This window comes from Arachis hypogaea, chromosome 4, assembly GCF_003086295.3.
Source record: "Arachis hypogaea cultivar Tifrunner chromosome 4, arahy.Tifrunner.gnm2.J5K5, whole genome shotgun sequence".
In the NCBI taxonomy this organism is placed as follows: domain Eukaryota; kingdom Viridiplantae; phylum Streptophyta; class Magnoliopsida; order Fabales; family Fabaceae; genus Arachis; species Arachis hypogaea.
The window spans coordinates 62588936-62733114 of NC_092039.1; the positions used below are offsets into that span (position 1 = coordinate 62588936).

Consider the following 144179-nt stretch of genomic DNA (forward strand, 5'->3'; position numbering starts at 1 on the left):
ATTGTTCTGTTTGCTTCAACTGCACTTTCATGTTCATATTAGCCATTCTTGTTTCTTGTAGTATCTCCTTGAATTCGGCTAACTGTTTTGTCAGAAAATCTAATTGCTGGTTGAATTCAGTAACTTGTTCTACATGACTGAGTTCAGCAGTTACTGTTTTAGCCTCTTCTTTCATGGAAGGTTCATTGCTTAGGTACAGATGCTGATTTCTGGCAACTGTAGCAATGAGCTCTTGAGCTTCTTCAATTGTCTTTCTCATGTGTATAGATCCATCAGCTGAGTGGTCTAGAGAAATCTGAGCTTTTTCTGTAAGTCCATAGTAGAAGATGTCTAACTGCACCTACTCTAAAAATATTTCAGAGGGGCATTTTCTTAGCATCTCTCTGTATCTCTCCCAGGCATCATAAAGGGATTCATTATCTCCTTGTTTAAAGCCTTGGATGCTCAGCCTTAGTTGTGTCATCCATTTTGGAGGGAAGTATTGATTCAGAAATTTTTCTGCAGCTGTTTCCTTGTCTTTAGACTAGCCTTAGGTTGGTTATTTAACCACCTCTTTGCTTGGTCTTTTACAGCAAATGGAAACAGTAACAATCTGTAGACATCCTGATCTACTTCCTTATCATGTACTGTGTCAGTAATTTGTAAAAATTGTGCCAGAAACTCTGTAGGTTTTTCCTGTGAAAGACCGGAATACTGGCAACTTTTCTGCACCATGATAATGAGCTGAGGATTCAACTCAAAACTATTAACTCCAATGGAGGGTATACAGATACTACTCCCATATGAAGCAGTAGAGGAGTTAGCATATGACCCCAGAGTCCTTCTGGACTGTTCATTTCCATTTAGGTCCATGATGGAGAAAGGGAGATGACGTGGATTTATTTTATTTATTTTATTATAAAAAAATTTTCAAAATAATAAAATAAAATAAAATAAAATAAAAACTAAAATAAAAATAAAATAAAATAAAATAAAAAAAGAGATTTGAAAATATTTTATGAAGATTTTCGAAAAAGTGAGGAGAGAGAAAGTGGTTTGGATATTTTTGAAAAAGATATAATAAATTTTTTTTAAATCTTAAAAGGATAAGATTTGAAAAATTTTGAAATTGAAATTTGAATTTTTTAAAAAAAATTCAAAAATATTGCTTAAAAATAGTTAGAAAATATATTTTTTGATTTTTGAATTTTATGATGAAAGAGAAAAACATACAAAAGACACAGGATTTAAAATTTTTAGATTTAATGCTCCTTGTTTTCGAAAATTTTGGAGGGAAAACACCAAGGAACACCAAACTTAAAAATTTTAAGATCAAAACACCAAGGGGACTCAAGAAGACTTTGAAGACTCACAAGAACAACAAGAACAAAAGATAGAACACCAAACTTAAAATTTTTAGAAAACCAAAAATAAATTTTCGCAAAATAAAGAAAATTAACAAGAGAACACCAAACTTAAAGTTTAGCACAAGATTTAACCAAAGAAAAAAATTATTTTTGAAAAAGTTTTAAAAAGAAGAAACCCAATTACCAAGAACATAAGCCAATGCTCAAGCCAATTGAGCTATAAATTTAACGTGTTTTAATATTGTATAAAAAATTGATATTTTTGAAAACTGATATTTTGAAAAAGCACAAGGAAAACACGAAAACACACAGAACAGGAGAAACCAAAGATCAAACAAGAAAAATTGACAAGAACAATTTGAAGATTAAGGAAAAATAAAGAACATGCAATTCGAAAATTGAAAGACAAAGAAAAACATGCAATTGACACTAAACTTAAAACATGACACTAAACTCACAGAAAAACTAAAAATTAATAAAGAAAAATAATATTTTTGAAAAAAAAATTTTAAGGGATAATAAAAGATGCAATTCTAGTGACTTTAAACCAAAAAGACTAATTTTTTCTAATCTAAGCAACAAGATACACCGTCAGTTGTTCAAACTCAAACAATCACCGGCAACGGCGCCAAAAACTTGGTACACGAAATTGTAAATCACACTTTTCACAACTCGTACCACTAACCAGCAAGTGCACTAGGTCGTCCAAGTAATACCTTACGTGAGTAAGGGTCGATCCCACGGAGATTGTTGGCTTAAAGCAAGCTATGGTTATCTTGTAACTCTTAGTCAGGATATAATATCAATAATGATTCTTAGATTTAATTGTAAAAAGTAAAAGAGCATGAAATAAATACTTATTATGCAGTAATGGAGAATATGTTTCTTAGGGTTTGCTATCTCAGCCCTCTTGAAGTTACTGTCGGTTCTGTCCTTGTCGGTGAGGGTCACCGGAGCTGCTGCAATTCCAGTCTCTTGTTCCTCTGGTAAGGTTATTCTGTCGCGCCTTGTCTCGCTATAATGTTTCATTAATTAACTCTGTCCTACTTTACATAAATATTCCTTTGTATCCTTACTCAGCCTTAAACCCAACAGTAGATTATTAGATTCACCGCTATTGTCATTTTGTATCTGCCTCGTGGTGTTGTTCCCTCGTCGCTGTTGCTGGAAGAAGCAGTCGAAGTGGTTTCCATGATTTAAAAGAAAAAGGAGTTTTTACAATAGGTTTATGCGAACTTCGCTAATCGAGGTAGGGGATTGTTTTAAAGTTAAAATATTTTGGGGTTGAATACCTGATGAGTTTAGTGGATTAATGCAAGTGAATTAATTTCTGTGTTTAAATTGATTTTCTGCTGTGATTAGAGTTGTTATGGTTGCTGCGTAAGTGGTTTGGAGCTGAGGTTGTAGCTGCTACTGATTGCGAGCCGAAAAGAAAAGGTTTCTTGATGCGTTTGGTTTATGAGTTTTAATTATTCGAGGTAGGGTTTTTTTCTAAAAACTCAACTTTATATTTGGAATTGTTATCATTAGATATGATGAGAGAATTACAGTTTTTGGTGATTGTATGAATCTTATGCATCGACTGGCTGCTTTGAATGATAATGATTGTTTGTCTGATTGAGTTATTTTTGGTTTTGTTAAAGAGACGGTTGCCGAATTTGTTTCTTTAAAGTTTCGAAAAGAGTTTGATTGTTGAAATTAATTTGATTTTTGGTTGGTTTGATTTAGAAATAGTTTGGTTGTGATCGGGAGAGGGTGGCAAAGTCCAAGTTTTAGGGGAGGTGCTGCCAAAATTCCTATAAAATTTGATACTTTATTGAAATGTCCGATGGAAAATTATGGGTTTAAGACTTTTATTATATCATTTGAATTGTTTAAGAAAGTTTTAAATTATGTTTTGAAGTAAAGTATTGAAAAGAGAATTCTAATTTAGCCTATTTTCTTAATTAAAATATTCTATCTCTTTTGGGAGCGAATCATTTAGAAGAAGTTTATGTTTTAAAGTTGTTTTAAATATGAAAAGGGTTTATGATTCTGGAAATTGGCTTGAGGATTTAAATTGGAGGAGTTTTAGTGAATTTAAAAAAACTTGAATTTCAATTTATAAGTCTCATTTTACAATATCTTAGGAAAAGTTTAAAGTGTTCTTTAAATTTTGAGTTTTGCAAAAGTAAAATGATTTCTGAGCAATAGGAAATGCTCCGGATTTAATCATAGAATTGAAATGGGTTTGCTTTAAGTAAAAAAGAATGGTTTTGAAAATGTGTTTGGAGTGTAAAACTCGGTCTAACCGTAATTAATTAAATAATAAATTAGATATGAACAAAAATGGTTAGAAAAATTAGCAATTGGAATTTAATAATTTAAATATGATATTTGGATTCAGTGAATTTTTCTGAGTCGGAAAACATAGTTTTCTGTGTAAAAATGCGCATTGGAATTTTGACTGGCAGTACCGACTGAGATCTGTCTGGTACTGCAGCTGAGAAAATTGATCATAAGGAAATAAGGTTAAGAAATTAAGAATTATAATTAGGGAAGGTAGAAATATTTAAAGTACGATTTAGATTGCTAATCTTAAAGGTTTTGGCACAAAATTGGACCAACGGACAAAAATAAGTGAACCGGGCCCAAGTGGGCCTAATACCCAACATATATAAACATTAGTTATGAGTATTTCATCTCATTTACCCTAAAGGAAGAGGGTAATGGTGCAGCTTTGGAGAAGAGAGAAGAGAGGAGAAAACCTAATCAAAGTTCTAACTTCAAATCACCATAACTTTCTCTCTGAAAGTCCGATTGACGAGCCGTTTGTGGCCACGCGTCACTCTTCTCATCTTCTACAATTCTATCTAACTTTTGTATTGAGTAATTGACGTGGCATAAATTGGCAAGTTAAGAAATTATCAATAGAAATACGTTGTAAGTACAGTCCTTAACCAGCCGAAAATCCGCTTATCAATTTAAAAGGGTTGTCACAAAGATTAAAATTAAAATACTGGGAATATGAATCCCAGGTCGTCTCCCAACGAGTTGCAGAGAGATGTGCTATTTTATCAATCAGGTGTTTTCAAAAATGGTTGAGTTGATAAACAGGAAATTAATTTAGAGAATTTAATTAATTTTAAATAAAAGCCTTGACTGGGAGTAGATTAGTTGGAAGCCCTATTCTTGTTGAAGTACTCTCAAGATTAATTAATAATTGGAAGTTGCTCTACTTAGTTATCCCTTACTAGGTAAAGGAAAGTCAAGCAAGTTGAAAAGCTGTTTCTAATCATAAGTCCTAATCCTCTCCCTTGGGGAGGACTAGTGTCAATGATTAGAGGTTGATCCAACAATAATTCTAATTATAATTTCTCTCTTGAGTAATTCAACTCAAGGTTTCCTTTCAATCATCTCCCAATCAAGTTATGGAACTACTCACTCATCATAATTATAAACATCACAGAATTAATGGGGAAAATAAAAGAAGACATAATAAATAATAATGAAAAGGATTAATTGAAAATAAAAATAGTCTATATTAATGACTTGTAAAAATAATCCAATGTCAACTCTAGGGGAATTAAGAATATGGAATAATAAATGAAAAGTAATTGACAGAATATAATGACTAGTACCGGAGGTAGACTCTTCACAAAAGCGAAAGCCAAAATCTTCAAAATCCTAACTATGAATGTTCAAGTGAGTAAAACCTAGGGGAGGAGCAATTTCAGATCTAGAAACCAAAAATTATGCGAAATGAATGTTCCTATGTCTCTGCATGTTCCCTGGCTCTAATCTGTGTTTCTGGGCCGAAATCCGGGTTGAAATCTGGCCCAGAAACTCTGCCAGCGACTTCTGAAATTCTGTAAATCGCGCACGTCACGTGGCCGCATCATCCACGCGTTTGCGTCACTCGGCGTTTCTCGTACCACGCGTGCGCGTCGTCCACGCATTCGCGTCGTTCATGCAGCTTCCATTCCGTGCGGTAGCGTCAGGCACGCGAGCGCGTTACTGTTATTTCCTCTATCTCGTGCGGTCGCGTCAGCCATGCGGCCGTGTCACTTCTCGCTGGTCATCTCCTCAATTTCTTGTATTCCTTCCATTTTTTCAAGCTTCCTTTCCAATCTCCCACTCATTCATGCCCTATAAAGCCTGAAACACTTAACACACAGATCACAGCATCGAATGGAATAAAGGAGAATTAAAATACCTAATTAAAAGTCTCTAGGAAGTAAGTTTTCAATCATGTAATAATTTTAGGAAGGAAATATAAATGCATGCTAATTATATGAATAAGTGGGTAAAGATCATGATAAAATCACACAATTAAACACATTGTAAACCATAAAATAGTGGTTTATCAACCTCCCCACACTTAAACATTAGCATGTCCTCATGCTTAGTTGAAGGAGATAGAATAAATGAGTAGGAACATGTAAAAACTCATGCAATGCAATGCAACCAATATATGTGAATGCAACTATATGATTCTTGTCCATTTGATCAAGAGTAAATAAGTTCTTCAAAACAATTATAAATCAAATTCCACTAATTCAATTCTCATATAGTAAGAACAGATAAAAATGCAAGAAGGTAGCTCATGAAAGCGGGGAACATAGAATTTTAAGCATTGAACCCTCACTGATAATGTATGTATACTCTAATCTCTCCAGTGTATAGGGTAATTACTCTATCCTTCTCTAATCATGCTCCCTAAAATTTGTTCTTCTCCTAACCAATCAACAACATTTAATATACCAATGCAACATCATGAGGTCTTTTCAAGGTTGTAACGGGGCCAAGGTAAGGGTAAGGATACATATATGGTTAAGTGAGCTTATAAATTGAATCTTTAATTAACTCAAACCTTAACATAACCTATATATATTTTATATAACTTTGGAGTTCGTACCTAGCTACCCAGAATTCCCTTTCACATTCCATACTCATGTATCAACTTTTTATTTTAATTTTATCATACATGCATTGATCCTTGAATTCTTAACTCAGCATTGGGATAATTTTTGTCCCCTTATTTATTTATTGAATAAACTTTTTTTTAATATAAAAATAAACATAGCTAATCAATGCACATAGATTTTTTTATTCTTATAGTTTCACATGAGTAGGTGTCCAAATTCCCATTATATTATCATGACACACTCCCTTGTTATCCTTTGTCCCCACAATTTTCCATTCTTAATTAGCACTCATAATTCTATCTTAAGCTAACCAAATATTCAAATTGGGATATATAATTGTTTTTCCGCTTAAGGCTAGTAATGTGGTAAATTACAGAAGAAATGGGATTTAAAGGCTCAAAGTGGCTAACAAAGGCAATTGAGAGGGTAGGCTTAATTTGGATAAGTGACCTAAACAATTAATGGTCTCAATCATATGTAGCATATAAATATATTAAACCTTGGACATATAGGATGGAACAAAATATAGATTACAATCATAGAGAAGTAAACACACAAGAATAAAACAATTATGGTTAAATAATGTAACCATGCATAAAGGCTCAAATCTCACAGGTTGTGTGTTCTTTAGCTCAAAAATCATGTTCCAAATATAACTTCAAGCAAATTTAACATAAAAGTTTTAATTAAAATTAGTGAAATTTTTGTTCCAAAAAAAATAGAGTCTTAGAAGAAACTTATTATCTTTTCAATCAAGTAAAACATACATGCAACTAATCTATTACTATGCAATTTATCCTATTCTACAAAAGAAAAACTAACTAAATATCCTAATTTATTGGTGTTTAGGGAAGAAAAATTACCTCCGGAAGTCAGGTACTGACCGACCTCCCCACACTTAAGGATTTGCACCGTCCTTGGTGCCATCTGTCAGGAACAACGGTGGGCTGATGGTAGTATCTCCAAAGTCGAGACCGTTATGGCTCCCTGTGCTGGTGAAGGTAGTGGAGTCCGGAGTGCCTGGGTCCTCGTCAGGTCTGTGGTTGCCTGTGAGTAGCTCCTTGAGGTATTTGAAATGGCGGTGGTTGCGGCACTCTCGGAGCTTGACTTTCTTTTCTTGTTGGTCTAACTGCTTCAGTATTTGATGCAGCAGCTGACTAGTAGATGGTGGAGGAACTGCAGTATCCTCTGTGGACTGGCTGGTAATGGCAACTGGTGGCCTGAGATATCTCCCGTTAGGGACGTACTGATCATCCCTTGGAAGTATGGCTTTGGTGTCTCCAGCTCTGTAGGGGACTCCGGCTACTGAGACAAGATTAGAGACCAAGGCGGGGAAAGGTATGTTGCCCATGATCTGCACGTGTTCCATAGCATTCTGGATATGTCTCGATAAATTTAGAGGCTGGTCTGTGAGGATGCACCATAGTAGAACCACCATGTCTGCGGTGAAAGAGGACTCATGAGTGCTCGGGGAGACGTAATGGGACATAATCTATGCCCATACGTGAGCCTCTAAGGTAAGTGCGGAAGCCAAGATTCCCTTAGGACGGGAACGATGGTATCCGAAGATCCATTTGCTGCCAGGTTGAGCGATAACTCTGAGAACAGCGTCCCAGTCAAAGTTGTACGCATGGCGCTTGATGGCGGCCTTTTGAAAAGCATCCAATCCTTATGGAGCAGTGGGAAGATCTAAGGCTTGCTGAATGGCCTCTTCTGTAATGGGGACTTGCTTCTGACGTATAAAGACAGACTGCGGGGTTGGTAGGTGGAAGGTGGAGTAGAACTCAACTACCCAAGAAAGATTGACCCGCCTTAGCTGTCTCTGTAGGAAACCCCATTGTCTTTGTTCAATTTGTGGCTCAACAAAGTCGGCAATACGAGGCAGAAGGATAAGAAGGTGTTCATTGTTGTGGGTTTAAAAGAAATCTAAGAATAGTGCAAAATGCCATATGGGCGTTTTCACAAACACATAGCATGCATGTTAAATAAGGTATGGAAAATATTAATTGGAACATGCAAGTAACCCTATAAAAATAATATATAATTGTTTAAACAAATCACAAACAATCCATAAGCAACACATAAAAATAATGACCCAAATAAAACTCCAACACCAATAGGAGGAATAGGAAAAGAGAAAGAAAACATAGTTAGGGAAAGTAGAAGAGAAAGAAAAAGAAAACATGATAAGAAAAAGAAGAATGAAAAAGTAAGGGGTGAAGAAGAGAGAAGAAAACCTTGATAATGGTGGTGGGAGATGGGGGTGAAAGAGAGAAAGAAGCAGGAAAAAATGGAAGAGGGGAGATAAGAAATAAGATTAGGGGGAAAGAAAAGATAAACAGTCTGGCAGATTTGAACGAGCAGGGCGGCGCAAACGACGCGGTCGCGTGGGGCACGTGGTCGCGTGGAAAGCCCTTAAGTAAGGTGACGCGGACGCGTCGGTCACACGGACGCGTGACGTGATTTGCGCTAGTGGCGCGAGGGCAGCTTCACGCTCGCACAACTCTCTGCTTAATTTATGTTTTGCCAAAATTTTGGGTGGCGCGGTCGCGTGGATGACGCGATCACGTGGATGGCCTTCTTTAGAAAACGGCGCGGACGCGTGGGGCATGCGTTCACGTGAAAGGGCCTGTGCGATTAGCACATGTGCAGCCCAGCTCCGGCACAACTTTCGGCCATTCACCCTTGTTACATCGAATTGCAGGGCCATGCGTTTTCGCGTTGGTGACGCGGACGCGTGGGGAGGCCAAATTGCAAATGACGCGGTTGCATCATCCATGCGGTCGCGTGAATCATATTGTGCCTAAGGCACGCCTCCAGCCACATTCCGGTGCAACTCTCTGTTCAATCCTTTTTTATTTCCAATGCCCATGCGACGCAGACGCGTCGGTGATGCTAGCACGTCGCGTGCTTTTTCTCGCTCTTTTTTTTTATGCAAATGCAGTATGCAGATGAAGTGCAAGATATAGGCAGTAGTATGGAGAAGAGTTATAGAAGATGGAAGATAAGGAGAATAAGGGGAACGATAATACCGAGGTGGGTTGTCTCCCACCTAGCACTTTACTTTAACGTCCTTAAATTGGACGCTTTAGGAGCTCAGTTTTCAGTTGCGAGTGGATCTTCCAAGAGGAAGATATCTAACTCCTTGTTTTTGGTCACCTTCTCACCATGATAGAGCTTCAAACGATGTCCATTAACCTTGATGAGTTCAGAGCTTGAAGGGTGACTTACGTGAAAAACTCCGTAGGGCTCAGCCTTCTCGACTCTATATGGACCTTCCCACCTTGATCGCAGCTTGCCTGGCATGAGCCTCAGTCTGGAGTTGTAAAGGAGGACTAAATCCCCAGGTTGGAACTCTTTCCTCTTGATGTGTTGATCATGTACAGTTTTCATTTTCTCCTTGTACAACCTTGAGTTCTCATAAGCTTCTAGGCGAAGGCTCTCCAATTCTTGCAATTGCAACTTCCTTTCAGCTCCGGCCTTCTCAAATCCCATGTTGCATTCCTTTACTACCCAAAAAGCTTTGTGCTCCACTTCAACTGGAAGATGACAAGCCTTGCCATAGACTAAGCAAAAAGGACTCATCCCAATGGGTGTCTTGTACGCTGTTCTATATGCCCAGAGTGCATCTTGCAGCTTGGTGCTCCAGTCTCTTCTATGAGGTTTAACTATCTTCTGCAATATATGCTTTATCTCTCTATTAGACACTTCAGCTTACCCATTAGTCTGAGGATGATAGGTAGTTGCTACTTTATGAATGATCCCATGCTTCTTTAGTAATCCTGTTAGTATCCTGTTACAAAAAAGGGTGCCTTGATCGCTCACGATTGCTCATAGTGATCCAGAGTGACAAATAATGTGGTTTCTCACAAAGGAAACAACAGTGTTAGCATCATCAGTACGGGTAGGAATTGCTTCCACCCATTTAGAAATATAATCTACAACTAACAGTATATAAAGGTGGCCATTAGAATTTGGAAATGGACCCATGAAGTCAATGCCCCAAACATCAAAAATTTCACAGAAAAGCATAATTTGTTGAGGCATTTCATCCCTCTGGGATATATTACCAAACCTTTGGCATAGGGGACAAGATTTACAAAATTCAATAGCGTCTTTAAAAAGAGTGGGCCACCAGAATCCACAGTCTAAGATTTTTCTAGCTGTTCTTTGAGGGCCAAAATGTCCTCTACTCTCAGATGAGTGACAGGCCTCTAAAATGGACTGGAATTCTGATTGAGGCACACACCTTCTAATTACCTAGTCAGTGCCACATCTCCATAAATATGGGTCATCCCATATATAATATTTAGACTCACTTTTCAGCTTGTCTCTTTGGTGCTTAGTAAAATTTGGAGGAAAAGTGCGGCTAACTAGATAACTAGCGACAGGTGCATACCAAGGGACTACTTCAGATACTGCTTGTAGGTTATCAAATGGAAAATTATCAGCATAGGAGTGGAGTCATCTTTAATGTGCTCAAGGCGACTCAACTGGTCTGCCACTAGATTCTGGTTACCACTCCTATCCTTTATTTCTAAATCAAATCTTGTAGTAGCAGTATCCAACGTATAAGCTTTGGTTTGGATTCCTTTTTAGCTAATAAATACTTTAGAGCTGTGTGGTCGGAATACACTACTACCTTAGCACCAAGTAAATAGGCACAGAATTTATCCAGAGCAAAAATAATAGCAAGAAGCTCTTTTTTAGTAGTAGTGTAGTTAGACTAAGTAGTGTCTAAAGTCTTAGACGCATAAGCAATGACAAAAGGATCTTTACCTTCACGTTGAGCCAGCGCTACTCCTACTGCATGGTTGGAAGCATCACACATGATTTCAAATGGCTGGCTCCAGTCGGGTCCTCTCACAATTAGAGCTTGAGTCAGGGCGGTTTTCAGCTTATCAAACGCTTGTTTGCAATCCTCACTGAACTCGAACTCAATATCTTTCTGCAGTAGCCTGGATAAGGGAAGTGCTACCTTACTGAAGTCCTTAATGAATCTTCGGTAAAAACCTGCATGTCCAAGGAACGAGCGGACTTCCCTCACAGAGGAGGGGTAAGGCAAACTAGAAATAACATCCACCTTTGCTGGATCTACAGAAATGCCAGTATTAGACACAACATGTCCTAGTACAATACCTTGTTTAACCATAAAATGACATTTTTCAAAATTTAATACAAGATTTGTACTAACACATCTATCTAATACTCTAGATAGACTATCCAAGCAAAGGCTAAAAGAATCACCATAAACGCTAAAATCATCCATAAAAACCTCCATACAGTCCTTGAGAAGGTCAGAGAAAAGACTCATCATCCGCCTTTGGAAAGTAGCTGGTGCATTGCACAAGCCAAAGGGCATTCTCTTATAGGCATAAGTCCCAAACGGACATGTAAAGGTAGTCTTTTCCTGATCTTCAGGAGCTATATGAATCTGGAAATAGCCTGTGTAACCATCTAAAAAGCAGTAATGTGATTTACCTGACAGGCGATCCAGCATTTGATCAATGAATGGAAGGGGATAGTGATCCTTACGAGTGGCTTGTTGAGACGCCTGTAATCAATGTAGACCCTCCAGGCGTTCTGTACTCTGGTTGCTATGAGCTCTCCATGCTCATTCTTCACTGTAGTGACTCCAGACTTCTTGGGTACCACCTGGACTGGGCTCATCCATTCATTGTCTGAGATGGGGTAGATAATATCTGCCTCTAATAGTCTGGTCACTTCCTTCTTGACGAACGGGTCTTGCTCCTTCTTCTAAAAATATTCTGTGCTCACAAACTTGAGGGTCGATGCTTACTATGTCTGCTAAACTCTACCCAATTGCTTTCTTGTGCCTCCTCAGCACACTAAGTAACTGCTCTTCCTGTTCAGAAGTGAGGTCCCGTGCAATGATAACTGGAAACTTCTGCTTGTCCTCGAGGTAAGCATATTTGAGGTGTGGAGGGAGGGGTTTCAATTCTAACTTCTGTTCATGGTTAGGCTCTGGATTGTTTGGAGCTGGTGGCAGTGGCAGAGTACTTTCATTGTCCTCAAAATTCCCCACACTCGGACCTTGTCCTACGTACTTCTTTTCAAACTCCTCCTGGTGAACTTCAGCTATGGTCTCATCTATGATGTCACACTGGAAGATAGAATAATCTTCTGGAGGATGCTTCATGACTCCATTCAGATTGAAGCTTACCACTCGGCCGTCTATTTCAAAAGAGTATGTTCCTGCAAAAGCATCTAATTTGAACTTCGAGGTCTTCAAGAAAGGTCTTCCGAGTAGGATTGATGATGGTTTCTCTGGGTCATGTTGGGGCATCTCCAGGATGTAAAAATCAATGGGGAAAGTGAGACCTTTAATACCCACTAATACATCTTCAGCAACTCCAGCCACTGTAATAATACTTTTATCTGCTAACACAAAACGAGCTGCTGACCTTTTTAAGGGAGGGAGCCTTAAAACATCATATACAGATAAATGTATTATACTAACACATGCGCCTAAATCACACATGCAGTCAGAAAATATCACACCTCCAATAGTACAGTTAACCATGCATGGACCTGAGTCACTACATTTTTCAAGTATATTTCCCATTAAAGCAGATATAGAACTACCTAAGGGAATAGTTTCTAATCCATTAATCTTGTCTTTATGTATGCATAAATCCTTTAGAAAATTTGCGTATTTAGGTACCTGTTGAATAACATCAAAAAGGGGAACAGTTACCTCAACCTTTTCGAATATTTCTACCATTTTGGGATCAGGTTCCAACTGCATTCTGGGCTTCCTTGCAAGTTGCGGAAATGGAATAGGACTGGTGTTTTCCATAGTGTCTGCGCCCTTTGGTGCTTCTTCCTGTGATCTAGCATCTTCTTCCCCAGCCATGTCCTGTATACCCTTTTCTTCCTTAATATCTTCTAATTCCACTACCTCTTCAGCTGAGGCGTGTTTAGGTGGGTTTGGCTCTTCCTGATTTCTCTCTTGCAATGTGGTTCCAGACCTTAGGGTGATGGTATTAATGCCACCCTTTGGATTGGGTAATGATTGAGAGGGGAGCCCACCAGAGCTTGAGGACTGGTTGTTGGAGTTGTTCATTGATCTAATCTGTGAAACAAGGGCTTGCAAAGTAGAAGTCAGACCATTCAGAGTAGCAGTAAAGTTGTTTTCCATGGCCTGTTGTCTCCGATCAATAGATTGTAGTAACTCATAATTAGGAGATGAAGAGGGATAAGTGATCTGAAAGGTCTGCTGAGATGCTTGAGGCTGTCTTAAATGAGGTGCTCTGTAAGCCTGATTCTGATTCTGCTGCCTGAAGTTGTTATTGTTATTCCACCTCTGATTTCCATTGTTGTCTCTGTCTTCTCTGTTATGATTATCCCTCCAACCCTGGTTAGAATTATCACTCCAGCCTTGGTTAGAGTTATCCTACCATCCTTGGTTATAGCTGCCACCTTGATTGTACCCTTGATTGGGGCAGTCATAGAAGTTATGAGTGGCTGCTACGGTGTGGCCCTCCGGTTGAAGCTGCGGACACTCATCAGTGTACTGACTGTAATCTACACAGATTCCACATACTCTTTGTCGAAACAACTGCTGGTTGTGCTGTGGTGGAGAAAGTTGAACTTGCTGTGGTTATTGTTGATTTAGCTGCATCTACTTCAGCATGTTAGTCATTTCACATAAGCTCTGAGCTATAGCAGCAGTCTCTTTGCTAGTGGATACCTCTGCAACAGCTCTTGACCGACTTTGTTTCTGCCTGTGATTCCTAGTAGATTCGGCTAAGTCGCTGATCAATTGCCATGCTTCTTCCGTAGTCTTGTACTTTTTCATAGACCCATTGCTAGCACCTTCCAATGTGGTCCTATCTTGAGATTTTATGCCCTGTGTAGAGTAGCCAAGTAACACTATCTTGTCAATCATATGGTGGGGACATGCTTTTAGAAGATTATTGAAGCGTTCCAAGTATTCATAGAGAGTTTTAGATTCATCATGAACGATCATGGACATGTCTTTCCTCAGCTTATCGGCAACTTCAGCTGGAAAGAATTTCTCCATAAATTCTCTTCTAAGTGTATCCCAGTTGGAAACAGTTGTTCCGGGTTGAGTGTAGTACCACTCTCTTGCCTTTCCCTCAAGAGAAAATGGGAAGGCTTTCAACAGAATGGAGATTTCATCAGTGCCATCACGCTTACAGTAGAACAGGCAGTCTGAAAATCCCTAAGGTGCTTGATAGGCTCTTGAGCAGGTAAGCCATGAAACTTGGGCATCAAGTTGAGTAGTGAAGACTTTATTTCGAAATCCACAGCCACTACTGGGTGGTGTGCCTGGAATGGTTGGAGTGTAAAATCAGGGGCTCCTTCCTCCTGAATAGTGACTCTCCTGGGTGCTGCCATGTCACCTGCACGTAAATCAACTGGATCAGTAGAGAGGGAGCTTGCTTCTTCCTTAAATGACATTTCAGGTTCATCCTCAGAGAGGACTCGCCGACGCCGAGCTTGCCTTATACGTGAAAGAGTTCTTTCAATCTCAGGGTCAAATGCTAGCAAGCTTGGATCAAAAAGTAAACGCGTCATTTAACGAAAGAAACGTACAGCTCATAGTGACAAAATAAAAAGAAAAATTGTAATTAAATAAAAGCCAATCAATAAATTAGCACACTATTGCAACTCCCCGGCAACGGCGCCAAAAATTGACGTGGCGAAAATTGGCAAGTTAAGAAATTATCAATAGAAATACGTTGTAAGTACAGTCCTTAACCAGCCGAAAATCCGCTTATCAATTTAAAAGGGTTGTCACAAAGATTAAAATTAAAATACTGGGAATATGAATCCCAGGTCGCTGATGTTAGGATTTTTGCTAGTAAAGAATTTTATAAAAATAGTCGCATTGTAGATATAGATTCTAAACCAACAAAAATCCCTTCGTGCAAACGTTTTGGTTGTCACAAGTAACAAACCCCTTTAAAATTGATAACCGAGTATTTAAACCTCGGGTCATCTTCTCAAGGAATTGCAAGGAGGTATGTTCTTATTATTGGTTATGAAAAAGTGTGTTTTGGGGTTTTGGATTAAGGTAAAAGGTTAGTTGAATGACAAGTAATTCAAATGACAATTAAAATAAATAAATACTGTAAAGCAAACCCTTTGGCAGGGTATGAGAAATTGGAAGTCCAGACTTAGTTATTCTTATCAATAATAATGAAAGTTGAATCTTAATTCCACTTAGTTAACATTTGCTAAAGCAAAGAAAAGTCAGGGGACTAATTAGTTTGACCTTCGAATCCTATTTATTTCCTAAGAAATAGTTGGGATTATTGAAGTTCAATTCAATTAGCAAAGATAACAGTTATCAATTATGTTGAGCTAAGATAACTCTTGAGTTACTGATTTCTTAACCAAGACCAAAAGGAAAGCAGAATTGAAATCATAAATCTAAAAACATCTCAATAATGTATAATCCTAACATGAAAAGTTCATAAGCCAATTGGGCAATATAAATCAAATATCAATAAAAGCATTAAAGTATCTAAAATAAGAGATAAATATAAAGTAAAGGAAATATTGAACCTGATGAAAAGTCGAATTAAATCCTAATTTCTAAAAATCCTACCTAAATCCTAAGAGAGAGGAGAGAACCTCTCTCTCTAAAAACTACATCTAAAACTAAAATTATGAATTATGAGAGCATGATCTGAAGTTCCCTTCATTCCTCCACTTTGCAGCCTTTAATCTGTGTTTTCTGGGCTTGAAACTGGATCGGAAATAACCCAGGATTCGCTGTTTGCGAAATCTGCCACGCTGATTTTCGCAGATGCGATGCGTCCATGTGGATGATGCGTTTGTGTCGCCTATCTGTATGGCCACTATGGCAAATTATATATCAAATCGAAGCCCCAGACATTAGCTTTCAAACGCAAGTAGAACCGCGTCATTTGGACCTCTGTAGCTCAAGTTATGGTCATTTTAGTGTGAGAGGGTCAGGCTGACAGCTTTGCAGTTTCTTCAACTTCTTGTATTCCTTCCACTTTTGCATGCTTCCTTTCCATCCTCTAAGCCATTCTTGCCCTGTAATCCTTAAAATCACTTAACACACATATCAAGGCATCTAATGATAATAAGAAAGGATTAAATAAAAGAAAATAAAAGCCAAAGAAGCATGTTTTCAATAATAGAACAAATTCTGGGAAGGAATTGTAAAACATGCAAATAGTATGAATAAGTGGGTAAAGAGTTGATAAAATCCACTCAATTAAGCACAAGATAAACCATAAAATAGTGGTTTATCAGTCGTCTCCCAACGAGTTGCAGAGAGATGTGCTATTTTATCAATCAGGTGTTTTCAAAAATGGTTGAGTTGATAAACAGGAAATTAATTTAGAGAATTTAATTAATTTTAAATAAAAGTCTTGATTGGGAGTAGATTAGTTGGAAGCCCTATTCTTGTTGAAGTACTCTCAAGATTAATTAATAATTGGAAGTTGCTCTGCTTAGTTATCCCTTACTAGGTAAAGGAAAGTCAAGCAAGTTGAAAAGCTGTTTCTAATCACAAGTCCTAATCCTCTCCCTTGGGGAGGACTAGTGTCAATGATTAGAGGTTGATCCAACAATAATTCCAATTATAATTTCTCTCTTGAGTAATTCAACTCAAGGTTTCCTTTCAATCATCTCCCAATCAAGTTATGGAACTACTCACTCATCATAATTATAAACATCACAGAATTAATGGAGAAAATAAAAGAAGACATGATAAATAATAATGAAAATGATTAATTGAAAATAAAAATAGTCTATATTAATGACTTGTAAAAATAATCCAATCTCAACTCTAGGGGAATTAAGAATATGGAATAATAAATGAAAAGTAATTGACAGAATATAATGACTAGTACCGGAGGTAGACTCTTCTCAAAAGCTAAAGCCAAAATCTTCAAAATCCTAACTATGAATGTTCAAGTGAGTAAAACCTAGGGGAGGAGCAATTTCAGATCTAGAAACTAAAAATTATGCGGAATGAATGTTCCTATGTCTCTGCATGTTCCCTGGCTCTAATCTGTGTTTCTAGACCAAAAACTGGGTTAAAATCTGGCCCAGAAACTCTGCCAGCGACTTCTGAAATTCTGCAAATCGCGCACGTCACGCGGCCGCATCATCCACGCGTTCGTGTCACTCGGCGTTTCTCGTACGACGCGTGCACGTCGTCCACGCATTCGCGTCGTTCATGCAGCTTCCAATCCGCGCGGTTGCGTCAGGCACACGAGCGTGTTACTGTTATTTCCTCTATCTCGCGCGGTCGCGTCAGCCATGCGGCCGCGTCACTTCTCGCTGGTCATCTCCTCAATTTCTTGTATTCCTTCCATTTTTGCAAGCTTCCTTTCCAATCTCCCACTCATTCATGCCCAATAAAGCCTGAAACACTTAACACACAGATCACGGCATCGAATGGAATAAAGGAGAATTAAAATACCTAATTAAAAGTCTCTAGGAAGTAAGTTTTCAATCATGTAATAATTTTAGGAAGGAAATATAAATGCATGCTAATTATATGAATAAATGGGTAAAGATCATGATAAAATCACACAATTAAATACATTGTAAACCATAAAATTGTGGTTTATCAGTAATTCACTGTACTCTGTCCAGTTTTTGGTTTTCTCTTTAAATTTGAATTTGGTTTGAGTTTTGAGGAAATCTTGTGATTTTGGTTGTTTAAGAGTACTCTAGTATGAGTCATTGGTGATTTCCATCAACCAATTTCGTGGGTAAACCCTCTAACCCTTGTGATTTATCATATTCATGAACCGTAGGTTAATGCATATATGTGAAATTGGTTATGTTAGTGTATTTGGTGATTTTGGTGCACAATTGGGAGGTTGGTGTTGCTTGAGGAGCTTTGGTGAGGCTTGAAGCTAAGGCTGGTGGAGACTTCCAAAGAAGAGGCTCAATTGGTTTGGCTACAAGAGGTACGATTTATGTTTCATTTAAGTACCGTGTGTTGTGATGAGAATTCCTAGGCTAGATGCCCTAGGATTAAGTTTAGATTGTGTGAATAGTTGGTGCTAATATGCATTCTTGATAGGTAATGTAAATTAATGATTTGGGTTGAGAATTGTGTGAATTTGTATGTTTGGTGTGTTGAGAATATGATGAATTGGATAATGAGTATTAGTTTGTGAAGTGTACATTTAAATTGTGAATTTGGGCCAGAGGCTGTGAATTTTAGGCCGGAGGCCGGAAGAGGTAAGTAAGGTAAGCTAACGTATGTATTGTGTGATGACATGAGTAATTGGATGGATTTTAGATATTGAAGGTGTGAATAATTGGTTTGGTTACTGAATAATATGGTTTGAGGAATTGAAGAGTGGAATTTGATGGTTTTAGGTGAAATTGTGTAGATGAGGTAGGTTTGGTTTTGGTTGAGTGTAATTATGTGAATGTGATTAGGTTGTGGTCATTTGGATGAGTGGAAATGAATTTGGCTTGGGAATATTGGAAAAAATAGTGATTCCTATGTTTGTGTAAAAACTGATTTTTGACCAACTTTGGTGGATGTACGTAACTCGGTCCACGAAGTTTGGAATTCTTCAAAATTGAATTTTTATGAAATTTTATTCAACGATCTTTCCAATGGTTCAGAAACGGTTGAAAAAGAATTTTGTAGAAGAAGTTACGTGTGTTGGAAGTTTGGGGTTTGAAATTGTGAATTCTGTAGCCTTTAACTTAGTAAAATTTTCAGCAGAACGCACTCCCATGCGTAAGCATGGCCGACGCACACACGTCATTTTCAAATATTCAACATTCACGTGTGCGCCTGACCGACGCGCACGCGTCGATGTGCTGCATCAGTTGCCCAGCCAAATTTCTGAGAGTTATGCAAGAATTACGCTGGTTTTGTGTGTGGGGCACAAACCGCACCCATGCGTACACGTGGCTAACGGGTGGACGTCACCTGGATTTTCTTCCATCCCCGCATGCACGTGGGTGACGCATTCGCGTCGATGTAATTTTGGGATTTCCACGCGCGCGCGTGGGCGACGCGCACGCGTAACCTGGTTTTCACCCCAAGGTTGATATTTTGAGTTTTTAAAGCCAAATTTTAGACTTCTAAGTCTCCTTTCTCACCATTTATGCCCTAAATACTTATAGTATGCCTAGCGATGGGAATAGGCTAGGAGATGTGGTAACTTGTGGACAAAGTAAGGGGAGAATTAATGATGATTCAGGATTAATGAATGACTGTATACGTGTTGAGGGTGATGATGGAAGTGCGGTGTATGTCGTGAGCTAAAGGGCTGTATTTGATAATGATTATTGGTAGGTTATTGGCTATGCAATGAGCCGGATGGCTATGATAAATATTGATTTATGGCTAGAAATGAAAATATGGCTTTGAATGATTGTTTTATCTTGAGCTCTCTTTCTCGGAATTACGACCCCAGAGAAATGGAGGATGGTGAGTGATGAGAGAACTTTTGCGTGGTCTAGAAATTTGCGGATAAATCCTCGTTGCAAGTATAGTTTCTAAACCTTCAAAAGTCCTTTCATACAAACGTTTTGGGTGTCACAAGTAACAAACCCCTTTAGAAATTGTTAACCGAGTATTCAAACCTCAGGTCTTCTTCTCAAGAAACTGCGAGGAAGTATGTTCTTATTATTGGTTATAAAGGTTGTAATCGAGGTTTAGAAGGTGAGAAGCAAGTAATTTAAATGATGAGTGAATTAAATGGCAATTAAAAATAAATAATAATTGTAAAACAACTTTTGGCAAGATAAGGGAATTTAGAGGTCTAACTTAGTTATCTCTCTCAACTATAATAAAAGTTGAATCTAAACTCCACTTGGTCAACCCTTGCCAGGGCAAAGAAAAGTCAAGGGACTAATTAAACTGACCTTTGAATCCTAATTATTTCCGAAGAAAAGGTTGGGATTATTTAGGTTCAGCTCAATTAGCAAGATAACGATTATTAATTATGTTGAGTTTAATAACTGTTGAGTTACTAAATTCTTAATCAGAACCAAAAAGGAAAAAAAAGTAAAATTGCTGGAATAATAAAAATATCCTTAGATGGGAAGCAATGGCAACTTAATTCAAAGAGAATAATTATAAACTGAAAATACCTCAATTATCATTAAATAAAAATGTCATCAACAGCCAATTGGGCAACATCAATCAAACATAATAAAGGGCTTCAGAGTAATCAAAATATAAAAGAGAGATTTAAATAGAAAATAGGAATATTGAACCTGGATCGAGAGTCACTCTAGAAAGCTAAGAGAAGTCCTAAATCCTAATTTCTAAAAACACTACCTAAATCCTAAAGGGAGAGAGAGAACCTCTCTCCAAACTAGATCTAAATCATGAGAAGTGAATTATGAGAGCATGATAATGAATGGATGCATTCCCCCACTTTATAGCCTCTAATCTGTGTTCTCTGGGCCGAAAACTGGGTCAGAAACAGCCCAGAATTCGCTGGTTGCGAATTCAAATTCATGCCCTATAAAGGAGATTACGGCCAAATTGCAAACATAATAAAAATGAAGAATTGGGGTTTTGGAAGTAAGGTGCGAATATATTATATGATAAGTAAAATAATACTAATAAAATCTCTTGGCAAGGTATAAGAACTGGAGGTCCTATCCCAGTTATCCTTATCAATTGTGATGAGAATTGGATTTTAATCCTACTTTGTTAACCTCTAACTATGAAGGTAAGTTAAGTGGATGAATTAATTCCAATTTTCAATCAACAATGAGTTTGATAAATTAAGAGTTACCAATTATTTAACCAAGGCCAAAAGGGGAAAAACTAAATCTACTAGAATAACAATATCCTCAGATTGGGAATAATAAAAAGGAACAATCATAAACTGAAATGCTTCAAATATCATTAAATAAAAATGTCAATTCTAACACGGAAAATATCAACAGCCAATTGGGCAACATTAATCAAACATAATAAAAGCTTCAGAGTAATCAAAATATAAAAGAGAGATTTAAATAGAAAAAGGAATATTGAACCTGGATCGAGAGTCACTCTAGAAAGCTAAGAGAAGTCCTAAATCCTAGTTTCTAAAAATCCTAATTTCTAATCCTAAGAGAGAGAGGAGAGAACCTCTCTCAAAACTAATCTAAATCATGAGAAGTGAATTATGAAAAGCATAATTATGAATACATGCATTCCCCCACTTTATAGCCTCTAATCTGTGTTCTCTGGGCTGAAAACTGGGTCAAAAATAGCCCAGAAATCACTTCCAGCGCTTTCTGGTCCGTACAGGTTGCGGAAAAGTGACGCGGCCGCGTCGTCCACCTGACCGCGCGGATTGGTTGTTGGCTAGGTCACGCGTCCGCGTGACCCACGCGTTCGCGTCGTCTGGCGTCGAGGCAACTATGGCAAATTATATATCAAATCGAAGCCCCGGACGTTAGCTTTCCAACGCAACTGAAACCGCGTCGTTTGGACCTCTGTAGCTAAAGTTATAGCCATTTGAATGCGAAGAGGTCAGGCTGGACAACTTAGCAGTTTTTCCAACTTCTTGCATTCCTTCCACTTTGCATGCTTCCTTTCCATCCTCCAAGCCATTCTTGCCCTGTAATCTCTAAAATCACTTAACACACATATCAAGGCATCTAATGGTGATAAGAGAGGATTAATAATAAGCAAATATAAGTCCAAAGAAGCATGTTTTCAATCAAAGCACATAATTAGGAAGGGAAATGTAAAACATGCAAATAGTATGAATAAGTGGGTAAAGAGTTGATAAAATCCACTCAATTGAGTACAAGATAAACCGTAAAATATGGGTTTATCAACCTCCCCACACTTAAACAATAGCATGTCCTCATGCTAAGCTCAAGAGAAACTATAAAGATGAAGAGGAATGGTAAGAATGTATGAAATGTAACCTATAAATGCAACTACATGCTAAAATATTTCTACCTACTTGGTTAAAAATAAATAAGTTTCTTAAGACAAAAATAATTCAAATTCCACTAATTCAAATCATATAAAATAAAGACAAGTAAACTTGTAAGAAGATAACTCATGAAAGTAGGGAACATAGAATTAAGCACTGAACCCTCACTAGTAGTGTGTATCACTCTAATCTCTCAAGTGTATAGGGTTATTCACTCTACTCTTCTCTAGTCATACTTTCTAAACCTTGTTCTTCATCTAACCAATCAACAATATTTAATATACCAATGCAAACATCATGAGGTCTTTTGTTAAGGTTGTAATGGGGCCAAGGTAGAGGTAAGGGTATATATAAGGCTAAGTGAGCTAGTAAAGTGAATCCTTGATTAGTCCAAGATCTCACCTAACACATACATACTTTATAAAATTTAAAATGCTTTACCTAGCTACCCAAATTTTTCCACTTTTTGTATTACATGCTCATGTATCAAACTTATTTTGTTGAATTTTGTCCCATATGCATTGATTCTTTTTATTTTGCATTTTGGGGTAATATTATTTTTCTTCTCTTTTTTTTTGTATCCCCTTATTTAATTACTTAATATTTTTTTTTCAATGCACATGGTAATTTAATTATTTTGATTTCACATGAGCATGCTTCCCAAATTTTCAAATAACTTATCCAATTTAATTCCCTACTTTTTTCGTATCATCCCATGTTCCCATAAAATTTTCCACACTTAAATTATACACAATATCTATCTTAAGCTAACCAAGGATTCAACTTGGAATTTTTATTTTGTTTTTCTGCTTAAGGCTAGTAATATGGTTATAAAACAAGAGGGGATTTAAAAGCTCAAGGAGGCTAACAAGGATGATGTAAAAGGTAGGTTAATTTTGGGATAAGTGAGCTAGAATCAAACAATGGCCTCAATCATATGCAAGCATGCAAATATATTAAATATTGGACATATAGAATAGAACAAAATAAAGATTACAATCATAGAGAAGTGAACACACAAGAATAAAAATTTATGGTTAAATAATGTAACCATATAATTAAGCTCAAATCTCACAGGTTGTGTGTTCTTTGGCTCAAAAACCATGTTTCAATTACAATTTCAAACAAATTTTTAACATAAAAATTTTCAATTTAAATTAGTGAAATTTTTCAAAAATAGGGTCTTAAAAGAAATTTATTATTTTAACCAAGCAGTAACTAAATGCAAAAATCAAATAAACATGAAATTAAATATGCAAATGCAACAATTAACAAAGAAAATAAAATATTGGTGTTTGAGACAGGAAAGTACTAACCCATGGAGATCGGTATCGACTTCCCCACACTTAAAGATTGCACCGTCCTCGATGCATACTGAGATGTGCAGGTTGATGGGTTGCTCTAACTGATGGTTTTATCATCAAGGAATGTGCGTAGGAACTTGTTTGTCTCTCCCATGTAAACGTCTTCCGGTCTCTTCCTGGTGGCCATCCTGAAAGAAAAAGGGAAGGAAAGTAACCCAAAGCAAAGATAGAAAACAAATAAAACAGGGGTTGGTTAATGCCAAAAATAAGGGTCTCAATTACATGGTAGCTACAACATGCAAGTGGGAAAATAATAGAAGGACATGGCAAATCAAGAGTGCAAAAAGTTGCAACAATAGGGAAGAGAGTGTGGGTAAGGAGAGATAATATAAATTTATGTCAATGCAAAAGTAATATAGGTATAAAAGATTGGCATTGATTTAAATAATATTACTCAATCAGAATTAAACAAGTCATGAAGCACCAAGAAAATACCAGAAAAGATGTAACAGTTGAATTAGAATATTTGAACACCAATAATAAAATATGCAATGACTGAAAGTATGAAAATAAATTAAATAAAATAAAATGAAAGTGAAAAAGAATGAGAAGTAGAAAAAGAAAGTGAGAAAGGAGAGAGAAGGAAGAAATTAGGATTAGAAAAGAGAAGATAAGAAAATTGGCACTAATCCGAATAGGTTGTGCGACGCTGGCGACGCGGCCGCGTGGGTGACGCGGTCGCGTGGTGCGCGATAAGGTTGGGTGACGCGGACGCGTGGGGCACGCGATCGCGTGACTCGATTTGTGCTAGTGGCGCGAGTGCAGCCACGCGCTCGCACAACTCTCTGTTCAAAACTTGGTATTGCCAAAATCCAGGGTGACGCGGTCGCGTGGTCGACGCGATCGCGCGGGTGGCCTTATTTCCAATATGACGCGGACGCGTGGGAGACGCGTTCGCGTGGCAGGGCTTGTGCTGCTGGCACGGGTCCAGCCCAATTCCAGCTCAACTTTCGGCCATACACCCTTTTTACGCCGATTGCAGGTCACGCGGCCGCGTGGGTGACGCGGTCGCGTGGGAGGCCATTATTCCCATGTGACGCGGTCGCGTCAGTGACGCGGTCGCGTGGGTCGATTTGTGCCATTGGCACGCCTCCAGCGCTGCTCCTGCGAAACTCTCTGTTCATATTAATATTGTCTCCCATCTCCTTGTGACGCGGACGCGTCGCTGATGCGGTCGCGTCGCCTGCTCACTTTTTTTTTATAATCTGAAAAATGCAGAATGCAAAATGAAATGCTTAATGTGAATGAGATGCAAAATTCCAGGTTCAATATAATCAAAATAAAATAAAATTCAAAAACAAATAAAACTAAATAAAAATGAAAAAGGACGATCATACCATGGTGGGTTGTCTCCCACCTAGCACTTTTAGTTATAGTCCTTAAGTTGGACATTTGGTGAGCTTCCTGTTATGGTGGCTTGTGCTTGAACTCATCCAGGAATCTCCACCAATGTTTGTGATTCTAGTGTCCTCCGGGATTCCAAACTAAGCATGTAAAGCCCTTAAGAAGCTTCAAATAGATTCTTAGGCTCCCGGGGTGACAAATGTCAGAGCAGATTCTAGGATCCCAAATCTTGCCTTTACACCCATCTTCTTGTTGATCATTAGTGTTCCAACCGGGTGGCAGGCAATCTGAATTCTCACTAAAGTGGCCAAACAACTTCCTAGACCCATTCAGTTGAGCTTTGCACCAACTTTTGTGTTTAAACCTTGAGCTTCCAACCATAATGAACCTTGCAGGACAATTCTTACCACTGACCATCTTCCTTTTACTCTTGATGCCACAAAGAGCTCTAAGTTGACCATCCGTCTCCAGTAGCCCATATTCAAGTGGAATTAGAAAGTTAAGGGATATGAATTTTACCCACTTGAATGTTGTGAAGGATGATGGTAACTTAGGGGGAGGTATTTTCAATAAAATTGCAAGCTCCACTCCCTTGTGCTCCTCTCTGACAATTACCACTTCTTTGCAAGCTTCTTTAATTTCAACCTCTTCCTCTTGGTAGCTTTCTTCCAATTCAATCATCTCTTCATTGCTTTCCAAGGGCATGGAAGGTTGTGCTTCTTCTTTTTGAATCTCCATCTCTTGATCAACCTCTTCCAAGTCTTCGACTATGATATGCTTTGGAGGTTGTACACCCTCCTCAGCATCAATTTCAACCGTCTTGGAAGGAGGCTCTATGTCTTGACTTTCCCATGGAGGTTCTACATCTCCTAAGTCTTCAACCACTTCTTCTTCTTCAATAATTCCGGCTTCCTCTACTTGTTCCAGTACAAAGTCATGCTCCGTACTGTTCATTGGAGTTTCTAGTATATCCCTCATACTACGTTCTTCATTAGATTGTCCACATGAAGCCATGGGGGTTCCTTGAGTGTCCGAACGTCGGGAGGCTAATTGACTCATTAGGAGTTGCCCCAATTGATGAAGGGTTGCCTGACATCGATCCACTGTTTCCTTGAGACGATCCTTTGCCTCTTGATGCACTCGGTTTTCATAAATAGGATCATAATGCTCTTGGATTGATGGATATGGAGATGGTGAATATTGAAGCGGTGGTTCCTGTGAGTAATTGGGTTGGAATTGGGGTGGTTCTATATATGGTTCATATGGCTCATAAGGTGGTTGGTATGGTGGTTGAGGGTTAGGGTCATATGGAGGTGAATGGCGGAAAGGGGCTTGTGAGTGTGCCGGTTCAAAGTTATGTTGAGAGGATGGTCTATAGGCACGGGGTGGGACTTGTTCGTAGTTACAAGGTTGTCCACCATATCTTCAGCTGGGTATGCATTGTAGAATGGTTGTTGTCCATGATATCTTGGAGGGTGTTGTTGCCTAAAGGGTTGATAGATCCTCTTGGCTCCATCCATCCTTGATTGGTCTGACCTTGATGCATATTCCTGCTGTGGTTTCTATTTCCTTCAACAAAGTTAGAACCAAACTCAAAGCGAAAGGGGTGAGAATTCATAGTAATTAATAAAAATTAAAAACAAAAATAAATAAACAAGCAAAATAATTTTTTTTTTTGAAAAATATTTACAATAACCAATAATAAGGCACACGTTTGCAATTCCCCGGCAACGGCGCCATTTTGACGTTGGGATTTTTGCCAGTAAAGAATGTCATAAAAACAGTCGCGTTGTAGATATAGTCTCTAAACCGACAGAAATCCCTTCGTACAAACGTTTTGGTTGTCACAAGTAACAAACCCCTTTAAAATTGATAACCGAGTATTTGAACCTCGGTCGTCTTCTCAAGGAATTGTAGGGAGGTATGTTCTTATTATTGGCTATGAAAAAGGTAAAATTGGGGTTTTGGAAGTAAGGTGCGAATATATTATATGATAAGTAAAATAATACTAATAAAATCTCTTGGCAAGGTATACGAACTGGAGGTCCTATCCCAGTTATCCTTATCAATTGTGATGAGAATTGGATTTTAATCCTACTTTGTTAACCTCTAACTATGAAGGTAATTTAAGTGGATGAATTAATTCCAATTTTCAATCAACAATGAGTTTGATATATCAAGAGTTACCAATTATTTAACCAAGGCCAAAAGGAGAAAAACTAAATCTACTAGAATAACAATATCCTCAGATTGGGAATAATAAAAAGGAACAATCATAAACTGAAATGCTTCAAATATCATTAAATAAAAATGTCAATTCTAACACGGAAAATATCAACAGCCAATTGGGCAACATTAATCAAACATAATAAAAGCTTCAGAGTAATCAAAATATAAAAGAGAGATTTAAATAGAAAAAGGAATATTGAACCTGGATCGAGAGTCACTCTAGAAAGCTAAGAGAAGTCCTAAATCCTAGTTTCTAAAAATCCTAATTTCTAATCCTAAGAGAGAGAAGAGAGAACCTCTCTCAAAACTAATCTAAATCATGAGAAGTGAATTATGAAAAGCATAATTATGAATACATGCATTCCCCCACTTTATAGACTCTAATCTGTGTTCTCTGGGCTGAAAACTGGGTCAGAAATAACCCAGAAATCACTTCCAGCACTTTCTGGTCCGTACAGGTCACGGAAAAGTGACGCGGCCGCGTCGTCCACCTGACCGCGCGGATTGGTTGTTGGCTAGGTCACGCGTCTGCGTGACCCACGCGTTCGCATCGTCTGGCGTCGAGGCAACTATAGCAAATTATATATCAAATCGAAGCCCCGAATGTTAGCTTTCCAACGCAACTGAAACCGCATCGTTTGGACCTCTGTAGCTAAAGTTATAGCCATTTGAGTGCGAAGAGGTCAGGCTGGACAGCTTAGCAGTTTTTCTAACTTCTTGCATTCCTTCCACTTTGCATGCTTCCTTTCCATACTCAGAGTCATTCCTGCCTTGTAATCTCTGAAAATACTTAACACACATATCAAGGCATCTAATGGTATAAAAGAAGAATTAATATTAATAAAATTAAGGTCAAAGAAGCATGTTTTCAATCAAAGCACATAATTAGAAAGGCAAATACAAAACCATGCAAATAGTATGAATAAGTGGGTGAAGAGTTGATAAAAACCACTCAATTGAGCACAAGATAAACCATAAAATAGTGGTTTATCAACCTCCCCACACTTAAACAATAGCATGTCCTCATGCTAAGCTCAAGAGAAACTATAAAGGAATGAAGAGGAATGGTAGAATGCATGAGATGCAACCTATGAATGCAACTAAATGAAAAATGTTTCTACTTACTTGGTTAAAAGCAAATAAATCCCCAAGAATAAATATGAACTGGATTTCACTAATTCAAATCATAAAAATGAAGTACAAATAGACTTGTAGAAGAAAATAGCTCATGAAAGCTGGGAACAAAGAATCGAGCATCGAACCCTCACTTAGTAGTGTATATCACTCTAATCACTCAAGTGTTTTAGGTTCGATTCTCTCAATTCTCTACTAACCTTGCTTTCTAAGGCTTGCTCTTCATCTAACAATCAACATAAATTTAATGCATAAATACACATATCAAGAGGTCTTTTAAGGGTTGTAATGGGGTTAGGGTTAAGGTAGGATTGTATTTGGCCAAGTGGACTAAAATCTGAATCCTTAATTAACTTAAACTTTCCCACCTAACTTAAACAATCCATGTAATCACAATACAACATGTTTTCCACATATTCATGCATTCTAATTTCAGTATAACTCATATGCATTGCTTTCACCGCTTACTTTGGGGCATTTTGTCCCCTTTCACTTATTTTGCTCTCTTTTTTTATATATATATTTTTTTCTTTTGTTTTTCTCAATGCATATGATTAATTTATTGAATGCATGAACATGTCCTAAACATTTCTTTCACATTTTCAGAAAATTCTAACATACTCAATTCTCAAACCAGATGTTTCCAAACCCACTCTTCCCCACACTTAATTCATAAGCATTCTCACTAATCTAAGCTAACCAAGGATTCAAATTAAGGACATTATTGTTTTTTGCTTAGAGTTAATGATGTGCTAAAGTAAAGAATAAAGGGGTAAAATAGGCTCGATATTGGTTTGCAAGGGATAATGAAAGGTAAGGCCATATGGGTATGTAAGCTTAGTGAAACAAAGGCCTCAATCATGTAAGTGCATGCATACATCAAACAATGGAAATATAGAATCAAGCAAGACAAAGATTACAATTTTAGAGAGAAAAACACGCACCAAAAATAAAATATTGGTTGATAAAATGTAACCAATCAAATAGGCTCAAAATCTCACTGGTTTTGTGTGTTCAAGCTTTAAACCATGTTCCAAAATAATATTTCTTCAGGCAAGTGTAACATTAAATTTTATTCAAATTAGTGAAATGCTCCAAAAGGTTTCTTGAAAAAGAAAATATTACTTTAACCAAGTGGTAAAATATGCAAAGATCAAACAAATATGCAAATGCAACAACTAATCTACAAAGAAAATTTAAACATTGGTGTTTGAGACAAGAAAGTACTAACCCATGGAGATCGGTATCGACCTCCCCACACTTAAAGATTGCACCGTCCTCGGTGCATGCTGAGATGTGCAGGTGGACGGGTTGTTTTGAACTGATGCTATTCTTCAAGATTTTGCAGATGGACTTGTTTGTCTCCCCATGTAAACTTCTTTCCGTTCCCTTCCTGGTGGCCATCCTGAAAGAAAAAAAGGAAAGAAGAGTAACCCAAAAATAAAGATAGAAAATAAATGAAATATGGGTTGGGTAATGCCAAACGATAATGGTCTCATTTACATGGAAGCTTCAACATGTACGTGAGAAAATGATAGAAGCCATGGCATACCAGTGGTATAAAATTTGTAACATAGGGGAGGAGAGTGTAAGACAATATAAATTCATGTCAATGCAAAATTAATACAAATAACATAAAAGATTGACTTAAATAGTATTGCCCAACAGTGTAAAACAAGTTACCAAAATAAATTCAAGAAAAGATGTAACAGTTGAATAAGAAGGGATATTTAACACCAATGGAAAAATAAAAAAATCAGAATAGAAAAGAAAAATATGCACAAATTTAAAATGCAATGAATGAGATATGCAAATAAATTAAAATAAAATAAAAAGAAAAATAAGAAGAATGAGAAGTGAAAGAAGGGAAGAGGAAGTAAATAAGAAAGGAGAAGAAAAATTAGGATTTGGAGGAGAGAAAGATAAGATATGTGGCAATTTTAGGGTGAGCTGTGCAGCGCATGCGACGCGGCCGCGTAGAGCACGCGTTTGCGTGGCTACGTGTCAGGTAAGACGACGTGATCGCGTCAGTCACGCGGTCGCGTGACCCGTGTTGCGCTGCTGGCGCGAGTGCAGCCTCGCTCCAGCACAACTCTCTGTTCGATTCAATTTAATTGCCAAAATTGGGTGACGCGATCGCGTGGGGCACGCGATCGCGTGAGTGTGCGTCAGAAAATAATTGACACGGCCGCGTCGGCAACGCGGTCGTGTGACAAGGATTGTGCTTCCAGCACCAATCCAGCACCACTCTCGCACAATATGGCATTGTGCACCCTTTTTCGTCGAAAATACAGGGCACGCGGCCGCCTGGGGCACCCGGTCGCGTGGGAGGCCATACTTCCCATTCGACGCGGACACGTCAGCGACGCGGTCGCGTGGGTCGATATGTGTCATTAGCACGCCTCCAGCCACGCTCCTGCGTGACCCTCTGTTCACTTTTAATTTTCCTTTCTCTCCAAGCGACGCGGACGCGTCACTGATGCGATCGCGTCGCGTAGCGAAAAAATTTTTTTTTTATATATGCATGAACAATGCAGAACGCAGTGATTAATATGAGTGCTATGCATGATTCCAGGTTTACTAAAGTAAAATGAAAAGGAAATAAAAATAAAAACAAATAATGATGAAATAAACTGAAAAAGAAACGACCATACCATGGTGGGTTGTCTCCCACCTAGCACTTTTAGTTAGAGTCCTTAAGTTGGACATTGGAGGAGTATCCGGTTAGGGTGGCTTATGTTTAAATTCGTCCAAAAATCTCCACCAGTGCTTGGAATGCCAATAGCCTCCAGGGTCCCAAACTAGGCATGTGAAGCTTCTGAACAGCTTCAAACAGATTTTTAGGTTCCCGGGGTGATAAATGTCAGAATAAACTCCAGGATTCCAAGCCTTGCTTTTAAATCCGCCTCCGTTTTGATTTGTAAGTTTCCATTCGGGCGGTTTAAAGAGTAGAATCTCACCATGGTAACCAAACGTTCTCCGTGATCCATGCAATTGAGCACGATACCAATCCGCGTACTTCGAGGTGAAGCGTGGAACCTTATTGAACCTTGTGCACCAGCTCTGAGTACGAGCCATTTCCCTCTTACTCTTAAAGCCGCAGAGAGCTCTAAGCTGGCCATTTGTTTCGAGTAAACCATATTCAAGTGAATAAGTAAAATTGTAAGTTAAGGATTGTACCCACTTGAAGCTTGTATTAGGTGGTAGTGGCCTTGGGATAGGTGTTTCTGGTGGTTCTGTAAGTTTTACTCCCTTATGCTCTTCTGTGAATTCTTCCACATCCTTGCAAGAGTTCTCAATTGTATCTGTGTCCGAGTCAAATTCTTCTGTGTCTTCCTCATCACTCGAGTCATAGATTGGAGGTTGAGAGAAATCTACCTCTGCATCATTTTCGTATTCACTCGGGGAAGATTCTTCGATTTCAAGGAATTCACTTGTAGATGCAAGTTCATCACTGAGAGAACAGGACTCGTGATCATCACCATCAAGGGAATTTGCTTCTTGGATTATTCCGTCTGATTCCTCATAAATGACTTGCCTTGGAGATTGTATAGTATCTTCCTTAGCATTAATTGTAGCATCCTGGACGGAGTTTTCCTCAATTCTAGATTCCCAAGGAAGTTCAGCATCGCCTAGATCTTCAACCAACTCTTCTTCTTGAACAAAGACAGCTTCTTCCACTTGTTCTAGTACAAATTCATTCTCTACCTTGTCCACTGGAGTCTCTAGTATTTCTTTCATGCTACGCTCTTCATCGGGTTGTCCACATGGAGCTGTGGTTGATCCTTGTATATTTGAGCGTTCAGTGGCCCATTGGATTAGTGCGTGCTCCAGTTGTTGAATGGTTGTTTGAAATTTAGTTATTGTTTCTTTTAGGCGATCCTCTGCTTCGTGGTTTGCTGGACTTAGACACGGTACATAGGGAAGTAGTGATGACTGGGAACGATTGGATTGGTATTGGGGTAAGGAAGGATCATATGATGGCGAATGGTGAAGAGAAGCTTGTGAGTGTGGTGGTTCGGGGTTATGTTGAAAGGACAGTTCATATGCACGGGGTGGGGCTTGTGGGTAGTTACAAGGTTGTCCACCATGTCTTTCAGCTGGGTATGCGCAGTAGAATGGTCTTTGTCCAGGATATCTCGGAGGGTGTTGCTGCCAAAAGGGTTGATTAGATCCTCTTGGTTCCATCCATCCTTGATTGGTCTGACCTTGATGCACATTCCTGCTGTAACTTCTATTTCCTTTAACAATATTAGAACCAAACTCAAAGCGAGTGGGGTGAGAGTTCATAGTAGCAAATAAAGATAAAAAGGAAAAACAAAAATAAATAAACAAGCAAAAGAAAAATATTTACAATAACCAATAATAAGGCACATGTTAGCAGTTCCCCGGCAACGGCACCATTTTGATGAGAGAACTTTTGCGTGGTCTAGAAATTTGCGGATAAATCCTCGTTGCAAGTATAGTTTCTAAACCTTCAAAAGTCCTTTCATACAAACATTTTGGGTGTCACAAGTAACAAACCCCTTTAGAAATTGTTAACCGAGTATTCAAACCTCGGGTCGTCTTCTCAAGGAACTGCGAGGAAGTATGTTCTTATTATTGGTTATAAAGGTTGTAATCGGGGTTTAGAAGGTGAGAAGCAAGTAATTTAAATGATGAGTGAATTAAATGGCAATTAAAAATAAATAATAATTGTAAAACAACTTTTGGCAAGATAAGGGAATTTAGAGGTCTAACTTAGTTATCTCTCTCAACTATAATAAAAGTTGAATCTAAACTCCACTTGGTCAACCCTTGCCAGGGCAAAGGAAAGTCAAGGGACTAATTAAACTGACCTTTGAATCCTAATTATTTCCGAAGAAAAGGTTGGGATTATTTAGGTTCAGCTCAATTAGCAAGATAACGATTATTAATTACGTTGAGTTTAATAACTGTTGAGTTACTAAATTCTTAATCAGAACCAAAAAGGAAAAAAAAGTAAAATTGCTGGAATAATAAAAATATCCTTAGATGGGAAGCAATGGCAACTTAATTCAAAGAGAATAATTATAAACTGAAAATACCTCAATTATCATTAAATAAAAATGTCATCAACAGCCAATTGGGCAACATCAATCAAACACAATAAAGGGCTTCAGAGTAATCAAAATATAAAAGAGAGATTTAAATAGAAAATAGGAATATTGAACCTGGATCGAGAGTCACTCTAGAAAGCTAAGAGAAGTCCTAAATCCTAATTTCTAAAAACACTACCTAAATCCTAAAGGGAGAGAGAGAACCTCTCTCCAAACTAGATCTAAATCATGAGAAGTGAATTATGAGAGCATGATAATGAATGGATGCATTCTCCCACTTTATAGCCTCTAATATGTGTTCTCTGGGCCGAAAACTGGGTCAGAAACAGCCCAGAATTCGCTGGTTGCGAATTCAAATTCGCTGATTTCCGTCACTTGCGACGCGGCCGCATGGGGCACGTGGTCGCGTCGCCTAGCGTCAGGGCCACTATGGCATATTATATATCAAATTGAAGCCCCAGACGTTAGCTTTCCAACGCAACTGGAACCGCGTCATTTGGACCTCTGTAGCTAAAGTTATAGCCGTTTGAGTGCGAAGAGGTCAGGCTGGACAGCTTAGCAGTTTCTCCAACTTCTTGTATTCCTTCCACTTTTGCATGCTTCCTTTCCATCCTCAGAGTCATTCCTGCCTTGTAATCTCTAAAAACACTTTACACACATATCAAGGCATCTAATGGTATAAAAGGAGAATTAATATTAATAAAATTAAGGTCAAAGAAGCATGTTTTCAATCAAAGCACATAATTAGAAAGGCAAATACAAAACCATGCAAATAGTATGAATAAGTGGGTGAAGAGTTGATAAAAACCACTCAATTGAGCACAAGATAAACCATAAAATAGTGGTTTATCTGTGAGGATCCCCTTCTTTGTTCTTTCTGGTATTATAAAATCGCCCACAGCGTGATGGTGGGAGGTTAGGATCCCTTCCATGGTTCCTCCTGGGCATATGAGAACGTACCTCCTGGGTGGATGCAAGGGTTGTGGTTGCGCCCCACTTGCTCCAGGTTGGTTAGTATAGAGGCTCCCTGAGTGGACGCAAGGGTTGTGGTTTTGTCCCACTTGCCCCAAGTCAGAGATTGTAATGCCTGGGTAGTAGCAAGGGTTGTGGTTTATCCCACTTGCTCCGGGTCAGAGATTGTGATGCCTGGGTAGTAGCAAGGGTTGTGGTTCATCCCACTTGCTCTGGGTTAGAGATTATAGTGCCTTGGTAGTAGTGGTAGTAGTGGTGATTCCACTCATTCCAGGTTGAGCTTTTGAAACTCCTGGGGTAGATGCAGTGGTTAGCCTCCACTTTCTCCCAGTCGAGTATGATTTGGAATTGAAACTATCTGAGTCTTGGATTTCCCTGAAAAGATGCAGTGGGTCGACTCCACTAGATCCAAGTTGAGATCCGAGGTTCTGCTGACCCTATGTCGTAAGTGTGGCCAGACACTGTGAAAGTTTCGGATGAGCTCGCCCCTATGAATATACACCAGTGAGGGTGTTGGATATGAATTATGAAATATGTTGAGTATAACTCGAGTTAGGGATGCACGACAGAGGGACAGTCCAATGGTTAACTACCAGGACTTGTCGGGTTGGCTTTATAACCGACAGATGAGACTCATCAGCCATAGGGCAGGCAATCATCATGTGCATATGTTTGAATTGTTTGGGTTTGCCTATTTTCTTTGGATTGCTATATCATATATGCTATGTTACCTGATTATGTGCTACTTGTTCTACTTGTACCTTAACTGTGTATTACTTGCCTGTATTGCTTGTGTTTGTACAACTGAGAGGCTCCTCATGCTAGTGTCGATGGACGCTGAGGGCTGTTCTTGACAAGATGAATTGATGATGTGATTGAATGATGATTATGAGTATTGGATGAGATAATTTGAGTTCCCTGGGTAGGCGCAGTGAAGTGAATTCACTTGCTCCAGGTGGAGATATGATTTATTGATATAGAATTACTGACTGGTGTAGAATTTACAGCCACAAACTAACCGGCAAGTGCACCAGGTCGTACCAAGTAGTACCTCAAGTGAATGAAGGTCGATCCCACGAGGATTGATGGATTAAGCAACAATGGTTAAGTGATTTACTTAGTTAAACAAACAGAAAAATAGTGTTTGAAAGTTCAAAAAGCATTAAACAGGAATTTAGAATATCAAATGACTGGCAATAAAATAAGTTGAGAAGAATAATATGAAAAAGGCAGTTAAGGTTTCAGAGTTATCTATTTTCTGGATTGACTTTTCTTACTAACTATTTTAATCACGCAAGATTTAATTCATGGCAAACTATATCTGACTTGATCCTAATTCCTTAGACCTTCCTAGTCTCTTCTAACTTTCATCAATCGCCAATTCCTTGGTCAAATTAATTCCAATTAGAGGGTAAAGATCAATTTCCAGTTTATATGCCACAAAAATCCTAATTACCCAAATATAAGAGGATTATATGTCACGTATCCCCTTATGTCTAGATAATTAGAATTTAGGAGAAATTGTTTTCAAGCTGTTGTTCAAGTAAAGAGCTTTTCCAGGTTATACAAGAACTCAATTAGAAAGAGGGTCATACTTCCGTTCCACACAAATTCATAAGATGAAGAACGAAAACAATTCTTGAAATATAAATCAAAACATGAATTAAAATAGAAAAATAATAGTATCAATCCATACAATAGACAGAGCTCCTAACCTTAACAGTGGAGGTTTAGTTGCTCATGATTCAGAGAAGAAAACTAGGATTGTAAATTGAGCTGAGGTGGAATAAAAAGTTAACTAATGTTGGGATCTCCCCCCCTCCCCCACGCCCCAGGGGAGTTTCTTTTCCCTTTTATATTTAATCCTAATAAATTTAAAATCTAATTTTTCAAACAAAAATAATATCTTTTCCTCTTTTAAAGATAAAATAGAGTTTAAATCAGAATCAATTAAATAATCAGCAAGTCTTCAATTGATGGATGGGGACCACTTGCTTCGTAGGATCCACACCTAACTTGGGAAGTAATGATAAGTGTTCCCTTGATTCTTCCGTTCTGCAACCTCTGATTTGTGCTTTCTGGGCCGAAAATTGGGCCAAAAACAGCCCAGAAATTGCCCCATCATTTTCTACGTTTTCAGCACGTGGCGAATATCATGCGTACGCGTCAGGTACGCGCACGCGTCGCCGTGCAACTTTGCTTTTCACGCGTAAGTGTCAGGTACGCGCACGCGTCGCCATGGAAAGCTCCAAATCATGCGCATGCGTCACTCCTCGCTGTCCTCTCCTTTAATTATTGTGCTGCAGAAACTCCATCAAATCCAGCCGAATGCTACCTAAAATAAACAGAATTGCACAAGACTCAAAGTAGCATCCATAGTGGCTAAAAGACAATTAATTCTTGATTAAACTTAATAAATTAAATGCAAATTCACTAGGAAAAGATAGGAATGATGCTCACGCATCACTGAGACAGTATAACTGGTAATTGTTTTGTTTATGATTCTAATTCTGATTTGTTGGAGAGTTAGAGAGTTGGAAAGCATGAAAGATATGAATTTGATTTAGCTTTCCCTTATGACAATTGCCTATTCATGGATTAGCAAGAACCTAGGATGGATACTTGGTGAAAAGAAGATTAGTATGCTTAGTGAGTTTTTGTTGCAGTGCATTGTATTTATTTGGCACTTTTACTGTACTAGGAACCCATGGGTCGGGGGTTCTCATTTCGTATATATCTCTTGTTTTTCAGATACAGGTTCAGGTGCTCAGAAGTGACTTGTGGTTCATCTGAGAGATGGCGAAGATCTTTACATTCTCCACTTTATATTTTGCTTAGAATCTCTCCACTTTTATTTTGAAGAACTTATATTATGTATTGAACTCTTTTAAACTTGCCTATAGAGACTCTTATGTTTCTTTTGGGAGAGATTAGGAGTTACTATTGTCAACTACTTTTATACTGTATCCTAGCCGGCCTAAACTTTGCGGGTCACGACTAGTGACTATTTACTTATGTTATATATCCATGTACTGTACTTCTTTCACTCTTCTTTATGCCTCTACCTGTATATCGCATTTGACTTCACGCCTTATCTTTTTATTGGGTGAAACATGATTGATACGTCTTTGCGATTTTATTTTTACTCATTTTCAAGCTTCTCGATTAATACTCCTTTCAGTTTTATTTATATTTATATATTAAGAATCCACCTGAGAGTTGTACCACCATAATATCATTGACTTATGACTCGAGCATAAGGATTTAAATATTAGGGTGTTACACAGAGTAGTTGATTACACGACTCGGTTTGACCTAAACTCTATTTTTAGTTATTCAAATCAAGAAGCTATGGCTTTAAAGATTTTAAATGAATTCGAGAAAGTGAGTTAGGTTATTTAAAAATAGATTTCTCTTTAAATATCTTATTATGACAATTTTGAAACTCTGTGGTGAGACCGTGTGGTTAGGTTCTCACCCCCTACAGCTTTACCTTTTTAGGATACGGGCAACAAAGCTCCAAAAGAATTATATTTGTTTTTTGTTTATTCAACATTAATTTGTATTACCTCAATTTTTATTTTTCCCTCGCCTTTATTTCTAGAAATTTTTGTAAGAGGGATAGGAGTTATATGATTTGTTTGTATATAATATGTATAAGTTACTCGAGTAAAAAGTTTTGTACATGTATATGTTTGTTTTGTTTTATTTAAAAAGTATTCTTTTTCCGGTTTTCAAAAAGAACAGTGATACGATTTTGAGTCAAAGACTCTTATATTATTATTAAGTATATGAAGTCGTCGTAACACTTCTTGCTATCAGAATAGCGCAGTCGGAAGCATGATATTCTGATAGTGAGGGTGTTACAACTTTTACTTCTCATATATAGATTTATTATAATTCATGACAGGTTCTTTTTTAATTTAAGTGATTTTTAGGTTATATTTTACCACTGATGCTTTCATTTTGTTTAGTGTGTTTTTTTTAGTCTATGTTTAATATAATAATCTGTAAATATCTATTCTATTAGATAAAAATTAAATTTCTGCACTTAATGATAAAATTGTCGTGGCATGTTTCTGATGGTGTTTTTCGATTTATTTCTTTTAACTCATTAAATTCAATTTAATATAATAAATTAATTGTATCAACTAATTGATTTCGTAAATTATTTAAATATCATACAATTTATTATAATTTCTATCAATCAATTAATTGTAATTCAAATTGAATAATTATTTTGTTACGAAATTATTATTTCCTAATCTATTTATGAGCAATACATATATTAATTATAATTGCAAATTAAGTTATTTTACATTAAAATAACTTATATAATGGTCATCTCATTTATTATCATAAATGTTGAATTAAATAAGTCAGTATTACTTTTGATTTAGAATTAAATGAGAATAAAAGTAGAGATACTATTTTATTTGGCCTTTAGGGTTTAACGGGTGTCACACTCAAATATAAATAGTGACTTCCGGATTTTATTTGGTCTCCAACACATCAAAGCCACATCCGTAACTCTTTTTCCATAAAAGGAATTGCGATTCAATTCTATCAGAGATACAGAAGGAATTCAAAGAACAAGAAAATGGTCTAAATTTGATGAATTCTAAATGTTTGAACTTACGATGTTGTTTCAGTTGGTTGTCGTTACGAGAATGACTCTAATATATACGTGTGTAAGGACTAGAATAGATTAATATTATTTAAGTAATTTATTTCTAATATTGGTATTTGATTAAATTAGTTTTAGAAAAATTTAAATTGTTGACTCAATTTATATATTACGACTATTCTTTTTGAATATATTATTTTTACATTTTTAATATAAAATTTCTTTTTTTTTTCTGATTTTTAAGTTTATTTTCTTTCTTGGATATATGTATCACCTTTTTTTCTCATTTTATATTTCAGATTAGTAATATAATTATTAAAAAAATGTATTTAAAAAAATATCAAGACATCACTATTTAAAAAAAGGAAAGATACGTGAAAAAAAAAGAAAATAGAAAATTAAAATATCACTATTAGAAAAATAACTGTTAATATGCGTATAAATGGGGCCAAAATTGAAGAATATATATGAATATAAAAAATAAAAAATTATTGCACGATTGTAGAATAAAAAATAATCGTATATATAAAACGAAATAATTATAACAAAAAATTAATTAATATATGAAATTTAAATATTTTTAATAACCAGTAACATAGAGTTTAACAAAATATAATTTATATATTTTTATTTATGTATATTAATGGAATTATATATATATAATTATTTAACAAAATTAATATATACGTATACATAAATAAAAAAATTATTATAATTTTTGGAAATTACAAATGAATTATTTTTTCCTCAAATAAATTTATTCTAATTATAATATAATTAGCTTATGAATAATGCATGATTATATTAATTTAAAAAAATATCTTCATTATAATTATATCAAATCAATATTCAATGCATTATTAAACTACTTATCAATCATCGATATTTTTAATCATTCTAATTATATCAATTGATACAGTTCTAATTCTCATTCAAGTGCAATAATTTTATTAGGAGATAGTTGATGCACACATTAATAGTGACCCATTTAATTTGATATTAATTAGTGGATAATAATAATAATAATAATAATAATAATAATAATAATAATAATAATAATAATAATAAAAGATCTACATGGTACATGCATTATATTTTAAAAAGGTAAAATATATTTTAAAAAATTAGGGTATCAGTAATCAATTGTGATTAATATCAATATCAATAATTAATTCTTATAATTATTTTTTACTACTAAAGGCTACATATAGTGTTTTTTTTTTTGTAGAATAAAAAAGATTATGATTCATAACATTTTCGTAAAGATATATTGTATGGACTCAAGATTAATTAGATAATAAATTAAAGTTTAATTAATATATTTTATTTTTTGCTCATATTTTTTCATTAATTATTTTATTTTTTATATTTACAGTAAATATTGAATGTAAAAAAAATATTGAATGTTATCTATTTTATTTATTTAGAGTCATACTTAAATTTGATATAATTATAGCAAATATCTAAAATTAATGATAACGTGATACTATAATTTTAAGTTGTATAATATAATAAAAAAATATAGCAATTAATGTATACTTCCTATATAACAATAATATTATATATATGTATATATCTCCTCTTTTAGTTCTTTCCTAAAAATATTGGCATATAATTAATGTAAATAACATATATATCGAGTAAGTATCTCTATTAAATTAATCATAAATATTAATAAAATATAATGGCATAAATTTTAGCTAATTGTAACAAGTATCTCCATTGAAAATAATTATTAATTATTACCATGTATAATTTTTGTGTATATATATATATATATATATATATATATATATATATATATATATATATATATATATATATATATATATATATATATATATATATATATATATATATATATATATCATCGGGCATAGATCTTTTTCTTTTTACTATTTTCATACTTAAGGGCTACTAACTACGATTCTATCAATAGATTATGTAATTAAAAAATTTAAAAAATAAAGGCAAGAATTATAAGGTTAAGGAAAGTCTCATTCAAATTTGATAAGAACAAAATCACTTACATAGAAATAGTTCTCATGGATGATAAGATAAGTTGATTATTTTTTATTATTCTTTTAAGTGATGATAGGTCTATTTTATACATATTTTTGTTCATATTTTAAGTTTATTTGATAAGTAAACTCTTGCACGAATCAAAGACAATGCGATTTTATAAATTTATAAGTACTAATAGCTTTTATATTTAATTTGTTTTATAGTGTGATAACAGCCAATATATTTGTTGGTAGATTTAACTATTACTATATTATTTATGATCATATTCAGTATATATGTCTGATTTATTGAAGAAAGTAGATTATTAAAACTGATTAATAACTATTTTAGAGTTAATTTAATTAATATTAGATTAAAAAAATAAACAATACATAACATGTTACTTTTTTATTAATCAAATTATTGTAATTTAAATTAATTTAAAAAATAATTTAAAATTATAATTTCAATCTTATCACATGCCATGCACATAATAAATATACTTATTTTAAACTAAAACCTATCATTTCACGTGTCAATCAAATAATCTTTCTAAAAAAATATTTATTATTTCTGTATAATACTAATCTGTATATTATAATTCATTATAAATTATATACATTTTTTAAAATACTATAAAAATTAAATAAAAAATTTTAAATATACCAAATATATTAATATTTTAATAATTTTAATTATAAAAATATATATATATAATATATTAATTAAAATTAACGATTAAAATTATTAAAATATCCGTGTATTTCGGATACATTTAAAATTTTTCCAAAACTCTAACATATGTAAAAAGCAATAGTAATAATAATGTGCCACCCAATCTTTTATAGTAGTTTCCCTTTAGGCTGTGGTTTATTATTTTGGGGCTAAAATATATATTCGTTTCACAACCTGAAATGCTGCAAAGTAGAGTTCCCATCAAGCCCCTTAGCAAAATGGTGCGCCATTAAATCTTTGATGGTAGTTTCCTTATAGACAGGAGGGTTTTCTGGGGATAACAATTCCTTAATTGGACCATAAGTCTTGGATTTGCCTTCAACTTGGTCCCACTCCTGCCAATTTGAAAAGAAGCTAGCTATTGAAACTCTTGGCCCTCTATGATTTGACAAGACCCGGTGATAAACGCTGACGAAACAATCATTTGTTATCAACTGCAAATGTAGCAAGGGAAGTTGATTAAATATTTACAGTGAATATCTGAGGTTTATTTTTTGATAAAAATGGCTTAAATATAGGATTCTTTTATTTAAATAATTAAAATATTTTACTTTTTAAAATGTATAACGCGTAAAAAATTTATTTTTTTTAAGCAATGTGCTTCTTCCAACGTACCGAGACCCGGAAAACTAAAAAAACACATCTTCAATATTCAATCACCAAAATAAGTAACAAGAAAGATATTACAAATTCCCGGTATATGCGGGATCGGACAAGTAATAAATGCGAAAATGAAATATGTGCACTTAAAATATGGTCGTATTAGTTTTCGAATCTTAATATCTGAGATACATACGGTTGCACCTATATATAAAGTGTAGCCGAAATCAATGTTCATTTAGAACTGTTTTACAAATTCTGGAAGTTTGGGATAAATTTTTTTTAAAGTTCTTTGAAGTACTATTATAGGTCGACAATACATATGTGCACTCTGGGAACATCAACCAACAAAATACAATGTGATGCGTAGTCAGGACATTATATTTTAAGGTTGGTTTGTCTCTCTCTTATCTTATGTCAAGTAATTAATTACTTAACAATGACGTATTTTGATATTTTGATTTATTTAGTTTTGATTGATATGGTAAGATATTTTGACTTAATTAGTTAAAAAATGTGTTAAAATAATGACATTTTACATTAACTTGATTTAAATAATTAATTGATCTATTAGAATAATTCGATCTAAGTAGTTAGAAGACGTGTTAGAATATTAATATTTTAGATTATTTTAATTTAATTAATTAGTGAATGTATTATGGCCGTTGGATTTAATTAGTTAGTAAAAAACATTAGAAGATCATTAATTAATTAATTTTTTAAATTTAGATGAAGTTTGTTTTTTACCAAATACTTAATTATATTAGGATATTACTAATTAATGTTGTTATATGATTGTATCTGTAATCCGTCACCTTATAACTCAGTCTTTATTATACATTATGAGTTATAACTCGGCGTTAACTATCATTTATTCTTTTGCTTGTAACTGACACTTTCATTACCGACTTAATGACCATCATTTCTATCTTAATGACCAAACGGTCATAACATCAATTTTATTCATCAATTCTATGCCTATAAAAGAAATTTTTTATATCTAATCTCAGGGAGTAACATGATAAGTTCTATATCACATAATACAGAATACATTCTATATTCATAGAATTATTATAAACACAACATAACACATGATAAGTTCTATTTCATGTTTAATATTCTATATTCATAGAATTATTATATACCTCTTAAACACTTACTGACTTGAGCGTCGGAGTGTCTTTTGCAGGTACCCACCCCCTTGTTCTCTCCTTGCCGACGTATGACTCATCCCGACGAGAAGCTTGAAGACATTCATCGATGGACGAGCTATACACCGGCCAAACTCAGCAAGAACAATTGGCGCCGTCTGTGGGGACGAGTAAAATCATTCCCACTCCCCTTAGATTCATAAAACTTGATTTACATTCAAATTTTGAACCAATCTCAACAATCTTGTTTAAGATTTTTAATACCTCTTATCAAATTTTAATCTATCGTAACTTTTTATAAAGTACATACTTTATACATTCAAATTGCTTCATTTTTACGTATCATAATATTCCACATCTCATAATCGATTAATGAACCAATCCGAGAATAAACTCGGCTTTCAATCAATCCGAAAAAAAACTCGGTTTTCAATCAATCCGAACACAAATTCACTTATCAAATTTGCTTATTTTTTTCAAAGTTTTTTATTTACACAAGTAAAATTATATATTTTATTCAACATACTTTTACATTTATATTTTGAGTAACTAATACTTACTGATTTATTAGTTATATTCAAACCTCAATATATGTTCTATACAATAATGACATATAATAACCATGTCAATTGCATTTTTATTTCATTATGTATTATATTCTATTGCTTAATAATTTCATTTATACAATTAAATGACAATAATGATGAGTTTAAATCTTAAAATTGGATTCTATCAAAAAATTAATTATATATCAATTGTATATAACTATTACACTATTTATTTTATGCTATTAAATTTTATTTTACTATTTGTTTAATGCAGAAAGTTATTAAACAAAAAATAGTTACAAACATGCAAATTTGTTACTTTTGCACAAGAAATATACCTCATAGCTAAACAAAATTTATTATATTATTATATGACTGTTATCTTATTGCTTTATTATCAAATTAAAGCATATCCTATAAAACAAAATTCAGATATTCACATTTGACATGTATGACATTTATATATGTCATATTCTTCTCTATAACTATCAACTTTCAAGGTATATTTTTCTACTTTGAACTCTTTTACTTTTACAATATATATTATTCAATATACGTTACGATTTTGTACATATTCAGTTTCTCAATGTATCTTATTCATGTCAGACCTTCGCTATAAATTATAAATATTCAAATAACTAATTGCTTTGAGCGAGAAATTCATCAATAAGTTGTTGTGGGCTGGAAAAATTCCCAAGACAATTAACCATTATATCCTCGAATCATACAATCGATTCCGTCAATGGATATCTATCTCTGAACTTTTCAGTTCATATACAATCAAATGCTAAAATTGTTCTTAAGCGGAAAAATATCCCCCACACAACTATCTTGATTGAACGACTCTTATCACTCAATTATTTTTTGAATAAGTGCCGACATAATAACCCGACTAAGCTTGGGGGCTCACCATATCATTATTCACTCATCTTTTAACCGAGTTATAACTCATTTTATTTTCTAAGCTTAGCCTGGATCATATGATCGGCGGACAAAGCTTGGGGGCTGTAATCCGTCACCTTATAACTCAGTCTTTATTATACATTATGAGTTATAACTCGGCGTTAACTATCATTTATTCTTTTGCTTGTAACTGACACCTTCATTACCGACTTAATGACCATCATTTCTATCTTAATGACCAAACGGTCATAACATCAATTTTATTCATCAATTTTATGCCTATAAAAGAAATCTTCTATATCTAATCTCAGGGAGTAACATGATAAGTTCTATATCACATAATACAGAATACATTCTATATTCATAGAATTATTATAAACACAACATAACACATGATAAGTTCTATTTCATGTTTAACATTCTATATTCATAGAATTATTATATACCTCTTAAATACTTACTGACTTGAGCGTCGGAGTGTCTTTTGCAGGTACCCACCCCCTTGTTCTCTCCTTGCCGACGTATAACTCATCCCGACGAAAAGCTTGAAGACATTCATCGATGGACGAGCTATACACCGGCCAAACTCAGCAAGAACAGTATCCATAAAATAGTTTTTTTTAATTAAATTATTTTATTAGCTAGAAGACTATTAGTTAAAAGAGAACATTAAAAGATAATTAATTATTTTTTTAGATTTGATGAATTTTTTTTATTGAATATTTAATTATATTAGGATATTACTAATTAATGTTCTTATATGATTATATTCATAAAATACTTATTTAATTAGTTAGAGGAGATCATTAGAAGATGATTAATTAATTTTTTAAATTTAGATGAAGTTTTTCTTTTTGCTGAATACTTAATTAATGTTGTTATCCTAACATTTTTTAATGTTCTCTTCTAAGTTCTAACTAATGTTGTCATATGATTATATGATTATATTCATAAAATAGAGGGCCCTATCTAATATTTAACTACGATTGTGACACAGGTTGGATGCTTTCAGACTTGATGAGGTACGATTCGCTTAGCTTTCTAATGTCTTACATATATGGCTCTTCCATGGCTGATTAGATGGTTGTATGTTTTTTCAGTTCCGATGGACATCTTACAATAATTCCCAGCAACATCACATGGATCTTGACTAGATTAGAAGTGCTAGGGAGATTCGTACATGGAGAGCTGTAGTGCCAATGGTCATATAAAGAGATAGCCTGTAGAGTATCATCATGTGGACAGGTCAAGAGATAGCTTGCGAGTCAACAGTACTAGTCAGAAGACCCGGTCAATGTGGACAAGTTTCTGTTTAAGATGGCTTAGGGCGGCAATATCAATACATGGTGGCCTTAGGTGCACTGCAAGTGTTATGACTTGTGAAGAGTGATGAATCCACATTTCATGGTATTTATTTGCTTTAATTAAGTGGATTTTATTGACTTTTTTATATTTATTCATTGAAATAGCATAGTTTCATGATTTTTTTTAAATTGTGCTTGAAAGTAAAAATTTGCATTTTAGACTTTATAATTACTAAATTTTATTCATTTTAATCTCATTCGATGCTTTGATGTATTTGTTGAGTGATTTCAGACTTGTAAGACAATTATGGATTGAAGAAGTGAGGACAAAACATGCAAAAGTGGAGAATTCATGAAAAAATAGAGTTTGGAGCTTTTCAACAAGTGTGTGTATGCACAGTGATGCGTGCGTACGCACGAGAAGAGAATCAACGAGTGTGCGTACGTACACACCTATGCGTACGCACAAGTCCTGGCACGTGACTTCATTAAATGCAAAACGGTGGCTGCGATTTTTGGGCTTCCAGAGTCCAATCCAACTCGTTTCTAAAGCTATTTCATGTCTAATTCAAGAAGGAACAAAGGAAGAGTAATTAGGTTTAGTTTAAAACATGTTTTAGGTAATTTCTAGAGAGAGAAGCTCTCTCTTCTCTCTAGAATTTAAGATAGATTAGTTAAATTTTTCTAAGATTTATGTTTTGATACTTGCTTTAATTTAGTTTTCTTTGCAATTTCTTGTCATTACATCTTTTCTCTCTTAGTTTTACTTGTTATTTTCTTTATTTCGTCACTTTTATGTTCATGCACTATTGTTGAATTTGGATTTCTATTAATGCAATTTGATGTTTCTTTGTTTATTGTTATTTAATTGAGTTGTTATTATTATATTCTTGCATTTGGTAGCTTTAGATTTTATTATTATTGCAATTTTATATGATTTTATTTTTATGCACACCAAGTGTTTGATAAAATGCTTGGCCTAGTTTTAGTGTAGTCTTCCATACTCTTGGCTTGGAATTGAAGACCTAGGTGACCTTGAGCCATTGATATCCATTCTTGATTGATATATTAGGGTAGTTAGTTGATTTGGTTTCCACTAACGCTAGTCTTTCACTAAGCTAATTAGTGAGTAGGCTCGAATTTTTGAATTGAGATCAATTATGCCTATTTGACTTATCCTCAATGTTAGGGTTGACAAAGTAAGATTAACTCTTCATAATCATCATATGTTTGTGGTCAATGGCTACGATAGGTAACCTTAACTCTCAATCCTTACCAAGAGGTTTCTAGCATTTGAATTTTTCTTTCTCTTGATTAATTACCTTGAGTTTAATTGCTTTTAATATTTAGTCATTATTTGTTTCTTTAATTTCTTACTATTTACATTTCTTGTCTATTGCTATCAACCTCCATTCCCTCATAGCCAATAATTACACACTTCATTGCAATTCTTAGGAAAAATGATCCGAGACTTAAAACTCCCATTTATTTGATTTGGATTGTGACAATTCTTTATTTTAAACTTTGATGTGAGGATCTATTGCCAGTTTGGAATTACAACGAAATACTTAATTTTTATTGAAAAATTCTAAGCCGACATAAATCCTCATCATCAGAGAGCCCATGGCCAGTAGTAGCATATGGTGATCATTGACGATCTCCATAATCCTCAACCGACACAGGAGTACTTAAAATGGTGGCATGGAGCATGTCGAGTTAGGTTTCTATCTTGGGAGGGCACCTTGGCTGATCCGAGAGTTGCGGTCCTGCTTGTAGACATCCTCCTGACTGTTTTGAGACAGAGAAATGTCTTAAACCTTCCACGGGATATTTCAGATTGCAAGCAACAGGCAAGGAGGCAGGTCAGATATGATATTTAGAGACCAATTCAGAAGGTTTGGAATCAGCGAGGGAGGCATGCACCTACAGATGGTCAATTGTCATATGAAAGAAGGTTGAGTATGTATACTAGGAGGATATCCTTAAGGATCCTCCAATGACAACATAGCAGGATATGCCATCGTCTGGCTTCTTTGCTAGGCATTTGGCGGACATTGCGATGGAGTTCATGCCAGAGTCCACCTCAGGGGAACAACAATACGATTCCTCCTCAACAGCAGCACAACAGCATTGGGACATGTCACAATGGGATCATACTAATCTTGACCTGAACACACCCTAATGGGTATCATTCAACGAGTTATATGACCTTATACGTGCACCTGGGGATGTTATGGACGACCTGGGAGATCAGTATAATGGTAGGAGTGACCAGTTGATTCATAAGGTAGGTCATCCATCCACATCTTGGGTCCCCACACACACTTCACTGACAGGACCTTATAGACTCAAGCCATATATGGCTCTTGTCGCGTAGCAGCAATTCCACCACCATGGGAATATAAATACACTTCCCCACATATGAGGCTACAATAACTCTCCTAGAAGAGTCACTCTTGTTAGAGACCTGGTTTTAGCAACGTAATTTGAATCAAATTCACTCTTGTCTTCTTCGACATGATCATGAGGTTTGGCAAAGTGATCGGTATTTCCATTACTGGGACTGCTTGTGGGATCTAAGTGGACGACCCATAACTACCACCTAGGTTATGAATCGCACAACATACCACTCTATCACATGTTATGACGTTATCCAAACATGTATATCAAACATTATGCTCACATGTTGATCAGCTTTGACCCAAATTATCATGTTAAGAAACTCTCTATTTGGTAGAGCTGATAGGAATCTATATGCAACTCTCACAACGTCCTTAGAACCTATTGTCCCTATGTTGCTCAAGATGACATTTTTTAGCACATCTAGAAAATCAAGATGGAAAGTGTGTAATATCACATGTGAATTACACTCAAATATGATTCTTTTCTCACTGTTTCTTATAATTCTATTGGGATAAACTACCAAACTAACCATATCTGGAGTACACTGGGCAAAATTACTTTCTGGCCTTATCTGGGTACTCAACATCTTGGATGTGTACAACTATGTAGTTGTACCATATCCTAAGTGTAGTCGATCTACTTTTTTTTCAGTTGCTCCTTATCTTGGGTACACATTACCTAAGTTGTGTTTTTATTGGTTTATTAGGTTGTGTACCCAACGCTACAAGAAAAAAGGCCTGTCGGCACACTTTTACGAGGGTGGCCACTGATTTGTGATTTTGCCATGCTTTTTTCTGCCACGCTTAAAAAGCGTGGCCATAGAGAAAAATCGGCACGCTTTTACGTCGTTGCTCATTATTTGCAAATTGGCCACGTTTTTTTACTGCCACGCTTGAAAAGCGTGGCGATAGAAAGAAATCGGCACGCTTTTACGAAGGTGGCCACTTATTAAAAATTTGGCCACCCCTTTTTTTGCCACGCTTAAAAAACGTGGCTATAGAAAAAAACCGACACGCTTAAAAAGCGTGGCTATACTGTATTTATTTTGGCACCGTAAAAAAACGTGCCGATAGAGTTCCCTCCCTTAAAACTTAATTTCCCGCCTATTTTTCCCACACTTAACCTTTTTTATTCTAAGTTGTCAATTTTTACCCTAAAAATGATAACAACAACACACACTAACTTAACATTGTTATCAAATTCACTTTTAACTAAAAATGATAATAACAATACACTAACTAAAAATAATGAAACCCTAAAGATTCACTTTCAAACCCTAAAAGCTAAGGCGCAGTTAGCTTCATCTTCTCGCCTTGGCGTCGTTCATCCATCTTCAGCGTTCAGCCTAATCTTCTCGAACCCAGCCTTGGCGTCGTTCATCCATCTTTAGCGTTCAGCCTCATCCTCTCGAACCCAGCCTTCGTCATTCATCCATCTCCATCGTCATCTTCATCACTGCCCTTCATTGCACCCAGAAAACCTTAACTACCATTACGCCGCCATCTATCTCACTGTCGCCACCCTTCGCGCTCATGATCGCAACCAGGTTCGTCGTTGTGTTAGCCAGCTCGCCATTCCTGCCAGTTCACCATTCTAGTCGTTGTGCTGCTCACCTCTCACTCTTGCGGTTCTGCTCGCTTCTCTGTCGCGGTTCTGCTCGTGGTGCTGCTCGAAGGTTAGTTTTGTCTCCCTCGCTCACACAAACCATAAATTGCCATCCATTACCAACTTCTCAAGTATTTTCCTTTTTATCTTCCATGAAATATTTTCATAAAAGGGTCCAAGAAATCAAAGCCAAAATCCAATTTTTACAGCTGCAAAATTTCACCTGCTGAATTCGAATCTCTGTTTCTTAAGAAATCAGTCCTGTTCAGTACATAGAAGTGATTAGGTATATAGTTTGAATTTCTTTTCTGCACTTTTTTTTAATAATTTGGGTTTTCTTCCATTTTAGTTCTTAGTATCTGTGTTGATTCCTGAACTGCTTCTTTTAAGGAAAAAAATATCTGGTGTGAATCTGATATTTTTTTAACGATATTTGAGCATTAGTTTTCTCTGAATTTGATTTTTATTTTTTTTTTACCAAATTATGGAAATCAGAGGAATAGTTTGATACAAAGGAAACTGAATGATAAACCTTGAAAGTTTCGGTCTCATTAATGCTCTATTTTGTTTGGAATTACTCTGTTTCAGAATTTTCTCTAATCTTTTATTATTTTAATCTCTCATTCAATTTGTTACTCCACCTAGGTAGCAAGCATAATCTAATTTATAAAAAATAAGGTGTTTGAAGGATGCTGCTGAACCACCTTTAAAGAAGATGCATCCCCATGGGAACTCATCATGTCACTAATGGTAAGATTTTTATCCTCACCTGCTAGGGGCACATAACCTCCCTCTTTGTACACCTTATACTGATCATTCAGCATATAGCTAAAGCTTCTCCAACATTCCAGATGGTTTCCCTATTTATCCCTGCTTTTATTAAGAACCTATTCTGCTGCTGTTTTTGTTTCATGAAAGTTAGGCTTAGCTAGAGTTGCTTGTTGTTTTCCTTTTTGATTAATTGGAGCATTCCTCTTGGTTTGATTAGTGGAGACAGCGCCCTTTTTATTTGAGACAGAGCTTTGCAATTTGGTTTTTTGCATGTTAGGTTTGGGATTGTGAATAGTAACTATTTTTTGCCCCTGACTTTTAGGGATTTACTTGCCTTTTTTGGCATGATTATTTCCTTTCTAGGAGTGGCCAGCATGATGAATGATTTATTAATATTATTTTTTGGGGGGATTCCGTTTTCTGTAGGAATCTTAAGTTTTAAGATGCAAAGTATATATAATTTCTTAATGAGTCGAAGGCCAAATTTTGGAGCATTGCAAAGTTGTTTAATCAACTTTTTTGTTGGCGAGCGAAGACGCTATGTTTGGTGAACATGTTCTATTTGATTAATTTTTGTGGTGCTTGTACTTTGTTTGGTTGTTTGTGGAATTATCCTTTCTATTAGAGAAATTGGACACTTTTAGTTTTGGATAGTAGCTACTTTATTAGAAATGCTTCACTTTCTAAACTGTTGCAGATTATTTTATCATCAATGTTGTATACAGTGTCTACCATACTAGTTTGCCATCTTTAATAAATGAGTTGCAGAACTCACACTAAGGTGGATTAAGAACTATATAGTTGATAGTTCATGATCTGATTTGAGTCTCCTTAAATCACTTCAATTTTTATCCATCTGAGGATGGTGTGATGTTTGGATAAGTTATATTACTAAGCAAATTATTTTACCCTTTTATCAGGAACTATCTGGCTCTGTTTCTAGATTAATAATGGACCGAAGCTCCATTGATTATGGTTATTGGGATGGAGAAGGTGATGCTGAACGAACTCTAAAGATGGTAGAGACAGGAGTAATTGGTAGCGAGATTGCCATGGCCGAAGTAAGTCTTAAATCCCCTTTGTAGTATATGTTGTGTTTAGAGATGTCTATTCTTTTTCATTTATAAAGTTTGCATTTTCATTCAGGAGTCGGGCATCTGGTCTAAACCCAACAGTGACAATTTCACTCAATGCATAGAACTGCCAAGAAATCATAAGAGTATGACTCAAGTACCCTCTTATCTCGTATTATGTAGTGGGTTATTCTGTGATTTCTCTCTTCTCACTCTTCCTTTTTCTTTCTTTTTCATCAGGGCTAGATGCAAATATCAATGGCTATATCCTCATAAACGCTAATGGTGGCTTGAACCAGATGAGATTTGGGGTCTGGCAGCATTGATTTCTGATGGTATATTATGAAAAGTTAGGTAGCAAAAGGTACCATCTTAATAATTATTACTCCACCTAGTAATTGAATTGTTCATTAGACACTATTAATACCGAATTGTAATTGTCTCAATATGTGACTCACACTACTATTTTGTGATTAAATTTAATCTTAGTAATTCTTATCTGATTGAGAAACAGTTGTGATTGGCTTATTTGTAGTATATATAACTATATAGCTCTTAATTCTATGGATTAATTTGGTTGTTGGAGAAATACTAGGTGTTAATTCTAGACGTTTCACATTATATTATTTTGGGAGTGAAGTGTTTATGGGTTGACTTTAGCTCTGTAGAGTGCATGACTCTAAAAGCATAGCTAGAGAATAAATTGAGATATGGATTATGAACATCAATTTCCATAACTGATGCATGAGTTACAGTGTCACAAAATTGTTACATTTTTGCAAAATGTCAGAAAATTCAATGATGCACATACATATTTTCTTGGAAAATTGTAATAGAAACCTGTGTTTTATTTTGTCACATGATGACTTATTAGGATTGTGTGTTCTGCTGACACAGATTTATGGTGAAGATGAATGGTCATTTGGGACCCAATGAATAAGGGCACACGCTACCTAATATATAGTGTTAATGGATATCAGTTGCATTCTTTACAATCGATGGGAGAGAAAATAGATAATATCGGAGTCTAAGTTTGTGGGGATGCAGGCATTGGTCATGCTGATTGGTGTGGTGTGTTGCACCAGATAATTTAATTAGAGTTTTTTTGTCGCACTACATACAAGGTGTGTGTGTTTAAATGTGAATGGTATGATCGAAGTTCGCGATGCAAAACACGAACACATAAGGAGTACAATATTACTGAAGTAAATGTAACCAGAAAATATAAGCATTAAGACCTTTTATTCTACCTTAAAATGCACGACAGGTATATTATTTGCCTTATCCGGGGTCATGCAAGTCTAATTGGGATGTTGTGGTTAAGACTAAGCCAAGAGGTCACATCAAGTATAATAGGCAGAGGGTCAACAACCTTACCAAGTTTATGACCTAACTCCTTCGAAAATGGTGGTTGACATCGGTGATCCGATCACCCTTAGGTCGGCTATTATGGATGATGATATCATTGGCTAGGTAGATGACGACACACTACCACTAGAGGACGATCATCTTTAAGAAGAGGGGGTCGATGGAGACGAAGAAGAAAAATATGAGTTCGATGATCAGAAAATTACCTTAGAAAAGGAGGATAATGAGCCAGAGGAAGAAGATGATGAATCTAAATAAGGTTATCCTAAATATAGTTTAACTAGTTTGTTCTATACTTAAACCTTATTTTAGTCAGATCATATAATTACAATGCATGTTAGCGCTAGCCTTAGTTCTATCTTATGTATTTCTTTATTTCATTCATATTTTTATACTGTATGTTTGATCTTTTAGATAATGTATAAATCACTTTTTTTTAGATAAATTACTAATTTATACTTTAATTACTAGGAATTGACTATCAATTATTAATTTTCGTGGTCCATTATAGATTGAAAAACAAAATTACAAAAAAATTGTTGTTTTAGTCAAATTTACCATAAAAAATTTTCCAACAATAACGATGTTTCAAGGTTTTCTTAAAAAAAATAAAAAAAATTAGAGCTACCATTGGATTTTCCGAGGGATAAATCCAATGGTAATCAAGCACAAAGTTTCAACACTTGGAACCACATTTACCGTCGAAAAAATTTTGACAGTCACCGGCATCAGATGGCTGTTACCTAAACCTCGTGTTCTGCTAGTAATTTCACCACAAGTTACCACCGAAAAAAATTCGCCGATAAATATTTAACAGAGAGGTTTATACCGTCGAATACAATCTGATGCAAAATTCGATGGTAATCAATTTACCTGCGGATTATTTTCATTATTCTGCTGGTAAATCTGACAATACTCAATGTTTTTTTGTAGTGTCCTCAACAACCATAGCAATCTTGCCATGAGTGGTGGTATAACTTCTATCATTCTTTTTCAATTTTCAAATTTTATTTTTCCAAGTCTGTAATTGGTAGGATTGATGGAAGAATTTAGTGTTTTTGTCTTTCCAATAGCTCTCTTCTCTGGAATAAGCTACTTTAAGTTCCTTTTCCGACTCATTTAGTTTGTCTCTTCCATTAATGCCTGATTCTCTGAGAGCCTCAATCCTATTAAGGAGGTTCTCAATCTCGTTTTTAGAATTGAATTTGGATGACTATTGCCAAAGAACTAATTGATGATGACCCATCTTCATTTTCTATGCAAGAATAAACATTGTTGAACCCTCAAATCTTGAACCCCAGGAAGCAGTGATAATATTCCTTATTTCCTCCATTCTACATAAATGCTTTTGGAACTTGAATTTTTTCTTGGACTTCTCCATTTGAGAACTAGTATCCAAGAGGATTGACATATGCTCAGACTCATTTTTCAAAAATTTAATCAATGAAGTAGTAGGATAGATATTCAACTATCCCCCTAAAGCGAGCATTCTACCCAATCTCTCGTCAATATGCTTCGAACCCGCCCATTCTTTTATATGACCATATGAATGGTCTCCTTACAATGCTGAAGTCCATTAATCCATTTTCATCAATAAAATTAGTAAAATCAGACATTACAGCCCATGATTTAAGTTGTCCTCCCATCTTCTCTTGTTGATTCACAATGGCATTAAAGTCTCTGAAAATAATGATATTTTGGGTAGTTGTTGAATAATTCTTGAAATCTCTTCAAATTGTTTAAACCTTTCATTATCCGAACAGCTTAAATGAACACCATCAATCCCCATAAAGAGTTATTAGATGCGTCGTTTACCTTTGTAGCGATATAATAATTTTTAGCTGCAATAACTTCAAGATTAAGGTCTTCTTTCAGGCTAGAAGCATTTCTCCCATGTCCTAATCAGGTTATTAATCTTCCAATTCACAAATTTGCAGCTTCTCAATTTTCTTTTCACTATGCAAAATTAGTTTTTAATTTCATAGATGAACACAATCTCAAGAGAGTAGGATTGACATATCTCTTTAAAGTTTTTAAACTTAGGTATTGTATTTTAACTATTTGTAAACTATTATTATATAGAATTTGCTAATTTATGTCTTAAGGATACATTTTAAAAATACTATAAAAAGAAATATTTGACTAAAAGTTATTAAAAAATTAACTTTATTTACATTTTTAATATATAGAATACATTAAAAACTTTAAAGCTTTTTATTATTATATTTTTAACATATGCTCTTAAGGCATAAGTTAAGTAAATTCATATTAATATAATAAGCAATTTATATTTTGTTTTCTTATTAGATGTTTTCTAAAACATTTGCAAAACTAGAGTAAAGTTATTTAAAGAAGAGAGAAGTAATTTTGTATTTTTGACAACTCCATCGTTGACATATAATAAATTTTTTTGACTCAATTCGAACTTCACACAAATTATCAATGATATGCATAACTTATAAACAAGTCTATGTATATGCTTATATTATAATTTGTGTGATATTTAAGGAGAAAATCTCAAAGACTAGCATAATTTATTATTTTTAACTAGTAATTTTAGCTATTATTACAATTCTTTTAGTCTAACAATCTAATAACAAATTTTTAACTCGTAAGGTTTAATATTGCTGACAAATTATTTGCTAAAAATAATAAATTTTGCTGCCTCAATCCTATTAAGGAGGTTCTCAATCTTCTTTTTAGAATTGAATTTAGATGACTATTGCCAAAGAACTAAGACGACGACACATTTTCATTTTTTATGCAAAAATAAACATTGTTGAACCCTCAAACCTTGAACCCTGGAGAGCAGTGATAATATTCTTTATTTCTTCCATTCTACACCAATACTTTTAGAATTTGAATCTTTTCTTGGACATCTCCATTTGAGGACTAGTATCCAAAAGGAGTGGCACATGATCAGACCTATTTTCTAAAAATCTAATCACTGAAGTTGTAGGATAGATATTCAACTAGTCTCCTAAAGCGAACATTTTGTCCAATCTCCTGGCCATATGCTTTGAACCCTTTCTTTTATTTGACCATGTGAATAGTATCCCTACCATGCCAAAGTTCATTAATCTATTTTCATCAATAAAATTAGTAAAATCAAACATCATAGCCCATGATTTAAGTCCTCTTCCCATCTTCTCTTGTTATTTCACAATGGTATTAAAGTCTCCGAAAACAATGACATTTTTGGATAGTTGTTGAATAATTGATGAAATCACTTCGAATTGTTTAAGCCTTTTTTTTATTCGAATAGCTTAAGTGAACACTCATCAATCTCCATAAAGAGTTATTAGATGCTCTTTTATCTTTAGCCATATGATAATTTTCAGTTGCAATAACTTCGAGATTAAGGTCTTTTTTTCAGGCTAGAACTGTTTTTCCTGTTTTCCCAATCAAGTTATCAATCTTCCAATTCACAAATTTGTAGCTTCTCAATTTTCTTTTCATTATGCGAGATTAGTTTTTAGTTTCATAGATGACCACAATCTCAAAAGGTGTGGGATTGACATATCTCTTTTAAGGTTCTAAAACTTGGGTATCGTACTTTAACTATTTGTAAACATTACTATATAAAATTTGCTAATTTATGTCTTAAGGATACATTTTAAAAACACTATAAAAAGAAATATTTGACTAAAAGTTATTAAAAAAAGTAAACTTTTTTTACATTTTTAATGTATTGAATACATTAAAAACTTTAAAATTTTTTATCATTATATTCTTAACATATGCTCTTAAGGCATAAGTTAAGTAAATTCATATTAATATAATAAGAAATTTTTATTTTGTTTTTTATTAGATGTTTTCTAAAACATTTAAAAAATTAGAGTAGAATTATTTAAAGAATACAGAAGCAATTTTGTATTTTTGACAACTCCATCATCGACGTGTAATAAATTCTTTTGACTCAATTCAAACTTTACATAAATGATCGATATGCATGATTTACAAGTAAGTTTTTGTGTATGTTTACATTACAATTTATGTGATATTTAAAGAGAAAAGCTCAAGGACTAGTATAATTTATTATTTTTAACTATTAGCTATTATTATAATTTTTTTAGTTTAACAATCTAATAACATACTTTTAACTTATAATTTTAAATATTGTTGACAAACTATTTGTTAAAAACAATATATTTTATTGTCTCTCTAGCATTTTTCATATTTAAATTAGAGAAATGACTAGTGAAACACCTTTTATTAATATTAATTAATATTTTAGTTTAACATATTATTTTTATACAACTAGAATTTAAAGTTTAAAAGTTAAAATTTTAATATATAACTAAGATTTAGAATTTTGTGTTGCCTAAACACTGACAAAAATAATAAATCTTATTGATTATGCAATATACCTTTTTGAACTAAAATAGTACAGTTTAGGCAGTCACATGGTCATGCAAACACATGAAAAAAGTCATGTGACGATCGACCATAGTTGTAGGGGTTAAAGAAGGCCAAGTATCCTATTAGTAGTCTATTGTCATGTCAGTGGTCTATAGACCGAACTGTGTTTGATCTGGACTGACCTAACCTAACAAAAAATAAGTCTAGACAAGAATGAAGCCTGAATCTAGCCTAACTTGTTTCTACTCTTACATATTTTGTAATTGGTTTATTTAGTTATTAAAATAACAAAACAACAGTCACTTGAAATCACAGCTAAAATAACAATCACAGTAACAATAATAATTAGTAATAATAATAATGACAATAGATGATGATGATAATGCGAAAATACTCACTTGCAGGAAATCTCCTACGTTTATAATAAGAGCTCCATGCACAGGAGGAACATTCAACCATTGATTCTCATGAAGAACTTGAAGGCCTCCAAGTTGGTCTTGAAGGAGTATAGTGAGGAAGCAAGCATCCGTGTGCTTAGTAGTGCCCAAAGTAAGTTCAGGTTCGGGGCATGCTGGATAGTAATGACCTTGAATAAAAATTCCCTTAGAGCAACCCAATTCTTTGAGGTAAGTTTGATTAAGGCCAAGAGCCTCCGACAATAACTCAAAAGTTGTAGACCCCAATGCTTTTATTCTCTTTGAATATTCCAACAAAATGTTTCTGCAAGACCTCAAATTTCACAATTTTTTAATAATTTGTTTAGTATAAAAAAGTAATTATTATTAAATATCACAGTCATGAATAGCATTGTGTACGATTCTTTTAAGATTAAATCTACCTTTTGCCTCTAATATTTTTTATAAAATTTATAAATATTCTTAATTTTAATTTTTATCAATTTTATCTTTAAATATTAAATAAAAAACCAGAGTTTATCCTTTTTTTTTTTTAATATTGTGAGAATGGTTCGTTCTGATCTTGTATTTTATTCTTTTAATTATTGAAATCTTTCCGTGCAATCATTTCACAATAATTTTTATGCCTGCTGTCTACAAATAGCTGTCCTTTTTATATTCAGATATATTCCAAAAATGAATTATTTTTTGCGAGAGGGAATAACAAGCCTATAAAGGTAGTTCTTGTTGCTTGCTTAGTATAATATGTTACACAAGAATTCTTTGTATATACCAGTAACCTATACATTATGCCCGGTGATTAATATATGTAAAATCGTACTTCTAATAAACATTAATTAAAGTTTCTAAATATATGAGTTTCGGTAATAAATATCTTAAATAAAAAATTTTGAAGTTTTTTTTTAATAAATGTAGTAAAACCTATAGAGCGTATTCGGAATAAAGTATCTTTAGAATTTAATTTAAAATAAATTATATTGGAAACCAATTATTTTATTTAAAATTAATTATATAAGATTTAAATTAATTTGATTTACAACTAGATATAATAACTTAATTTTTATTGTTATCCTTTTTATTACATAGTTTTTTATTACCACAAATTACAGTACGTTAGACTTTCGCTTGTTATTTTTTATGTGGGAGAGAGAAGTGTATAACAAGAAGGTGGGAACAGAAGTGTGTTTTACATTGGTATGAGATTAACAAATCGGATGCACCGATTTGTTTGTTTTATTTTTTTTTTTCAAACAAACAATCACAAATCGGACGGTCCGATTTGTGAATTCGAAAAAAAAAAATTTAATGTTGAAATCGGACCGTCCGATTTTTATTTTAAAAAATAAAAAAAATAAAAAATGCAAAACGGACCCTCCGATTTGTAGTTAATTTTTTTCTCCAAACAAATCGGACCCTCCGATTTGTAATTTATTTTTCTCTTCAAACAAATCGGACCGTCCGATTTGAATAAAACACCATATCAAAAAAAAACACCCAATCTTCCAATAATAATATATTACACATATATTTAAACAATATAAAAAAAATTAGCCTTAGACTTTTGCTAGACCACCTCCAGTCCTCCACTCATTCTTTTTTTTAAATCTTCTCTTTTATATTAATAATACTAAGGGGGTAAAAATAACATTTTAAGTTTTTAACAAATCAAATTCTATCAAAAGTAAAGGATTTGATGAATTTATACATTAAATCATTTCATTTTATTTCAGCTTAATTTGATAAATTCTCAGTTCTACTATATTAAAGACTTGTTTGAGTGAACTTTAAAAAAAAATTAAATTATCTTTTTTTAAAATATTTTTTAAAAAATAAAAATAATTTTATATTTAAATATTTTATATAATTTTTTTAATTATGTTTAAATATAATATAAAAATATTTATTTATTTATTATGTATAAAATATTTAAAAAAATATAAATTATAACTTTTTAAAATTTTTTTATTTTTTTAATATTTTATTTTTATTATTAAAAATTTGTACCCTTGTCACCAAAAAAAAAAAAATTAATAACACTCTAACAAAGACTAACATCTTAACAAATAATCTCAGATTCATTCTCAGCTAAAATCTAAGTGCGTTGGTAACTTCAAATTTTTATTTTGAATAGTTAACCGTCACCATATCAAAACTAGATAAACTATCCAAGCAAAAACTGAAAACGACGGTATCACCCAATTATAGATTTATAGTCATTACCTGCATACAGCAGGCAATTCTTCCGCTTTAGGTATATCAGGAGCCATGGAGAACCCAACAGTATCTCTCCAATTGGCAAATTTGTCCCTGTAGAGGCTTGTATTGGAGTAATACATAACTTTCTTCGTAGTATCTCTGCCGTAAAATTGCTTCCTTACATCAGTGTCTTGTTCATGAAACCTACGGATTCCATCAATCATCTCATCCAAAACACTGACAGGAATCCCATGGTTGATTACCTGGAAGAACCCCCACTCGCGGCATGCGCTTTGAATTGCAGTAACTGTTTCTTTGTGCGGTCCTCTGAGGTCTATAATGGGAACGCTTAATCTTGAGTCGCTTGCCGAGTTTTCGACGCCGGCTACCGATAGTCGTTCACCGCAATGGAACATTCGTGGAACTTTCTTCACTCCGGAATCCACCAGACCTTTAACTCCTGATTTTGATTCATCAAATTCTTTTATCTCAGCTTCTCTGTCATAAGTAGAATCTTTAGTGTCTGATGACTCTGTTTCCTTTGTTATTTGCAAATCCATGTCAAGCTGAAACAAGCAAAACAGGCCTTTTTTTTTTCTTTTGGTGACTACTTGACTCTCGAAGAAGAAGAAGAAAGCAAAATAAAAAGAAGAGTAAATCAAAATGTCAATGAAGACAAACTTATAATAGAGCAAGATAGCGGATTATTTGATTAAAAAAAGAGGGAAGACCAAAATCAAATCACGGAACCAATGGGGTAATTTTCACACGCGGAAAATATGGATATTTTTTCCCCGGCATCGATGAAGGAGACTTGAATATGAATGTGAAACTAAAGGAACGACTTTCTGAGACATAATAAAAACGTGATATTTTCTGGCTACTTATGTAAATGGATGTTTCCCCGAAGTCAAACTTTTATAATAATCCTTTTATAATAATCCAAATTGGGTGCGAGTGTAAGGTCCTCACTTCTTAGCTAGTCAATAGCTTTGAGGGATGAATTAAAATAGACACATTACGATAAATATAAGATAAATTTCTCGGAAGATAAATATTATTTCAAATCTAGGAATAAAACGATAAACTATCTAAACCTATGACGTGTTTTGTTTTTAAAAAAAAAAATTGAACCAGCTGGATCCAGATCTTGTTATTAGGAATCCATTAACTTCGCACGACTTCGGGTTCTGTCAATGGGATAAAAATCTTCCGGTAAGAATTTATTTTTCATTCTTTATTTGGACTTGAAATGAAATCATTAGTCAGAAGAGCAAAGTACTTGTTACCTAATTAATTTTATGCTCGTGTGTTGTATTGTTTACGCGTTGTGCTAGATATTATGAAGAATCTAAGAAGAAAATTATTCTGAGGTAATAACTAAAACCAAGGTAAATTTGAGTTTAGACGTGAGATTTGGATTTGTTTAGGTAATTTATGAAGTACGGATATTTTGCTAAGTTATTGTGTTTGCGTGTTGGACATATTTTAGATACGACACTCATCGACACTCGTTCGACACGTGTTTATAGTCAGTGGCGGATCCACGGGGGGACCTAAGGTGGCCATGGTCCCCCCAATTTTTTTTAAAAAAATAGTAAATAGTAATAATTAATAATATTAAATTTTTTTATATATAATATTAAAAAAAATATAACTTACAAAATTTTATAAATTAAAAAAACTAAAAACTGCATTATGTATTAGATATTTGAATTATTGTTGCTCTTGTTAACAAATAGCCCATTCTAATAATTAATAAAAATGGTTCTATTATACTAGCCCAAGCCCATACTATTAATTAAAGTAACCCTAGTACATTTTTCAAATATTTGTTTCAAACTATCATAGGCATAGCGCCACTTTTCTCTCTCTTTTAGTGATTCCCAAACTTTTGGTCTTCTACTCTTCTCATTCTAATTTTCTTTCCATACCAAAACAAGACATACGAAGAAAAACCATTGAAGAGAAGTGAACAACAAAATATTAACCATTGAATGCACAACAAAGATTCAAAGAGGTATATTTCAATTTTTTTTAAGTTAATGACAATGTCAAGTATTATTTACATTATTTATTTAAAATAATTAATTTATTTTTTTTATAATGGACAGTGTTCAAAGATTGAAGTGAGGACAAAACTCAATAGAATTATTTTTTTGTGAGACTTGGAACAAAAAATAATCAGGTAATCAATAACTTTATTTTTGGTTATTATATATTTGTGTTTCTAAAATTATTTGTTATTGCTCAATAGGTTTAATATTTTTTTTTAAGAAAATAATATATATGCAATTATTTTTGTTTTTTTTTGTTAGATAGTTCAAGTTAAGTTAAAAATGTCAAAGATGAAAACAATTCACTCATTTTTCAAGAGAAAAGAGAGAATATATGATGAACAAAATTCAGCTTCAGATTGTTTGAGTAATGTTCAAAATATTATTGAACAACCTGTGACACAACTTGTTGAGCAAGATATTCAACCCCCTGCTTCCAAAATAGCAAGGACTGAAATAGATCAAGTTAATATTGATACATTGATGCGTGATCCCGGAAAGCGTCCGCAAATTTGGAATTATCCTATCAATCAACAAGATGAAATCCGTAGAGCATACATAAAGTTTGGACCATATCAATTTATTATGGATGAGTACCCTCTTTCTGGTCTAGAAAGTCATCCTCGTCGTTTCAAAGCTCATTGGTTTAAGAGTTTTTCTTGGCTAGAATATTCGCCAGAAGTGGATGCTGCATTTTGTCTTCCATGCTATTTATTTTCTAGAAAATCAAGTCCATTCACATCAGGAGGATTTCGCAATTGGAAAAAAGTGAATAATGGAAAGGATTGTGCATTTTTATCTCATGTGGGTAAATCTCTTAATTCTCCTCATAATATTGCTGTTAAGTCTTGTAAAGATTTGCTTAATCAATTATGTCACATTGACAAAGTATTGGCTAAGCAAAGCTCACAACAAGTTTTAAGCAATAGATTGCGTCTTAAAGCCTCTATTAATATTGTCAAATGGTTAACGTTTCAAGCTTGTGCTTTTAGGGGACATGACGAGAGTCATGAGTCTTAGAATCGAGGAAATTTTCTTGAAATGTTAAAATTATTAGCTTCTTACAATAAAGAAGTGGATGCAGTTGTTTTGGATAATGCTCCTCAAAATGCAATATACACATCACCTTCTATTCAAAAGGAAATTCTACATGTTTTTGCTAGAAAGGTGCAAAATGAAATTCGCAATGAGATTGGTAATGCAAAGTTTTGTTTGATTGTTGATGAAGCTAGAGATGAATCTAGAAGAGAACAAATGGCACTTGTTGTTAGATTTGTTGATAAGCATGGATTTGTCAAAGAAAGGCTAATAGATGTTGTTCATGTCAAAGATACTACTTCTGCTACTCTAAAACAAGAGATTTGTTCTGCATTATCTCATCACAATCTCAACATTCAAAATGTTCGAGGTCAAGGGTATGACGGAGCTAGTAATATGCGTGGAGAGTGGAAAGGGTTACAAGCTTTAATTATTCAAGAATGTCCTTATGCATATTATGTTCATTGCTTTGCTCATCAATTACAGCTAGCTCTTGTTGCTGCGGCTAAAGAAGTTGTTGATGTTCATGCTTTTTTCCAAAGTTTGAGTAATATTATCAATGTTGTGTGCTCTTCTTGCAAACGCAATGATGAATTACGATCTGCTTATGCAACTGAAATTTCCCATTTAGTTGCAACTAATCAAATTGAAACAGGAAGAGGAGCAAATCAAATTGGCACATTAAAAAGATCAGGAGATACCAGGTGGAGCTCTCACTTCAACTCAATTTGTAGCCTTTTACGTATGTTTGGAGCAACAACTTCAGGAAGATTTGGCTACTAATGGATCTACATATTCTCAACGTGGTGATGCTACTTATGCTCTTAAATCTTTATTATCATTTGATTTTGTTTTCATTTTGCATATGATGAAAGAAATCATGGGAATCACTGATAAACTTTGTCAAGCATTGCAACAAAAATCTCAAGACATTTTGAATGCTATGCATCTGGTTTCTAGTACAAAGTCATTGATTCAACAGTTAAGAGATAGTAGTTGGGGAGCACTTTTGGAGAAAGTTAGTTCTTTCTGCAATGATCATGCTATTCAGATACCTGATATGGGTGCTTCTTTTAGTGACATAATTCGGTCTCGTCGTAAAAAGGATGTTGTCACTGTTGAACACCACTATCGTGTTGACATTTTTACTAGCGTGATAGATTTTCAATTGAAAGAGCTAAATAGTAGATTTAGTGAGCAAGCAACCGAGCTCCTCATACTGAGTACATCTCTAGATCCTAAAGATGCTTTCAAGTTATTCAGTGTTTGCAACATATGCAATCTTGTAAAGAATTTCTATTCTTTAGATTTTTCTGAGCAAGAAAAGATTCAATTGGATTATGAGTTACAACATTATGAACTTGATGTGGTTAAAGCTCCAGATTTTCAGAATTTGTCTACTCTTGCTGAATTGTGTCAAAAATTGACAGAGACAGGAAAATCAAATATATATCCTTTAATTGATAGATTAATTCGTCTTGTTTTGACTCTTCCTGTGACAACAGCAACAACTGAACGGGCCTTTTCAGCTATGAAGATTATTAAAACAAGGCTTCGAAACAAGATGGAAGATGAATTTTTAGCAGATTGTATGATTGTATATATTGAAAAGGAAATTGCTTCAAAATTCACTTCAGAGATGATAATTGATGATTTTAGTTCCATGAAGCATCGTCGAGCAAGTTTAAAAATATCAAAATCTTAAAGTATGTAGTTGAACATTGACTTTTATATAATATAATTACTTTTTTGATATATATGCTACAAATCATATTTTGTTAATTTTTTGTTATATTTTATATTTAATTGGCCCCCCTCTTATGAAATTTCTGGTTCCGCCACTGTTTATAGTGTCTAATTGTGTCTTAATAAAAAAATAAAAATTTATTTATGGAACATGTTTAGACACACCTAAATATCATCATGTGTCAGCGTGTCCAACCTTATTCTTTACATGTATTCTTGAAATAGATTTAGAAATAGTATATATTTTTATTTTTTAAAAAATATGTTAAATACTTTATATAATTAAAATAAAATATTAAAAACTAATTTAAGTTTTAATATCAATAAAATATCAAAATATTATTACGATTTATCTAAAAAATACTTTATATATATATATATATGTGTGTGTGTGTGTGTGTGTGTCCCTGTGTCTTATAAGATTTTAATTCGTGTGTCGGCATGTCCTGTGTCGTGTCGTGTTCCGTGTCCATGTCAGTATCCATGCATCATAGGGGTGAAGGTTTCGACTTGTTCATCCGGAAGGTGAATTGTCCAATGTCCTCGCCTAGACGGTAGTGGGGGTACCTTCAAGACACTCCGATGCTTAAATTAAAAAATGTTTAAAGTAGGCTTATGTGAATCGGGATTGAGAAATATCTAAATTTGATGAGGTATTTATAGAAGTAGGTAATAACTTGGCCATCACTCCTCGGCCTCTCCGTTTGTTGTAGTCGGTAGTTTCTTTCTCAGTATTTGGGAAGTGATCCCACGTTGGGGTACTGGCTAAGCTGTGGATAATATCTGTAGTAGTGGATAATAAGGTCTAACTTGTCATGCAAGTCGGGTCGGACACGGGATACAACATCCGTACCTCGAGTACATCGGACAGGTTAACCCGTATGGCTTCTTGGACTAGTTTGGTTGTTGCGCTTCAATGGGTCCTTTGTGAAATTGGATTTGTTTATTTGGGCTATAGTTTTTGGGCCATGTTATGAACAGTTTTTGCTACTCATAGGTGAGTTATTGAAGTCGAATCTTGAGCAAGGAAGTATGTCGAGCTATTGCTTTTTGCAAATGAGTTAGTTGAGAAGTCATACAAGTGCAGCACTTTTTACCTAAGTAAGTCAACATTCTCCACATGATTTGAATCAAATGTCATCGGACAACATGACATGACTCAATTAGACTGTTCGCTTCATTTTTTTGTATCTATTCGTGTACCTTTTGAGTTTTTTTTTTGTAATTTTGTGCATCATTTAAACAAGATATTACTTTTTACCACTACTAATTAATGGCTATATATATATCTAGCCTTTCGCTTTTTCTCTCTTCTTTCTTTCCATTCACACAAAAACTCTTCTTTTTCTTCTTTGTTAGTGTTTCAACTTTGTCTTTCTATTTCAAGACATATTCCTTGCCTTCTTGCTTCTTCCTCTTTAATGTTGGTGTTTTTCTCTTCTTTTCTCTCTTTATACATATTAGTTCTTACTTCTTGTATTTTTATGGCTTTCTTGAATGTTGGTGATTACTTTGTTGCCAAATTTTATTTCAAAAGATTGTCTTCGAATTTCTAGAAATGTTGTTTCTAAGAATGCTGTCTTTGGAAGTACTTGTGATTGAAAATGTTGTTTTTAACAAGATGATATTATTTGGTTGAACTTTATTAGTGTGCATGGTTGAACTTTATTACAATGCATTATCTTAGGGCTTACCTTGCCGCTGAGTGGCATTATTGTCACCCTTGATGACAATGCCACTAGTAAATATGTGAATTCAGCCATTTTCCTGGCCTTTTCCATCCTTAAGGATCGCGAAAGTTGTTTGATTATACTTCTTGAAGACGATCTTGACTTCTTTTTTGTTGTGATCGACTTCTTGTACTTTTGCACATGTTGAGTTAATTGTTTTTCTTTTGTAGGTGTACCAACTCTTATATCTCATTTTGTAGTTAACATAATGCCTTCTAGAATTCCTAAGGGGTTGGATTAGGTAGATATTACTGTATTAGGGGCTATTTCTGTAATGGAGAGGGAAACTTTAGAGAAATTTAGGCTCCATCATATGATTTAAAGCAATAGAGAAGATGAGAAGAACTATGTTTTAGTTTTCCTTGATCCTGAGGAAGGGATTTTTTATCGATAACTTAACAATTCGGACCCACACTTTATCTTCATGTACGAGTGTCCTTTTCTTAGACTTGGTGTAACTCCCCGATTCTTCATAGGATAATTGAACTCTTGAAGGCTCGTCTATTACTGTTCGTTATGATCAAACTTCGGGATTTGAAGATTCATTTAAGAAGAAAAAGAAGAACTTTGATAGTCTAATGCTTACTGTTAGTAATGCACCTACTTTGCAGAGATACTCATTATAAGTATGATGCACCTAGACACGAGAAAGTGCTAAATTTTCTTTGAAGAAATTTCATTAAGGAACTCGACACCAGCCACTTGTGTAGCAACAAAGATGGAATTCTTGCAGTTAAGCTAGGATTATGTCCGTGATAAAATGTGCGCAGAAGATTTAAAAGCCATGCCAGTTTCCAAAATGAAGTGGACCTGACAACTACAAGGCTTCAATATGCAGTCAAATCGTGTTGGAAATCGGCAGAAGGATCATTCAGTATGTCGTTAAGTTAGGAAGAAGAAATAATAGGTTGAAGAATATACGAAGGAGATGAATGTTTCAAATCAATCATTAAGCAATCAACCACAGGAATACAAAGTATACTTAATTCCATGAAGAAGAAACCTCAAGGCCTTGTGTAAGAAAAATGAAATCAGCAAATTTCAAGACCACTTAGTATGACCACAATATTAGAGAAGGAATAGATAGCAGACGACACAGAAGGAAAGCATGCAAGGAAGGTTAATTGTAGCATCATCACCCAAGGATACTTTTAGGATTGATCCGCTTCATGTAGTAGGAGTGTTCATAGGGTAAGAACGATAGTTGAGATATGATCCTTGGAGATGAATCTTTAGGTATACCCAAAGTTTTGGGGATGAAACTTTTTGTAAGGAGGGTAGTATGTATCACTCCGATTCTTCACATGATTAATTCTCGAAAATTTTGTGATGAGAATTGGATACATATCTGATAGTCACCTCATCATAAAATAATAAGGCAGATTTAGAATATATAAGTGACAACGACCAAAAGCATAGGCTTGAATTTTCACACTAAAGATAGGATTGACGTTGCAAGTATAGTCCAAACCCAACCATTGATCATCAATCAAATTATAATCCTAAAGATGTCACAAATCAAAGCAAATATTAACTGAGATTATTTAGACTCTCGGGTTGTTCTCCCTAGGAACTAGTGACAACAAGTGCATACAATTTTGGTTGTGAGAAAGCAAAGGATGTTGTTAACAATAAGGAAGCAAATAATAAAAAGATAAAAGAACAAGCCAAAATTGTAATTAATGAAGTAATAAAGGAATAAGGGAACTAAGTATGTAATATCGACAAGTAAGACTATAAAATGCTGAAAATGTAATTCAAAATATAAATGAAACCTTGACTTAGGATGAGTTATGGAATCCCTTCCTTACCATAACCACAACTATGATAATTATGATGGATTAATCTCACTAAGTCAACCCTTAACATCGAAAGATAAGTCAAGTGGGAATAATTGTTATTAATCCACAAATCCTAGTTAACTTACCAAATTAATTGGTAAAAAGCTAGCGTTAGTGGAAACAATAACAACTAACAACCCAAGAATTATTACTAAATGTTGGACATTACGGCTCTAGTAATTCATATACTCATTTTCCCCAAGCCAAGGGGTGGAATTTACCCCATAATCAAAATTGGTATTTCATCAAACACATAGTGGGCATAAACATAAAACATGGCAAAGTTGGTAAATTGAAGAAAGCTATGAACCATAAATGATCAAAATCAATAAAAGCAACTCAAACAAACATATAAAAGCCATCAAACATCAAATTCAACAACTAGGAATCTAAAATTGCAAAACTATATAAATTGGCAAGAGAAATGAAAATATAAGAAAGTGTAGAACAAGTGTAGTAATTAAAAGAGACAATTAAAGAAATACTTACAATGAAAATTGCTAGAATCTAAAATCAAACTTGAAGTATAAAATGCTACAAACCCTAATTAAACCTAAGAGAGAATTTCCTAATCTATACTACTCCAACTCCTAATGTGTGTTTTCCTATTCTAAGTTGGCTTTCTTCATATGTGTTGACATACTCTTAATATAGCCTCTCAAACTAGCCTTCAGCACTTCAGGAATGTGTAAGAACCGCAATTAATCAAACTGGTTAATTAAGTGGTTAAATCGCTAAATTTGAGTCCGAAAGGTTAGAGTGAGAATTTTAGGTTTTAAACATTATTTTTAGAATCAGAGGGTCTTTTCGAGTTAGAAAATGTGTTTTCTATGAAAAACTGTGAAAAACCGCAAACTGACAATTGAACCGGTTCAACTCTACCCGGTGCTGCGCGAGAAAAAAGTAGAGACAGTCAAAAACCTTAGAAAAACAGTAGAAATGGAAAACTGGGCGTTAATTTTAAAGGTTTGGCTCGAAGTTGGGCCAAACGGACTTAAAATGCTAACGGGTTGAACCGGGCCCAAGTCTAACATATATAAAGGTTCACTTAATGAACCCTAACCTTATAAACACACACACTTCAGAAATTGAGAAAGGGAGGAGAAGAAGAAGGAAACCCTATTCACCTCAATCTTCCCAAGCTCATATCTTGAGCTATAGAGTTCCGATTTGCGTGCCGTCAGCGGTTATGCGTTCCTTGTGAAGGGCTCTACAAAATCCATCCAAGAAACTCTAGAGGTAAGCTCAAAATCCTCCCAGTTCTTCTCTTCAAAATTTCGGGTATCTAGGACTTGGGATTAAGTGAGTTTTTGTGATTCTTGGTGTTTAGGTTCACTTTAATCCTTGCTTAGCTTTGGGTTTTGAAATCCAAATATGTGAAAAAGTAAGAAGCTTTGAACTCTTGTGAACTTTTGATTTATGTTGAGCCCTAGGTTGATTTTGTGGTGATTCATATGTATATAGCTTGATTATTGTCAGTTTGATGCTTGTTGGAGCTACATTGGTGGTTGGATTGTGGTTGAAAGTTTATTTGGTTCATATTGGGAATCAGCCAAGGTATGATTTCGATTTTCTCTATGTACATATAATATTCATGGACACTTAGGCTAGTGACCCATAGGATAGGATTGGATTTGAATGGTTGATGAGTTGCTGGATGTTATTGTATGATGGTATTTGATGAAATGATGATTTTTAAGTTGATATTGATGATTAATAGTGATATGATGAGGATGAATGACTTGTGAAGTTGAGTAGTGGATTATGTTGATAAATGTGATATGGGTGTTGATCGATTAGTAATGTAGTTGGAAAATTGTTAATGAAGTTTGATATATGAGATATGTTGATGTTGATGTGTGGATGAGGAAGGGTGAAGGAAAATGTGGTAATTTTGGTGTAGTATGATATAGAGGGTTGATTTTGATGAAAAGTGGAGCTTGGAGTGGTTTGGTTTGGTTTTGGTTATATTCATAAAGGAATTGTAGAAATCGTGATTTTGGAAAAAAGTTGAATTTTGGTGAACTTTGTCTGATAATAACTTTTGCCTCAAATTTCAAATATGGTTGGAATTTGCTTAGAATTAAAGATCTTTGAAAACCCTTTAAATTGATATAAAGTTTGCCAAATTTGAAATTTTTTGGAGGATGTTATGATCATTCAAAGTTGGTGTTGAAAATTTGAAATTATACAAAGTTACAGAATTCTGAGTTTTCTAGTATGTGCGCACCACTACAAGAAAATAAGCTTTTTGCTACGCTTTTAAAACGTGCCAAAAAGGGCAAAAAAACGTACCGATAGCTTTTCGCCACGCTTTTTGAGCTATTGGCACGCTTTTAAAAGGGTCACATCTGCGAGCGTGCCAATAGCTCTATCGCCACGCTTTTTTCGATCTACTGGCACGCTTTATTTTTTGCCACGCTTTTATCTATTGGCACGCTTAAAAGCGTGGCGGTATGTATAACCCTGTAGCGACGCTTTTAAAGTGTGCCTAAAAGTAGACATACAGTCACGTTTTTAAAGCGTGCCTAAAAGTAGATATACAGCCACGCTTTTAAAGCATGCCAAAAAATGAAAACTTATCGTTACACTTTCGAAGCGTGGCCTAATCCTTTTCAAATAAAAAAAATAGAAAATAAAATAAAAATATTAATAAGTTAATCTTTAAAATAAAATAAAATACTAAAAAATTAATCTTCCATTGATTTATATGAATTATGTACATAATAAGATATGAATGAAACAATTAAGAAAAACTAAATTCAACTTCCAAAATAAACATTTAAAAGAATTAACAACTTTATACTAAAAAAAATCTAATCTAACTCCTAAACAACATCCAGCCTTTTTAGCAATCTTTGACGCTAACACCAGGGCTAAGGAACTTCGCACTTGGCAAGAATCTGAAGAGAGGAAAGCAAGTATGTGAACTGAATTGAAAGCCAAAGTAACCAGTGACTTAATGCACGTTGATCAGCACTTTCAGCATATAGATAAATGCATAAATCAATTGAAGTTATATATACTTACAGCAACAACAAAATCTCTAGCGGCAACAGCAAGAATATCAGCACAAAAACACAACACCAGGGCACAAGCTCTCTACTTGGGATTTTATGGTATCTATGACTTCAAAACCTCTAATAGAATTAGCATTAGGACCTGCTGTCATTTCTCCGGTAAAAGTTGATGTATCATCTAATAGCACTGATGCATAACATCCCAAAACAAGAAATTATTAACAAAGAACTAAAATTAATTATTTCCTAAAACTAAGATTGAAATATTGTACGTATGGAATTCATTTATTTGCTACCTAAGAAATATAAGCTTCACTGTCAAGTTCTTCTTAAGTAAATTTAACATGGTTTTAAACTAGACTTGGTTTTAGTTTGTTATTAAGCAATTGAATCAAATGTTTGTTAGTGGAAATTAAAAGTCCTCTGCCTTTTGTCAGTTTATTATTTGATTACATAATAAGCTACTAATAACAGGCATTTCAGTTTATTGTCTTGAGAAGCTCCAAATGCTGTGCCATTTGTCATTGTTTAACCGAATCAAGAAAACACAAAAACCAAACTAGTTTAGAGAAATCAATGTATCTAACTGCAAACAAATAGAAGGAATAAGTAATAAACTAAACTAGTATTAGAGAAATCAATCATGCAAGACATGAAAATTAACACCTACCATCATGTTTCTAAAGGACAGTTTAGAAAGCGACTTTCACCTCGAAGTTGGCGTCTCTGGACTTGGCGGCCTTCTTTTCTCAGCAGCAATGGCAAGAGTTGATCAGCACTTTAATATATAGATAAATGCATAAATCGAACGACATAAGATGCACAACACAAAGTAATAGCAAAAGCAAATCTTATTCTATATTAATCAATACTTCAGCAGAAGAACAAAAGTACAATCTTAATTACACGTAGAGATTCACAAGAATCAATATATTTAAGAGGAAATCACAGGAATGTTCAGCAATCTTTATGGAATATCCAACGTGCAGGTGGGAACAAAACATATCAATATATTTAAGAGTTTTCCCCTTGAATAACAATAAGATCAAGTAGAAAGGGTTCTGGTAATAACAATAAGATCAAGTAACTACAAGATACCATGAACGTCATTAATTGTGAGATACCTTGAATACCATATCAAAGTGTTGCTGCTGCCCAACATCTGTGACATATATAATCCATTCAGCCTTCTCTTCATTCGGCTACTGATTTAGTACACTTTAGAAAAACAACAAGCAGTAACAAATTTAGAAAAATCATATAAAATCCATCTTTGGTTGGATTCTCCTAAATTTTGGTGTGGTTGAACTAGACTTACACATCTTTCACCCAGTTCAAATCCCAGAGCATTTTCACTTCTCTAGAAATCATATCTCCCAAACCACACATCGGAAAATTCTAAAATTTTAGGACAACAATCTAGACATCTTAAGGTTTCATAGAAAAATAATTTTACTCATTTTGAGTGGCTAGATTGCTCCCAGTTTTGTTCACAAAGTGCTGCCCGAAACTGCACAATTCTGCAACATGTAACCTTCGGTTTTGAGAGGTCAAAAATTGATTCCTAGCTTTTCACTCACTCTAACCTTGCATTCTAACTTTATTTTACCTATTGTGACTTGTTAGAAAGATTAAATCAGCTCCATGTGCTCAATAAGATCATCAACCAGCTCAAGGTTTTCACACCCCTGTCCATACGCACACTTTCAAAAATTTTCCTAGGTGAGCGCACGCACACCCCTGTGCGGACGCACACGCCCTGTTTCTTAAACTTTGTTTTGTTTTCAATTATTTCACCTTCTCGATGAGGTTGTAAGCTTCTATACACATTTTTAAGACTTTTGGGCATATTCTTGGGTGCTCAAACATGGGAAATGGTTCAAGGGTTTTAGATACTATTATTTGGGAAAAAGTTAGCAAATGGAGTCCTAGGTTTCTATTGTACTAAGGAAGGTTTGAGGACTTGTGATGAATGGTTGATGAATGAGATGCGATATCTAGGAACTGAAATGTGATTGAACCGTGGTTGAAAAGAGTCTAGGACTCTGAATGAAGTGATTGATCCATCTTGTACTAAAAATATTTTGAAAACCACTGTACCACTTTTTCATTGAAATTATGAGACGCTATGCGCCCGGCAGGGGCCGAGGTTGGATCCCGCATATCAAGGTAGCGGCAGTGGCGTAAGGGCGGTGGTTCGTCCCGCTTGCGCTTAGATGTGAGGTCGGAGGCAATAGATCCCGCTCGCATCACTTCGGATCATCAGAGCATGCAGGCGCAAAATCCTGGACAGTGATCCGAGCACTATATATCTCGGGGGTTCCCACACCATGAAACTGAAGGCTGTGGGACAGCGGTGTTTGATTAGAGTAGAAATTTCCTAAGATAGATTACCCTTTTATGGTGCTACGGCTTAAGTTTTGTTAAGGTTCTACATATTGTGCTTATTTGGTTTAGAATGCTTTAAGCTTGAATTCTTGTGATGGATATGGAGTCTTGGATTGCCTTTGGTGTCCCGGGGTCTTATATCCTACATCACTGGCACTATTACCATACTAAGAACCTTCGATTCTCATACCATATTTCTGTTGTGTTTTTCAGATGCAGGTCGCAACCCACCTCGATGAGTTGTCTAATTGGTGATAGGAGCGGAGGATCTGAACATTCTTTTGGAGTCTTTTGATTTATTATGTATAAGTCTCTCACTTTTGTGTTTTGTTTTGCCTAGAGGCTTGTATTTGAGAGAACAAAAATTGTATAAGTTGTTTTACTGTCTGGTTTCACATATGGTCTGTATATGGCTAGCCGGCTTAAACTCCGTGAGCCGTGGCTAGATTCTTATGATATTATACTACTATGTTTTGTTATATCATGTCTGTTTCATGTGCTTTAAGTTAGTAGCTTCGCTAGTACGTTTTGCGCTTTTTAAATCCTATTTTTGAGCTATATTCTTCTTTGGGCTTCTAGATATCATCAATTCCTTCTATATAATATATGTATAATAAGCTTAAAATTGTCGTAACCTTTGATTAACCTTTACTTTACGACGCGAGGTAAGGCTTTGGTTAATTATGGTGTTACATTTAGTGGTATCAGAACTGTTTGTCCTTGTGAGCCTGAGGGATGTACCGATTTTGCTTCATTGCATACTCTGTGTGTCTTTTCTTTGATGCTATTAGGTTATCTGGTAGATATATATATATATATATATATATATATATATATATATATATATATATATATATATAGCATGCTTGTTTTTGAGTGCCTATTTTGGATAAATTGAAGCACTAGACTTTTGATATTGAGACTTATCACCTTGATATCGATTGTTTGGTGAAGACAGGAACCCTAATGGCCACTCACGGACGAGGTCGAGCACGTTCATGTGAGAGTAGGAACAAGCAACCGGCGGACAACCATGCCGAATTCATGGCGATGATGGTTAATCTGGCCAACACTATGGAGGCGAATGCTGCTGCGACTCTGCAAGCTGTGCAGAGGTTAGGTCAACCGACTGGGAACGACAACGAAAACAGGAATGGCAACAAAAATGTGAGCAGCGAAGGGAATGCTCATGCTAACGTTGAAGGAAACAGAGATAACATGGGAGGCATTCCAATGACTTTGGCAACCTTCCTTATGGTTCATCCGTAAACATTCCGAGGATTAACTAATCCTACTGAAGCGGACCACTGGTTCCAGTCCATGGAGCGTGCTTTACAGGTGCAGCATGTTCCATACAATCAGTATGTGGAGTTTGCTGCTTATCAGCTTGTGGGAGAGGCCTAGTCTTGGTGGCAAGCAGAGTGTCGCTTGCTATAGCTACAGAACGCTGATGTTCCGTGGGATGTGTTCCAAACAGCCTTTTACAAAAAGTACTTTCCTGAGTCTGCAAGGGAAGCGAAGGAGATAGAGCTAATGCAGATGAAGCAAGGTTCCATGTCTGTAACAGAGTACACCAACAAGTTCGAAGAGCTTTGTAGGTTTCTCGGGTGTGTCAGGGTGACCCGGAGACTTTCAAGCGCTGGAGGTGCATTAAGTACCAGAGGGGTTTGAAGGATAGCATTATGACTGCTGTGGCCCCTATGGAGATCCGTGTCTTCTCCGACTTGGTGAACAAAGCAAGGGTGGTGGAAGAATATGCCAAGATAGTGGCTACATCCAAGGACACTCATGGAGGAAGCAGTAGCAAAGGACGTGGCAAGTATTACCATCTGAGTGTCAAAGCTTTAAGAGAGGATGATATACGCATCAAGGTCAAGGAGGTTTCTGGAAGAGCACTCATGATCAGTTTTAACATGGCAAGGGAAGAGAAAGTCAGAGTGGGTGCTTCAACTGTGGATTGCCTCGTCATATCGCGAGGGATTGCACTTTTGGGAAGAACCCGAATACGGGTTAGAGTCAGCACCAGGGGTGAGTCTTTGCTGTGAATGCCAAGGATGCTTCCAAGGCGGATCCGTTGATGAGAGATAATTGTTTATTTGGTGATAATACTTTAATTGCAATGATACTGGAGAATCGCATTTGTTTATTTCGTTTGCTAAAGTTGAGGTGTTAGGCTTGAAAGTGTCAGAGTTACCTTTTGATTTGCATGTACATACTCCGCATTAGACAGTTATGACTAGATCAAGTTGTAGACAAGTAAGTTTCAAGCTTGAGGGTAGAGATTTTGTACATGATTTGGTCTGTTTACCTATGGTTGGGTTGGAGATGATTTTGGGGATTGATTGGTTGTTGAATATCGAGTTTTGTTGGATTGCTTTGAACGGACAATTCGATTTATGTCGGAAGGAGAGAGTGGAGCAGTGATAATCGCTGGATATTACCTGAACTCTATTGTGGTGCACTGTAGTGGGGAAGAGTGTCAATGTTACATCTTGTTAATTGCTAATGCTTCGGGTGATACCCAAGGCTTAGATCAGATCCCGGTAGTTAGGGATTTTCCGAAGGTATTTCCGAAAGATATTCCTGAGTTCCCTCCTCAAAGAGAGATTGAGTTTGCGATTGAATTGGTGTTGGGAGCCGGACCAGTGTTGGTTGCACCATATAGGATGGCTCCAAAAGAGCTAGCTGAGTTAAAGGTTCAGTTGGAAGAGCTTCTGAACAAGAGGTTCATTCGACCGAGTGTATCACCGTGGGGAGCGCCAGTTTTACTGGTGAAGAAGAAGGATGGAGGAATGTGACTATGTGTAGATTACTGTTAGTTGAATAAAGTGACTGTGAAGAATAAATACTTGCTGCCAAGGATAGATGACTTGATGGATCAACTGCAAGGAGCTGGAGTGTTTTCCAAGATTGATTTTAGAGCCGGTTACCATCAGATAAGGGTGAAGAAGGATGACATCCCTAAGACCGCGTTTAGAACACGTTATGGACACTACGAGTTTGTGGTGATGTCATTTGGGTTAACTAATGCACCTGCTGTCTTCATGGATTATATGAACAGAGTCTTTCGTCCCTTTCTAGACAAGTTCGTTGTGGTTTTCATAGACGACATCTTAGTTTACTCCAAGACGGTGAAAGAACATGAAGGGCATTTGAGGATTGTGTTGCAAATCCTAAAGGAGCAAAAATTATATGCTAAGTTGTCGAAATGCGAGTTCTGGAAGGAGGAAGTAAAGTTTCTAGGTCACGTGGTGAGTAGAGGAGGAATGGCGGTGGATCTTTCTAAGGTAGAAGTGGTGATGGAATGGGAAAGACTGACAACGGTTACGGAAGTTAGGAGCTTCTTGGGGTTAGCAAGATATTACCGGAGATTTATCGAAGGATTCTCCCGGATTGCGCTACTAATGACGAAGTTGACAAGAAAAAAGTGCCTTTTGTTTGGATGTCGAAGTGTGAAGAGAGTTTTCAAACTTTGAAGCAGAGGTTAACTTCAGTACCTGTTTTGATCTTGCCGGAATCGTATGAACCGTTTGAAGTGTACTGTGACACTTCTTTGAAGGGTTTGGGTTACGTGCTGATACAACACCGGAATGTGGTGGCTTACGCATCGCGTCAGCTAAGACTGCATGAGGTGAATTATCCAACTCATGACTTGGAATTAGCGGCAATTGTGTTTGTATTGAAGATTTGGAGACACCATTTGTATGGAGTGAGGTTTAACATCTTTTCTGATCATAGGAGTCTCAAGTACATCTTTGATTAGAAGGAGCTAAATATGCGTCAGAGGAGTTGGATGGAATTGGTTAAGGATTATGATTTTGAACTAAGTTATAATCTTGGAAGGGCGAATGTGGTAGCAGATGCATGAAGTCGAAAATCCTTAACAAATAGCCTGGATGAGAATTAAGGAAGAGGAGCTGATGGAGAAGTTTGGGGATCTTAAGCTGGATATGGATGAAGTTGCTGAAAAAGCTTGCTTGAATCAGTTACAGATCTCAAGTGACTATAAATCTGAACTCCTGAAGTTCATCTGAACGATGACGTGTTACCAAAAGTATTGCCAGCTATCGAAGAAGGGAAGCAATGGAGGGTATCATGGGATCAAGACGGATTGTGGAGATTCATGGGTAGAGTCATTGTGCCGGATGTGGGGACATTGTGGCATGATATATTGAGAGAAGCGCACAAGAGTGGATTTTCTATTCACCTTGAAAGTAGTAAGATGTACCATGATCTGAAGACTATGTTCTGGTGGCCTGGTATGAAGAAGGATGTGGCAGAACATGTCTCAAAGTTCCTGACGTGTGAAAAAGGTGAAGATATAACATTAGAAACCATCGGGAATGCTTCAACCACTTGAAATTCCTTAGTGGAAATGAGAAGGAATTGCAATGGATTTTGTGATCGATTTACCGATGACTAGGTCGGGATTTGATGAGATTTGGGTGATCGTGGATCGCTTAACCAAATCTACTCATTTTCTAGCTATTCGAGTAAACTGCTCTATGGAAGAGTTAGCAAGGTTGTATATAAAGGAGATAGTAAGGTTGCATGGCGTGCCGATGAGCATAGTATCGGACCGTGATCTCCGATTCACTTCAAGATTTTGGGGAGCTTTCCAAAGAGCTTTCGGTACGAAGCTATGTCTTAGTATGGCGTATCATCCACAAACAGACGGATAGTTAGAAAGGACTATTTAGACGTTGGAAGATATGCTGAGAGCGTGTGTTTTGGATCAACCCATAAGTTGGGACCGCTACATGCCATTGGTGGAGTTTGCGTATAACAATAGCTTTCATGCGAGCATTGGGATGGCTCCGTATGAGGTTTTGTATGGACGGAAGTGTCAGTCTCCACTTTGTTGGTATGAATCGGGCAAAGCAAGTGTATTGGGTCCAATGTGGTAGCAGAGACTACGGAGAAGATTAAGAAAATACGAGAAATGATTTTGACTACTCAGAGTCAACAGAAGAGTTATGCGGATCAGAGAAGAAAACCGTTGGAGTTTGAAGTGGGAGAGCATGTGTTTCTACGAGTTACACCCACAACTGGGATTGGAAGAGCAATCAAGACCAAAAAGTTGAATCTGATGTATATAAGACCATTTAAGATCCTAAGGCGTTTTGGGCCAGTGGCATATCAAGTGGCTTTGCCACCCCACCTATCTAATCTACATGACATTTTACACGTGTCATAACTCCATAAGTCGACGTCGGACGCGGCTCATGTGTTGGAGCCTGAGACAGTCTTGTTGAGGAAAAACTTGACTTTTCAAGTGACATCGGTTAGAATTGACGACACCAGTGTAAAGAAGCTGCGAGGAAAAGTTCAGTTGGTTAAAGTTGCTTGGAAGCGAGCAGAAGTTGTAGAGCATACTTGGGAATTGGAATCTGAGATGCGAAAGGATTATCCCGAGCTTTTCTTAGGTAATTCAAATTTTGAGGGCAAAATTTCTTATTTGGTGCGGAGAATGTAAGATGTAACATCCCTTCCAGCAAAATACCTTGCTTAAGTCAGGGTATTTCTACTAGAAAGAACGTTACGTGACCTTTTCTAATATTAACTACTTAATTACTGAGCCTTTGTATCGATTTAGCGTTTCAGTTTTAAGAAAATGCCAGAAAATTTTGTTTTTATTCATTAAAGATATGTATCAAGGATAAACATTGCAAATAATAATAACAATCACATAAGTATTATTAATAGTAATCCTTATACATAAGAAGTCATATAAACCCAAATACAACACCTACCCCTCTGTTAAAATAAAACCTCAAAGGACAAGAGCGAGGGGACTCTATGAAAGCAATGAAAACCATAAAGAAAGCCCACTAATCGCTCGCAGCTTCATATTGCATCTTCAAACCTGTGTCACTGAAAGGGTGGAAAATTTGTGGGTGAGAACCAAACCACATGTTCTCAGTAGAGGTTGAGAATGCCGTGAAAGTAAACAATAAAGCGCAAATAGTTAATTTCATTCAGAGACATTTACAAGAAAACTAACCTTCTTTAAAAGCATTAGTTAATTACTCAAAATCCTAAATCCATATTTTTCTTTTAAAACTCTTAAAAGTTTTTCTAGACTGTATGAATGACCAAAACTTGTCTCAAGCATAGGTTCAATTAAGTCTATGTTGTAAGAGTTTGATTTTTCATACTTTACTATACCATAACATAAAAGAAGTTACCTACGCAGTATAAATGATCATCCTGCTCTAAGCATAGGTTCATTAAGTCTATGCTGAACCAGTCAGATACTTTATACAGAACTAGACCTCAAACACAAACCAGTCATGGCCTCAGGCCCAAGCAATTCAACCAACACCCAATTCACCACAATCCAACCAATCAGTTACAAACACAAGTAATGAGGTTCAAACACAATCAAGAGCAATTATATCAGGTATAGCAATTAGCAGTTAACAGAATTATTCACTTAGGCAAACCAATTACAATATACACACCCAAACAATGTCACATAAATGCATATGATGAATGTCTAGTCCTAGTGCAGGCCATGAGCTCATGTGTCGGTTAGCACCTACATTCCTGACATTTATCCGGTCACGAGTTCACGATTTCCCGGATACAATTTTCCGTTCAAATAAATTCGCATATAATTATTTGCAGCTCTATTGAGACAGCCTCTGTTTTCTACTCGCAGGAAATATACTCTTGGGAATGGAAAATTGCTGTAGGTATCCTAGTTTCCCTACAGAAGCTCTTGGGTTGCTTTAAGCAACAGATAAATAAATATTATCTCTTGGGTTGCATTAAGCAACAAATAAGCAAACAATATCTCTTGGGTTGCCTCAAGCAACAAATAAATAAACAAATATCTCTTGGGTTGCCTCAAGCAACAGATAATCATACAATAAGTACTTTACTCTTTCCTTTTTATTTCATAATGCAAATACGCAAGTGGGACAAGACCCACACCCTTTTCAACAATCTCCTATACCAAATAATCTTTTCTTAAAAGAATCGTTGAAGTTATTATCATTAAATAAGCCTTAAATATTGATTTTGATTATGTCCTTATACTTTTATAAAAATTTGGACATAATCTCCTTTAAAAATAGGACTTAGCCACCCTTATAGGTCCCAACCAAACAATTTACCAAACTCTTTTCAACCTTTCCAATATCAAATCAATTCAAAATCAAACAAATTTTAATATTGAATCAGCCATATAATACTAAGGTTCATCTTTAATTTTATGAACTCATAACTCTCACTCAGACATTCTCAACACTCTATCTTCTTTTCTGTTTTTAATATAGCAAATAAACTCGGAATTATGTAAACTTTATGTCCAAGCATTCATCTTGAAATAAGCTTTCTAACAAACTAAAAATCATAATTTTCTGGTTTCTCTAGCCTTGGGAATAAAGGAAAAACCGTGACTGCTGTGCAGTGTGTAAAACCAGAAAAATAGCAACAGCATGTGATATTCAAAATTCAATATAAAATCCAAGTTAAATCCAATGGCTTTAAAAATTAATATAGTTCAAATTCACTCATCGAGGTTTGTTTCTCAATTAGTTATGAGTTAATACCATTTTTAATGACGAAATTACATAACCTGGAAGTTAAGTAAAAATAAGTCAGAATCTATTTTAGAAACCAACAAGCTTAGTACTTTCCAATTTGAATAACTCTTATTACAAAACTCCAATTAAGCTAAATTTTGGTTTGAAAACTCCTGACTCATCCAGAAACAAGTGTATCTTGGTTGCAACCCAATTGCTATTTAATTCTAAGAGTTACAAGCATTGGAAGTCGATGCATAGCTTGCTGAAATCTGTTTCTTTTCAGCTTTGACAACCAATATTCAAAAATTCACAACTCCCAATCCTCAAATCTTAAAATTTTGGAGTTTTAAAGCAGTAAAGAAAGTTAAACAAATTTTATAGCAAAATTGGTTTTGCTTCAAAACTCAACTCGTTGAAGTCGCAGCAAGACAAACAAGTTGCTGCCCTGTCTGAACTTTTCTGCTGCAGTACAGATTTAACAACCTAACTTTAAAAATTTGCCATAAATTGTATATTAACAAAAAGGTCTCAAATTTTCCAGTTTAGTTCCTTTTATTCCCAAGTTTAGCCCAGACTTGGTCTCATACAATTCCGATCATTACGTAATTAGTTATAGCTTTTCAAAGTTTCTGACTTCGTTTAAAATTATGCAGAAAATCAGATTTTAGAGTTCAACCTTGAAAAATCATAACTAATTCTCTAGTTGATACAAAACCTTCAAAATTGAATTTTCATAATTACACTTAATATAATTTACTTAACATTTAAATTCTTATCATTTCAGTCACTATAGAGTTACTAAATCACTTTCAAAGTTGCCATTTAATTTCAAGAGAATCTGATTTTCAGCAAATCATTTAGTATTCAATCTCCACCCCTTCAATATCCCTCAAAATCAATTCTAAATCAACCACCAACCAAGTTTATTAACTTTTACAATATATCAAATAACAGCTCAACAGCAACAAATCCAACATAACCCATTCAAATTCAGAAATTTTCAACAATTGGACATCAAACAATTTCCAATCCACATAATCAATCAATATTATTAATCTAACAATTCCAAATCACAATCTCAACCACAATTCAATTTTCACATAATCAATCAATTACTCACAGCTCTTAAATCTATTTGCAGTTATTCAATAAACCTTGTAGGCATTCTTAAATTAAAATTATTTAAGTTAAACCCCCTACCTCGATGTCGCATTAACTACACAAAATTGGAAATGCAGCAACCCTCTGTTCTAACGTGAGGATAACAACATCAACCACAACTCTAGTAGCAGCAACAGCAACTTTGGAGGGGAAATTAATAATGGCTGCAGCAAATGCAAGGACAAAGCCGAACATATTATCAAAGGAGTAAAAACCAGAAAAATGTTTTTAGAATAGAACCAATCGTACCAAAGGAAAGACGGGAATGGAGCAACAGCTTTGGTACTCAAAATAATAGGAATTAGAGACCAGGGCGTCGTCCTAGCGGCAGCAGCATCAATTCGGTCAGTTAGGACAGTATGGACACCAACGAAATCAGAACAGCGGAACAAAATAAAAGCGGGACAAAATTTAGAAAGGAAAAAGCAGAGTTACCGGTGAATCCGTCCCGGTTTTGGCATCGACGACAAGGAGAGAACACAGGTCTTCTCCCTTCTCGCGTTCCATTCAACGCCACTCTCACTTCCTTTTCCCTTTAACGGCAGCAGAAGCGACAAGGATGGGCTCTTCCCCCTTGTGAGTTAACGACAGCAGCGGCGAAGACTCCTCCGCTACGTGCAACATCCTCAACCAATATCAACAGCAACAACGTGTTTCCCCCTTCTTCCTGTTCGTCACTCTTCCTCTTCTCTTCTGCCCTAATCAGTGTCGACGGCAGTAAGGGAAGCTTTGGCGGCGAAGTGCGGCGATCATGGCTCCACCGGCGCATCTTCCTTCTCCCTCGCGTTCTCTTCTCCACTCTCGGTCCCTCCTTCCCCTTTTCTGTTTTCGTTTTTCCTCTGCTCCCTCTCTGTTTCCCCTTTCTCTCTTTTTCCCTTTCTGAACGTAGTTTAGGGATTTAGGGTAGTAAATTGAGAAATTTGGGATATTAAGGTTTTTATAAAAGAATAAGGATAGATATGAATAGATATTTTGATAAAACTGAAGGGTAGAATAATTTTTACTAAATATACTCTCTTAAAAATATCTAAGAACGTTATTTATCAACATATTGCTAAGTTCAATTAATTATTTGAGTCTGAAATGTTAGAGTGATAATTTGAGGTTTTAAACATCATTTTTGGACTCAGAGGGTCTTTCCGAGTCAGAAAATGTATTTTCTGCGAAAAATCGTGAAAAATCGCGAACCAGAAATTGAACCGATTGAACTGGTTCAAGTTTGCCCAGTGCTGCGCGTGAAAAAGTAGAGATAGTAAAAAACCTTAGAAAAATAGTAGAATGAAAAATCGGGCGTTAATTTTAAAAGTTTGGCCCGATGTTGGGTCAAACGGACTTAAAACGCTAACGGGTTGAACCGGGCCCAAGTTGGGTCCAAGTTCAACATATATAAAGGTTCATTTAGTGAACCCTAACCTCATAAACACACACACACTTTAGAAATTGAGAAAGGGAGGAGAGGAAGAAGAAAATCCTATTCACCTCAATCTTCCCAAGCTCATATCTTGAGCTATAGAGCTTCGATTCACGTGCCATTAGTGGCTACGCGTTCTTTGTGAAAAGCTCTACAAAATTCATCCAATAAACTCTAGAGGTAAGCTTGAAATTCTTCCAGTTCTTCTGTTCAAAATTTCGGGTATTTAGGGCTTGAGATTAAGTGAGTTTTTGTGATTCTTGGTGTTTAGGTTCACTTTAATCCTTACTTAGCTTTGGGTTTTGACATCCAAATCTGCGGAAAACATAAGAGGCTTTAAACTCTTGTGAACTTTTGATTTATGTTGAGCCCTAGGTTGATTTTGTGGTGATTCATATGTATATAGCTTGATTATTGTGAGTTTGATGCTTGTTGGAGCTACATTGGTGGTTTGATTGTGCTTGAAAGCTCATTTGGTTCATATTGGGAATGGGCCAAGGTATGGTTTTGGTTTCCTCTATGTAGTATATAATATTCATGGACACTTAGACTAGTGACCCATAGGATAGGATTGGATTTGAATGGTTGATGAGTTGTTGGATGTTATTGTATGATGGTATTTGATGAAATGATGATTTTTGAGTTGATATTGATGATTAATAGTGATATAATGAGGATGAATGGCTTGTGAAGTTAAGTAGTGGATTATGTTGATAAATGTGATATTGGTGTTGATCGATTGGTAATGTAGTTGGAAAATTGTTAATGAAGTTTGATATATGAGATATGTTAATGTTGATGTTTGGATGAGGAAAGGTGAAGGAAAAATGTGGTAATTTTGGGGTAGTATGATATAGAGGGTTGATTTTGATGAAAAGTGGAGCTTGGAATGGTTTGGTTTGGTTTTGGTTATGTTTATAAAGGAATTGTAAAAATTGCGATTTTGGGAAAAAGTTGAATTTTGGTGAACTTTGTCCGATCATAACTTTTGCCTCGATTTTAAAAATTGGTTGAAATTTGCTTAGAATTAAAGATCTTTGAAAACCATTTAAATTGATATAAAGTTTGCCAAAATTGGAATTTTGTGGAAGAAGTTATGATCATTCAAAGTTGGTGTTGAAAATTTGAAATTCTGCAAAGTTACAGAATTCTAAGTTTTCTGGTATATGCGCATGCACACTCTGTGAAAATTGTGACCTGTGCATCCGCACATGCAGAGGCAGGCAATCTACTTGCAGCGCTGGTACGGTTGTGTGCGCGAACACCAATGAGAAGTTGCAACCTGTGCGTACTCATAGATTTGTGCGCACGCACACGTTGGGAAGGCCAGTCTGTTGGGGGCGCTAGTACAGGTTGTGCGAGTGAACAGCTTTTGAAATTTTTGGTACCTTTGCGTATGCTCACCCTTGTGCACACGCACATTTTCAAAAATTTTCTTAGGCGTGCGCACGCACACTCCTGTGCGGACGCACACGTCCTGTTTCTCAAACTTTGCTTTGTTTTCAACTATTTTACCTTCCCGACGAGGTTGTAAGCTTCTATAACACATTTTTAAGACTTTGGGGTATATACTTGGGTGCTCAAACATGGAAAATAGTTCAAGGGTTTTAGATACTATTATTTGGAAAAAAGTTAGCAAACAGAGTATTAGATTTCTGTTGTACTGGAGAAGGTTTGAGGACGTGTGATGGATGGTTGATGAATGAGATGCGATATCAAGGAACTGAAATGTGAATGAACAGTAGTTGAAAAGAGCCTAGGACTCTGAATGAAGTGATGGATCCATCTTGTACTAAAAATATTTTGAAAACAACTGTACCACTTTTTCATTGAAATTTTGAGACACTATGTGTAACAACCCTAGTTTTTGAAAATTAAATATATAGTTATTTGTGGATTATTTTATTTACTGATAATTTTATTTTAAGAAAATTATTTTACTAAAGATAATTAAATGGAGTTTCATTATAATTGGAGTTTAATTTGATTAAAATTTTTATATAATCTTTATTAGATATTTGGTATGATTGAAATTATAAGTTTGATAATTAAAAAATAAGAAGAATTGTATAATTTAATTCTATTTTGGATGAATTATGTTATTAATTTGGACTCCTAGAAATTATTTTATTAGAAATAATTAGATTGATATTTATAAATTACCTTAAGTTTAAGTCAATTAATATTTATGTATAATTTTTATTATAATTAGTTATTTTATAAATCGAAATTAAAGTTTTGGAGATAGAAAAATAATGAAAAATTATATCATTTAATTTGAAGAATTAATATTGAGTTAAAACTATATTTTATAAAAATGTGATTAATATGATTATTTTATAATTTAAATTAAAAATAATTGATTGAATTTAGCAATATGTTGATAAATAATGTTCCTAAATTTTTAATAGAGTATATTTGATTTTAAAATTATCTTACCCTCCAATTTTATCAAAATATCTATTCATATCTACTATATTACTTTATAAAATTCCTAATTTCTAACCCTAATTCCCAAATCAAATTCAAAAACCCTAATTTTCCAAATTATAAACCCTAAGTTCCTAATCAAAAACCCTAACCCTCCCCACTCGCCTCAACAACAGCCGTCAGCCACACTTCCCTTCCTTCCCCTAACGGTCATACAACACACACATAGCTGAGAGAGAAAGGCAGAAATGGAAAGGGAGAAGAGAGAGAGCTCGGAATCAGAGGAGAAGAGGGAGCCGTGGCCACGCAACCGCCGTCTTGTCGCCAACGCCGTTGCAGGAGATGACCAGAGTTGAGGCAGGGAGCAGCGCCCAGAGGAGAGAGTGCCGCGAGCCAGGGTTGACGCGACGAAAAAGAGAAGCCCGCGACCAGCCTCGTCACCGTTAGCGCCACAGGTTGCCGTCGCCATCCTCGCGAGCTGCCACCGCATCGCCGTCGTGCCATCCACCCACGCCGAGAAGGAAGAGAGAAACAGAGGAGAGTGGCATCGCGTCTGCTGCGAGCTCGCCACGGAGGAAAGCCGCCGTCGCCGCTGGTCTGTATTGGAGCCGCCGTCGAGTAGAACGCGAGGAAGAGGACTGTTGTGCACTCAGTCATCGCTGCTACTTCCAATCCCGCCGGCGAAGCTTCCGCCACTGCCATAACCACCCTCGAGCTGCTGCGCTGCTGTTGATCTATTGAACCACCACCCGAGCTACTGTTGGCTTGCCGCTGCTGTTTGTTGGGTTCAAGATTACTGCTGCTGTTCTTGCTCTGCTCTGTCTCTGCTTTTAGTTTTTGGAATTTGACAAGAGTGCCACTGCCGCTGCTGGAGCTGCTGTCAGCTGATGCTCTGGATCCATTCTGAATCGTTATCGTCGCTGTTTGGCTGATGCCGAGGCCTTCCATCATCAATGGAGCTTTCCAGAATCATCATGGTAGCTGCCAAGAGAGCGGAATGGGTGTTGGAACTGTCAATGGAGCTGCTGTGTTTAGTAATTTCTGCAAATTTCGACACTCTGAGGTAGGGGATTTAACGTTTTTAATTTAGAATGCCCACCAAGTTATTTGAATAAGTGCAAATGGTTAACAATGGTTAAGAATTTCTTAATTAACATGAATGACTTGAAATGCATTTGGAATTAGTTGGTTGTTGTGATTATCCTGAGCTGTGACTGAAATTAGATGCTGTTGGGAATAATGAATAATTTAGTGTAATTTATTAAATTGAAATATTCTGAGTTAATTATTGAAAGGCTATTGAATGGATAATTGATGAATTGAGTTTGGATTGTTGCTGTGAATGTATGGTTTTGTTATGAGATTAGTTGGTGGAATTAAGCTTGGATTGAGGTTGTGGATGTGTGATTGGTGTGGTATTAAAGCTGATTTTGATTTGAGGCTGTGAATTGTGATTTGTGAATAATGATTGAATTGTTTGAAAGTGAATAATTACTCGAATTCCTGGTTATGCTGATTTCTTGATTTAGTTGTGAAATTGAAATGTAATTGATGAGGGTGGATATTGTTGCAAGCTTGTTTGAGAAATTATTGGTTACTGGATGTGTTAATTTGACTGAATAATATTGTATTGAGTATTGAACTGATTCAAGCTTGTGCTTGGTTTAGAATTGTTGTGATAATGGTTTAATTGTGACTGCCTTCTGATTATTTCAGAGTTATTGGAAATTCAGATTTTAGTTGATTATGTTGAGTTTGTTCTTATTGTTGATTTAAGGTTAACTAGAGTTGATTTTGAGAACGGTTAAAGGATTGAAAGTTGATTACTAAAGTATTTTCTTAAAGTATGATCTTTAGAATAAATTGGTAACTTTGCTAACAACTAAGTAACTTAAAAAATAATTGGAAATATGAAAGGATGGTGTTCGGAATATTAGTTATGAATTTTCGAAGCTGGATTGATTTACTTTTAAAGAATGGTTTATGAAAACTCTGATTTTAATTGATGTTAGAATGTCGATCGTTAAACTGATTTATGATGAAATGATTATTGAGATTCTGTTGTTGCGATAACTATTGATAAAAGGGCAGGTGATTTGTGGAGAAAGAGGGAACTCGTAAGGGTGGCTAAGTCCGAGTTTTAGGGGAGGTGCTATTGAAATTTTATAAAATCTGAGGTTTTATTTGAGAAGTTATTTTAGAAGACCTGGATTTGGAAAATGATTATTTAAGTTAAAAGAATTATTCTATTTTAAATTTGATTTACCAAAGAAAGGTTTATGTTTCAAAATTAAATTATTTAAGAAAGAAACTATATTTTGAGATTGATTCAATATGAAAATAATTATGTTTTAAGCTTGAAATAAAGGATTACTTTTTAGAGGTTTGATGAATTTATAATATTTGAATTTGAATAGTAAAGAGAGATGATTTTTGAGACTTTGGAAAGTTAGTAAACTTGAGAAAGTTTTATTTGATTACTTCTAATGAGAGGTTACGTTTTGAAAATTGTTTAATGAATTTAAAATAAATGATTTTCTTGAGTCTTTTAATAGAGAACTAAACTGAAAAATAGTTTTAAAATTGGTTTGACTCGAGATTGCCAAAGTAGAGATTATGAACTAAAATGAGGATTAAGACTTTCATGAACAAATGCTTGAGAAAGTTAAGAAAGGTTTAAGAAGATGTGTTAAGGATTCAAAGGGAAAGAGAGAATGAAGATTGATTTGTGGATTGTTGAGATTGAGAAAGGATAATGAAAAACGATAAAAGGCGGGAAATACCCCCACGAACTGTTAGTAGTTTAACTACGGGGAAACCCATAAATTGAAAATTGGTCAAATTCGGGAAGTACCCACAAACTGAATGATCATTGATCTCGGGGAAACCTATAAATTGTTATTTGTTTTATATGCGGGAAAAACTCACGGACTGATAATCATTGATTACGGGAATAACCCTTGAATTGCTGTATGTTGATCTCGGGTATAACCCACGAACTGAAGATCATTGTTTGCTGTGTATTGATCTCGGGTATAACCCACGAACTGAAGATCGCTATGTTGTTGTGTATTGTTCTCGGGGAATAACCCACGAACTGAAGATCTCTGTTTTGTTTGTGAAATAATCTCGGGGACACCCTCGAACTGAGGATCACTGTTTCCCCTTGTGCATATATTATGGGGTCGGGCTTTGCGCCGACTGTCAGTAGTCACAAAGGAGTGGTATTCTTACCACCGACACATATGCACTAAGGACACAAAGGGAAGCCATATCTGGGACTTGTTCCCAGGTAATGTCGGGCTGCAGGGTGTAAAGCGACACGTGTGCTCATGGCCTGCTTAGGACAGACATGCATCATATTGGTTGTGCATTTACATTTGGTTGTGTTTGCCTGTATTACTTCTCTGTGATTGTGTTGTTTGTCTTATTGTGATTTGCTTGTGTGTTGAATTGAGTTTCTTACTTGTGCTAGTAGTTTGTGAATGGATAGAGATGATTAATATCTGTTGTTATGACTGAAAATCAATTATGTGGCTGAAAGATTTTTAATATGACAAGTTTTGCGATTGAGATCTATTTTGGGTTTAGAAATTTAAAGAAAGTAATTATTTATCTAAAGTAAGATTAAAAAGTATATCAAAGGGGTTTGACAAAGATGGTTTATTAAGCAAAGTTAATTATTTGCATGTTAATCATTAATTTTATGGCATTCCTATTCCCTACTGAGAATGTGTGGTTTGTTCTCTGCGGGCGATTATAGAATTTACTTATGAGTTAAGTGTATGAATTAATTTGCTTTCATAGAGTTCCCTCGCCCTTATTGCTTAAGATTTTTATTTTATATAGAGGGATAGGATTTGTATCCGAGTTTTATTTGAAATCTTTTATATGACAGATATTATTATTAATAATTGTGATTACTATTACTTTGAAATGTTTGATATATGATTTTGGTAATCAAAAATAAAATTTTTGGAATTTTTCATAAAATAGAAGCGCGATATCAAACTATAGGCTCAATATTAAATAGTTAATAAAAGAAATAGGTTAATAACTCTTTATTTTTGTTACGATCATGACGTAGTGGAAGTTGGGTCGTTACAAATGGTATCAGAACAGTTCGGTGTTTGTCATGCTTTGTGACTTGTTCTAATAACAAGAGCTTGAGTTTTATATGCATGGCTGTCTGATGATTAACCCTGTTAGTTTACCATTGCATTCTTCATGGTATTAGGTCTGGCCAACTTAATACTAATGATTTATGTACATGGCAACACTAATGGGTTATCATAGACGAAATAGAAGTTATAGGCGGTGCGATTTACGGGGTTTGGGAGCGTTAGAAGTTATGAAGTTAGCTTCGATTCGACGTATAATCTTTATTCATGCCACGTGAACTCGTGCCATCTTTTTCTTCGTTGCTTTCATTGGAGTTCTCTTGTATGAAATTTCTACTCAGAATGTGATTTGATTATTTTCCAACCATACCTTGTTATTCTTGTATATCTTTTCTTGCCTATGAATCGGACTCTTTGAATATTCATCCTTGACAATGCCTATGTTTTTGTTCATATATTCTATTTTCCTTGATTTAAGTTCGAATTTATTTTATTCTAGCAATTTTCGAGGGCAAAAATTTTTCTAAGGTGGGTAGAATGTAACAACCCTAGTTTTTGAAAATTAAATATATATTTATTGTGGTTTATTTTATTTGCTGATAATTTTATTTTAAGAAAATTATTTTACTACAGATATTTAAATGGAGTTTCATCATAATTGGAGTTTAATTTGATTAGAATTTTTATATAATCTTTATTAGATATTTGGTATGATTGAAATTATAAGTTTGATAATTAAAAAATAAGAAGAATTGTATAATTTAATTCTATTTTGGATGAATTATGTTATTAATTTGAACTCCTAGAAATTATTTTATTAGAAATGATCAGATTGATATTTATAAATACCTTAAGTTTAAGTCAATTAATATTTATGTACAATTTTTATTATAATTAGTTATTTTATAAATCGAAATTAAAGTTTTGGTGATAGAAAAATAATAAAAAGTTATATCATTTAATTTGAATAATTAATATTTAGTTAAAACTATATTTTATAAAAATGTGATTAGTATGGTTATTTTATAATTTAAATTAGAAATAATTGATTGAACTTAGCAATATGTTGATAAATAATGTTCCTAAATATTTTTAATAGGGTATATTTGATTTTAAAATTATCCTACCCTCCAATTTTATCAAAATATCTATTCATATCTATCTATATTACTTTATAAAATCCCTAATTTCTAACCCTAATTCCCAAATCAAACTCAAAAACCCTAATTTCTCAAATTGGAAACCCTAAGTTCCTAATCAGAAACCCTAACCCTCCCCCACTCTCCTCAGCAACAGCCGTCAGCCACACTTCCCTTCCTTCCCCTATCGGTCATACAACACACACATAGCTGAGAAAGAAAGGCAGAAATGGAAAGGGAGAAGAGAGAGAGAGCTCGGAATCAGAGGAGAAGAGGGAGCCGTCGCCACGTATCCGCCGTCCTGTCGCCAACGCCGTCGCGGGGGAAGACCAGAGCTGAGGCAGGGAGTAGCGCCGAGAGGAGAGAGTGCCACGAGCCAGGGTTGACGCGACGAAGAAGAGAAACCCGCGACCAGCCTCGTCACCGTTAGCGCCGCAGGTTGCCGTCGCCATCCTCGCGAGCTGCCACCACGTCGCCGTCGTATCATCCACCCACGCCGAGAAGGAAGAGAGAAACAAAGGAGAGTGGCATCGTGTCTGCTGCGAGCTCGCCGCGGAGGAAAGCCGCTGTCATCGCTGGTCTTTATTGGAGCCGCCGTCGAGTAGAACGCGAGGAAGAGGAGTTCTCACCACTGTTGTGCACTCAGTCATCGCTGCTACTTCCAATCCCGCTGGCGAAGCTGCCGCCACTGCCATAACCACCCTCGAGCTGCTGCGCTGCTGTTGATCTATTGAACCACCACCCGAGCTACTGTTGGCTTGCAGCTGCTGTTTGTTGGGTTCAAGATTGCTGCTGCTGTTCTTGCTCTGCTCTGTCTCTGCTTTTAGTTTTTGGAATTTGACAAGAATGCCACTGCCGCTGCTGGAGCTGCTGTCAGCTAATGCTCTGGATCCATTCTGAATCGTTATCGCCACTGTTTGGCTGATGCTGAGGCCTTCCATCATCAATGGAGCTTTCCAGAATCACCATGGTAGTTTCCAAGAGAGCGGAATGGGTGTTGGAACTGTCAATGGAGCTGCTGTGTTTAGTAATTTCTGCAAATTTCGACACTCTGAGGTAGGGGATTTAACGTTTTTAATTTAGAATGCCTACCAAGTTATTTGAATAAGTGCAAATGGTTAACAATGGTTAAGAATTTCTTAATTAACATGAATGACTTGAAATGCATTTGGAATTAGTTGGTTGTTGTGATTATCCTGAGCTGTGACTGAAATTAGATGCTGTTGGGAATAATGAATAATTTAGTGTAATTTATTAAATTGAAATATTCTGAGTTAATTATTGAAAGGCTGTTGAATGGATAATTGATGAATTGAGTTTGGATTGTTGCTGTGAATGTATGGTTTTGTTATGAGATTAGTTGGTGGAATTAAGCTTGGATTGAGGTTGTGGATGTGTGATTGGTGTGGTATTAAAGCTGATTTTGATTTGAGGCTGTGAATTGTGATTTGTGAATAATGATTGAATTGTTTGAAAGTGAATAATTACTCGAATTCCTGGTTATGCTGATTTCTTGATTTAGTTGTGAAATTGAAATGTAATTGATGAGGGTGGATATTGTTGCAAGCTTGTTTGAGAAATTATTGGTTACTGGATGTGTTAATTTGACTGAATAATATTGTATTGAGTATTGAACTGATTCAAGCTTGTGCTTGGTTTAGAATTGTTGTGATAATGGTTTAATTGTGACTGCCTTCTGATTATTTCAGAGTTATTGGAAATTCAGATTTTAGTTGATTATGTTGAGTTTGTTCTTATTGTTGATTTAAGGTTAACTAGAGTTGATTTTGAGAACGGTTAAAGGATTGAAAGTTGATTACTAAAGTATTTTCTTAAAGTATGATCTTTAGAATAAATTGGTAACTTTGCTAACAACTAAGTAACTTAAAAAATAATTGGAAATATGAAAGGATGGTGTTCGGAATATTAGTTATGAATTTTCGAAGCTGGATTGATTTACTTTTAAAGAATGGTTTATGAAAACTCTGATTTTAATTGATGTTAGAATGTCGATCGTTAAACTGATTTATGATGAAATGATTATTGAGATTCTGTTGTTGCGATAACTATTGATAAAAGGGCAGGTGATTTGTGGAGAAAGAGGGAACTCGTAAGGGTGGCTAAGTCCGAGTTTTAGGGGACGTGCTGTTGAAATTTTATAAAATCTGAGGTTTTATTTGAGAAGTTATTTTAGAAGACCTGGATTTGGAAAATGATTATTTAAGTTAAAAGAATTATTCTATTTTAAATTTGATTTACCAAAGAAAGGTTTATGTTTCAAAATTAAATTATTTAAGAAAGAAACTATATTTTGAGATTGATTCAATATGAAAATAATTATGTTTTAAGCTTCAAATAAAGGATTACCTTTTAGAGGTTTGATGAATTTATAATATTTGAATTTGAATAGTAAAGAGAGATGATTTTTGAGACTTTGGAAAGTTAGTAAACTTGAGAAAGTTTTATTTGATTACTTCTAATGAGAGGTTACGTTTTGAAAATTGTTTAATGAATTTAAAATAAATGATTTTCTTGAGTCTTTTAATAGAGAACTAAACTGAAAAATAGTTTTAAAATTGGTTTGACTCGAGATTGCCAAAGTAGAGATTATGAACTAAAATGAGGATTAAGACTTTCATGAACAAATGCTTGAGAAAGTTAAGAAAGGTTTAAGAAGATGTGTTAAGGATTCAAAGGGAAAGAGAGAATGAAGATTGATTTGTGGATTGTTGAGATTGAGAAAGGATAATGAAAAACGATAAAAGGCGGGAAATACCCCCACGAACTGTTAGTAGTTTAACTACGGGGAAACCCATAAATTGAAAATTGGTCAAATTCGGGAAGTACCCACAAACTGAATGATCATTGATCTCGGGGAAACCTATAAATTGTTATTTGTTTTATATGCGGGAAAAACTCACGGACTGATAATCATTGATTACGGGAATAACCCTTGAATTGCTGTATGTTGATCTCGGGTATAACCCACGAACTGAAGATCATTGTTTGCTGTGTATTGATCTCGGGTATAACCCAAGAACTGAAGATCGCTATGTTGTTGTGTATTGTTCTCGGGGAATAACCCACGAACTGAAGATCTCTGTTTTGTTTGTGAAATAATCTCGGGGACACCCACGAACTGAGGATCACTGTTTCCCCTTGTGCATATATTATGGGGTTGGGCTTTGCGCCGATTGTCGGTAGTCACAAAGGAGTGGTATTCTTACCACCGACACATATGCACTAAGGACACAAAGGGAAGCCATATCTGAGACTTGTTCCTAGGTAATGTCGGGCTGCAGGGTGTAAAGCGACACGTGTGCTCATGGCCTGCTTAGGACAGACATGCATCATATTGGTTGTGCATTTACATTTGGTTGTGTTTGCCTGTATTACTTCTCTGTGATTGTGTTGTTTGTCTTATTGTGATTTGCTTGTGTGTTGAATTGAGTTTCTTACTTGTGCTAGTAGTTTGTGAATGGATAGAGATGATTAATATCTGTTGTTATGACTGAAAATCAATTATGTGGCTGAAAGATTTTTAATATGACAAGTTTTGCGATTGAGATCTATTTTGGGTTTAAAAATTTAAAGAAAGTAATTATTTATCTAAAGTAAGATTAAAAAGTATATCAAAGGGGTTTGACAAAGATGGTTTATTAAGCAAAGTTAATTATTTGCATGTTAATCATTAATTTTACGGCATTCCTATTCCCTACTGAGAACGTGTGGTTTGTTCTCACCCCATAAATTACCACCCTTTCAGTTACACATGTTCGAAGACTTAGTTTGAAGCTGCGGGCGATTATAGAATTTACTTATGAGTTAACTGTATGAATTAATTTGCTTTCATAGAGTTCCCTCGCCCTTATTGCTTAAGATTTTTATTTTATATAGAGGGATAGGATTTGTATCCGAGTTTTATTTGAAATCTTTTGTATGACAGATATTATTATTAATAATTATGTGATTACTATTACTTTGAAATGTTTGATATATGATTTTGGTAATCAAAAACAAAATTTTCTGGAATTTTCCATAAAATAGAAGCGCGATATCAAACTAAAGGCTCAATATTAAATAGTTAATAAAAGAAATAGGTTAGTAACTCCTTATTTTTGGGACGATCATGACATACTGGAAGTTGGGTCATTACACTATGCACCCGGCAGGGGCCGAGGTTGGATCACGCCTGTCGAGGTAGCGGCGGCGGCGGCGTAAGGGCGGTGGTTCATCCCGCTTGCGCTTAGATGTGAGGTTGGAGGCAATAGATTCCGCTCGCATCACTTCGGATCATCAGAGCGTGGAGGCACAAAATCCTGGACAGTGATCCGAGCTCTATATCTCGGGGGTTCTCACACCATGAAACCGAAGGGCAACATCTCTGTGGAGATGTGTCGGGTTAGCAGTTGAATCGACAATATGATATTACAGCCAGTAGGGCAGGCATTCATCATATGCATTTTCTACCTGTTTGTATGCTTTGCCGACTTGACATTGTTTTCCCTATCTCTATAACATGTATAATTGCTATTTGTGTTAATTGCTATATATGCTTCTACTTGTACTTTACTTGTATTGTATACATTTGTGCTTTTACTGGGATTGAGGAGGTTCAGAAGGCGGTGGCGATGAGATCGCATGGCAGATCGGTTGGTGAAGGCTGTGGGACAGCGGTGTTTGATTAGAGTAGAAATTTCCTAAGATAGATTACCCTTTTATGGTGCTACGGCTTAAGTTTTGTTAAGGTTCTACATATTGTGCTTATTTGGTTTAGAATGCTTTAAGTTTAAACTCTTGTGATGAATATGGAGTCTAGGATTACCTTTGGCGTCTCAGGGTTTTATATCCTACATCATTGGGCACTGTTACCATACTGAGAACCTCCGATTTTCATACCATATTTCTGTTGTGTTTTTCAGATGCAGGTCGCAACCCACCTCAGTGAGTTGTCTGATTGGTGACAGGAGCGGAGGATCTGAACATTCTTTTGGAGTCTTTTGATTTATTATGTATATGTCTCTCACTTTTGTGCTTTGTTTTGCCTAGAGGCTTGTATTTGAGAGAACAAAAATTGTATAGACTGTTTTACTGTCTGGTTTCACATATGGTCTGTATATGACTAGTCGGCTTAAACTCCATGAGCCGTGGCTAGATTCTTATGATATTATACTACTATATTTTGTTATATCACGTCTATTTCATGTGCTTTAAGTTAGTAGCTTCGCTAGTACGTTTTACGCTTTTCAAATCCTATTTTTGAGCTATATTCTTTATCGGGTTTCTAGATATCATCAATTCCTTCTATATAATATATGTATAAGCTTAAAATTGTCATAAGCTTTGATTCACCTTTGCTTTACGACGCGAGATAAGGCTTTGGTTAATTAGGGTGTTACAAAATGGGCCTAGAAACCCCCAAAATCGCAAGCCACGTGACTTTTTAATGGAGGCACGCGCTGATACCTGTGCGTACGCATACTTCGTTGAATTTTCACTTGTGCATACGCACAGAGGGTTGTGTGTACGCACGCATGCTAATTTCTTTCTTGTGCGTATGCACGTAAGGTTGTGCGCATGCACGCATGGCTGTGTGCTTCTCCTTTGTTTTCTTCATGTTTTCTCCCAATTGCGTGCTCCTCTTCCATTTCCACCAAGTCATTCCTACCTTATTCATCTGAAGTCACTCATAAATAACATCAAGGTATCGAATGGAAGGTAATTGGAATAAAATAAGTTAAATTAGGCACAAAAGAGCATGTTTTCATAATTAAGCACAATTTAGGGAGAGAACACAAAAGTATGCTATTTGGATGAATAAATGTGGGTTTATGTGATGAAATCTACTCAATCAAACCAAAATATATCGTCAAATATGGATTCATCAATAAGTGAGAAGAAAAGAAAGTATAATAAAAAATAAAAGCATGTCACAAAACGATAACTGTATCTATAACGGTTAATTTCGACACCAAGTCAAAATTCATCTATGAAAATTTTACTACTATCTTTTCTTGATTAAATTATCTTTATTAGAATATTCTAAACCTTGATTTAGAGCTGAGATACTCTCTGTTGCTAATATCTCAGATAACGGTTGTTTAATCTGATACAGTTTGAAAATGATAATCTTACAGTTTAATCATTAAAGCATTTCCTACTTTTTCTTTTGACAATTCGGCCAAACTATCAGAAAAAATATATTCAACCAATATTCATGAAGCCATATTATAAACTAAAGTACCTAACTTAGTTAAAATTTAACCAAGTTTGAGCCAAACTAAACAAGCTCCACTCTTACATAATCAAATCGATTTTTTTTTTTAATAAAGGCCACGGTTTTCTATGCTCCACATTTATCACCACACCTCATCAACCCTATTCTCATCAAACATGATCAGAAATTTGAAAGAAGTTATAATTAGACTTTACTCGCCAAGTTAAAAATTTTCAGTAAATTTTTCACCCCGAGACTCGATAATTAAATATTATCGTTATAGTTAATTATCCTACGTAATAATTATTATCGCAAGCTTAAAACCAAGTTTTTTGATCAATCACTGTATCTTTAATTATTCATTTGATGAATTAATTAGAGAAAAGCTTAGATAGATTATTAAGATTAGTTAGCACATGATTACACTCTTTAAAATGACCGAAATATCCTTACCACAAGATTAACCATGATCAAACAACTTGTTCCATTCTTTCTTCAATTTAGCCGAACCATCAACACCATAAGAAGCTAACCATGATTGAGCCATCTAACAACACATTTTCTTTCTTTCATAACCAAACCATTAAGCTTTAATCATGGTTACACCCCTTGGGTTAATGCTTAATGATCACTTACAATTAATACAGAGCATATGTGTTGTTTCCCCCTTATATCAACATAACACCTTCACACCACCTCACCCCATTCCTTCTTTTATTTATCTGATCATTGCCCACAATTCTCTTCACTTCAACGCAAGACAAAAAGAGAGAGTGGAAGACAGGGAACTGGCCGAGAGAGAGTGACAGAGTAAGAAGGAAAGTTTTTCCATTTTGATGATCTTCATTGAGCAAGTTATCAAAAACAAGAGAGGGCAAGTGAAGGAAGGTACCAGCCGAAGCTAGAAGAAGAAGAGGAAGACACCACCATGGAGCTCTCCTCCAAGCCAAGATATCGAGTCAGTAGTAGGAAACCCCACCTTTCTTTCTTTTCAATTCAGATTATTTGAAGTTCCTTCCTACCTCAATTTGTCTCTTTTCTTCTAGTTAAATCAACTGTCCAAAATCTTTTCAAGAACAGCCTTACATCCAAGTTTAAGAGGGTGAGTATTCATTCCTTGCTTGTGATCAGTAATTGGCCAAATGGCCTCAGCTAACAACAAATTCTAATTTCGTGGTGATTAGAGTTTTGTGCTCAAGAAAGAACGAAGGACTAAATTCGACTTTGATCAACAAGGAAGTATGGGTTAGGTAGTTAAATGATTATGTATGTGATTGTGTTATGTGACTAGTTGTTGATGATAGGTTTAATGTATGATTGTTGATGATGATGTTGTTGAATTTCTGATTTTGTGATTGAAATTATGTAATTGTACCAAATATGTAAATTTTGGTATATGATGAATTGGATTCATGATTATTGATGGCTACTGTTGTTTAAAATTCTAGTTTGGTTGAATCAAAACCAAAGAATTACACAAAATGTGCATATGATGGAATATAATGAGTGGATGCCCTTGGGGCTGTGATGATGATCACAAAAGAAATTTAATTCTTACGAGATTCATTATCGGCAATCACACCGGATCGTATCTAGTAATAAAATTCACATGAGTGAGGTCGATCCCACGAGGATTCACAACAATGAACCAAGCATTCAAGGCTTCACTGCCCTGCCCTCCTTGAGGGCGGAGCACAATTCTAGGCCAAGAAACAAGGGAAGGAAAAATTCTGCCCTGCCCTCCTCAAGAGCAATTACAGGCTCCTCATGAAAATATTCAAGAAAATTGTTCTCCAAGTGCCACCCATGGGTTTCGAACCCAAGCACATGAAGGGAAGGGAGTGGCGCAACAATAAAGGAAAACGAGCCACACTTGGCTAAAAGGCTACCACCAAGTTTCGAACACAAGTTCTCTAGGAAGCCAAGCCTTAAGCGTGAATCATGTGCCAAGAAGAAAAAGCTCAGCATGCCTTCAGCCAGGTTTCGATCTTGGGACCTCACCCAAGAACAAGGAAAGCTTATGCTGCCCTGCCCTTGAGGAGGGCAGAGCAGCATTCCTTGGTGCATGGCACGCACAATTTGGCACGGCCAGGAGCTTGGGTGCGCGCAGCTTGGACGCACGGGCAGGGAAGTTTGGACGCACGGGCAGGGAAGTTTGGACGCACGATGACAACACTGCCCTGCTCTCCACAAGGGCAGGGCAGCATCCTGATGCCCCTCCCAACTTTGGCACGCTAGTTGGATCCACATGCAAGGCTTCCCTGCTCTGCCCTCCACAAGAGCAGAGCAACCTCCTGGGAGCAACATGGGCTGAATTTCACTCAAAAATCCAACTTAATTCACTTCTTCACAAAATAAAAAAGTCCACTCAAAATTCTTAGATCCAAAATAGAAAAGTGTATAAATAGGTGTTAGTTAGGATTAGAAAGAGAGCTTACTTTCATTTTAATTTTCATCCTTAGTCAACTTGAGAGCTCATTTCTTATTTTTCTGTTTTCTGCAAATTTGGCTTGAGAATTGGAGGAGAGAATTCACTTCTTCTTCCTCTGATTGTTTTATTTTCTTTACTGGGTTTTATTTGAGTCTTGAGTGTGAAGAATTGAGAAACTTCTGTCTCAATCTCCATTTAAGATCTCTTTGATTTTTCTACTGCATAATTGAGTTAAATTTCCTTTACTGCTGCAATTTTCAATTTCTTTTTAATTGCTTTGGGAACTTGGATCTAGGAAGGCAATTGAGATCTAGACTCTGCTATCTAGTCTCTGGAGTCCTGAGATCTGATTTTCTCTTTTTGGTTCTTCTACTGAACCACTGCTGCAATTGAATTTCCATTTGCTGTTTGAAGATCTAGTCAATTTCAATTCAGCTCTTGCTTGGTTAATTGTTGCAATTTAATTTTTCTTGCTTAAATTCTGAAATTCCAGTCCTCAAATCCCTTCTTCATTTAAGCAATTTATATCTCTTGCACTTTAAGTTACCGCAATTTACATTTCTTGCACTTTAAGTTTCAGTCATTTAATTTCTTGTTCTTTAAGATTCAGCACCTTTACTTTCAGTTCTCTTTAATTTCTGCAATTCATCCCTCTCCCTTTACATTTCTTGCTATTTACTTACTGTTGAATACAAAATCACTCAACCAATACTTGATTCGCTTGACTAAATCAACCACTAAACTAAAATTGCTCAATCCTTCAATCCCTGTGGGATCGACCTCACTCTCGTGAGTTTTATTACTTGATGCGACCCGGTATACTTGCCGGTGAGTTTTGTGTTTGATCATTTTCCACACATCAAGTTTTTGGCGCCGTTGCCAGGGATTGAATTAGATTGACAATGATTAAGTGAGGTGGTGGTCTAGATTAAGCATTTTTTTCTTTTTTACTAAGCACATTAACTGTTTGACACATTGTGTCACCTAACCCTCTAACCACATTCTAGCATTAGAATGTCCATGTTTCATTTGGTTTGTTTGTGATTCTCGCAAGTCATGGAGGTTGAGGTGCATGAAGAGGGAGTGAGCAACAAATACCCAGCCTGCAAGAAGGGTGTTGGCCTCTTACACTATCCCCAATGTAAGAAACTACGGGAGTAGCATACTCACTCCCAACGTTCATGCAAATAATTTTGAGTTGAAGCCTCAACTTATCACTTTGGTGCAGAACAATTGCTCCTATGGAGGAAGTCCACTTGAAGATCCAAACCAACACTTATCCATCTTCCTCAGGATTTGTGAAACTATCAAAACAAGTGGTGTGCATCCAGACATCTACAAACTACTGCTGTTTCCATTCTCTCTGAAGGATAAGACCACTCAATGGCTAGAGACATTTCCCAAAAAAAGCATCAATAATTGGGAAGACTTAGTGAGCAAATTCCTAGCCAAGTTCTATCCTCCCCAAAGGATTATCAGATTCAAAACAGAGGTCCAAACATTCACTCAAATGGATGGAGAGTCATTGTATGATGCTGGGAAAGATACAAAGCTTTACTCAGGAATGTTCAAAGAATGGGATAAACTTCAAAACTTCTATGAAGGATTGACTCTGAAAGCTCAGGAAGCACTAGACCATTCAGTAGGAGGTTCTTTGCAATTAATGAAGACAATAGAGGAAGCCTAAAACCTCATAGACATGGTGGCAAACAATCAATACTTCTATGGTCATCAAAGGCAACGCCAACCAGCCCAGAGAAAGGATGTGCTGGAGCTTGAAGGTGTTGATGTTCTATTGGCACAAAACAAACAGATGCATCAATAGCTTCAGCAACAAATAGAAATGACGGCCAAGAAAATTGATGGACTGCAAGGTGCTGCAGTAAACACACATCGCCAATCTCAAACCTCACATGGGTGGAATCAATCTGAAGAAAGTTTTGGGACATTCAATTATGAGCAACAAAGTTTTGAGCAGGTGCAATGCATGAATAACACTTCAAGTTCATTACAACATAATTTTCATGGTGATGCACACAAGACACCCTGGAAGACTCATTCTAATTCAAGGTGGGGTGAGCACCAGAACCAAGGACAAAGTGACTTCAACTATAGCAGCATTAGCAACACAAACAACCAAAACCATTCATCCAATAATACTAACCAATTCAAAAACCCACAGAACACATACCACCAATCCCATAACAACTCACAAAACCACCAGAATAACTTTTCTACATCCACATCCCACCCTCAAAGTACCCCCACAATTAATTCAAACAACTTCCAGCAACAACCATTTCATTTCACACAACCACAACCAAATCCAGACTCTCAAAGAATCTCAAGTCTAGAGAAAATGATGGAGAAACTCATGAAAAATCAAGAGATAGCAAGACAAGATCAGAAAATTGCAAGGAAAGATCAGGCCCTGGCATTCAAAAACCAAGAGGCCTCAATCAGAAACCTTGAGAGAGACATAGGGCAAATGGCTAAGCAAATTTCAGAAATGGGTGAGAAGAGAGCAAATACCTTCCCCAATGTCATTGAAGAACACCCAAGGGACAAAGGAAAAGCTACAAAGTGGGAGGAGTGCAAGGCAATCACAGTGGGAAGTGAGAAGACTATGAAGAAGGAAGCCATCAATCAGGAACAACACAACAGAGAAGTTTCACAAGAAAGAAATAGAGGAGAAAAGTGAAAAGGATCAGACAACCAAGAAGGCACAAATTTCAAAGGGAGACAAGAACATCCTTGAATCACAACTACAAGAGAAGAAGGAAGGGGTGAGGCCATATGTCCCCAACCTTCCATACCCTCAGAGGTTCAAAAAAGAAAACGAGTATAAGCAATACTCGAAATTCCTGGACATATTTAAGACTCTCAGCATCAATATTCCTTTCTTGGAAGCACTTGAACATATACCATTATATGCCAAATTTATGAAAGAAGTACTCACAAAGAAAAGATCCCTAAAGGAAGGACAGATTGTTGAGATGACAAAGGAATGTAGTGCTATCCTCCAAAGAGAGTTGCCAGAGAAGAAAGATGATCCTGGGAGTTTTTAGATACCTTGCACCATAGGAAACATAACAATTGAGAAGTCATTCTGTGACCTCGGTGCAAGCATAAACTTGATGCCTTTGTCTCTAATGAGGAAACTTCAAATTTCTGAGCTGAAATCCACACGAATAGTTCTCCAAATGGCTGACAAATCCATTAAGCAAGCACTGGGAGTTGTGGAGAATGTGTTGGTAAAAGTGGGAAAATTCTTTCTCCCTGCTGACTTTGTTATCTCAGATATAGAAGAGGACCCTAACACTCCCATCATCCTGGGGAGGCCTTTCCTAGCTACGGGTGATGCATTCGCATATTTGCCATTTTAACTAGTTAGTTTAGTTAGTTTTAGCTTAGGTTCATTCACTTTCTTTGAAATAAATGAGCAATTTTGTGAGTTTTTCTCCATGCATCCATGAACCAAGAATTAAGTGAAATTTGGCATAATTCATGCAAATAAATCAAGGAGTTTATATACAAGTTGATGTGAATGATTCCCTTGAAAATTATTGCATAAGATGGCAAAACTTTGAGGAAAGTTCTTTGGTTTATGTTAGGTGATGAAGCAAGAAGACAATGGAGCAAGAAAATATTGGAGAAAGGAAGAACAAGCAAGTTGGCAACTTGGAAATCAAGTTGGCAACTTGCTAGTGTGTGTCCAGCAGAGTTGGCAGCTTGACCTCCCCCTCTTCAAGGATGAATATCTTGAACCACAAGGATCCAATTGGCATGATTCCAATTGCGTTGAGAAGCTGACATCAAGAGCTTTCCAACGATATATAATAGTCCATAATGTGGTGAGGAATGGAAGCTCAAATCAGAGGGAAACTCAAGCCCCAAGAGCAAGGAAATAAAGCATTGCAAGTTGCCAACTTGAGCAGCAAGTTGGCAACGCCAGGAGCCATCAGGGGAAGCCACCAGGGGAAGAGTAGCACGTTGCCAACGCCAACACCAAGTTGGCAACGCCCAAGCCAAGTTGAAGAAGAGCCTGGCGTTGTTGCTGGCGTGTTTGCCAACAACTTGGGCAACAACGCCCAGGTAGCTTGAGGATGCTCTCTTCAAGAACGTATATATTGAGCTAGAAAACTCCAATTGAGGTGAAATCAGTGGCATTGGAAAGTAGACATCAAGAGCTTTTCAACCATATATCACAATATGAAATTGGAGTTCATTTGGAGGTTCAAATGTTGGCTTCATTTAGAGCCTCAAACATGGAAAGTATTGTTTCTGGCTTGCTCACCAAGTTGGCAACGCCCAACCAAGTTGCCAACGCCCAAAATGAAGAAAGGAGTGCCATTCAAGTTGCCAACGCCAGGGAGAGGCACCAACCAGGTTGCCAACGCCCACAAGGCGCACCAACCAGGTTCCAACGCCCACAAGGCGCACCAACCACGTTGCCAACGCCCACAAGCCTTGCCATGGACGTTGCCAACGCCAGGAAGCATTGTTTAGAGCCTTGGAAAGGCTCGAGCACGTTGCCAACGTGCTAAAGGGAAGGAGTGTTTGGCAACAACGCCAGAATGGTGAAGAAATTGTGGTGCACGTTGCCAACTTGGAAATGAATGGGCGTTATTCACAACAACTCCAACAAGGCAGCCTGACCATGTCCTCTTCAATGGAAGATATCTTGAGCTACAGAGATCCAAATTGAGTGCTTCCAATTGCATTGGAAAGCTGACATTCAGAGCTTTCCAACCATATATAATAGTCTATAGTGGAGCATAAAATTGAAGCCAAACCAGAGTCATCTTTAGGCCCTAAAAACAAGAACATGAAGTGAAATTCAAGAAGGCTAGAGATTAGCCTTGGAGTGTGGCTCGAGCACGTTGCCAACGTGCTAGATAGGGGGCGTGTTTTGCAAAAACGCCAGCCCCAAGCCCTTGCCTTGGGAGAGTAAGGCACGAGCACGTTGCCAACTTGGGGTTTAAGGTGCGTTATTGGCAACAACTTGGCAACAACTTGGCAGCTTGACCTTACCTTCTTTGAGGAACCATAACTTGAGCTAGGAAAGTCCAATTGAGGTGATTCCAGTGGCATTAGAAAATAGACATCAAGAGCTTTCCAATGATGTATAATAGTCCATATTGAGGCTGGAGGTTGACACTCAAATTCTGGGCTACATTTAGCATGAAAGTAGAGCCAAGAAGAGGAAAAGCAAGTTGTTGGCAACAACTTGGGCTAGCAACGCCCAAGTCTCATACTTCACTACCAGGAAATTGGCATGCACGTTGCCAACGTGCATTATGCCTAGAGTTAGTGCCAATAACGCCAAGCCAATGGGCCAGAAACATGATGAATGAACTCTTCCTTTCCAAGTCTAGCAACACTTCCAATTGAGCCAAGAATTCAACAATGAGAAAGCCCACATTGCTAACCCAAATTGGAGATCTCTGAAGAAGTTTTGGGAGTAGTATAAATAGAAGAGATTGATGTACTTGTAAAGGACTTTTGGACTTTTTTTTACACTTTTTTTTATTTTTGACACTTAGACATTTTGACATTTTTTTTAGCACTGGTATTTTGAAAACTCTTTTGGTACTTCCGAGAGAAGACCCAGAGAGCTACTCTTAGTTCATCTTGGAACTTCTCTTCTTCATTTTTCTGAATCTTCAAGCATTTACTTATTCTTCTTCATCTCTCTTTGAAATTTAGTTTAACTTTGATTGATGGCAATTGTTGTTGAAATTGGAGCTATGATTCACTAAAACCCCATTCATTAGGGGGAAGAGCTCTGTTGGTTGGAATGAATTGGTGAACCCATCTTCTCTTTTTCAATTTTAGTGGTTGATCTAAAGAGGGAACTCTTGTTCTTCAAAGATTCAACCACCATCGAGAGAGGGGTTAATCTATATGAATTATGTGGTGAGTTTGAGGAATGAGCCACATAATTCAGTTTAGAGTTCATCCTTTCATGATCTCTTTAATCAATATACCTTGGTTAGTATGTGAGATGTAACTCTCCTTGGTTGAGATTATAGGAATTGTGTGGCTGGATAGATTTGAGCTTCATCTCTTCTCATGAACAATTAGATCACGAGAGTGGCAGTTGGTTATGTTGAGAGAGATTGAATCACCAAGAGATTGGGATTCAATCACCCACTTGCCATAGATCTACACCCATGATTGAGAAGGATTTGACTAACATCAATTCATGAAAACTAACATCTCTAATCCCTAATGATCCTCTCTATCATTGATTCTCACTTCTCTTGTTCTTAGTGTTTGAATACCCATTGCCCAATTCCCTTTTACATTCTGTCAATTTATTATTCTTGTCATCTACATTTTGTTCTTTCAATTCTTGCCATTTACTCTTATGTTCTTTAAATTTCTGCACCCTTTAATTCCTTGCCATTTATTTTTGATGTTATTTAAGTTTCTTGCAATTTAAGTTTCAGTTATTTACTTCCATTTTATTTCTATATTCTCGTTCTTAATTGCCATTTAAATTCCTGTAATTATGTTCAAAAGTCACATTGCTCATAAAATCAAAATCATATTCGCTTGACTAAACTTACCATTTAACTAAAGTTGCTTAATCTACCAATCCTCGTGGGATCGACCTCACTCTTTGTGAGTTTTATTACTTGATACGACCCGGTATACTTGCCGGTTGTACGTGAAATCAAATTTTTACGTATCAACGGGCAGAGCATTGATAGATGTTGAAAAAGGGAAATTGTTGCTAAGAGTGCATGATGAGCACCTAGCATTCCATGTTTTTAAAACCATGCATGAGCCTACTCAAGAAGAAGATTGTATAAAGAATAAGGCCAGAGATCAAAGCCTGAAGGAGGCAGTCAATGAGTTAACTCCAAGACTTCTAAATCCATGCTTGAAAGCAGTAGAGATGGTGCAACAAACCAAAGAAATCAAGGAGGAACTAGATCCAAAGCCCCCAGATGAGAAATTTAACATCCCAGATAAAGAACCACCAAGGCAGGGAATATCTTTTGAGAAAGAAGAAAAGAAGAGCCCAAGAGGGTGGAGAAACAAGAAGATCCCCACTGAAGGCTTCTCACCAGGGGATAAAGTGATGTTAAACACCCAACTAATGAAGGTATCTCCACAAGTGTCTGAATACTACACTGTGAACCAGGTCCTTTCACTTGAACACCTAGAGATCATCAAAGAGGAGACCGGAAGGAAGTTCACAGTAAGAGGTGAAAAGCTGAGGCACTATGATTTTCAGCCTCCATGATCAAAGAATGGAGGATGTCAAGTTAATGACAATAAAGAAGCGCTTGTTGGGAGGCAACCCAACCGGAGGTAGTTTTCTTTTCATAAGCTTTTTCAATAAAAAGGTTGTATGATTGGTATGTATTGCAAGGAGCTAAGTTTGGTGTTCTACACCAAAACAAATTAAGAGAGAATGAAGCATTCTAAGTTTGGTGTTCCACCAAAATTTGATCTAAAAACACATTCTCACTTTCTGCCTAATGCTAGCTCCAAGCAATCATACAAATCATTCAACCATTTAGCTGTTTTCTAGTTCATAGTTACATAACCTTTGGCAAGGCTAAGAGAATCTATAATTGGTTAACTTGTTGCATCAAAGGTAATGGCAAGGAATTAAGTTTGGTGTTCCCACACCATAATAAATCCAAGAGACACACTCAATTTATGCATACTAACCATTCATTTAAGGGCTTGAGATGCAAGCAACTTTTGAGAATTATGCAGAAAACTAGCCAACATTTGAAGACAATTTGCATTATGACTCAAAAGGGAGGCAACAGGAGGAAGAATGAAAAGCTGCAACTTAAAAGGTTGTATTTACACTTGATCCTTGTTGTTGTGAAAAGTTTTAATTCAAGAATTCTTGTATGTCTTGCTAAAGTGTTCATCTAGTTGCAAGTGAAGTTGTTTGATTAAGTATGCTGATCTGCATAATGCTTGTCATTCATCATTTAGCTTTAAATTTTGTTTTGTTTCCCATATGCTTGAATAAAAGAGAAATGTTTGAATTAGAAAGTAAATATCCAATGTTGCATAAGTTGGAATGGAAGTTAATGGTGGTATATGTGTTTGATTAAATGCATAACTCATGAAATAATTGCTGCATAATGTCATTTCAATTAAAGTGTGAGCTAGCTTGCTGTCATAAAGGTTCCTATCAGTAAAAAAAAATCCCTTGAGAACAAAAATAAAACAGAAAGAAAAGGAAGAAGAAAAAGCCAATGTGGCAAGAAAAACAAAGAAGAAAGGCTGGGCACCAATAGCTTGGACCCTAGGACACATGCCTGTGGTGTTCTTGTACTAGGATATGCTTGGACAAGTAAATTCTAAGGGGTATTTCAAAGCCTGGCCACTTAGATCAACTGATTTGGGATGGCCAATTGAAAGTCAACAATAAAGAGCAACCTAGCTACAGAATATTTAGTTATCCAAAGAGGTGCTGGGCATCAATGATCCTAGGAGGAAATAGTGAGCGATGTGTCTGTGGTGAAGAAATGTTGAGAAAAAAATAAAGCCAAAGGCTACTGCAACATTTGACACCAAGCCTTCAAAGAATAATAAGCTTGTTAAGCAAAATAAGAAAAGAAAAGTTAGCAAGGGAGCAAGTAAAAAGTAAACCTTACAACAGCAAGTTTAGTAAGCCTTTGAGGAAAAGTGTATATTATGTAACAGCAAACAATAACTGAGTTATCATTGTCTGCATAAAAACTCCATGAACCAAGTTCTACTATATGCCTAATAAGGATATGTATGCTTTTTTTTTTCATTTCATTTCCTCTTAATTTTGATGCTTGCTTGGGGACAAGCAAGATTTAAGTTTGGTGTTGTGATGACAAGTCATCATATACCCATTTCTCAAGCTAATTTCACTTGTTTCACTAGTTTTTATGCACTTTCTTGCACCATAAGCAATTTAGAGTGGAATTGCATGTTTTATTTGAATCAATCAACCACCCTTTAATTGATGCTAAATCATGAGATTCAAGCTAAATTTAATTGATTTTTATTGATTTATAAACCTTGTGAATTTAGTGATACTTTGATTGGTTGTTTTGATTAATTGTAGGTGAAGAAAAGAAGAAAAGAAGGAAGCGTGGCTTAAGAAGTGTGGCCAAAGGAAGAAAATAGTGTGGCAAAAGAAGAAAGAGTGTGGCGCAGCATTGAAGGAGGAAGCCACACTGCCCTCCACAAGAGCACACTGCCCTCCAAGGGAGCACAACAATGAACCAAGCATTCAAGGCTTCTCTGCCCTGCCCTCCTTGAGAGCGGAGCACAATTCTAGGCCAAGAAACAAGGGAAGGAAAAATTCTGCCCTGCCCTCCTCAAGAGCAATTTCGGGCTCCTCATGGAAAAATTCAAGGAAATTGTTCTCCAAGTGCCACCCATGGGTTTCGAACCCAAGCACATGAAGGGAAGGGAGTGGTGCAACAATAAAGGAAAATGAGCCACACTTGGCTAAAAGGTTACCACCAAGTTTCGAACACAAGATCTCTAGGAAGCCAAGCCTTAAGCGTGAATCATGTGCCAAGAAGAAAAAGCTCAGCATGCCTTCAGCCAGGTTTTGATCTTGGGACCTCACCCAAGAACAAGGAAAGCTTACGCTGCCCTGTCCTTGAGGAAGGCAGAGCAGCATTTCTTGGTGCATGGCACGCACAATTTGGCACGGCCAGGAGCTTGGGTGCGCGCAGCTTGGACGCACGGGCAGGGAAGTTTGGACGCACGATGACAACACTGCCCTGCTCTCCACAAGGGTAGGGCAGCATCCTGATGCCTCTCCCAAATTTGGCACGCTAGTTGGATCCACATGCAAGGCTTCCCTGCTCTACCCTCCACAAGAGCAGAGCAACCTCCTGGGAGCAACATGGGCTGAATTTCACTAAAAAATCCAACTTAATTCACTTCTTCACCAAATAAAAAAGCCCACTCAAAATTCTTAGATCCAAAATAGAAAAGTGTATAAATAGGTGTTAGTTAGGATTAGAAAGAGAGCTTACTTTCATTTTAATTTTCATCCTTAGTCAACTTGAGAGCTTATTTTCCATTTTTCTGTTTTCTGCAAATTTGGCTTGAGAATTGGAGGAGAGAATTCACTTCTTCTTCCTCTGATTGTTTTATTTTCTTTACTGGGTTTTATTTGAGTCTTGAGTGTGAAGAATTGAGGAACTTCTGTCTCAATCTCCATTTAAGATCTCTTTGATTTTCCTACTACATAATTGAGTTAAATTCCATTTCCTTTACTACTGAAATCTTCAATTTATTTTTAATTGCTTTGTGAACTTGGATCTAGGAAGGCAATTGAGATCTAGACTCTGTTATCTAGTCTCTGGAGTCCTGAGATCTGATTTTCTCTTTTTGGTAGCGTAAGCTTTTCTTGTTCTTGGGTGAGGTCCCAAGTTCGAAACCTGGCTGAATGCATGCTAAGCTTTTTCTTGTTGGCACATGATTCACGCTTAAGGCTTGGCTTCCTAGAGATCTTGTGTTCGAAACTTGGTGGTAGCCTTTTAGCCAAATGTGGCTCATTTTCCTTTATTGTTGCGCCACTCCCTTCCCTTTATGTGCTTGGGTTCGAAACCCATGGGTGGCACTTGGAGAACAATTTCCTTGAATTTTTCCATGAGGAGCCCGAAATTGCTCTTGAGGAGGGCAGGGCAGAATTTTTCCTTCACTTGTTTCTTGGCCTAGAATTGTGCTCCGCCCTCAAGGAGGGCAGGGCAGTGAAGTCTTGAATGCTTGGTTCATTGTTGTGCTCCCTTGGAGGGCAGTGTGCTCTTGTGGAGGGCAGTGTGGCTTTCTCCCTTCCATGCGCTACACTCTTTTCTTCCTTGGGCCACGCTTTCTTAAGCCACGCTTCATTCTTTTCTTCTTTTCTTCACCTACAATTAATCAAAACAACCAATCAAAGTATCACTAAGTTCACAAGGTTTATAAATCAATTAAAATTCAATTAAATTTAGCTAAAACATCATGATTTAGCATCAATTAAATGGTGGATGTTTGATTCAAATAAAACATGCAATTCCACTCTAAATTGCTTACTTATGGTGCAAGAAAGTGCATAAAAGCTAGTGAAACAAGTGAAATTAGCTTGAGAAATGGGTATATGATGACTCGTCATCACAAATTCTGAAATTCCAGTTCTCAAATCCCTTCTTCATTCAAGCAATTTATATCTCTTGCACTTTAAGTTACCGCAATTTACATTTCTTGCACTTTAAGTTTCAGTCATTTAATTTCTTGTTTTTTAAGATTTAGCACCTTTACTTTCAGTTCTCTTTAATTTCTGCAATTCATCCCTCTCCCTTTACATTTCCTGCTATTTACTTACTGTTGAATACAAAATCACTCAACCAATACTTGATTCGCTTGACTAAATCAACCACTAAACTAAAATTGCTCAATCCTTCAATCCTTGTGGGATCGACCTCACTCCCGTGAGTTTTATTACTTGATGCGACCTGGTATACTTGCCGGTGAGTTTTGTGTTGGATCGTTTTCCACACATCACCACTAACGTTGAAGTTAATGTGGATCATTTTTTGGTTTGAAACGTTAGTGAAAAAGGTGATCGTCACTAACATTCTCGAACCCACATTTTCACTTAACGTTAACGTCCTAACTAACGTCCACCCATGCCTAACTCACACTTTTTCTGCAAGCAAAGCTGAGTCCACTGAAGATTGTAATTGCTTCAACTCAAGATCAAAAGCCCATATCCAAGACTTGAAGAACTGACTAGAAAATCAAGAGAGTAGTATATATAGGAGTAGTTTTAAACTAGAGAGGAGCTTTTGAAATTTGGAGAACTACACCTTGTATATTTACTTTTCTGAACTTTCTAGTTACTTTAGAATGTATTCTTCTCTATCATTGTAATTTGATGGATCAATTATAGTTTTCATTCTTCTTCCTCTTTCTTTTCTCTTGATTTACTAGAAAGCTTTCGATCTTAATTCAATTGGTTAGTTATCTTGGAAAAGAAACTCTCTATAATTGGATCTCCTTTAAGCCTTGGAAAAGAGATGAGGAGATCATGCTAGAAATACTTTCTCATGTTGGACTAAATTGGGGTTTGGACGGATATAGTGACATGTAATCCTCCCAACACTTTGATTTGGAAATACATGTGGTATAATCAGTGACCATACTTCATCTCTTTTCATGAGCAATTAAATCAAGGAATTTGGCAATTGTTCAAGCTTAGGGAGATTGGGTTGCCAAGGAATTGGGATCCAATCACTTAAGATTGCCAAGGAGATCAATAAATGCATTGATTGAGGAAGAGATGAGAATGAACTTGATCCGGAGAATGCAACATCTCCTAAGCCCAATGAACCCCCCATTTATGATCTTACCCATTCTCTTTACTTTCTGCCATTTATCTTTTTGCTCATCTCTCCAAATCCTTATTTAAGATTCTGAAATTTACTTTCTGCAATTTACTTTCCCGTCATTTAATTTTTTGTAATTCTCAACTCAATTTCTGTTTTACTCAACTAGCACATTTTTCCAACTGAAGTTGCTTGACCAATCAATCACTGTGGGATTTGACCTCACTCTATTGTGAGTTTTTACTTGATGACAATTTAGTATACTTGCCGAAGGGAAATTTGTGAAGAGACAAGTTTTCGTGCATCAAGTTTATGGCGCCGTTGCCGGGGATTGATTTTGTATCGACAATGATTAAGTTGGAAGATCACTAGATTGAGCATTTTCTTTCGCTTGTTTATTTTACGTAGTCATTTATCTTCAGTATCAGTTATTTTCTTCCTCTCCCCCATCTCCTCTCTTTGTTTTCTTTCTCTTTGTTGTTATTTACAATTTTTTTCACTAACCCACTATCTGTTTGATAATTTACACCACTCACATTAACAGACACTCTAACAAGAATAATCTCTTCATTTTATTTCTTGCTGTGGGTTTTGTTAGTTGTATGACCGGGAGAAGAAGCGGAGCTTTAACTTCCTTTGATTCTGAACCTGAGAGGACCTTCCTTAGATTAAGGAGGGAAGCAAGAGGGAAAAGAGTTGTTGGTGCTGAGGAAGAGGAGGAGTACTTTGAAATAAACATGGAGAAGAACCTGAAAAACAATCGTGAAGAAGTTCACAAGCATGCCAGAGAAGGCCCTGTGAATCATGATGGGCAAGAGAGAAGAGTTTTAGGCTCTTACATCAATCCAAACCCAGGAAATTATGGAAGTAGTATCCAAAAGCCAACCATACATGCCAATAACTTTGAATTAAAACCCCAGCTCATCACCCTTGTTCAGAACAACTGTTCATTCGGAGGAAGCGCCTAAGAAGACCCCAATCAACATCTAACCACCTTCGTAAGAATATGTGACACTGTGAAGTCTAATGGTGTTCATCCGGATGTCTATAGACTGCTTTTGTTCCCTTTTTCCCTCAGGGACAAAGCATCTAAATGGATGGAATCTTTTCCAAAGGAGAGTTTGACAAATTGGGAAGATGTGGTAAACAAATTTTTGGCCAGATTCTACCCTCCTCAAAGAATCAACATGTTGAGAGTTAAGGTACAAACCTTCAGGCAACAAGATGGTAAAACTCTCTATGAGGCATGGGAGAGATTTAAGGACTTAACAAGAAGGTGCCCACCAGACATGTTCAATGAATGGGTTCAACTAAACATTTTCTATGAAGGTCTTTCCTACGAATCAAAGAAGGCTGTAGACCATTCATCAGGGGGATCTTTAAACAAGAAGAATACCATTGAAGAAGTCATAGATGTCATTGAGACTATAGCTGAGAATGACTACTTCTATGCTTCTGAAAGGAGTAACACTCGAGGAGTGATGGAGCTGAACCATATGGATGCACTGCTGGCTCAAAATAAGATGATCACTTTAAGTGATGAGAGGAGTGTGGAAGAAGCAAACACACAAACAGAACACTTTCAAGACAATCCAAAGAAAAACCATGAAGAGAGAAATCAAGCACCCAATCCCACACACAGGGAGGAGCTAAAGAAAGAGGAGACTCTAAACCCATATGCACCTTTTCTCCAAAGGCTCAAGGGTGGTGTAGCAAGGAGAGTATATTCAAGGTTCCTCGATATGTTTGCATATCTTCATGTGAACATACCATTCATTAAGGCTCTTCAGCAGATGCCCTCATACATCAAGTACATAAAGGAGCTACTGACCAAAAAGAGTTCACTGAAGGGTGGGCAAACAATAGTGATGAATAGGGAGTGCAGTGCTCTTATTCAAACAGAGCTACCTACAAAAAGGAAGGACCCAGGGAGTTTTCACATCCCTTGTGCTATAGGAGAAACAATGATTGATAAGGGACTCTGTGACCTGGGAGCAAGCATCAACTTAATGCCTCTATCCCTCATGAAAAAACTTCAAATCAATGATCTAACACCCACAGACGTAATCATCAAATTGGCTGAAAAAACTCAAAAACAAGCAATAGGAGTGGTTGAAAATGTGTTAGTAAAGGTTGGGAACTACTTCCTTTCCATAGACTTTGTTATCTTTGAGATGGAAGAGAATCACATCCATCCCATCATCCTGGGAAGACCATTCTTAGCCACAGCCAGGGCGCTTATAGATGTGGAGCAAGGAGAACTAATATTAAGGATACATGATGAACAACTCTCCTTCAATGTATTCAAACCCTCACAAGAGGCACATCATGATAACAAAGAGTCAAGGGAAGAGCACAATAAGGAACTGATGGAAGAGACAAGCACGGGAGCACAAGCACCACACCTGGGAATCCCCCTGGTTGACAAGTAATGTGGTCAGAAGGAACAATAGTCAAGTGTAACCCAAGGGGAGCTAGACTCACCAGAGTCACATGAGACAAGCAACAAAACCCTTCTGAAAGAAGGAACCACAAGGAGCAAAGTAACATAAAGGGAAACAAGGAAAAAGGCCCCAAGGGGATGGAGGAACAAGAAGATTCCTACAGAGGGTTTCTCTCCGGGAGATGAAGTGGTCTCTGTTTATCTTCCACCTATCCCACCTCATCTTCCCACCATCCCATCTCAGCTGCCTCAAGTGTACACCATCAGCAAAATTTTGTCCTTAGAACATGTGGAGCTTCTTAACAAAACCAATGGAGACAGATTCACTACAAGAGGGGAAGATTTGAAACACTACCAACCACCCTGACAAAGGCCAAACGTCAAGCTAATGACGCTAAAGAAGCGCTTCATGGGAGGCAACTCATGTTGTATATCCTTTCCTTTTAATCTTTAATAGTAGTTAATAAAGCACTTATGCGGCATATAGTGAATGACAAGTTTGGTATTCAAGGCAGACTAAGAGGGCTTGAACACAATTCATATTATGTCAATATTAGAGCCTTAATCAAATCTTTTTACACCACATGATCACAAACTAAGTTTGGTGTCTCCAACGTTGCATGCATAAACACTTAGTTGGTCGGTTGGTATGCATTCATGAATTGCATTTAGTTAGTCAAAAGCAAAAAAATTTTAAAAAAAGGGGGTGGCTAGCCTCCTACTTTTTTTTCCACCACAATTCAAACTAATCTCTCTTGTCTTTTGTCTTGCAAGGAAATTGAAGGGAATGTTGGAGGAAATTGATGGGACAACTAATTGAAGGGGGGTTCGGCCACTTCACCAAAGGAACTACATACTTGTCTTCAAGGGGAGTACCTTGGGAAGTGTTGTCATGCAACATTGGGAGCAAGATAGCCTTGGAGACCGAACCAATCAATTCATAAAAATGGTGATCCTTGTGCCCATCTAATGCCAAACCCCAACCGTCCACCATTGGATTTTTCTATCAATCCACACTCTTCAATCTCATCATCCTCCTATATAACAAACCCCCCTTTAAACCCTTCCATATGCAAATGTCCTCTCAATTCATCTCTCTTCTTTCTTTCGAACATACACGCCCAACACCTCTGTCCTCAACACGTTAACACCATCCTCTAAGCTTCACCCTATCTTAACCCGACCAGTTTCCATCATCAACCCATACTTCTCAACACCTTCACACACTAATTCTTACTCATGGCATCATCAAGCTCCAAGAGGCGAAAAGGGAAGGAACCGGCGGAGAGCATTCTTTTCGATGAAGGGAGATTCAAGACCGCCTTCTATGAGCTCTAATTTGAACGGATAAAACACAAGAAAATATTGCCAGAGTTGACATTCCAGTTCAACGAGGATGAGTGCCCACAAATTAGAGAGAAGATTGAACAGAGGGGTTGGCAAAAGCTCACGAACCCAGAAGCAAAGATAAATGCAAATCTCATCAAGGAGTTCTATGCCAATGTGGCCAGAGAAGACACTACCAGGGCTCCCACCTTCAAAAGCTACGTGAGAGAAACAGAGGTGGACTTCAGTCCCAATGCTATAACAAGGACTCTTCAGCTGAGATCGCTACATTTTGATGAGCCCAATTATCAAGTAAGAATAAGTAATGGCCCCGACAATGATGAACTTGAAGAAATTGTGAACGATATGTGTGTTATAGGATCTGATTGGGAAATGTACTCGGATAGGAGACCGCGATTCATTAGGAGAAGAGACCTTATCCCGGAAGCCAAGGGATGGTTTGAGCTCGTGAGGAGATCTATCCTCCCAGCCTCAAATAACTCTGAGGTCAACATTGCTCGAGCTACTATGGTACATTGCTTAATAAAGGGTGGAGGCATCAATGTGCACAAAATTATAGACTTTGGTACCCTAGTACCATCCTTAGACTATGTATGAAAGCCAAGGTAGTATTCGAAGATAACAATCCAAAATGGGTAAACCCTGGGAGGTTAGTTACCCTCCAGCATATAACCTATGTGGCACCCGCTCAACAACAAAGAAGACCTTAGATAAGGAAAAGAACATCACAAGAAGAACCTCACCAAGAAGAACCTCATCAAGAAGAATACCAGCAAGAAGAGTACTACGATCCAACTAACATAAATTTGAATCACATTCAAGGAGCCATTGAGGATCTAGCAAGGAGTTATATGGAAGGACAAGAACAACAACTGCACATTCAATCCCAATGGATGGATCGTCAAGAAGAACTACTCTCTAATTGGATGAATCAACAAAGGAAATGGCAGAAACAACAAATGGAGCAGCAATAGGAGCATTACTCCCAGCTCACCCAGGCCATCAATCAGGTAACTGAAAGGTAAGAGCATCAAGACAAATGCCTTCAAGAACTCAACCAACGTAGGTTGGCTCAGATGAAAGCATTCAACGAGTTCAATGTGCTTAATGAAGAACGTCAACTACACCGGGAAGAGTTTAGCATAAACACTCAGGCCAAGTTGACTTATGTGGCTGGGCATATGCATAATTTGTACTCTGCCATCCCAAGATATGATACAGTTCGCAAAGACCTAACAGAATAAGAGGAGGGGAAGGTGAAATAACAGAAGGAAGCATTGAAGAAGAAGATGGAAGATGCTGGTTTCTGGAAAAAGCTGATAGGGAAACACAAAGGAAATGGGGATTCGAGCAATCAAGAAGTATCCCAAGACAAAGGAAACAAAGGGACATAAGCATTCCAATGAGAAAAAGGTGGTGGAGTTCGCTCTTTGTTCTATCTTTTTCAAGTTTTAAATAAGGAAAATCATGTATGTAATAGAACATGCTTCCATAGTAGCTTAGGAATTTTCAATTCTGCCTTTAAAATTTCATTGCTTAGGTTTAAATGTGTTGGTCTAAGTCCCTAGCTTTCATTTACATCCTGCTTACATGTATGCTTGTCCTTTAAGTCAATATAAAAGAAAATGTTATGAAAAACAAGAGTGGGGTGTATATTGTGAGGTAAATTCTAAATGTTTGTGGTATGGTAATTGAGTAGCTAAGTTGGTTCACCAACAAGGTATATAGGCAACTATATGCTCTAAATCACATGGTTGAAACACATCCTATTGAGACTAACCAAACAACAAGATCCTAATAAGAAAAAGAGAAAGAACAATAAGAGTTTGAAAAAGGAAGAAAAATAATAAGAAATAAGGCTAGGCACCAAGGGTTTGAATATTGAGGCATGTGTTTGTGGTGTTTCTATGCAAGGGATATGCTTGGATGAATAAGCTCTCAGGGGTGCCTTATCACTTGGTAACTTGGGTTAACTAACCCGGGATTATCAGCTGAAAGTCCACTATCAAGAGCAACCTTTGCTACAGAGCACTTAGGGCCCGTTTGGAAAACTTTAGAAGTAACTTTTTTTAACTTTTGACTTATGAAAAGTAGTAGTATTAATGTCTGGTACAATTTTCAAAACCAAATTGCAACATTTTAAGAAGTTATTTAGGAGCTTATAGAGAAGTTAAAAAAATGACTTCTCTCATAATACTTCTACTTTTCATCACATTTCTATAAAATAAGCACTTTTAGAGTTAAAAATCCAAACACAAAATAACTTACTTATAAGTTTCTTTTAACAGAGTCATTTATTGTTTAAGTTATTTTATCAAAAGGAGCTTAATTAAGTTGGTTACCCAAACTGGGCCTTAGTAACCCAAAGAGGTGCTGGACACCAAGGTCTCAAGAAGAAAAACAACAAACCATGTGCCTGTGGTGTGCTTGTATGGGGAAAAGAGACTTGAGGGAGTAAGTGCTTAGGGGTGTCTTAACACCTAGCACCTTGAACCAACTGGTTCGAGAGTGTTGGCTGAAAGCTTATCTTAAAGATCCGCCCTCTCGTAGAGCACTTAGCCTAAAAAGAATGCAATAAACCCTGGAAAAGAAGGGAGGATCAATAAATAAGAAGTTTCAAAGGATGCAATCAAGCAAGTATTCATGAGCATGATAATGACCTGAAAACCAGTGAAGGAATGAACCTAAGTTGCTCTGCATGCCATAGACCAAGAACTTGACTTCTATAATAATGAATTGTTTATCTTGTTCTTTCATTCATCTTTGCTATGTTTCAGTACTTGCTTAGGGACAAGCAAGTTTTAAGTTTGGTGTTGTAATGCCAGGACATCTTGGCCAGTTTCACTAACCTTTTCTTTACTGTTTTAGGGTAATTTCATGCATTTTCTTAGTAAATAAGCAAGTTTTGGATAAAAATACACTTACACCTTGATTCAAGCAAACATTGTGAACTTTACATGATTTCATGAGAATTAGGCAGGAATTGAATGATAAAATGGATGATGCATAATATCATGACTTGGAATAGAGCTTTGATGCACTTTGATTGCTTGATTTCAGGACAAAGGAAGCAAGAAGGAGCTACGTTAGCAGCCATGTTAATCTAATTAACGTGACCACTAACGTGGAATGGGGACAAGCTTGTAGCGTTAATGGAAAAAGTGAACACCAATAACGCCTTCGAAGCTATCATAGCCTACGTTAGTTGCCACGTTAAGTACATTAACATGGTAGCTAACATAGAGGAGAAGGAGAGCTCCAACGTTAGTGGTAAAAGTGAATGCCACTAACGTTCCACAAAGGCACATTTAGCCACGTTAATCCAATTAACGTGAACTCTAACGTGGGAGGAGAAAGCAATTGCCAACGTTAGTGACACTCACCTTTGTCACTAACGTTGGACTAAGCCAATAGTGCCCACGTTAGTGGGCACGTTAAGACCACTAACGTGAAGAGTAATGTGGAGCTAAGCATGATAGGCCAATGTTAGTGACACTCACCTTTGTTACTAACATTGGAGATGGCAATCACCATCACGTTAGTGGTCACGTTATTGCAATTAACGTGAGGCACTAACGTGGGAAGGAGGGGGTTTGGAGCGTTAGTGACAAAGGTAAGTGTCACTAACGCTCTCGAAGCTTAGGCATGCCCACGTTAAGGGCCACGTTAGTTACACTAACGTGGGGAAAAGAGGCAAAGAGCAACGTTATTGGAAAAGGTGAATGCCAATAACGTTTGCGAAGGACCAAGAGGCAACGTTAGTGGTCACGTTAGTGCCACTAATGTTGAAGTTAACGTGGATCATTTTTTGGTTTGGAATGTTAGTGAAAAAGGTGATCATCACTAACGTTCTCGAACCCACATTTTCACTTAACGTTAACGTCCTAACTAATGTCCACCCATGCCTAACTCACTTTTTCTGCAAGCAAAGCTAAGCCCACTGAAGATTGTAAATGCTTCAACTCAAGATCAAAGGCCCATATCCAAGACTTGAAGAACTGACTAGAAGATCAAGAGAGTAGTATATATAGGAGTAGTTTTGAACTAGAGAGGAGCTTTTGCAATTTGGAGAACTACACCTTGTATATTTACTTTTCTGCACTTTCTAGATACTTTAGAATGTATTCTTCTATATCATCTTCCATTTCCAGAGCTATGAACAACTAAACCCCCTTTCATTGGGTTAGGGAGCTCTATTGTAATTTGATGGATCAATTATAGTTTTCATTCTTCTTCCTCTTTCTGTTCTCTTGATTTACTAGAAAGCTTTCGATCTTAATTCAATTGGTTAGTTATCTTGGAAAAGAAACTCTCCATAATTGGATTTCCTCTAAGCCTTGGAAAAGGGATGAGGATATCATGCTAGAAATGCTTTCTCATGTTGGACCAAATTGGGATTTGGACGGATATAGTGACATGTAATCCTCCTAACACTTTGATTTGGAAATACATGTGATATAATCAGTGACCATACTTCATCTCTTCCCATGAGCAATTAAATCAAGGAATTGGGCAATTATTCACGCTTAAAGAGATTGGGTTGCCAAGGAATTGGGATCCAATCACCTAAGATTGCCAAGGAGATCAATGAATGCATTGATTGAGGAAGAGATGAGAATGAACTTGATCCGGAGAATGCATCATCTCCTAAGCCCAATGAACCCCCATTTCTGATGTTACCTATTCTCTTTACTTTCTGCCATTTATCTTTATGCTCATCTCCCCAAATCCCCATTTAAGATTATGAAATTTACTTTCTGCAATTTACTTTCCCGTAATTTAATTTTCTGCAATTCTCAACTCAATTTCTCTTTAGCTCAACTAGCACATTTTTCCAACTGAAGTTGCTTGACCAATCAATCCCTGTGGGATTCAACCTCACTCTATTGTGAGTTTTTACTTGACGACAATTCGGTATACTTGCCGAAGGGAAATTTGTTGAGAGACAAGTTTTCGTGCATCAAAAACCCAACTTTACTCAATGTGAGAAATGATTTCAAGCATGATTTTATGATTCCTCTTCCAAGGTTCACATAAAACACAATTACATTCAATCTCTTTCCCAAGATACTTGAATGTTGAAATAAAGAATGAAAAGTTTTCTAGTAAATCAAAAAGAGATGAATAGAAGAAGAAGAGTAAAAACAAACAATCCATCAAATAGAAATAGAGCCCTCTTTCCCAATGGGAAGATTTAGTAATTCATAACATAAAATATTTACAAAGTAAGAAAGAAAATGGAGGAGAAGAGAAGAATGGAAAGGGAGGGGTCGGAAGACCCACTCCCAGTGGAGTGTGTATCCCCTTGAATGATAGATGATAGCTCCTCCATGATCCCATGAGACTAAGGTCTTTATATTGGCTCTCCTAAATTAAAAACTTAAATGAAATTGAAAGCAAATTACAATGAAATGAAAATTGAACTATTCTAGATGCTTCTTGTGGCCTTGATTGGTTGACAATTGTAGGCTTTCTTGCTTGAAGTTTAAGTGTGATTTGAGAAACTCAAAGTGAACCAAAATGATGCTCCAGGGGTTCTTTGCATGTATGGGCGCTCACTTGGGTTTGGGCACTCGTTCATTTAGTTTGGGCGCTCAATTGGGCAGCGCCACTTCCAGCACCCACTTAGTGTTTTTAGGGCTCAAAGATGCTTAATGTGTGTACTCCAATTTTATGCCCACTATAAATTATTATACATCATTGGAAAGATCTGAATGTCATATTTCTAATGCCACTAGAACCAACTCATTCGTAGCGCTGTAGCTCAAGTTCTGCCCAGTTGAAGGTGAAGAGGTTAATCTGTTAAATAGCCCGACGTGCCACGCCCAAGCCTGGCATCCCATGCCTTCAATGATGCACTAAATCTTCCTCTCTGGCCATTAAAACTGGCGTGCCATGCCTAAGGTCTGGCATGTCACACCCTTCTTAGTTAAGGAATTAACGTACCACGCCCTCAAGCTGGCATGGCACGCCCAGGTTTGGCGTGCTATGCCCAGCTTGTGACGCTGAAAGAATGATCTTTTTTACTTCCATATTTATTGTCTACTATAATATATTATATATCGTTGGAAAGCTTGAGATGTCAGCATTCCAACGCCACTAAAATCACATCATTCGGTCTTCTACAACTGAAGTTATGTTCCTTTGAAGATGAAGAGGTCAGGCTGGTATCTCTGCAGGGATGTGTTGTGCTCTTTTGTATTTTCTTGGTGAATATCATCCTCAAATCCAGTGTCCATTATAAAGTGTTATATATGGATGGAAAGCTCTGGATATCTACTTTTTAATGACACTAAAATTACTTCATTTGGAGTTTTGTAGCTTAAGTTAAGGTCCTTTGAAAGAGAAGAGGTCATGCTGGCGTGTGGCCTGGCGTGCCACACCCCTTATGTGATGGTGAACAACCTCTCTAGTAGGTAGAACTAGTGTGCCACACCCAGGATTTGGCGTGCCATTCCCATGATTTGGCGTGCCACGCCCAGAATTTGGTGTGCCACGCCCATTGTAACACTTGGGTACCCTTTCTCTGGAAACTATAACTGGCGTACCACGCCCTGGGTTGGCATGCCACGCCCATAGTGTTGTATTGAGCCCTGGTTTGGCGTGCCATGCCTTAGTTGTAGTTGTTTTGTTGTGCCAGACCTAGGCACGCCCATTGGCATGTCCAAAACTTCCTCTTTTCTTCTTTTGAGCTTGTTTTGTGCCTTTTTACTTCTTTTTCCACCATTTTCTACAAAATTCATCAAATCAAAAGATCAAAGTAATATAAAACTTAAGCACAACAAATAGTCAATAATTGAGCATTATAAACTAATATTTGATATGAAAAAGTATAGAGAAACATCACATGAGTCATCACAATACCAAACTTAAACTTTGCTTGTCCTCAAGCAAATAAAGAATCATACAATAAATTTTGACAAACCAAGGTGAGAGAGTAGCAATTTTTATGTTCATGGTTGGCTAGTTTCTTATGCATGCTACAATTACAAAAGAGATTCAAATGATTGGTGCTTTTGTCTAGCTCATTTTATGAAATCTTTTTCTTTATGTTCCTTCCTTGAAATAAGCTTTTCATTTTTTTCTTAGCTTAGCTTCTTGGGTGCTTTGCACTATTTGTTGAAAGCTTTGACTCTAAATGCTTTATTTTCAAGTATTACCACTTAATACATAAGCACCACAAGCATTTAATTAGAGGACCTTTTAAACTCATTTGTTTTTTTTTTCATTACTCTCTAATCATTGATGCTTAGAGTCTTGAGCATTGAGGGAGTGCTTTGCACTTAAGCCTAGCCTTGACTCTAAATGTTTTATTTTCAAGCTTTTTGCTTGATATATAAACACCACAAATACTTGACAAATGAATTGTCATTGGTACTTAGAGCCTTTAGCTTTCTCATTCTTTCCCTTTTCTTTTGTTGCCTTAATTGCTTTTCAAGATTTTAAAAAATTTCATAAAATGTCCTAGATGAAAACTTCAATTAAACAAATTCAAATGCAATTGAGCAACAATAATGATGCTAACTTCTCAATACTTATATTCTCATACTAACTTCTTCTTTAATTACCTTGTTTGTTTATGATCATGATGCTTAATTACTTTGAACTCACAAAACTCAAGATGGTAGTCATAATGTCATAGCACATGTTACAATTCAACAATCAAGCTATGCTTATTCACAACACACATGTATACAAAGGAATAAGAGACAATAATGCAATTGAATGTACAAAGAACAAATAAGAGGAAAAGAAACTTTACCACTTATAGTTCATCTTCATTATTGTTGTTGTCCTTTTTCTACTATTCTTCTCCTTCCCACACCAACTTAGAATGATTGCTTTAAGCAACAAATAAAATAGTGGTGATGGGGTTTATGATGGGTCATGAATGTCTTAAACAATGGAGTGTTAGTAGTACATGTGTTTTAGGCAAGCGAAATTAAGAATAACAATAAAGGCACAAGAAATAGAGACATTGTGATTGCAAAAAACAAGAGGGTGTGCATAATACATTGCATAGAAAATGAGTGGCACACCAAACTTAGTGTGACACTTTCAATTGGAATTGATGCAAGTATTCAGTGAAGAATTGGAAACAAATTGTTGCATGTGATGACATGTCATCATGTCATATTTTTCTATACTTTTTCACATAAGAAATTAATGATTAATGCTTATTTGTTGAGTGCTTTTGTGCTTAAATAGTATATTTCTTTGATCTTTCGATTATATAAATGATGTAGGAAATAAGTGGAAAAAGAAGCAAAACAAGCACAAAATAAGCTCAAAAGAAGAACTTCAGACACACTTTAGAATTTGAGAACGCTTTGGAACCTTAGGCTATGCTTTTAAAAGCATGGCCCATGATTAATCAACGAAGAAGCGCTCTCAGGCCAAGAACGCTACGTTCACAAGTGACGGGCATGCGTACAAGACGCGCACGCTCAGATGATAATTTTTCAATCGACGCGTACACATACATGGCGCGAACGCGTGGGTGGGGGATTAGAGTTCATTTAGCAAGAGAACGCTATGTTACCTAAGTGAACGCCTACGACAAAGCACAAATTTGGGATGGAAGATTTGGTACCATCGTGCACGCGTACATGACGCGCACGCATCGATGGAGTATTTGGGATGAAGCACGCGAATGCTTGAATTGAGCGCAACGCGGATGTGACATTTTGCAATCCACGTGTACGCGTGAATGACGCGTACGTGTGGAAGGAGCATTCGTTCCATGAACGCTACGTTCGATTTGTGAACGTTGTAAGGGACGCGTACGCGCGAATGACGCGTACGTGTCTGATGCCAGGGCATCTTGGCCAGTTTTACTGACCTTTTCTTTACTGTTTTAGGGTAGTTTCATGCATTTTCTTAGTAAATAAGAAAGTTTTGGGTAAAAATACACTTACATCTTGATTCAAGCAAACATTGTGAACTTTACATGATTTCATGAGAATTATGCATGAATTGAATGATAAAATGGAGGATAAATGATCTCATGACTTGGAGCAAAGCTTTGATGCACCCTGTTTCTTTGATTTCAGGACAAAGGAAGCAAAGAAGAGCCACGTTAGCCGCCACATTAGTCTCACTAACGTGACCACTAACGTGGAATGGGAGCAAGCTTGCAGCGTTAGTGGAAAAGTTATCACCAATAACGCCTTCGAAAGCCATCATAACCCACGTTAGTTGCCACGTTAGTTACATTAACATGGAAGGAAAGGGAAGCTCCAACGTTAGTGGTAAAAGTAAACACCACTAACGTTCCAAAAGGCCACACATAGCCACGTTAAGAGTCACGTTAATTCAATTAACATGAACTCTAACATGGAATAAAGAAGGGATCGCCAACGTTAGTGACACTCACCTTTGTCACTAACGCTGGATCAGGCCAAGATTGCCTACATTAGTGGTCACGTTAAGACCACTAATGTAAATGGTAACGTGGAGCAATGAATGATGGGCCAACGTTAGTGACACTAACCTTTGTCACTAACGTTGGAGATGGCAAGCACAACCACGTTAGTGGTCACGTTAATGTCATTAACGTGAGGTACTAACGTGGAAAGAAGGGGCGTTTTGAAGTATTAGTGACAAAGGTGAGTGTCACTAATGCCCTTGAGCTTGGGCATGCCCAGGTTAAAGGCCACGTTAGTTATGCTAACATGGATCATTAACGTGGGAAAGAGGGATAATGAGTAGCGTTATTGGTAAAAGTGAGTGCCAATAACGCTTGCGAAGGGCTAAGAGGCTACGTTAATGGTGACGTTTGTACCACTAACATTGAAGTTAATGTGGATCAACTGGTTTGGAACGTTAGTGACAAAGTTATCGTCTCTAACGCTTTCGAACGCAAGTTTACACCTAACGTTAACGCCATTAACGTCCTAACTAACGTCCTACCATGCTTGACTCACATTGTTTCTGCAAGCAAAGTTGAGCCTACTGAAGACTGTAACTGCTTCAACTAAAGATCAAGGGCCCATATCCAAGACTTGAAGAGCTAAATAGTTTTTTACTAGAATGGAGGATGGGCATTATTGGGAACTACATTCTGTATATTTACTTTTCCTGTAAATTCTAGTTTACTGGAGAATGCACTCTTCTCTATCATCTTTCATTTTTAGAGTTATGAACAACTAAACCTCTTTTCATTGGGTTAGGGAGCTCTGTTGTAATTTGATGCCAGGGCATTTTGGCCAGTTTCACTGACCTTTTCTTTACTGTTTTTAGGTAATTTCATGCATTTTCTTAGGAAATAAGTTAGTTTTGGGCAAATATTCACTCAGACCTTGATTCAAGCATACATTGTGCATTTTACATTATTTCATGAGGATTTTGCATGATTTTTAATGACAAAATTGTATATTGCATTACCCATGATGTGGACTAGAACTTTGATGCACCCTATTGCTTGATTTCAGGACCAAAGGAAGCAAGGAATGGGAGGTAACTTGCAAAGTTAAGGAGAAAAGTGATTGCCAAAAACACTCTCAAAAGCCATCAATGCCCACGTTAAAGAGTCACGTTAACTAAGTTAACGTGAACTCTAACGTAGAGAAGAGAAGTTGAGCCAACGTTAGTGACACTTAACATTGTCACTAACGTTGGCAATTGCTCACAAATGGCCACGTTAGAAGCCACGTTAACCTAGTTAACGTGGCCTCTAACGTTAAAGGGGGAAGAGAAGCCAACGTTAGTGACACTCAACATTGTCACTAACGTTGGCCTAAGGTGCAAAGAGCCACGTTAACTCCCACGTTAACCACTCCCACGTTAACTTGGTTAACGTGGGAGCTAACGTAAGAGATGGAGAGTTATCGACAACGTTAGTGACACTCAACATTGTCACTAACGTTGGAGCAACCACACAAACCCCAAGAGCCACGTTAACCTCCACGTTAACTTGATTAACGTGGAAGCTAACGATGAGGAATGAAGAATGAGCCAACGTTAGTGACACTCAACATTGTCACTAATGTTGGGATGGCTAAGAATGGCCACGTTAGAAGCCACGTTAATCCAGTTAACGTGGACTCTAACGTGAGACCTAGGGGCACACTTGAACGTTAGTGACAATTTTGAGTGTCACTAACGTTCTCGAAGGTTGGCAAAAGCCACGTTAGAAGCCACGTTAACCTAGTTAACGTGAGCTTTAACGTGAAGCAAGAAGGGGCACACTTGAACGTTAGTGACAATGTTGAGTGTCACTAACGTTCTCGAAGGCTAGCAAGGCAAAGTTAAAAGCCACGTTAACCCAGTTAACGTGGGCTTTAACGTGAGGCAAAGGGGTGCATGGCAACGTTTGTGACAATGTTAAATGTCAATAACGTTCTCGAACTTATATTTTCATTAAATGTTAAACATCCCTAACGTCTTGAGTTAAAGTCTCTGCCCACTTCACACTTTCTCTCTGCAAGTAAGCCAAGCCCAATTGAAGAAAGGAACTGCTTCAAGCTCAAAGATCCAGAGGCCCAAGACTTGAAGAACTAACTAGAAGCTGAGAAGAGTAGTATATATAGGAGTAGTTTTGAAATAGAGAGGAGCTTTTGGGGGAGGAGCTAGAAAAGAGAACTACTCTTTGTATTTTTACTTTCTCGGCACTTCTAGCTTTATCATGTATTCTCCATCTTTGATTTTGATTTCTAGAGCTATGAACAACTAAACACCTTTCATTGGGTTAGGGAGCTCTGTTGAGATTTGATGGATCAATACTAATTTTCTTGTTCTTCTTCTATCTTTCCAATTGATTTTACTTGAAAGCTTTCGATCTTCATCCAATTGGATAGTTATCTTGGAAAAGAAGCTATTCAAACATGGATCTCTTCGGATCCTTGAAAGAGGAATGAAGAGATTAGCTAGAAATGCTTTCTCATGCTGGACCAAATTGAGTGTGGATGGGTATGTGGCTATAACCCTCTAAACACTTGATTTGGGAAGTGCATGTGGTATAATCAGTGACCACACTTCATCTCTTCTCATGAGCAACTGACCAAGGAATTGGCTATTGATCAAGATTTGAGAGATTGAATTGCAAGAAATTGTGGTTCAATCACTTAAGATTGCCAAGGAGATCAATGAGTGCATTGATTGAGGAAGAGATGAAAATGAATTGATCCGGAGAATGCAACATCTCCTAAGCCCAATGAACTCCCCATTTCTGATCTTACCCATTCTCTTTATTTTTTGCAATTTACTTTTATGAGCAATTCCCTGATTCCCATTTACAATTCTGCTATTTACTTTCATTCATTTACTTTCACGCCATTTTAATTTCTGCAATTATCAATTCTATTCATGGATTGGCTCAACTAGAACACTCCTCTAATTAAAGTTGCTTGATCAATCAATCCCTGTGGGATTCGACCTCACTCTATTGTGAGTTTTTACTTGACGACAAATTCGGTACACTTGCCGAATGGGAATTTGTTGAGAGACAAGTTTTACCCCGATCAAGTTTATGGTGCCATTGCTGGGGATTGATTGTGCATCAACAATGATTACATTAGAGGATCACTAGATTGAGCACTTGTATTTTGTTTGATTTAATTTTCTGTTTGGTTAATTTGCTTTCTGTCGTAGTTTAATTCTTCCCCTCCCCTGTTTATTAGTTTTTCTTTGCTATTTACAATTCAGTTCACTAACCCACTAACTGTTTGATATATTGCATCACTGACACTAACAAATAATTCTAACAAGATAACTTCTGCATTGCTTTTCTTTGCTTGTACTCTGTTGGTTTGTATGACAGGGAGAAGAAGTGGAGCTTCAACTTCCTTTGATTCTGAACCTGAGAGAACCTTCTTAAGATTAAGAAGGGAGGCAAAAGAAAAACGTGTAGTGGGTGCTGAAGAAGAGGAGGAACACTGTGAAGATTACTTTGAAACAACCATGGAAGACCATCGTGAGGAAGAGGTGCACAACCATGGTGGAGGAGGTAGAGCAAATCCTGGTGGGGAAGATAGAAGAGTCTTGGGCTCTTACATTAACCCAAACCCAGGGAACTGCGGAAGTAGCATCCAAAAACCAACCATCCATGCCAACAACTTTGAACTAAAGCCACAGCTCATCACCCTTGTTCAGAACAATTGCTCATTCGGAGGAGGTGTCCAAGAAGACCCCAACCAACACTTAAACACCTTCCTGAGAATATGTGACACAGTGAAGTCCAATGGCGTTCCACCTGACGCCTATAGACTGTTGCTGTTCCCATTCTCTCTCAGAGACAAGGCAACCAAGTGGTTGGAGTCTTTTCCAAAGGAGAGCTTGACAACTTGGGATGATGTTATGAATAAAATTCTTAGCAAGATTTTACCCCCCTCAACGAGTCAATCGGCTGAGAGCTGAGGTCCAAACTTTCAGGCAACAAGATGGTGAGACTTGATATGAAGCATGGGAGAGGTTTAAAGACCTAACAAGGAGATGTCGATCTGATATGTTCAATGAATGGGTGCAGCTGCACATTTTCTATGAAGGACTGTCATATGAATCAAAGAAGGCCATAGACCATTCATCTGGAGGGTCTTTGAACAAGAAGAAGACCATTGAGGAAGCCATAGATGTCATTGAAACTGTAGCTGAGAATGACTACTTCTATGCTTCCGAAAGAGGGAACATGGTGGACGAAATTGTGATTGCCCTCTTTGTATTTGCATGAGATTTATTTAATGGCTCTTTGGCATATGTGATCACAACTACGTTCAACTAACCAGCAAGTGTACTGGGTCGTCCAAGTAATAAACCTTACGTGAGTAGGGGTCGATCCCACAGAGATTGTTGGTATGAAGCAAGCTATGGTCACCTTGCAAATCTCAGTTAGGCGGATTCAAGGATAATTGGATTATTAGTTTAAATTTGATTAATGGAATAAATAGAAAATAAAAAGGGATAGAAATACTTATGTAAATTAATAGTGGGGATTTCAGATAAGTGTATGAAGATGCTGTGCTCCTCTTGAATCTCTACTTTCCTATTACATTCATCCAATCCTTCTTACTCCTTTCCATGGCAAGCTGTATGTAGGGCATCACCGTTGTCAATGGCTACATCCCATCCTCTCAGTGAAAACGTTCCTATGCTCTGTCACAGCACGGCTAATCATCTGTCGGTTCTCAATCAGGTTGGAATAGAATCCCTTGATTCTTTTGCGTTTGTCATCACGCCCAGCCTTCAGGAGTTTGAAGCTCGTCACAGTCATTCAATCCCAGAATCCTACTCGGAATACCATAGAAAAGGTTTAGACTTTCCGGATCCTCATGAATGCCGCCATCTATCTAGCTTATACCACGAAGATTCTGTTAGAGTAGAACGGAAGTGGTTGTCAGTCACGTGCGTTCATAGGTGAGAATGATGATGAGTGTCACGGATCATCACATTCATCAAAGTTAAGTATAACGTATATCTTGGAATAAGAATAAAAGAGAATTGAATAGAAAGTGATAATAATTGTATTGAGACTTGAGGTACAGCAGAGCTCCACACCCTTAATCTATGGTGTGCAGAAACTCCACTGTTGAAAATACATAAGTAAAAGGTTCAGGCATGGCCGAATGACCAGCCCTCTCCATGATCAAGAGACCGAATGATCAAAGACTAAACAGTCAAAGATTAAATTGTCAAAAGATGTCTAATACAATAGTAACTTATCCTATTTATACTAGACTAGCTACTAGGGTTTACATGAGTAAGTAATTGATGCATAAATCCACTTCCGGGGCCCAGTTGGTGTATGTTTGGGCTGAGCTTGATCTATCCACGAGCTGAGGCTTTTCTTGGAGTTGAACTCCAAGTTATAACGTGTTTTGGGCGTTCAACTCCGGATCATGACGTTTTTCTGGCGTTTAACTCCAGACAGCAGCATGTACTTGGCGTTCAACGCCAAGTTACGTCATCAATTTCCGAATAAAGTATGGACTATTACATATTTCTGGAAAGCTCTGGATGTCTACTTTCCAACGCCGTTGAGAGCGCGCCATTTGAAGTTCTATAGCTCCAGAAAATCCATTTCGAGTGCAGGGAGGTCAGATTCCAACAGCATCAGCAGTCCTTTTGTCAGCCTTTTTCAGAGCTTTGCTCAAATCTCTCAATTTCAGCCAGAAATTACCTGAAATCACAGAAAAACACACAAACTCATAGTAAAGTCCAGAAATGTGAATTTAACATAAAAACTAATGAAAACATCCCTAAAAGTAGCTTGAACTTACTAAAAACTACCTAAAAACAATGCCAAAAACCGTATAAATTATCCGCTCATCACAACACCAAACTTAAATTGTTGCTTGTCCCCAAGCAACTGAAAATCAATTAGGATAAAAAGAAGAGAATATACTATGAATTTCAAAATATCACTGAATATTAATTCTAATTAGATGAGCGGGACTTGTAGAGAGGTGAAGGATTAATGGAATTTATTCATAGCTTTAAGACATAGTTACTACATACTAATGATCATGAAGTAGAGACACAAAATATAGATAAACATAACATAGAAACCAAAAAACAGAAAGAGATAAGAACAAGGAATGAATCCACCTTAGTGGCGTCTTCTTCTTGAAGGACCAACAATGTCCTTAAGCTCTTCTATGTCCCTTCCTTGCCTTTGTTGCTCCTCCCTTATTGCTCTTTGATCTTCTCTTATTTCATGGAGAATGATGGAGTGCTCATGATGTTCCACCCTTAATTGTTCAACATTGTGGCTCAAATCTTCTAAGGAAGTGTTGAGTTGTTCCCAATAGTTGTTGGGAGGAAAGTGCATCCCTTGAGGCATCTCAGGGATTTCTTGATGATGAGCTTCCTCATGCATCTCTTGAGAACCATGAAGGGTCTCTCTTGCTTGCTCCATCCTCTTCTTAGTGATGGGCTTATCCTCTTCAATGGGGATGTCTCCTTCTATGATAACTCCAGCTGAGTAACATAGATGGCAAATAAGGTGAGGAAAAGCTAGCCTTGCCATGGTGGAGGACTTGTCGGCTATTTTGTAGATTTCATTGGAGATGACCTCATGAACTTCTACTTCCTCTCCAATCATGATGCTATGAATCATGATGGCCCGATCCACAGTAACTTCAGATCGGTTGCTAGTAGGAATGATGGAGTGTTGAATGAACTCCAACCATCCTCTAGCCACAGGCTTGAGGTCCAGTCTTCTTAGTTGAACTGGCTTGCCTTTGGAGTCTATTCTCCATTGAGCTCCTTCCACACATATGTCCATTAGGACTTGGTCCAACCTTTGATTAAAGTTGACCCTTTTAGTGTAGGGGCGTTCATCTTCTTGCATCATGGGCAAGTGAAACGCCAACCTCACATTTTCCGGACTAAAATCTAAGTATTTCCCCCAAACCATTGTGAGATAATTCTTTGGATTCGGGTTCATACTTTGATCATGGTTCCTAGTGATCCATGCATTGGCATAGAACTCTTGAACCATTAAGATTCCGACTTGTTGCATGGGGTTGGTTAGGACTTCCCAACCTCTTCTTCGGATTTCATGTCGGATCTCCGGATACTCATTTTTCTTGAGCTTGAAAGGGACCTCAGGGATCACCTTCTTCTTTGCCACAACATCATAGAAGTGGTCTTGATGGCTTTTGGAGATGAATCTTTTCATCTCCCAAGACTCGGAGGTGGAAGCTTTTGTCTTCCCTTTACCTTTTCCGGCCTTAGGTGCCGTTGATGGTAGTGGAAAACAAAAAAGATTGTGCTTTGACCACACACCAAACTTAAAATATTGCTCGTCCTCGAGCAATAGAAGAAAGAAGAGAAGAAGAAGAAGAAGAGAATATGGTAGAGAGGGAGAGATGTAGGTTCGGCCTAGGTGAGGAAGAAGGGGTTTTGTTGTGTGAAAATGAAGTAGAATGGAAGGGTATATATAGGGAGAGGGGGTAGTGTTTGTTCGGCCATTTAGGGTGGGAATGGGTGGGAAAATGATTTTGAATTTTGGAAGGTAGGTGGGGTTTATGGGGAAGAGTGGATGGATTTGAGTGGTGAAGGGGGTGATTGGGAAGAGGAATTGAGGTGATTGGTGAAGAGTGTTGGAAAGTGTGACATGGGGAATACAAATCACAAAAATAGGATTAGGAGGTAAGGTGGGAATATAGTAGGTGGGGATCCTGTGGGGTCCACAGATCCTGAGGTGATCTTGTGGGGTCCACAGATCCTGAGGTGTCAAGGAATTCCATCCCTGCACCAAATAGGCATGTAAATTGCCTTTTCACACCATTTTGGCATTTAAACGTCGTGTGGTGCACATTCTGGGCGTTCAACGCCCATGTAAAGCATGTTTCTGGCGTTGAACGCCAGTTTCATGCTTGTTACTGGCGTTCAGCGCCAGTTTTTCTTCTCTAGGCACATTCCTGGCGTTCAGCGCCAGAATGTTGCTTGTTTCTGGTGTTCAGCGCCAGAATGATGCTCTGTTCTGGCGTTGAACTCCGGCCAGATGCATCTTACTGGCGTTGAACGCTAGCCTGTGCTTCCTCCAGGGTGTGATTTTTTTCTTCTGCTATTTTTGATTCTGTTCTTAATTTTTATGATTTTTTCGTGACTCCTCATGATCATGTACCTAATAAAACATAAAATAACAATAAAATAAGAATTAGATAAATAAAATTGGGTTGCCTCCCAACAAGCGATTCTTTAATGTCAATAGCTTAACAGTGGCTCTCATGGAGCCACAAAGGTGATTAGGTCAATGTTGTATAGTCCCAACACCAAACTTAGAGTTTGGATATGGGATCTTAACACCAAACTTAGAGTTTGGTTGTGGCCTCACAACACCAAACTTAGAGTTTGACTGTGGGGCTCTTCTTGACTCTGAACTGAGAGAAGCTCTTCATGCTTACTCTCTTTTGTCACAGAGGGATGGCCATGTGCTTTAAACACCAGGTAGTCCCCATTCAATTGAAGGACTAATTCACCTCTATTGACATCTATCACAGCTCCTGCTGTGGCTAGGAAAGGTCTTCCAAGGATGATGCATTCATCCTCTTCCTTCCTAGTGTCTAAGATTATGAAATCAGCAGGGATGTAAAGGCCTTCATCCTTTACTAGCATGTCCTCCACTATTCCATAAGCTTGTCTCAATGACTTGTCTGCCAATTGTAATGAGAACAAGGCAGGCTGTACCTCAATGATCCTCAGCTTCTCCATTACAGAGAGTAGCATAAGATTTATCCCTGACCCTAGATCACATAGAGCCTTTTCAAAGGTCATGGTGCCTATGGTACAAGGTATTAAGAACTTGCCAGGATCTTGTTTCTTTTGAGGTAGAGTTTTCTGAATCCAAGAATCTAGTTCACTAATGAGCAAGGGAGGTTCACTTTCCCAAGTCTCATTACCAAACAACTTGGCATTCAGCTTCATGATAGCTCCTAAGTATTGAGCAACTTGCTCTCCAGTCACATCTTCATCCTCTTCACATCTTCATCCTTTTCTGTAGACTTCAGGATCAACTCCATTCGTCTTTACAGTCTCACAGATCTGCAAGAACTCAATTAGAAACTGATAAGGATCTTCAGATGGAAGTCCATAAAACTTGCAGTTTTGTTGCATTAAGGCAACTAGCTGAGGTTTCAGCTCAAAGTTGTTGGCTCCAATGGCAGGAATGGAGATGCTTCTTCCATCAAATTTGGATGTTGGCTTTGTGAAGTCACCAAGCATTCTCCTTGCATTATTATTATTTTTGGCTGCCATCTCCTTCTCTTGTTCTAATATTTCTGAATGGTTACCTTCAGATTGTTGTAACTTAGCTTCTCTTAATTTTCTCTTCAGAGTCCTTTCAGGTTCTGGATCAATTTCAACAAGAGTGCCTTTATTCTTGTTCCTGCTCATATGAAAGAGAAGAAAACAAGAAAAGAAAGAGGAATCCTCTATGTCACAGTATAGAGATTTCTTTATGTTAGTAGAAAAAGAAAAGAAAAGTGAAGAATCCAAATACAAGGGATATATTGAGTTCGGATTTTTTTTTAGATGAAGAGAGGTGAAGAAAAGTGTTAGTAAATCAAATAATTAAATAGAATAAGAAAAGAGAGAGGAATTTTCGAAAATAATTTTGAAAAAGGTGTTAGTAATTTTCGAAAATTAAAGATAAGATAAGATTAAAATTAAAATTTAGAACAAAAAGAATTTTTGAAAAAGAGAGAAGTATTTTCGAAAATTAGAGAGGGAAGAGTAGTTAGTTGATTTTGAAAAAGATAGGAAACAAACAAAAAGTTAGTTAGTAGATTGAAAAAGATATTGAAATCAAATTTGAAAAAGATAAGAAGATAAGAAGTTACAGAAGATATTTTGAAATCAAATTTTTTGAAAAAGATAATTTTTTTTTTGAAAAAGATAAGATAAAAGATAAAAGATTTGTTGAAAAAGATTTAATTTTTAAAAATACTTAACTAACAAGAAACTACAAGATAAGATTCTAGAATCTAAAGATTGACCCTTTCTTAACAAGAAAGTAACAAACTTCAAATTTTTGAACCAATCACATTAATTGTTAGCTAATTTTCGAAAATATGATATAAAGATAAGAAAAAGATTTTGAAAATATTTTGAAAAATATTTTTGGAATTTTTTTCGAAAATAATAAAAATGAAAAAAAGATATGATTTTTGAAAAAGATTTTTAAAAAGAAAAGATTTTTAAAATTGAAAATTTGACTTGACTCATAAGAAACAACTAATTTTAAAAATTTTTGACTTGGTCAACTCAAATTTTCAAAATTTTGGAGAAAAATAAGGAAAAGATATTTTTTTGATTTTTGAAATTTTTATTGATGAGAGAGAAAAACATAAAAATGACCCAAAATATGAAAATTTTGGATTAAACACATAATGCATGCAAGAACACTATGAATGTCAAGATGAACACCAAGAACACTTTGAAGATCATGATGAACATCAAGAACATGTTTTTGAAAAATTTTTGATGCAAAGAACACATGCAAGACACCAAACTTGGAAATCTTTAATGCATGGAAAATATGAATGCAAAAGTGCACATGAAAAACAACAAAACAGCACACAACAAGAAATCATCAAGATCAAACAAGAAGACTTGTCAAGAACAACTTGAAGATCATGAAGAACACTATGAATGCATGAGATTTTCGAAAAAATGCAAGAAAAAATTTTAAAAGCATGCAATTGACACCAAACTTAAAATTAACACAAGACTCAAACAAGAAACACAAAATATTTTTGATTTTTTATGATTTTCTAATTTTTTTGTATTTTTATTTTAATTTTTTTCGAAAAACATGGTTAGAAAAACGAAAAAGAAAAGAAAAATTTTGAAAAAGATTTTTGAAAAGAAAATTACCTAATCTGAGCAACAAGATGAACCGTCAGTTGTCCATACTCGAACAATCCCCGGCAACGGCGCCAAAAACTTGGTGGACGATATTGTGATTGCCCTCTTTGTATTTGCATGAGATTTATTTAATGGCTCTTTGGCATATGTGATCACAACTACGTTCAACTTAACCAGCAAGTGTACTGGGTCATCCAAGTAATACCTTACGTGAGTAAGGGTCGATCCCACAGAGATTGTTGGTATGAAGCAAGCTATGGTCACCTTGCAAATCTCAGTTAGGCAGATTATTGGTTTAAATTTGATTAATGGAATAAATAGAAAATAAAAAGGGATAGAGATACTTATGTAAATCAATAGTGGAAATTTCAGATAAGCGTATGGAGATGCTGTGCTCCTCTTGAATATCTACTTTCTTATTACATTCATCCAATCCTTCCTACTCCTTTCCATGGCAAGCTGTATGTAGGGCATCACCGTTGTCAATGGCTACATCCCATCCTCTCAGTGAAAATGTTCCTATGCTCTGTCACAGCACGGCTAATCATCTGTCGGTTCTCAATCAGGTTGGAATAGAATCCCTTGATTCTTTTGCGCTTGTCATCATGCCCAGCCTTCAGGAGTTTGAAGCTCGTCACAGTCATTCAATCCCAGAATCCTACTCGGAATACCATAGACAAGGTTTAGACTTTCCGGATCCTTATGAATGCCGCCATCTATCTAGCTTATACCACGAAGATTCTGTTGGGGAATCTAAGAGATATGCGCCCGGCCTAGAGTAGAACGGAAGTGGTTGTCAGTCACGCGCGTTCATAGGTGAGAATGATGATGAGTGTCACGGATCATCACATTCATCAAAGTTAAGTATAACGTATATCTTGGAATAAGAATAAAAGAGAATTGAATAGAAAGTAATAATAATTGTATTGAGACTTGAGGTACAGCAGAGCTCCACACCCTTAATCTATGGTGTGCAGAAACTCCACTGTTGAAAATACATAAGTAAAAGGTTCAGGCATGGCCGAATGACCAGCCCTCTCCATGATCAAGAGACCGAATGATCAAAGACTAAACAGTCAAAGATTAAACTGTCAAAAGATGTCTAATACAATAGTAACTTATCCTATTTATACTAGACTAGCTACTAGGGTTTACATGAGTAAGTAATTGATGCATAAATCCACTTCCGGGGCCCAGTTGGTGTATGTTTGGGCTGAGCTTGATCTATCCACGAGCTGAGGCTTTTCTTGGAGTTGAACTCCAAGTTATAACGTGTTTTGGGCGTTCAACTCCGGATCATGACGTTTTTCTGGCGTTTAACTCCAGATAGCAGCATGTACTTGGCGTTCAACGCCAAGTTACGTCGTCAATTTCCGAATAAAGTATGGACTATTACATATTGCGGGAAAGCTCTAGATGTCTACTTTCCAACGCCGTTGAGAGCGCGCCATTTGAAGTTCTATAGCTCCAGAAAATCCATTTCGAGTGCAGGGAGGTCAGATTCCAACAGCATCAGCAGTCCTTTTGTCAGCCTTTTTCAGAGCTTTGCTCAAATCTCTCAATTTCAGCCAGAAATTACCTGAAATCACAGAAAAACACACAAACTCATAGTAAAATCCAGAAATGTGAATTTAACATAAAAACTAATGAAAACATCCCTAAAAGTAGCTTGAACTTACTAAAAACTACCTAAAAACAATGCCAAAAACCGTATAAATTATCCGCTCATCACAACACCAAACTTAAATTGTTGCTTGTCCCCAAGCAACTGAAAATCAATTAGGATAAAAAGAAGAGAATATACTATGAATTTCAAAATATCACTGAATATTAATTCTAATTAGATGAGCGGGACTTGTAGAGAGGTGAAGGATTAATGGAATTTATTCATAGCTTTAAGACATAGTTACTACATACTAATGATCATGAAGTAGAGACACAAAATATAGATAAACATAACATAGAAACCGAAAAATAGAAAGAGATAAGAACAAGGAATGAATCCACCTTAGTGGCGTCTTCTTCTTGAAGGACCAACAATGTCCTTAAGCTCTTCTATGTCCCTTCCTTGCCTTTGTTGCTCCTCCCTTATTGCTCTTTGATCTTCTCTTATTTCATGGAGAATGATGGAGTGCTCATGATGTTCCACCCTTAATTGTTCAACATTGTGGCTCAAATCTTCTAAGGAAGTGTTGAGTTGTTCCCAATAGTTGTTGGGAGGAAAGTGCATCCCTTGAGGCATCTCAGGGATTTCTTGATGATGAGCTTCCTCATGCATCTCTTGAGAACCGTGAAGGGTCTCTCTTGCTTGCTCCATCCTCTTCTTAGTGATGGGCTTATCCTCTTCATTGGGGATGTCTCCTTCTATGGTAACTCCAGCTGAGTAACATAGATGGCAAATAAGGTGAGGAAAAGCTAGCCTTGCCATGGTGGAGGACTTGTCGGCTATTTTGTAGATTTCATTGGAGATGACCTCATGAACTTCTACTTCCTCTCCAATCATGATGCTATGAATCATGATGGCCCGATCCACAGTAACTTCAGATCGGTTGCTAGTAGGAATGATGGAGCGTTGAATGAACTCCAACCATCCTCTAGCCACAGGCTTGGGTCCAGTCTTCTTAGTTGAACTGGCTTGCCTTTGGAGTCTATTCTCCATTGAGCTCCTTCCACACATATGTCCATTAGGACTTGGTCCAACCTTTGATTAAAGTTGACCCTTTTAGTGTAGGGGCGTTCATCTTCTTGCATCATGGGCAAGTGAAACGCCAACCTCACATTTTCCGGACTAAAATCTAAGTATTTCCCCCAAACCATTGTGAGATAATTCTTTGGATTCGGGTTCATACTTTGATCATGGTTCCTAGTGATCCATGCATTGTCATGGAACTCTTGAACCATTAAGATTCCGACTTGTTGCATAGGGTTGGTTAGGACTTCCCAACCTCTTCTTCGGATTTCATGTCGGATCTCCGGATACTCTTTTTTCTTGAGCTTGAAACGGACCTCAGGGATCACCTTCTTCTTTGCCACAACATCATAGAAGTGGTCTTGATGGCTTTTGGAGATGAATCTTTTCATCTCCCAAGACTCGGAGGTGGAAGCTTTTGTCTTCCCTTTACCTTTTCCGGCCTTAGGTGCCGTTGATGGTAGTGGAAAACAAAAAAGATTGTTCTTTGACCACACACCAAACTTAAAATATTGCTCGTCCTCGAGCAATAGAAGAAAGAAGAGAAGAAGAAGAAGAAGAGAATATGGTAGAGAGGGAGAGATGTAGGTTCGGCCTAGGTGAGGAAGAAGGGGTTTTGTTGTGTGAAAATGAAGTAGAATGGAAGGGTATATATAGGGAGAGGGGGTAGTGTTTGTTCGGCCATTTAGGGTGGGAATGGGTGGGAAAATGGTTTTGAATTTTGGAAGGTAGGTGGGGTTTATGGGGAAGAGTGGATGGATTTGAGTGGTGAAGGGGGTGATTGGGAAGAGGAATTGAGGTGATTGGTGAAGAGTGTTGGGAAGTGTGACATGGGGAATACAAATCACAAAAATAGGATTAGGAGGTAAGGTGGGAATATAGTAGGTGGGGATCCTGTGGGGTCCACAGATCCTGAGGTGATCTTGTGGGGTCCACAGATCCTGAGATGTCAAGGGATTCCATCCCTGCACCAAATAGGCATGTAAATTGCCTTTTCACACCATTTTGGCATTTAAACGTCGTGTGGTGCACATTCTGGGCGTTCAACGCCCATGTAAAGCATGTTTCTGGCGTTGAACGCCAGTTTCATGCTTGTTACTGGCGTTCAGCACCAGTTTTTCTTCTCTAGGCACATTCCTGGCGTTCAGCGCCAGAATGTTGCTTGTTTCTGGTGTTCAGCGCCATAATGATGCTCTGTTCTGGCGTTGAACGCCGGCCAGATGCATCTTACCGGCATTGAACGCTAGCCTGTGCTTCCTCCAGGGTGTGATTTTTTTTCTTCTGCTATTTTTGATTCTGTTCTTAATTTTTATGATTTTTTTGTGACTCCTCATGATCATGTACCTAATAAAACATAAAATAACAATAAAATAAGAATTAGATAAATAAAATTGGGTTGCCTTCCAACAAGCGCTTCTTTAATGTCAATAGCTTAACAGTGGCTCTCATGGAGCCACAAAGGTGATCAGGTCAATGTTGTATAGTCCCAACACCAAACATAGAGTTTGGATATGGGATCTTAACACCAAACTTAGAGTTTGGTTGTGGCCTCACAACACCAAACTTAGAGTTTGACTGTGGGGGCTCTTCTTGACTCTGAACTGAGAGAAGCTCTTCATGCTTACTCTCTTTTGTCACAGAGGGATGGCCATGTGCTTTAAACACCAGGTAGTCCCCATTCAATTGAAGGACTAATTCACCTCTATTGACATCTATCACAGCTCCTGCTGTGGCTAGGAAAGGTCTTCCAAGGATGATGCATTCATCCTCTTCCTTCCTAGTGTCTAAGATTATGAAATCAGCAGGGATGTAAAGGCCTTCATCCTTTACTAGCACGTCCTCCACTATTCCATAAGCTTGTCTCAATGACTTGTCTGCCAATTGTATTGAGAACAAGGCAGGTTGTACCTCAATGATCCCCAGCTTCTCCATTACAGAGAGTAGCATAAGATTTATCCCTGACCCTAGATCACATAGAGCCTTTTCAAAGGTCATGGTGCCTATGGTACAAGGTATTAAGAACTTGCCAGGATCTTGTTTCTTTTGAGGTAGAGTTTTCTGAATCCAAGAATCTAGTTCACTAATGAGCAAGGGAGGTTCACTTTCCCAAGTCTCATTACCAAACAACTTGGCATTCAGCTTCATGATAGCTCCTAAGTATTGAGCAACTTGCTCTCCAGTCACATCTTCACCCTCTTCACATCTTCATCCTTTTCTGTAGACTTCAGGATCAACTCCATTCGTCTTTACAGTCTCACAGATCTGCAAGAACTCAGTTAGAAACTGATAAGGATCTTCAGATGGAAGTCCATAAAACTTGCAGTTTTGTTGCATTAAGGCAACTAGCTGAGGTTTCAGCTCAAAGTTGTTGGCTCCAATGGCAGGAATGGAGATGCTTCTTCCATCAAATTTGGATGTTGGCTTTGTGAAGTCACCAAGCATTCTCCTTGCATTATTAATATTTTTGGCTGCCATCTCCTTCTCTTGTTCTAATATTTCTGAAAGGTTACCTTTAGATTGTTGTAACTTAGCTTCTCTTAATTTTCTCTTCAGAGTCCTTTCAGGTTCTGGATCAATTTCAACAAGAGTGCCTTTATTCTTGTTCCTGCTCATATGAAAGAGAAGAAAACAAGAAAAGAAAGAGGAATCATCTATGTCACAGTATAGAGATTTCTTTATGTTAGTAGAAAAAGAAAAGAAAAGTGAAGAATCCAAATACAAGGGATATATTGAGTTCGGATTTTTTTTAGATGAAGAGAGGTGAAGAAAAGTGTTAGTAAATCAAATAATTAAATAGAATAAGAAAAGAGAGAGGAATTTTCGAAAATAATTTTGAAAAAGGTGTTAGTAATTTTTGAAAATTAAAGATAAGATAAGATTAAAATTAAAATTTAAAACAAAAAGAATTTTTGAAAAAGAGAGAAGTATTTTCGAAAATTAGAGAGGGAAGAGTAGTTAGTTGATTTTGAAAAAGATAGGAAACAAACAAAAAGTTAGTTAGTTGATTGAAAAAGATATTGAAATCAAATTTGAAAAAGATAAGAAGATAAGAAGTTACAGAAGATATTTTGAAATCAAATTTTTTGAAAAAGATAAATTTTTTTTTTGAAAAAGATAAGATAAAAGATAAAAGATTTGTTGAAAAAGATTTAATTTTTAAAAATACTTAACTAACAAGAAACTACAAGATAAGATTCTAGAATCTAAAGATTGACCCTTTCTTAACAAGAAAGTAACAAACTTCAAATTTTTGAACCAATCACATTAATTGTTAGCTAATTTTCGAAAATATGATATAAAGATAAGAAAAAGATTTTGAAAATATTTTGAAAAATATTTTTGGAATTTTTTTCGAAAATAATAAAAATGAAAAAAATATATGATTTTTGAAAAAGATTTTTAAAAAGAAAAGATTTTTAAAATTGAAAATTTGACTTGACTCATAAGAAACAACTAATTTTAAAAATTTTTGACTTGGTCAACTCAAATTTTCGAAATTTTGGAGAAAAATAAGGAAAAGATATTTTTTTGATTTTTGAAATTTTTATTGATGAGAGAGAAAAACATAAAAATGACCCAAAATATGAAAATTTTGGATCAAACACATAATGCATGCAAGAACACTATGAATGTCAAGATCAACACCAAGAACACTTTGAAGATCATGATGAACATCAAGAACATGTTTTTGAAAAATTTTTGATGCAAAGAACACATGCAAGACACCAAACTTAGAAATCTTTAATGCATGGAAAATATGAATGCAAAAGTGCACATGAAAAACAACAAAACAACACACAACAAGAAATCATCAAGATCAAACAAGAAGACTTGTCAAGAACAACTTGAAGATCATGAAGAACACTATGAATGCATGAGATTTTCGAAAAAATGCAAGAAAAAATTTTAAAAGCATGCAATTGACACCAAACTTAAAATTAACACAAGACTCAAACAAGAAACACAAAATATTTTTGATTTTTTATGATTTTCTAATTTTTTTGTATTTTTATTTTAATTTTTTTGAAAAACATGGTTAGAAAAACGAAAAAGAAAAGAAAAATTTTGAAAAAGATTTTTGAAAAGAAAATTACCTAATCTGAGCAACAAGATGAACCGTCAGTTGTCCATACTCGAACAATCCCCGGCAACGGCGCCAAAAACTTGGTGGACGATATTGTGATTGCCCTCTTTGTATTTGCATGAGATTTATTTAATGGCTCTTTGGCATGTGATCACAACTACGTTCAACTTAACCAGCAAGTGTACTTGGTCATCCAAATAATACCTTACGTGAGTAAGGGTCGATCCCACAGAGATTGTTGGTATGAAGCAAGCTATGGTCACCTTGCAAATCTCAGTTAGGCAGATTATTGGTTTAAATTTGATTAATGGAATAAATAGAAAATAAAAAGGGATAGAGATACTTATGTAAATCAATA

General features: G+C 36.4%; 4 protein-coding genes and 3 long non-coding RNA genes across 9 annotated transcripts; 5 read left to right on the top strand and 2 right to left on the bottom strand.

The window, feature by feature from the left end:
• Positions 1 to 41617: 41617 nt before the first annotated feature.
• LOC112796788 (1-aminocyclopropane-1-carboxylate oxidase homolog 1) lies at positions 41618 to 61019 on the bottom strand. Its single transcript, XM_025839403.3, has 3 exons — positions 60367 to 61019; positions 58129 to 58450; positions 41618 to 42076 (listed from the first exon to the last, which is right to left on the bottom strand). Exons 1-3 carry the CDS (start codon positions 60900 to 60902, stop codon positions 41810 to 41812), a joined length of 1125 nt encoding a protein of 374 aa, XP_025695188.1. The 5' UTR covers positions 60903 to 61019; the 3' UTR covers positions 41618 to 41809.
• Positions 47453 to 53832, top strand: LOC112796789 (O-fucosyltransferase 35). Of its 2 annotated transcripts, none has more exons than XM_025839404.3 (6): positions 47453 to 50226; positions 50802 to 50906; positions 51848 to 51988; positions 52074 to 52146; positions 52241 to 52364; positions 52898 to 53832. In XM_025839404.3, the coding sequence occupies exons 2-5, from the start codon at positions 50895 to 50897 to the stop codon at positions 52324 to 52326; spliced, it is 312 nt and encodes a 103-aa protein (XP_025695189.1). In that variant the 5' UTR covers positions 47453 to 50226; positions 50802 to 50894; the 3' UTR covers positions 52327 to 52364; positions 52898 to 53832. The 2 variants fall into 2 exon arrangements, with proteins under 2 accessions (XP_025695189.1, XP_072091672.1); XM_072235571.1 differs by having other exon boundaries at positions 50845 to 50906.
• A 2421-nt stretch (positions 61020 to 63440) lies between the features above and the next one.
• LOC114927568 (uncharacterized) lies at positions 63441 to 64220 on the top strand. The gene has a single exon (XM_029297595.1). It carries the CDS (start codon positions 63441 to 63443, stop codon positions 64218 to 64220), a length of 780 nt encoding a protein of 259 aa, XP_029153428.1.
• A 97-nt stretch (positions 64221 to 64317) lies between these two features.
• LOC140184130 (uncharacterized) lies at positions 64318 to 67113 on the top strand. The gene is made up of 2 exons (XM_072234420.1): positions 64318 to 64701; positions 67084 to 67113. Exons 1-2 carry the CDS (start codon positions 64318 to 64320, stop codon positions 67111 to 67113), a joined length of 414 nt encoding a protein of 137 aa, XP_072090521.1.
• A 12702-nt stretch (positions 67114 to 79815) lies between these two features.
• LOC112796792 (uncharacterized) lies at positions 79816 to 83763 on the bottom strand. Its single transcript, XR_003199393.3, has 4 exons — positions 83294 to 83763; positions 83108 to 83179; positions 82898 to 83022; positions 79816 to 80036 (listed from the first exon to the last, which is right to left on the bottom strand). It is a non-coding gene; the product is annotated as an uncharacterized lncRNA (long non-coding RNA).
• A 3136-nt stretch (positions 83764 to 86899) lies between these two features.
• Positions 86900 to 97147, top strand: LOC140184436 (uncharacterized). Of its 2 annotated transcripts, XR_011881131.1 has the most exons (3): positions 86900 to 87762; positions 92111 to 93015; positions 96882 to 97147. It is a non-coding gene; the product is annotated as an uncharacterized lncRNA (long non-coding RNA). The 2 variants fall into 2 exon arrangements; XR_011881130.1 differs by lacking the exon at positions 86900 to 87762 and having other exon boundaries at positions 92016 to 93015.
• Positions 97148 to 98862: 1715 nt separating this feature from the next.
• LOC140184316 (uncharacterized) lies at positions 98863 to 99605 on the top strand. The gene is made up of 2 exons (XR_011880749.1): positions 98863 to 99278; positions 99361 to 99605. It is a non-coding gene; the product is annotated as an uncharacterized lncRNA (long non-coding RNA).
• Positions 99606 to 144179: the final 44574 nt, after the last annotated feature.

Coding starts and splice junctions, on each gene's coding strand:
- LOC112796788 (XM_025839403.3), bottom strand. CDS start 60,902: ATGGATTTGCAAATAACAAAGGAAACAGAGTCATCAGACACTAAAGAT. Junction 58,451..60,366: donor GAATTGCCTGCTGTATGCAG/GTAATGACTATA, acceptor GAGGTCTTGCAG/AAACATTTTGTTGGAATATT. Junction 42,077..58,128: donor ACGTAGGAGATTTCCTGCAA/GTGAGTATTTTC, acceptor CTACATTTGCAG/TTGATAACAAATGATTGTTT.
- LOC112796789 (XM_025839404.3), top strand. Junction 51,989..52,073: donor GCGAGATTGCCATGGCCGAA/GTAAGTCTTAAA, acceptor ATTTTCATTCAG/GAGTCGGGCATCTGGTCTAA. Junction 52,147..52,240: donor ACTGCCAAGAAATCATAAGA/GTATGACTCAAG, acceptor CTTTTTCATCAG/GGCTAGATGCAAATATCAAT.
- LOC114927568 (XM_029297595.1), top strand. CDS start 63,441: ATGTTAAAATTATTAGCTTCTTACAATAAAGAAGTGGATGCAGTTGTT.
- LOC140184130 (XM_072234420.1), top strand. CDS start 64,318: ATGGGAATCACTGATAAACTTTGTCAAGCATTGCAACAAAAATCTCAA. Junction 64,702..67,083: donor ATGCTTTCAAGTTATTCAGT/GTTTGCAACATA, acceptor TTTCTTTTGTAG/GTGTACCAACTCTTATATCT.